Raw genomic sequence first — 144,179 nt, forward strand, 5'->3', positions numbered from 1 at the left:
TGTTGATGGTGGGGGATTCGGCGATGGTAATGCCGTTGAATGTCAAGGGGAGGTGGTTAGACTCTCTCTTGTTGGAGATGGTCATTGCCTGGCACTTATCTGGCGCGAATGTTACTTGCCGCTTATGAGCCCAAGCCTGGATGTTGTCCAGGTCTTGCTGCATGTGGGCTCGGACTGCTTCATTATTTGAGGGGTTGCGAATGGAACTGAACACTGTGCAGTCATCAGCGAACATCCCCATTTCTGACCTTATGATGGAGGGAAGGTCATTGATGAAGCAGCTGAAGATGGTTGGGCCTAGGACACTGCCCTGAGGAACTCCTGCAGCAATGTCCTGGGGCTGAGATGATTGGCCTCCAACAACCACTACCATCTTCCTTTGTTCTAGGTATGACTCCAGCCACTGGAGAGTTTTCCTCCTGATTCCCATTGACTTCAATTTTACTAGGGCTCCTTGGTGCCACACTCGGTCAAATGCTGCCTTGATGTCAAGGGCAGTCACTCTCACCTCACCTCTGGAATTCAGCTCTTTTGTCCATGTTTGGAGCCGAGTGGTCCTGGTGGAACCCAAACTGAGCATCGGTGAGCAGGTTATTGGTGAGTAAGTGCCGCTTGATAGCACTGTCGACGACACCTTCCATCACTTTGCTGATGATTGAGAGTAGACTGATGGGGCGGTAATTGGCCGGATTGGATTTGTCCTGCTTTTTGTGGACAGGACATACCTGAACAATTTTCCACATTGCCAGGTAGATGTCAGTGTTGTAGCTGTACTGGAATAGCTTGGCTAGAGGTGCAGCTAGTTCTGGAGCACAAGTCTTCAGCACTACAGCTGGGATGTTGTCGGGGCCCATAGCCTTTGCTGTATCCAGTGCACTCTGCCGTTTCTTGATATCACGTGGAGTGAATCGAATTGGCCGAAGACTGGCTTCCGTGATGGTGGGGATATCGGGAGGAGGCTGAGATGGATCATCCACTCAGCATTTCTGGCTGAAGATGGTTGCAAATGCTTCAGCCTTGTCTTTTGCTCTCACGCGCTGGACTCCGCCTTCATTGAGGATGGGGATGTTTGCAGAGCCTCCTCCTCCCGTTAGTTGTTTAATTGTCCACCACCATTCACGACTGGATGTGGCAGGACTGCAGAGCTTTGATCTGATCTGTTGGTTGTGGAATCGCTTAGCTCTGTCTATAGCATGTTGCTTCTGCTGTTTAGCATGCATGTAGTCCTGAGTTGTAGCTTCACCAGGTTGGCACCTCATTTTTAGGTACGCCTGGTGCTGTTCCTGGCATGCTCTTCTGCACTCCTCATTGAACCAGGGTTGATCCCCTGGCTTGTTGGTAATGGTAGAGTAAGGAATATGCCGGGCCATGAGGTTACAGATTGTGCTGGAATACAATTCTGCTGCTGCTGATGGCCCACAGCGCCTCATGGATGCCCAGTTTTGAGCTGCTAGATCTGTTCTGAATCTATCCCATTTAGCACGGTGGTAGTGCCACACAACACGTTGGATGGTGTCCTCAGTACGAAGACAGGACTTCATCTCCACGAGGACTGTGCGGTGGTCACTCCTACCAATACTGTCATGGACAGATGCATTTGCGACAGATAGATTGGTGAGGACGAGGTCAAGTAAGTTTTTCCCTCGTGTTGGTTCGCTCACCACCTGCCGCAGGCCCAGTCTCGCAGCTATGTCCTTCAGGACTCGGCCAGCGGTGGTGCTACCGAGCCACTCTTGGTGATGGAAGTTGAAGTCCCCCACCCAGAGTACATTTTGTGCCCTTGCTACCCTCAGTGCTTCTCAACATGGAGGAGGACTGATTCATCAGCTGAGGGAGGACAGTAATCAGCAGGAGGTTTCCTTGCCCATGTTTGACCTGATGCCATGAGATTTCATGGGGTCCAGAGTCAATGTTGAGGACTCCCAGGGCCAATCCCTCCTGACTGTATATCACTGTACCGCCACCTCTGGTGGGTCCGTCCTGCCGGTGGGACAGGACATACCCAGGGATGGTGATGGAAGAGTCTGGGACAGTTGGCTGAAAGATATGATTCTGTGAGAATGGCTATGTCAGGCTGTTGCTTGACTAGTCTGTGGGACAGCTCTCCCAATTTTGGCACAAGTCCCCAGATGTTAGTGAGGAGGACCTTGCAGGGTCGACCGGCCTTGGTGTTTTGCCGTTGTCGTGTCCGGTGCCTAGTGCTCCTTCCGGTTTTATTCTTATTATGACTTTTCGTAGCGAGATTTTACAACTGAGTGGCTTGCTAGGCCATTTCAGAGGGCAATTAAGAATCAACCACATTGCTGTGGGTCTGGAGTCACATGTAGGCCAGACCGGGTAAGGACGGCAGGTTTCCTTCCCTAAAGGACATTAGTGAACCAGATGGGTTTTTACGACAATCCGGTAGTTTCATAGCCATCATTACTGATACTAGTATTTTAATTCCAGATTTTATTTAATTAATTGAATTTAATTAATTAATTGAATTTAAATTCACCAGCTGCCTGTGGCAGGATTTGAACTCATGACTCTGGATTTTAGTCCAGGCCTCTGGATTACTAGTCCAGTAACATAACCACTATGCTACCGTACCCGTTATTGCAGGAGGCTCTTAATCAAAGGGCAAAATGATAGTGATGCAATGAATAGATATTGGTATCGTTCAGTGTATCCCTGGTCAGGTTATCTGAGCAGAAATAGTTCGGGGCAAGATCAACGATAACTACAGTTTGACATATGGAGTGACAACAACTTAGAACCCTTCACCTAGAAGAATGTCGAAATGACATGGTGCTGCTCCAACATGCCTGCCAACGGTTCAGGATACCCTTGTTGGCACACTTGCTCTATGTATGTAAATAACCCCAGCCCTGTAATTTGGGACAGGGTCTGGATCTCTCCGTTTGGGCAGTCTTAGGGTCCGTTCTGCCATTCTTCCACCAGAAAAGCGGCCCCACAGGAATTTTAGACCGTTTGTTTTTATTGTGCGTCTGAAACAATGGCTCGGAATTTCTGTGGCGTCCTCCCAATCTCCTGCCGTAACTTTGGCGGGAGATCAATGGAACCCCTGAAGAAACAGTGTAAATGGCCGTTTTTAGCCGGTTACACCATTTCTCTCGGGGGTCCATCGATCTCCCGCCATGAACACCCATGGAAATTTCAGCTGGATATGTTTGTGAACAGTAAAAACAATCTCCAGAGAGAGTGTTGATTAAATTAAGATTGCAGGGAGAGTATTAGAGTGCATTGATGCCATAGGATGATTGGAAGAGAGTTTGATCCCCACACACCACTCAGTTCCTGATCTCAGCGGCATTACTATGGGCAGGTCCTGAGCAGTGTCTTCCAATTGGGAGGGAGGGAGGGGGGGAAGATTGTTGAGTAAGGCAAATCAGGGTTACACTCTTGATCTCTTAGCATCCAAGTCAAAGTGGCGTTCACGGAGACCTAAAAGCAGGCTGTTCACTCGTTCTCTCAGTTGTACTCAGCGTGTTCCCTAGAGACAGAGACCCAGGAGCTAGGGAAAATTTGGAAAGGTTGCAAAGGGAAAAATGTCATAATGGTACAGTGGGGGTTGCTCTTCCAAGGAGCTGAAGCACAGTATTGGAGTAGAGCAGATGCAGATACACTGCATTTAAGCCATGCCATACTTGACCTGGGGGTGCTGGATGCTGACACTGGGTGCCGGAAATGGGAAAGTGTTCCATTTCACATCCCTCACCTTAAAATTCGCCAACGGGCAAGCAGGATGATGTGAACCTATGGAGGATTCAGAAGTTCCCATTTCAAACTGATCCACTATTATCAGGTTATTTTATGATATCACATTTTATTTATGATGTGGAGATGCCGGTGATGGACTGGAGTTGACAATTGTAAACAATTTTACAACACCAAGTTATAGTCCAGCAATTTTATTTTAAATTCACAAGCTTTCGGAGGCTTCCTCCTTCCTCAGGTGAACGATGTCGAAATGAAATCCTCGAAATGAAATCGCATTTATAATTCACAGAACAATGCTTGGTGATTACAGACAGTTTTTTCAACTGCCCGTTGCCAAGGCAATCAGTGTGCAGACAGACAGGTGTTACCTGCAAGGTCTCAGAATATACAAATGTTAGCGTGGATTTTGGACTGTTGAATTAAAGGCAACGATGAAGTGACTATTGGGTACATGACAGTGGTATTTACCCTAAAACCACACTGAAATGCGCTTTTGTGTAGATTAGACTAACCTTAATTAAAGGCTTAAATATAACGCTTGACGACTAATAAAATGGACACTTAATTAAACAAAATGGATTCTATTAAACAAAGGGACACTATTAAATAAAATGGATTCTGTGACTGTGGGAAAGACAGTTAAAAGTGTTGAGTTTGTACATTCCAGAACTGGCTTACAGTCTGGGAAGACAAAGGACATTTCATAACGAACTGATAAAAACTATAGCACCAGACTTCATAAAACAAAGGCATGCTGTCTTAAGGTGATAATAGTTGTTCGGACTTAATTGGTTAATGCGTAAGCAGTCTGTTGAATCTTTAAGTCTGACTCCGAGTGGTGATTTTTTCCCACAACACAAATCACCAAAAAAAACAACAAACAAAAAAAAAACAGAGATAGAGAGGTAGAAACATAGAAAAGACAGCAACTGACCCGTTATATTAAAAACAGATAACATTTGTTCGCTGGTGGGGTAACGTGTAGCGTGACATGAACCCAAGATCCCGGTTGAGGCCGTCCTCATGGGTGCGGAACTTGGCTATCAATTTCTGCTCGACGATTTTGCGTTGTCGTGTGTCTCGAAGGCCGCCTTGGAGTACGCTTACCCGAAGGTCGGTGGATGAATGTCCATGACTGCTGAAGTGTTCCCCGACTGGGAGGGAACCCTCCTGTTTGGCGATTGTTGCGCGGTGTCCGTTCATCCGTTGTCGCAGCGTCTGCATGGTCTCGCCAATGTACCATGCTCTGGGGCATCCTTTCCTGCAATGTATGAGGTAGACAACGTTGGCCGAGTCACAGGAGTATGAACCATGCACCTGGTGGGTGGTGTCCTCTCGTGTGATGGTGGTATCTGTGTCGATGATCTGGCATGTCTTGCAGAGGTTACCGTGGCAGGGTTGTGTGGTGTCGTGGACGCTGTTCTCTTGAAAGCTAGGTAATTTGCTGCGAACGATGGTCTGTTTGAGGTTGGGTGGCTGTTTAAAGGCGAGTAGTGGAGGTGTGGGGATGGCCATAGCGAGGTGTTTGTCCTCATTGATGACATGTTGAAGGCTGCGGAGAACATGGCGTAGTTTCTCCGCTCCGTGGAAGTACTGGACGACAAAGGGTACTCTGTTGGTTGCGTCCCGTGTTAGTCTCCTGAGGAGGTCCATGCGATTTTTTGCTGTGGCCCGTCGGAACTGTCGATCGATGAGTCGAGCGTCATATCCCGTTCTTACTAGGGCGTCTTTCAGTGTCTGTAGGTGTCCATCGCGTTCCTCCTCGTCTGAGCAGACCCTGTGTATTCGCAGGGCCTGTCCATAGGGGATGGCCTCTTTGACGTGGTTAGGGTGGAAGCTGGAAAAGTGGAGCATCGTGAGGTTGTCTGTGGGCTTGCGGTAGAGTGAGGTGCTGAGGTGCCCGTCTTTGATGGAGATTCGTGTGTCCAAGAAAGAAACTGATTCTGAGGAGTAGTCCATGGTGAGCTTGATGGTGGGATGGAACTTGTTGATGTTGTCGTGTAGTCTCTTTAGTGATTCCTTGCTGTGGGTCCATAGAAAGAAAATGTCGTCGATGTATCTGGTGTATAGTGTTGGTTGGAGGTCTTGTGCAGTGAAGAAGTCCTGCTCGAACTTGTGCATGAAAATGTTGGCGTATTGGGGTGCGAATTTGGTCCCCATGGCTGTTCCATGTGCTTGGGTAAAGAACTGGTTATCGAAGGTGAAGACATTGTGATCCAGGATGAAGCGGATGAGTTGTAGGATGGCGTCCGGAGATTGGCTGTTGTTGGTGTTGAGTATTGATGCTGTCGCAGCGATGCCGTCATCGTGGGGGATACTGGTGTAGAGTGCCGAGACGTCCATCGTGGTGAGAAGTGTTCCTGGTTCAACTGGTCCGTGGGTGCTGAGTTTTTGTAGGAAGTCTGTAGTGTCGCGACAGAAGCTGGGGGTTCCCTGTACGATGGGTTTCAGGATGCCCTCGATGTATCCAGAGAGGTTCTCACACAGGGTTCCGTTGCCTGATACGATAGGACGTCCGGGTGTGTTGGCTTTGTGTATCTTTGGGAGGCAGTAGAAGTCTCCCACGCGGGGAGTACGTGGGATGAGAGTGCGTAGAATGCTTTGAAGGTCTGGATCGAAGGTCTTGATCAGTTTGTTGAGCTGGTGGGTGTGTTCTTTGGTCGGATCTGCGGGTAACCGTCTGTAGTGTTCCTGGTTGTCCAGTTGTCGGTATGCTTCTTTGCAATAGTCCGTTCTGTTCTGTATGACTATGGCTCCTCCTTTGTCCGCTGGTTTGTTGACGATGTTGCGGTTGGTCTTGAGAGCATTGATGGCGTTGCGTTGTGCTCGGGTGACATTCTGGACTGTCTTCTGAGTGCGGCTGATGAATCTGGCATTGACGCATTTCCTGACAGCTTGAGCATACATGTCCAGCTGAGGGCAGCGACCCTCCGGAGGAGTCCAGTTTGACTCTTTCCTCTTCTGTCTGCTGTTCCGGATTGTCGATTGTCTCATTGGGTTCGCTGCTGAAATCTTGGGGTTTGTGGTAGAATTCCCGGAGCCTCATTCTCCTGATGAATTCCTCTGTGTCCGCCGCGAGACTAGTGGGGTCCATTTTGGTAGTGGGGCAGAAATTGAGCCCTCGGCTGAGAACTTCGATTTCGTCTGGTTGAAGGGTGTGGTCGGACAAATTGACGATAGACTTCCCTGTGGTTGCAACCGTGGTACCAGGGGAAGCTTGGTCGATGCTGGTGGTGATTCCGAGTTTCTCAAGCTTCCTGCTCTTGGTTTTCATGTAGGCAGCGTAGTTCCGTTGCCTCGTCTGTTTGGCGGTATATCGTAGCTGGTCTGCTGTGTCCTGAGTACAGGTTGAGAGTATGGACTCTATCTTGGTTTCGAGGTTGCGGCGTCTGCTGTAGAGTTGGTGTATGAGATGGTTGCGGAGTGTGCGAGAGGTACCGCGGCAGAGTCTCTCAGCGTAATCCGAGTTGTATGTGGACTTGAGTGGGTTCGTGATCTGGAGTCCTTTCGGGATTTTGTCTGCTTTCTTGCAGCTCTGTAAAAACGTGATGTCTGTGTCTAAATGCGCGATCTTCTTGGATATCCTTTCCACTGTGAGCCGGCAGTTTGACATTCATCCACCAACCTTCGGGTAAGCGTACTCCAAGGCGGCCTTCGAGACACACGACAACGCAAAATCGTCGAGCAGAAATTGATAGCCAAGTTCCGCACCCATGAGGACGGCCTCAACCGGGATCTTGGGTTCATGTCACGCTACACGTTACCCCACCAGCGAACAAATGTTATCTGTTTTTAATATAACGGGTCAGTTGCTGTCTTTTCTATGTTTCTACCTCTCTATCTCTGTTTTTTTTTGTTTGTTGTTTTTTTTGGTGATTTGTATATTCTGAGACCTTGCAGGTAACACCTGTCTGTCTGCACACTGATTGCCTTGGCAACGGGCAGTTGAAAAAACTGTCTGTAATCACCAAGCATTGTTCTGTGAATTATAAATGCGATTTCATTTCGAGGATTTCATTTCGACATCGTTCACCTGAGGAAGGAGGAAGCCTCCGAAAGCTTGTGAATTTAAAATAAAATTGCTGGACTATAACTTGGTGTTGTAAAATTGTTTACATTTTATTTAGACATGGGGGCTTTGCATTGTCAGACATTAATAATTCTGCCATTAATTCCTTTTTGAAGTAGCTGTGATGGATGCCACAGGTTTAGTAAATTAAATAATAATAATGGGACCGGCTGCTCGGCGTGGTCTGCTGTCATTTCATAAACATGTACACACAAGGGATATGATCCACTGGTTTGTTGCTGTCAGACATGATTTCCTAAAGGGGGCGTTGTTGTTAATTTCATTAATATGAAAGGATTGCTCAAGGATATAAGAACATAAGAACATAAGAACATAAGAAATTGGAGCAGGAGTAGGCCAATCGGCCCCTCGAGCCTGCTCCGCCATTCAATAAGATCATGGCTGATCTGATCCCAACCACAAATCTAAAGAACACAAGAAGTCGGAGCAGGACCCGGCCACATAGCCCCTGGGCCCTCTCCGCCACCCACAGGGCATTGACCGATCCGAACTCAGCTTCATGTCCAATTTCCTGCCCGCTCCCCATAACCCCTAATTCCCTTTACTTCTAGGAAACTGTCTATTTCTGTTTTAAATTTATCTAATGATGTAGCTTCCACAGCTTCCTGGGGCAGCAAATTCCACAGACCTACCACCCTCTGAGTGAAGAAGTTTCTCCTCATCTCAGTTTTGAAAGAGCAGCCCCTTATTCTAAGATTATGCCCCCTAGTTCTAGTTTCACCCATCTTTGGGAACATCCTTACTGCATCCACTCGATCAAGACCCTTCACAATCTTATATGTTTCAATAAGATCGCCTCTCATTCTTCTGAACTCCAATGAGTAGAGTCCCAATCTACTCAACCTCTCCTCATATGTCCGCCCCCTCATCCCCGGGATTAACCGAGTGAACCTTCTTTGTACTGCCTCGAGAGCAAGTATGTCTTTTCTTAAGTATGGAGACCAAAACTGTATGCAGTATTCCAGGTGCGGTCTCACCAATACCTTATATAACTGCAGCAATACCTCCTTGTTTTTATATTCTATCCCCCTAGCAATAAAAGCCAACATTCCGTTGGCTTTCTTGATCACCTGCTGCACCTGCATACCATCCCTTCGAATATTCATTTTAAAATACACCATGTAGGTATGGATTTATAAATATTGAGAAAAAACCAAATAATTATAAGGCTGATAAATGCCCAGCTTCAGCTCCCTGCTTTCACTGGAGTAGTGTGAGGTGCTGTGGAGAAATGCTTAAGTAAAATCTGGTCTAGTTTTTAGGCCTGACTTTGAAAATGCAATGAAAATGACAACAGGGTGCCAGCCATTGGTCAGTCTGCAAAGAGAATTTAACTTTTATCTAAATACTTTTCTGGAACGAGCTGCCAGAGGCAGTAGTAGAGGCGGGTACAATTTTGTCTTTTAAAAAGCATTTGGACAGTTACATGGGTAAGATGGGTATAGAGGGATATGGGCCAAGTGCAGGCAATTGGGACTAGCTCAGTGGTATAAATTGGGCGACATGGACATGTTGGGCCGAAGGGCCTGTTTCCATGTTGTAAACTTCTATGAAAAAGAAATACATCCATGAAGTGTATTTTTAATATGCGAACATAGCATTGCCAGGGTGTATTTTTAGGATGAGAAGTTTAGGATAGGCTTTGGGTGCAGAGCTTTGTCCTGATGCATTCCTTTTAAAAAGAGAATGTTACTGCAAATGTCAGGTTTCACTGGAATCACAGCAAAGTTTAAACATTGCTACATCAGCAAAACAACACTTTTATAGCACCTTTTACACGACAAAATGTCCCACGGCACTTTTTGGACAGATCAGGGAACTCAAGCAGGAAGGCAGGCCAGAGTTGGTGAGGTGACTGAAATCACGATCAAAGAGGTAGGTTTTTGAGGAGGGTTTTGAAGGTATCAAGGCGGAGCGGTTTAGGAAGAAAATCCCAAGGGCAAGATGGCTGAAAACTCTGCTTGGTATGGAAGGACAAAGTCATGTTTAGGAGGCCAGAATCAGAGAAACGTGGAGTGCAAGCTTGGACATGGGGTTGCAGAAGATTGCACAGGTGGGGAAAAACATGGACATTGAAGTGAAGGCAAGGATTTTAAAATGCAGTTGGAAGCCAATGGAGATTGGCAAGGACAGGGTGATAGGAGTGCGGCAGAGGGTACGTGTGGCAGAGATCTGTAAACAAACACTTGGCATAGATACCCCAAGCCAAAGAATGCCTTAAGAGGGCCAACATATGAATGCGCGCTTTAGGTTGGGGAGCCCTGCCCACTGGAAGCACAGATCATAAGTCGCAGGCACACTCCCTATGATTTTCGGTCCATTATCGATGCCAAGAGTTTGCACTCCTAAAATTGTCCAAATTGTACCAAGTATGAAGCAAGTTGCCAAACATGTAGATACATAATCTGAACATAAATAGTAGAGACATCAAAACAGAAAACATTGGAATAACCCACCAGGTCAGTCAGCATCTGTGCTGAGAACAGATGAGCTAACATTTTAGGTGTAGACCCTTCATCAGAACTGGAAGAAATTACAGATAAACAGGATTAAAAAACCATTTAAATGCTATTCATCTGTCATTTCTTCCAATCTTAACAAAGGGTCCACACCTGAATTGTTATCTCATCTGTTCTGTCAACAGATGTTGACTGACCTCAGTGTTTCCAGTATTTTATTTTTTTGTTTGACTTCCAGCAGCTGCAGTTTATTTGCTTTTTGTTTATAAATTAGAGAAACGTGAAATACGTCTAGCAGGGTCAGGTAAATGAGTTGGTTAACATATTGCATGTGCCCATACTTTTCTCTCTATGCGTTCCATTATATTTTTAAATATTGAAAAATGTTAGTTGGGTTGGTCATTTGTTTTTGTTGAGAAACCTTCGTGTTGGGTGAAGTCCTGTAATGGAGGACACGACCAAAGTTCAAAAGAGTAGGAGAGAAAACAAGATAAATAAAGGAATAGTGTTTAAGTGACACTAGACCTGGCTTTTAAAGCCTGTAGATTGTTAGATAATGAAGCAGTCCATGCCCGCATGCAGCAAGACCTGGACAATATCCAGGCTTGGGCTGATAAGTAGCAAGTAACATTCGTGCCAGACAAGTGCCAGGCAATGACCATCTCCAACAAGAGAGAGTCTAACCACCTTGACATTCAACGGCATTACCATCACCAAATCCCCCACCATCAACATCCTGGGGGTCACCATTGACCAGAAACTTAACTGGACTAGCCACATAAATGCTGTGGCTACAAGAGCAGGTCAGAGGCTGGGTATTCTGCGGCGAGTGACTCACCTCCTGACTCCCCAAAGCCTTTCCACCATCTACAAGGCACAAGTCAGGAGTGTGATGGAATACTATCCACTTGCCTGGATGAGTGCAGCTCCAACAACACTCAAGAAGCTCGACACCATCCAGGACAAAGCTTGACTGGCACCCCATCCACCACCCTAAACATTCATTCCCTCCACTACCGGCACACCGTGGCTGCAGTGTGTACCATCCACAGGATGCAGTGCAGCAACTCGCCAAGGCTTCTTCGACAGCACCTCCCAAACCCGCGACCTCTACCACCTAGAAGGACAAGGGCAGCAGGCACATGGGAACAACATCACCCGCACGAGCCCCTCCAAGTCACACACCATCCTGACATGGAAATATATCGCCGTTCCTTCATCGTCGCTGGGTCAAAATCCTGGAACTCCCTTCCTAACAGCACTGTGGGAGAACCTTCACCACACGGACTGCAGCGGTTCAAGAAGGCGGCTCACCACCACCTTCTCAAAGGCAATTAGGGATGGGCAATAAATGCTGGCCTTACCAGCGATGCCCACATCCCATGAACGAATAAAAAAAAAGACTGAGAGAGGTAAGGAATTTTTTCTGTTTTGAGATTCTGGTAAAGAATGAGTCAAAGTAGGAGATGGTGTATGGAATCTTGATTCCAGTGAGGATGTCAATAGACAGGGGAGTCTCAAATTGTAAAGTTTGCTCTGTAGATTGGATTTTTTTTACAGATTGTCTGTGCACAGTTCTGGTCCCCATATTATAAAAAGTATATAGAGGCATTGGGGAAGGTGCAAAAAAAGATTCACAAGGATGATACCAGAACTGAGAGGATATACTTATCAGGAAAGACTAAACAGGCTAGGGCTCTTTTCTCTAGAAAAAAGAAGGTTGAGGGGTGACCTGATAGAGGTCTTTAAGGTAATAAAAGAGTTTGATAGGGTAGACATAGAGAAAATGTTTCCACTTGAGGGGGAGACCAAAACTAGAGGTCATCAATATAAAATAATCATTAATAAATCCAATAGGGAATTCAAAAAAAACTTCTTTACCCAAAGAGTGGTAAGAATGTGGAACGTACTACTACAAGGTGTAGTTGAGGCAAATAGCAAGTGACAATTTTTATTTTTAAATGACCACTTTGTTTTCCACCCTATTTGAGCCTTAGGCTTCCCCTCCTGGAGTGGCCGCTCCAACATGTGCTGCCTCCATGGGACAGGTGCCTCTGTTGTGCCACTATAGGCACAGGTACCTATTCCCCATTTGTAAATGAGACGACTCCTGAAATTTGGGATTGGATTTGTGGCAGGTCAGAAGGTCAAAGAAAACCTCCGTCCCACCACATTTCCACCACTGCAATGGAATTTCTTGTGGTCGATGTGTTGATTGTGATAGCACTGTGAGGCGGTACCAAGCTTTACAGTAAATGGGAAAGACATATCAGAAATCAATTGGGTATTGACAGGGGTAAAGGACAATTGGATTTATTCCTTGTTCTTGAGCTGCTTTGCTATATCCTGTAAGCTGAACTAAAATATTTATATTATTTAAATGTTTATTAATCAAAGAATCATAGAATTTACCACACAGAAGGAGACCATACAGCCCATCAGACCTGTGCCAGTGCTAGCTCTTCAACTAAAACTATCTACACTAATCCCACTTCCCTGCCATTTCCCTATATCCCTTTTATATTCTTCCTTTTCAATCTTAGCCAATTCCCTTTTAAATGATGTTATAGTCTTTGCCTTAATAGCCACGTGTGGTGAAGCATTCTTTGTTCTAATAACCCTCTGCATGAAAAAATTCTTCGAACTGGCCAGTCTCACTCTACTAGTGCTAATGCTCAGTCTACGTCCCTTTGTTACCAAGTCATCAGCCAGTGGAAACAATCGTTCATATTTACCCTCTCAAAATCTTTCACAATTTTTCAAACCTCTATTAGATCTCCCCCTTAACCTTTCTTTGTTCAGTGATACATGTGCTAGCGACTGTACTAAATTTATGACTGAAAATTGTCGTGAAAATGCCCAAACTTTTGTGCCGTAACATACAAGAAGCTCAGTGTATGTTGTGTGGTTGGTGTGGGGGGAGGGACGCAGCTCACGGTGCCCATGACATGAGGCTGACTGAGCAGAAACAGGTACTGGATAGTAGTGGACCCATTAGACTGATGCTTCCTGTTCCTTGGCATTATTGGTTCATTGCTGCGTGCATTTTGGTTTATTTCTATGTCCCATTGTGTTCTTATCTCCACAGCAGGAGAATAAATGGTAGATTCTGAAAGTGAGTCAATTACAAGCGCTGGAGGCCGGGGAATGATTTTTGTGGACTCAATCACTTTTTCAATGTGTGAAAATGTAAAAAAAAAGATCATTTTACAGTGTATAGCAAGGATTTTTACGATACTTCTCAGTCAATCAGAAACCTCCTTTATCCTTGTCTAGAATCAAACTTGAGTTAATCTGTTTTGCAAATACAGCCCTGTGGAATCTATAGTATTACAATTTCTTCATCCTTCGCTCTGGTGGCCTTTGCGTTTGTTTAGGCTAATGGGACATCTGCTATCTGCACAAACTCAGCTGTGCCGTAGTGGAACACTGCAGTTGACTACCATCTTAATTTGTATTAATTGGAAAGGCCTCCTTCAATGTGCTGCATTGATTGCTCCTCATTTGTTTACATTTCTTGAACTTCTGCTTCCAATGTGCTCACATGTGGTTTGCGGTAAGCTTTGCCAGCGGTCCCAAAAGGCTTCTACTAGTCTCCACAAATTCCGAGCAGCCTGCAGCTGTGTCCTGTTAAAAACAAAATGACCAGGCAGTATGGATCTCACTGCTGGGATCTGTTTTTGGGCCAGAAAGGTTGGTGCAATAACCACTGCTCTTTCATCTCTCTGTGTTCCTTCCACCTCAGTCAGATTGAATGAAAATGTGTGCTTGAGCTCCCCTGAGGTTGCTGTCGCAGTTGATGAAGGAAAGGTAGTGTGTAAAGGTATTGACTGGTGTGGTACAGACCAGAAGGTGCCAGATTCAAGTCATTGGGTGCTAAATTGGACCGTGTAACGCCCGTTATTTTGGCGCTACATGGTCTCTCCGACATCCAAGATGGCGTTTCCAGCGTGACGTGCGCCAGACACCATCTTGGTATAGGAGTTAGCGCAGGTGCAGATAACGAACGCTGGAATCATTTAAAGTAGGGAGAAAATGGCTTCAATCAGTGTGCATCGCTGATTTAAAGTGATACACATGATTTTGGGACTTAACGCTCAACTCAACGCACAATCTTAACCCCGACCATCTGAACATGTCTTAGAGTGCCTGGGGGACCCCTCACCAGCGCTATTTAAAGGGACTACGCAGGATTTACAGGTTAGTGGCTGGATTATTACCTCTGGCCACCCACACATTTACAACTGTTTTTGGAGGTCTCCTACACTTGAATATGAGGACGCAGGGACATAGCCTAATATTTAGAGCCAGGACGTGCAGGAGTGAAGTTAGGAAATGTGTCTACATGAAAAGGTTGGGAGAAGTTTGGGAAGCTCTTCTGCAAACGGCAGTTGATGCTAGCTCAATTGTGAATTCTAAATCTGAGATTGATAGATTTCTGTGAACTAAGGGTATTAAGGGATATGGGGCTAATGTGGAAATATGGAATTAGGTCACAGTTCCACCATGATCTCATTGAATGGCGGAACATGCTCGAGGGGCTGAATGCCGCTGCCACTTGCTGCCTACTGATATGCGCTACCTTCTCCTGCAAAAAAGCGGGACGTGGGTCTGGGCAATGTGCCTGTCAGTTATGAATAGCTGCCGGTGTGTGTGGCCTGTGAGTTGTGGTTCAGCGACTTGCAACAGTAGCAATGTGTGAGGGTGAGAGGAAGCATCTGATTTGAAGAGTTGAGTTCTGATGGAAAGAGTTGGTTGGTAGGTGGATGTTGGGGGGTTTAGTGCGTGGAGGAGTGGATGCGGCTCGTGGTGCAGTTGGTAGGAGATGCCACTTGACAGTTGACCTCACTCACCTTGACCACTCATGTCAAAGCATTGAACTTCTTCCTGTACTATATTCATGTTCATGATGCTGTGCGCCTGGCATTGACTTCATCCCCTACTGCCTCCCACTGCCTTTTATGTGTATGTCTGGAGGGCCTCTTGCTCCCCCGCACACCACCGTGGATATAGGATGTCCCTCCTTCTGTCCACCTCTTGCACCAAGGCCTCTGGTGCATCAGCAGAGAACCTTGCTGTACGGACTCTTGGATCAACTGATTGGTGAGGTCTGGCATGCAGATTGGTGGATGTGGGATTTTGTGGTGCACAACCTTTATTCAACCTTTACTCATCAGTATGTAAACATAGGGATGGGACCTGCATCTGTGCTTTATGTGTGCAATGTCTGATCTCCGTTCAGACTCCGTGCAGGCAGCAGCTTGTTATATTCAGCAAGTAACAGGTGTCAGCTACCTTTAAGAGATTTCTAACAGACAGTCTGCCTTTAAGAGATTGGAGCTCCCCCTGCTGGTGGAAAGTGTGAATTGCATGGAATGCTCGTTCAACACTGATTTCCAATGCAGACTGCATGTGAGTCCTCAGGCCTGACGAAAATCTTGTTCTGCCTGCGCAGGGACCATTGGGCACAGGATAATACCGGATCGTGCTGCTCCTGCCCAAAAACAGGCCCTATCCAATTTCCCCCCCCCTCCCCCTAGTTTTTACTGCATTAATTAATATCAGCTGGGGCAGGAGTAGGAATGCTACAATATCATACAGGTGTCAGCCATGGCTCAGTTGGTAGCACTCTCACCTTGGAGTCAGACGGTTATGGGTTCAAGTCCCACTCCAGAGGATTGAGCCCATAATCTACACTGACACTCCAGTACAGTATGGAGGGAGTGCTGTGCTGTTGGAGGTGCTGTCTATGAGATGTTAAACAGAGATCCTGTCTGCCTTCTCAGGTGGTTGTAAAAGATCCTATGGAGCTATTTTGAAGAAGAACAGGGGAGTTCTCCCAGGTATCCTGAGCAATGTTTATCCCTCAACCAACATCACTAAAAGCAGATTATCTGGTCATTATCACATTGCTGTTTGTGGAAGCTTGCTGTGTGAAAATTGGCTGTCACGTCTCATATATGACAACAGTGACACTTCAAAATTACTTAATTGTCTGTAAAACATTTTGGGACATCCTGAGGTCATGAAAGGCGCTATATAAACATAAGTTCTTTCTATCTTACAGTGCACCTCAGTATCTCAGCAGTGGGGAAGGCAACGATCACTCTTGATCACGGTCCTGTGGCCCCTTGCTGGAAAATGTGGATGTTAGGTCAAAGCAGGATTTGACTGTAATGCCCTCCATAGTCAAATAGCCTCATGACACTGGGCTTTCTCATGAGAAATAATCACCGTGTAAAGTATCAGAGGGTTGCGGTGCTGTTGGAACTGCTTTGCAAGAGTCAGCAGCTTCAGGAGGGGAAGGCAGAAAATTAGGGGGGGAGAAACGGTTTCCTTTCTGGGCTGAATCTCACTTCGGCTCATTTGTCACTGCTGAAAACAAGTTTCTTCAGCTCTCAGCCAGGCCATTAGAGAGCAGATATTCCAAATTTTGGTTTGGGACACAGTCTGATAGAAATGGATGCACACAGTACTTAAAACACGGTCAATCTCCATATGGTAGTAGCCATTTGGTCTCAGACTGAACAGAAATGTATTTATTTGAAGCATTTCAGTGTCCACACTGATGAATTGTGCATTTCAATATGTTGAAGCACTGACAATTTGTTTATTTCATTTTCAAGAGCACAAAATACCGTTTAGTGCAGCTGAATAATATTAACATGGATATTGTAATCAGTTTCTTGAATTGTTTTGCGATGGTACATTGAAATAGCATTGGGTTGTTAGATAGAAATGGCTGCATACAGTCCATAAAAAACATGGAGGCCATTTCTATCCTGGGCAGAATGGCCACTGTTTGAGACACTAAGGCCACTTTGGATACTTACAGTTAAAAAATACCATGTGACATAGTAACAAATACACTAACAAAAACAATAACTTTTATTCACATAGTGCCTTTAACACTAGTGAAATGTCCTAAGGCGCTTCACAGGAGCATTTATCAGTCAAAAATTTGACACTGAGTCACATAAGGAGATATTAGGACAGATGACCAAAAGCTTGGTCAAAGAGATGGGTTTTAAGAAGCGTCTTACAGGAGGAGAGAGAGGTAGAGAGGTTTAGGGAAGGAATTCCAGAGCTTAGAGCCTAGGCAGTTGAAGGCTGGGCCTCTAATGGTGGAGCGATTAAAATCGGGGATGCGCAAGAGGCCAGAATTGGAGGAGCGCAGAGATCTCGGAGGGTTGTAGGGCTGGAGGAGGTTACAGAAATAGGGAGGGGCGAGGCCATCGGGATTTAAACACAAGGCTGAAAATTTTTAAATGGAGATGTTGCCGGACCGAATGCGTTAACACATTCCTCTGTGGGGGTGTTAATGTGAAATGGATAGACACCTTTATTAAAATAGGAGTAAATGTTTCCTCTTTAGCACTGCTGGTGCAGAGCTTTGAACGTTAGGCGGGGATGTCAGCAATCTGGGTGCGTGCCCTCACAATTTTCTATCCGATTCTCAAAGAAGTTTAATTCTACATGTGTATCCTCACATGACTTTTTCTGAGGCAGCCTTTTTGTTTTCCGGGTCACAGAGAGTGTAGTTACATAAATCAAGCCTTTGACAAGGTACAACATCATGGCCTCATTTGAGAAACTGGTCTCTTGTGTTATATCCATGAGCTATTGAACTGAATACCCATCCTCCTCAGAAGACACAAAGATTGGGCTGTGATATATAGGCATTCGGCTACTGGCTGTAATATCTATGCAACAGTCCCTCAGGTAAACATACTTGGCCCCACTCTGTTTCTTACTGTCATCAAAGATCTGCTGGATGCCATCAAAAGTGATTATCTTCCCTTCACTAATGACACCATCCTCTACACAATGTTAACTGTTATTCTGAAAGACAAACAGTAACTGAGTCACTACAGCAGATTTAGATGGACTTGGACACTGGGCAGATAAATGGTGTGTTACCTTCAGCACTGAAACCAAGTCAATAAATGAGAAAGATATAGTGTGGAGTTGCCCACCCATCTATACTCCGTAAGGAATACAAACTCTGGGATAAACAAGTGTGAAGGATAGCTGTAAAAACTGGTGGAAAGTGGGAATCGTCAAGAATGCTTGGCCCTACTTGTTAACATTAACACCTTCAGAGTTCTACAAAGCCCAATAATGGAATATTATGTGAGAGATAAAAAAACACCTCTCTTCTTGGACTTTGGACAGCCCAAAGCCATTGAAAGCAATAACTTGCAACAATCTTGCTGCTCTTCCTGTAAGTGGACTGCAAGTCCCCTAGGAACAAAAAGCTGCATCCCAATAGCTTTCTGCCTCTTGTACTCTTTAGGACTCAAGCAATCCTAAATTGCCCTTGACCACTGCATTTTATTTCTCTTCGAGACACTCGTGAAGATGGTATTATCAACACACCACACTCAAGCTGAGCTTAGATTGTAAATTACCGAACTAGATTTATTTTCAGAAATGAAACAAGTAGGACAGATACAGAAGAACACAAGCTTATGTACAATTATAGCAGTAAATTGCCTGATCTTTTAAAACTAGTCTGCTCTAGACAGTAGTGAATGTAGTCAGTGTCTCTTTACCAACAGTTTGTAACATGCCCCAGCATTTATTTTTGGTCCCATTTCACCCAGGACTACCTTGGTTCCCACATCATTCATGGTTCAGTCTCTCTCCCTCTTTAGTCTCTCAGGCTAAAGGTTCACATGGCCTATTAGTCTTCGAACTGCCTGGAATGCATGGTGGATTGCAAGTAGACATAAAATAAAGCATTTGGTATTACTAACTTGATACATAATAGTTCCTCTAATATTCCCATTTGTTGTTCACCACTCCCAAGCAAAGAGGTTCTGGTTTAATTAACAGATTAGAGCTACACAGAAAACAAAAGCCATCTCTTGAAACAAAAGCAAAATACTGCGGATGCTGGAAATCTGAAATAAAATCCCTTTGAAAGCTAGACACAGTGAAGTTGGATCTTAGATCTTCCCCAGCTTTAGCTTTACATTTATATAGAACACAATGTATTAATTTATATTTACACATAAAAATAGTTCTATATGTACCTCTATACAGTGACAATATTACAGAACCTATCACACATCGAAGATAATTACAGAGACACAGAAAAACATAGGCAGATACTGACAGGACGAATATGTAACAAAACAAAAATGTTGAATTAATCCACAAGTTTTTAGACATCTTCTTCACAACATACTTCTTACACAGTCTGATAATTAGCAAGAATTATGAAGAAATCAGATCTTTCTAGATTTCCCAATGTGATCTTTATACATGAGAGAGGTGTTCCTGCCAACTGCATGGTGTCCTAATATTAATTACAGAAACAAAATGGAGTTGAAAACTGAATTCTGAACTAAGAATGGTGGGGCTAGAAATTCGGTCATGTAGCGCCCGTTGTTTCGGCGTCCGGAATGCGTACGCAATATGCGTCGGACGCCATCTTGGTAAAGGGGTTTGCGCAGGCGTAGATAACGAATGCTGGCAGCATGTAAAGTAAGGAGAATATACGTTAGATCAGTGTGCAATGCTGATTTAAAGGCATAGACATAATTTTGGCACCAGCTAAACATGTCCTAGACAGCCTGGAGGACCCACCACCAGCACTATTTATAGGGACCATGAAGGATTTACAGGTTAGTTGCTGGATTATTGCTTCTGGCTGCTGATGCATGTGTATCTGTGTTTGGAGGTCTCCCATACTTGAATATTAGGACATGGGGACATAGCCTAACATTTAAAGCCAGGACTTGCAGGAGTGAAGTTAGGAAACGCTTCTATACGCAAAGGGTGGGAGAAGTTTGGAATGTTTTTCCGCAAACGGTAGGTGATGCTAGCTCAATTGTTAATTTTAAGTCTGAGATTGATAGATGTTTGTTAACCAAGGGTATTAAGGGATCTGGAGCTAAGGCGGATATAAGGAGTTAAGTCACAGATCATCCGTGATCTTATTGAATGGCAGAACAGGCTCGAGGGGCTAAATGCCACTGCCGCTCGCTGCCTCCTGTTTTGCGCCACTTTTTTCTGAAAGAAAGCGGGACGTGTGTCGGTGAATGTCCTGCAGGATGTTTGGGTGATGTGCCTGTCATGGTTGAATAGCTGCCAGTGTGTGTAACCTGTGAGTTGTGGGTGGGCAGCTTGCAACAGTGGAAATGTGTGAGGATGAAAGGAAGCATCTGATTGGAAGAATTGAGCAATGATTGAAAGAGTCTGTTGGTATGTGGATGATGGGGGGGTGTGGTGCGTGGAGCAGTGGATGAGACTAGTGGTGCACTGGACAGTTGACCTCATTCATCTTGACCACTCATGTCAAAGCATTGAACTTCTTCTTGCACTGCACCCATGTTCGTGGTGCTATGCTCCTGGCATTGACTTTGTCCCCTACTGCCTCGGGAGCATATGTCTGGAGGGTCTATTGCCCTCCTGCGGATATAGGATGCCACTCCTGCTGTCCACCTCTTGCACCAAGGCCGCTAGTGCATCATCAGAGAACCTTGGTGCACACTCTCTCCCAGGCCTGGTACAAACTCAAATCGGCAGATTGGTGAGGTCTGGCTTGCAGATTGGAGGATGCGGGTCTTACTAGCGTGCAGCCTTTATTCAATGTTTTAACATAACTCAACAGTTTGTAAACTTAGGAATGGGACCTGCATCTGTGTTTTACGTGTGCGATATCTGATCTCCGTTCAGACTCCATGCGGACCCGTATCTTATTTTTTGCAAATAAGAGGTGTTTGCTGCCTTTAAAAGGTGTGAGCAACTCACCGAGATTTGGGGCCCCCCTGATGGTGAGAAATGGAAAGAACGGAGAAAATAGAGAGACGAACGCAGTTATGGCTCCACACTGTGCATCTATCAGGTAAATGAAGTTGCAGCACCATCTAACGTGCTGGCTGAGTCGGTACCACCGGGCGCGGGCTAATCGCGCACTGCTTCGCCCGCGCCCGAATTTGGGGGTTCACCAATTTAACCCCCGTGGTGCCTTTATTCTAAAAGAAGCCTTTCATGTCATAGGTGTTAAACTAGATACATTAAAGGATTGAAATTCCACCCAAGGTAGGAATAATGTGCTGCAGAGCGTCAGATGTGCATGGTCATTCCTGGAAGGCAATGGGCTCATGGTCCAGGGGAGGTAGGAGGAGGTGTCAGAGAGTCAGCGTTCAGCCTCCGTATATATGCATGGGCATTCCTGTCAGAGCTTCTGAATTTGACCTTCATTAAGTATTCCATGTGAGTAAATTTGGCCCCAATAACTCTTTTAATGATACAGCTACCCAAGGTTATTTAGCTAGTCATGTAAAAAGATATAATACAGATATCTCTTCTACTGTTGCATGACAAAGTTCTGCTTTTGTGACTGTGTTCACACTCCTTTTGAGTGCTTTGCACATGCGCAGAAAAATCACTTCCAGACATTAATTAGTCATAGAAAGAACCTTATCTATTGATACAAACTTAATTATCAGAAAGATTTGTTTTCCTGCTTTTTATCCAAAATGTTTCTTCTGTGAAGTCAAATGCCTCTCAATTAAATATCTGTGCTTTTTATCCTTCCATTCTGCCTGGAGTTGTGAAAATGGATTTAAATCCATCTGTTGGTTGTAAGCAAACCAGCTGGCCACTGAAAAAAATCAATCCAATATTGGTTATCACAGACTTGTGCTGAGTAGCTTCAGTCATACAAGAAATCAGTTTCAGTGTGGATCAGTATACTTTGTTTCTTTTATCCCAGTACATCCTGTCATAAATTTTCAAAAGGTAATATGAAGTTTGTGCCATGTACAATGAACAATGAGGAAGAATGCCGCCTTTTTCCCTCGTAGTCAATGGCAGTGTCCATCATAGTCGGTCAGGTATGGCATGGGCAGATTTAATACAAAGCTTTTTTATTTGCTGGTCATGTACCTCAGTTCCATTCTCAACAGCACCATCACTACTTCACCACTGGAACATTCAATCATTCCTCTTCCCTCCCACTCACTCTCCCCATGAACTCCTTGAGAAATATTAGCAATTAGGACCGAATTCAGGGCTGCAGACTTTTGTCAATGAAAAATAAATGATGACTGCTTGACCATATTTCACTTAAGCCCTTTCACTTAGAACCTTTAGCAACTGTCAGAGAGAGAGGAAACCATTGTTTCCTGTGTCTGAGCTGTGTTCAAACCCAGGTCCCAGAGGCTATAAAGGGTACTATTTTATCACTCGACTATTTGGTCCTCCAGAATAAATGAACTGCCAATTATTGTTTTCCAGATTTACTTAAGTTCAACCACATTCCTTTTTTTAAAAAAAAACTGAGTCCAGGGGTAGCTGCCTAAAGTCTTTCAAACTCTCCTACCTGATAGAAGATATCTTTCTTTAAATCACTGCCTGAACCTGTGCTGAGATCTTTTTCAGGGGAGGAGGAGATCATAGTAGAACTCCATTGTCATTTCAGGGGAGGAGGAGACCATAGTAGAACTCCATTGTCATTTCAGGGGAGGAGGACACCATAGTAAAACTCCATTGACATTTCAGGGGAGGAGGAGACCATAGTAGAACTCCATTGACATTTCAGGGGAGGAGGAGACCATAGTAGAACTCCATTGTCATTTCAGGGGAGGAGGAGACCATAGTAAAACTCCATTGACATTTCAGGGGAGGAGGAGACCATAGTAGAACTCCATTGACATTTCAGGGGAGGAGGAGACCATAGTAGAACTCCATTGACATTTCAGGGGAGGAGGAGACCATAGTAGAACTCCATTGTCATTTCAGGGGAGGAGGAGACCATAGTAGAACTCCATTGACATTTCAGGGGAGGAGGAGACCATAGTAGAACTCCATTGACATTTCAGGGGAGGACGAGACCATAGTAGAACTCCATTGACATTTCAGGGGAGGACGAGACCATAGTAGAACTCCATTGACATTTCAGGGGAGGAGGACACCATAGTAGAACTCCGTTGACATCAGCCATGGAAGCAGCAGCAATTTTCATTCTTGAATAGCGATCCTTCAACTGCCAGTCATTTTCAGACTCAGCCCTGTTACAGATTCAGTTTGGGTTTCAGATGCTGTTGGATGTGAAGATGAAATGCGAGTGTCTCATGACTGTCAGAGAAAAGACGTACGGACTGCCCCCACCCTCTGACCTCCCCCCCCACCAACTCAACTACACGTGTAGAAGAAACAGACACAACCTAACCTTAACAACCCCAGGGAACAACCAAAGATACCTCCTCTGGCTGATCAGCTCACTAAAACCACCAGGCACAAGAATAATCAGGTATTGATAGATACTAGTAAGAAAAACAAACTCCTATTCATAGAATAGAATCATAGAAGTTTACAACATGGAAACAGGCCCTTCGGCCCAACATGTCCATGTCACCCAGTTTATACCACTAAGCTAGTCCCAGTTGCCTGCACTTGGCCCATATCCCTCTATACCCATCTTACCCATGTAACTGTCCAAATGCTTTTTAAAAGACAAAATTGTACCCGCCTCTACTACTGCCTCTGGCAGCTCGTTCCAGACACTCACCACCCTTTGAGTGAAAAAATTGCCCCTCTGGACCCTTTTGTATCTCTCCCCTCTCACCTTAAATCTATGCCCCCTCGTTATAGACTCCCCTACCTTTGGGAAAAGATTTTGACTATCTACCTTATCTATGCCCCTCATTATTTTTCAGACTTCTATAAGATCACCCCTTAACCTCCTACTCTCCAGGGAAAAAAGACTCAGTCTATCCCACCTCTCCCTATAAGTCAAACCATCAAGTCCCGGTAGCATCCTAGTAAATCTTTTTTGCACTCTTTCTAGTTTAATAATATCCTTTCTATAATAGGGTGACCAGAACTGTACACAGTATTCCAAGTGTGGTCTAACTAATGTCTTGTACAACTTCAACAAGACATCCCAACTCCTGTATTCAATGTTCTGACCAATGAAACCAAGCATGCTGAATGCCTTCTTCACCACCCTATCCACCTGTGACTCCACTTTCAAGGAGCTATGAACCTGTACTCCTAGATCTCTTTGTTCTAGAACTCTCCACAATGCCCTACCATTAACGGAGTAGGTCCTGGCCCGATTTGATCTACCAAAATGCATCACCTCACATTTATCTAAATTAAACTCCATCTGCCATTCATCGGCCCACTGGCCCAATTTATCAAGATCCCGTTGCAATCCTAGATAACCTTCTTCACTGTCCACAATGCCACCAATCTTGGTGTCATCTGCAAACTTACTAACCATGCCTCCTAAATTCTCATCCAAATCATTAATATAAATAACAAATAACAGCGGACCCAGCACCGATCCCTGAGGCACACCGCTGGTCACAGGCCTCCAGTTTGAAACACAACCCTCTACAACCACCCTCTGTCTTCTGCCGTCAATCCAATTTTGTATCCAATTGGCTACCTCACCTTGGATCCCGTGAGATCTAACCTTATGTAACAACCTACCATGCGGTACCTGGTCAAAGGCTTTGCTAAAGTCCATGTAGATCACATCTACTGCACAGCCCTCATCTATCTTCTTGGTTACCCCTTCAAAAAACTCAATCAAATTCGTGAGACATGATTTTCCATTCACAAAACCATGCAGACTGTTCCTAATCAGTCCCTGCCTCTCCAAATGCCCGTAGATCCTGTCTCTCAGAATACCCTCTAACAACTTACCCACTACAGATGTCGGGCTCACCGGTCTGTAGTTCCCAGGCTTTTCCCTGCCGCCCTTCTTAAACAAAGGCACAACATTTGCTACCCTCCAATCTTCAGGCACCTCACCTGTAGCTGTCGATGATTCAAATATCTCTGCTAGGGGACCCGCTATTTCCTCCCTAACCTCCCATAACGTCCTGGGATACATTTCATCAGGTCCCGGAGATTTATCTACCTTGATGCGCGTTAAGACTTCCAGCACCTCCCTCTCTGTAATATGTACACTCCTCAAGACATCAATATTTATTTCCCCAAGTTCCCTAACATCCATGCCTTCCTCAACCGTAAATACTGATGCGAAACATTCATTTAGGATCTCACCCATCTCTTGTGGTTCCGCACATAGATGACCTTGTTGATTCATCAACAAACTGCTGGATAATACCATCCTCCTCTCTCCCCATCCACACAGTCACTACACTGGCAGAAATTGGTTAACCCCGCATTAAACTGCAATGGTAATATAGATATATACTCGCCACTGGAGTGTCAAAGATTAGACACGTACCCCCTACCCCATCAGAGAGCTAAGAAAAATGGATGGTATTTCATTAATGATGAATATATAAAATAATCCACCTTTATTGCTGTGACTGATGGCAGCCAGGTTCCCACTGCTTCAGATCAACTTACTGCCACCCCTGAGATTACTCAAATCAGGACTCTCAGATAATTGATTAATTAGCGTTGTTGTATAAAAAAATTAAAATGATATTAATTTTTTTGAATGATTGGACTGATCAATATTAATTGTCTTATATTTTTAAAGCACTTGACTTTCAGAACTTATGGGAAATTTACCGACTTGTCGAACCTGCATCAATAATATCCTCAGTGCTACTTGATACCCCATTTGCACAGGAAAGAGGACCCTCAGTGCGTTCCTCGATGGTCTACAGGGTATCTGGTGTACGCACTTGAATAGCAGAGATAGCAAGTAAGTGTGCCATGGATCCAGCTCCTTTGTGATAATTTAGTTAAAAAGGCTTTTGTGTTGATTTTTGCTCCTGTCAGAGGAATACTTAATGATGAGTTTATTGAACTGATAACGTATCATATTGAACTGAATAAAGTGACTGAAAATAAATCATTTAGAGGCACTGTCCATCCAGACCATCAGAATCTCTTGAACTCTGGGACTTACCTTATTGTTACCTGTGATATCAATTTACAGGGGATGATGCAATAAGTAAAGCAAATTTCCAGATTATTCCAGAACTTTCCAGGTAGCCCATCATCCTCAAATTGCAACCACTAGCAAGAAATGCTTTGCAGATAATGGGGTACATTTTGATTGCCTTCAACTGGCATTAATGGGGTGGTAACAGCTTCAAAATAGGGTCAAAATAGCTTTACCGCTCTGTTAACATCGACGATGCGGCCAGCTCCATTTTGAAAGGGGCCTACTGTCAGATGTCTATAACCCCCCTCCTGTTTCAAGCCTTAGACCCCTTTTAATATGGAAATCAGGGTCCTATGGCATAAATCAGACCTTGATTGCCATTTTAGGTTGGAACTGATCAGAGCATGTGGTGTGCAGGTTCCAACCAGCTCCACAGACAATGGAACTGAAGCAGCCCGTTAAAGGCAAGTGTCAAATTATTTTTGTGGGCCCTGGAGGATCTCGTCTGTGATGCAAACCAGGTCGTGTCCTTACTCCCCACTGCAAGGGACATCAGAGGGTGGATTCTGCAGGACATCTCCCTCGACTGATTGATTGATTCTGGTGCCCCTTGCAGCGGGGATCGAGGACATTACCTGGTTTGCATCACAGATGAGCTGGATATCCTGAGAATGGAACCCCTTCCTGTCGACATACATGAATGGCCACTGGGGCAGGAAACCAGCAGAGCCGGACAAAGACACTTCTTCCAAAAAAAAACCTGTCCCTTTTCCAAAAAGGCCGGTATTGTACAACAGCTGACCGGCTGCCGTTAAGAAAACCATATTTTCAAAATGTAGTAGGCCCCACTTCCAGCAGTGTGTGGTCCTGACACATTCAGTATCCCTGCTTCATGCAGACGTACGTTATGTTGGGGGAACTGGAGTTGGTACCACCAGATGACAGCGTCCCACTAGTCCCAACTCTTTACCTGACGCCAAATGTAGGCCAAATGGGCAGAGCCCTGGTGTAACCAACTGAAAAACCCGTTCCTCCCCCACTCCAATAACACCAGGTTCTGCCAAAACGATTGCAGATTTTCAGGACTCCTATCTTTTCCCAGTGCTCACTGTAGAGGTAGTGGGAAAGTGATCAAGGAGTGGGAAACCTAGCAGATTTCCTCCTCCCAGCCTAGGGCTGCTGAGCCTAATTGAAGCATCCCAGCTGCCACCAGCTGAGATACATTACCACTGCATGGATGAAGGACTGAACCTGAGGCTCTTTGATGTGTATCGCTCAGCTACGTGTTGCATTTACCAAGTCTGCCCTACAAGAACGTTTAAAAAGTGACGATTTTGAATGCTTTCAGTGATGTGATTAATCATGCCTGTCTTGCCAGAATGCACGAGTGTTAACTTTACATCAGGTCTCCTGGATGAAGATGGTTGAACAGATAATCAAATGGATTATTCACATCATTAATCTGTCATTTCACCGAGATCAGGTGTACAATCATACGACTTTCCTGCAGCCAATGCTAGGATGATAAAACGATTCATTTCAGATCTCAAAGCCAGATATAAGGAAGACGCCAAAATAAAGCACTAGTGTTGACAGCCTCATTATTCATTCTTAAAGACCAAGCCATCTGCAAGTGGTGAATGGGTGTATCAGGGCCAACAACCTAAAAAAAACTACATTTAAATATCACACCACAGCTAAGCACTGCTGATGTCATGGAGGAGTAAAAATATCATTGGTGTGGTTTTGAATCCATGGTCTAAAAATCTTGAAAGCCATTTAATGTGAGAGGTGCAGTGGGTGAACTCACTACAGCCAGCTATGTAGTCTGATCACAGTGCTGGCAGGACCACAATGTACCACATGCATGGTGTGGAAGTAGACAAAGAGCTGACCTTATGTGAATTTATGAGGCGTGATCATTTTAATAAGTGTCATTCACTCCCTGTACAGATTGGCTGATGTGCAGGGAATGGGCTGGTTTCGTGGGTGGCATAGCCAGTGAGTCAGCAGCTCTTAAAGGACTGCTGCAGGCAGGTAACGTATAGCCGAAGAGAGAAAAAGTTAAAGGCTTGCTACCAGCAGTTGAAGATGGAAGCAAAACGCAGGACAGTTCCTTTTAAGAGGGTGCGGCAAAGGAGAGTTGCCCACTTTGGAGCTGAAGTGCACCCTCTGTACCGGAAGAGTGTTGAAAAAACCTGAGTGGAGGTGACTGAGTGAGTGAATAAGGTCTCCCATATCCATAGGTCGCACTCTCAGGAAGATTGCCAAGGTAAGAGTCCCCACGGTTTTTTTAACTTTTAGCATATGGTCTTAGGATCAGCGTCAGTTGGGATTCATTCTGAACTTGATGCTACTTCACTGAGGCAGCATGAAGAGTACTTAGGCAAAATATTTCAGCTCTTTGACAACATGTATATGCATGCCCATGTTGATGCAGGGCAGACTTTGATGGTGGCAGAGGAATATATTTCGAATGTCACGAATAAATCCTGGAAGCTAGGATCACCAAGTACATTGCCGACACAAGCTGCTTGGATGCATGAGGGCTGGGCACTTGGGTGACACATTCTGCTCTTTCAAATTCCAACAACTGTACATTTTGTATCTGTTTACAGGAAAAGGTGGGAAATACCAGGCAGGAATAATGTGAGACTGGAGGGAGCCTTTCCACCTATTGCACATTGGCTCATTATGAGGCTAGAGGTCAAAAGAAGAGTGGGAAAGGTGAAATTCAGGGATAGTGCCATTCTTTGCTTATTATTATTTCTCCTCTCCTCACTCACCCAATGCATCGCAGAGCATTATACTCAATGGGGTAAAAATTCGACCAAGTTGCATCCGTTTGCCTCTCAAGTTTTCTCAGGTTCCCCTCTTCCTCCTTGAAAACAAGCAAATAAAGAGACATATTCAGTAGCAGGCAACGTGTGACAGATGGAAAATAAATCTATAAAACTGGGCCACAATCCAAATCAGCAGTAAATGCATAAGTAAACATTGGGCTCCCCCCCCCGCCAAGATCGTGATCGCTTCCCGAATCTCCCTCCCCTGATGAGTTACCTCAATGCCGGGGACTGTTCCTTCGGGTCCCTGGAGGTGGCTACCTGCCACCCGAAAGCCCACTCCCACCCACTGGCCTCCTCGTTATTCCCGCTGGGTTCAGGCGAGAGTCTACCTTTGAATATGGTGATGAGGCCCGAGAGTTAAAATGAGCCAGGCCTCTCGCAGATGCAGATGTGCAAGTTCGTTGCTCGCATCGTGCCCCACGCCACACCCGTGCCCTGAGTTAAAATCGGGGCTTACGTTTTGTGGCATTAATTTTGCGACTGACATTTGATCTGCATCCTCTCCAGTTAAATATTCCAAATGGAAAAATGTCTGACGAAAAGTTAAAAATAAAATTACTTCACTTCGCATTAGATTTTGATTAGAGGAAAAATAATTGACCACGATTTTGTTTTGTGCGATCAAAACTAAGTTAAAGGATGGGATATATTGACAACGATTAATTTTCTTTACACTTTAATAAGTTGACTGGCAGCAGCAGTTATGCTATCTCCATGGGTCAATTAATGTTTATGGGCATAAGTAATAGACAAGTTCAAGAGGCTGAACCTCTCGTATTGATTGACCTTTCCAGCATTCTCATGGGGCTTAGCGTCTGCTCCGTAGCCGTCTTAGAGTCGCCTGGTGACACTGAGCTTTCCTCTGCAGTTTCCTGCTATTTAACTTCCCCATGTGCTTCCTGTTGGACTGATTAGAGGGGCTTCAGACTGCAAGGTGTATCTTTTTGGGAACAAGTTGAACTACTCTGTAAACAGATGGAATAAACTATATTTGGGGCATTTTTCATTGTTATAAATTTGCAGCTGGGGCAATGATTAAAGCTATTTTCAAATTACAATGTGAATAGGTGAAATTACAGAGAAGATAAATATCTCCATTACAGGCTGTGTAAAGGATATAACTAATCTTTTATTGCTCCCTTGAGTACTGTTGCTGAATCTGCCTGTGAAGGATATCCCATCAGACAAATATGGTACAGATGGAAATACTGTATCATGAAACAGACATTGCAACATTGTTTTACAGGATTTTATTATCAGAAATAGATCATTTAAATCTATTGGGGTAGATTTTGACTTTGTGCAATAGTGCATTCTTTTTTAATTCGTTCATGGGATGTGGGCGTCGCTGGCGAGGCCGGCATTTATTGCCCATCCCTAATTGCCCTTGAGAAGGTGGTGGTGAGCCGCCTTCTTGAACCGCTGCAGTGCGTGTGGTGACGGTTCTCCCACAGTGCTGTTAGGAAGGGAGTTCCAGGATTTTGACTCAGCGATGATGAAGGAACGGCGATATATTTCCAAGTCGGGATGGTGTGTGACTTGGAGGGGAACGTGCAGGTGGTGTTGTTCCCATGTGCCTGCTGCTCTTGTCCTTCCAGGATGCACATCAAATGTAGAGGTCGCGGGTTTGGGAGGTGCTGTCGAAGAAGCCTTGGCGAGTTGCTGCAGTGCATCCTGTGGATGGTACACACTGCAGCCACTGTGCAGCGGTGGTGAAGGGAGTGAATGTTTAGGATGGTGCCAATCAAGCGGGCTGCTTTGTCCTGGATGGTGTTGAGCTTCTTGAGTGTTGTTGGAGCTGCACTCATCCAGGCAAGTGGAGAGTATTCCATCACACTCCTGTCTTGTGCCTTGTAGATGGTGGAAAGGCTTTGGGGTGTCAGGAGGTGAGTCACTCGCCGCAGAGTACCCAGCCTCTGACCTGCTGTCATAGCCACAGTATTCATATGGCTGGTCCAGTTAACTTTCTGGTCAATGGTGTCCTCCAGGATGTTGATGGTGGGGGATTCGGCGATGGTAATGCTGTTGAATGTCAAGGGGAGGTGGTTAGACTCTCTCTTGTTGGAGATGATCATTGCCTGGCACTTGTCTGGCACGAATGTTACTTGCCACTTATGAGCCCAAGCCTGGATGTTGTCCAGGTCTTGCTGCATGCGGGCTCGGATTGCTTCATTATTTGAGAGGTTGCGAATGGAACTGAACACTGTGCAGTCATCAGTGAACATCCACATTTCTAACCTTATGATGGAGGGAAGGTCATTGATGGTTGGGCCTAGGACACTGCCCTGAGGAACTCCTGCAGCAATGCCCTGGGGCTGAGATGATTGGCCTCCAACAACCACTACCATCTTCCTTTGTGCTAGGTATGACTCCAGCCATTGGAGAGATTTCCCCCTGATTCCCATTGACTTCAATATTACTAGGGCTCCTTGGTGCCATACTCGGTCAAACGCTGCCTTGATGTCAAGGGCAATCACTCTCACCTCACCTCTGGAATTCAGCTCTTTTGTCCATGTTTGGACCAAGGCTGTAATGAGGTCTGGAGCCGAGTGGGCCTGGCGGAACCCAAACTGAGCATCGGTGAGCAGGTTATTGGTGAGTAAGTGCCGCTTGATAGCACTGTCGACGACACCTTCCATCACTTTGCTGATGATTGAGAGTAGACTGATGGGGCGGTAATTGGCCGGATTGGATTTGTCCTGCTTTGTGTGGACAGGACATACCTGGGCAATTTTCCACATTGTCGGGTAGATGCCAGTGTTGTAGCTGTACTGGATCAGCTTGGCTAGAGGCGCAGCTAGTTCCGGAGCACAATACTTCAGCACTACAGCTGGGATGTTGTCGGGGCCCAGAGCCTTTGCTGTATCCAGTGCACTCAGCCGTTTCTTGATATCACGTGGAGTGAATCGAATTGGCTGAAGACTGGCTTCTGTGATGGTGGGGATATCGGGAGGAGGCCGAGATGGATCGTCTACTTGGCACTTCTGGCTGAAGATGGTTGCAAACGCTTCAGCCTTGTCTTTTGCACTCACGTGCTGGACTCCGCCTTCATTGAGGATGGGGATGTTTGCAGAGCCTCCTCCTCCCGTTAGTTGTTTAATTGTCCACCACCATTCACGACTGGATGTGGCAGGACTGCAGAGCTTTGATCTGATCCGTTGGTTGTGGAATCGCTTAGCTCTGTCTATAGCATGTTGCTTCCGCTGTTTAGCATGCATGTAGTCCTGAGTTGTAGCTTCACCAGGTTGGCACCTCATTTTTAGGTACGCCTGGTGCTGTTCCTGGCATGCTCTTCTACACTCCTCATTGAACCAGCGTTGATCCCCTGGCTTGTTGGTAATGGTAGAGTGAGGAATATGCCGGGCCATGAGGTTACAGATTGTGCTGGAATACAATTCTGCTGCTGCTGATGGCCCACAGTGCCTCATGGATGCCCAGTTTTGAGCTGCCAGATCTGTTCTGAATCTATCCCATTTAGCACGGTGGTAGTGACACACAACACGTTGGATGGTGTCCTCAGTGCGAAGACGGGACTTCGTCTCCACGAGGACTGTGCGGTGGTCACTCCTACCAATACTGTCATGGACAGATGCATTTGCGACAGGTAGATTGGTGAGGACGAGGTCAAGTAAGTTTTTCCCCCGTATTGGTTTGTTCACCACCTGCTGCAGGCCCAGTATAGCAGCTATGTCCTTCAGGACTTGGTCAGCTTGGTTCGTAGTTGTGCTACCGAGCCAATCTTGGTGATGGACATTGAAGTCTCCCACCCAAGTACATTCTGTGCCCTTGCTACCCTCAGTGCTTCCTCCAAGTAGTGCTCAACATGGAGGAGGACTGATTCATCAGCTGAGGGAGGACGGTAGGTGGTAATCAGCAGGAGGTTTCCTTGCCCATGTTTGACCTGATGCCATGAGATTTCATGGGGTTCACAGTCAATGTTGAGGACTCCCAGGGCCACTCCCTCCTGACTGTATATCACTGTACCGCCACCTCTGGTGGGTCTGTCCTGCCGGTGGGACAGGATATACCCAGGGATGGTGATGGAAGAGTCTGGGACTTTGGCTGAAAGGTGTGATTCTGTGAGTATGGCTATGTCAGGCTGTTGCTTGACTAGTCTGTGGGACAGCTCTCCCAATTTTGGCACAAGTCCCCAGATGTTAGTGAGGAGGACTTTGCAGGGTCGACTGGGCTTGGTTTGCCGTTGTCGTGTCCGGTGCCTAGTGGTCCAGTGCTGGGAGGTGCATCCGGTGTTATTCTTATTAAGACTTTTTTTAGCGAGATTTTACAACTGACTGGCTTGCTCGGCCATTTCAGAGTGCAATTAAGAATCAACCACATTGCTGTGGGTCTGGAGTCACATATAGGCCAGACCGGTATAACGGGTGATAGCGAATCAGCAGCCTGGGTTACATCTCTCCCAATTTGTATTTACATTAAATTCAATGTTATACAGTTATATTCTGAAATTATAATAATAAATAATACAATACTTACCATTCTTTCCATCTTATCAAATCTTAAAGTGCTTCATATAAAAAAGAGAAGGTAAGACCACTAAGCGTTGAAGGAGGGAGTCTAATTGTGGAGGATGAAGATATGGCAGAGATATTAAATAAATATTTTCAATTTTTTTTACAAATGATGGTGGAAAAAAGAACGTAGATATAATACAGGAGGATATGAAATAGTTGTTAGGGGCACTTATGGAAAAGGAATTGGTTCTGAAAAAATTAGCAAAAGTCAAGGTGCATAAGTCACTGGGCTCTGGTTCCATGCACCCCAGACTGTTGAAAGGAGTCAGAAAAGAGATAGCAGAAGCTTTGGCCGCAATTTTTCAATCCTCCTTAAATATGCAAATTGTACCATGGGAGTAGAGAGTGGGCAATGTCACACCATTGTTCAAAAAGGGAGAGAAAGTTAAACTGGGTAACTGCAGAGCAGTTAGTTTAACGTCGGCTGCAGGCAAACATATATAGGATCCACAATTTGAGATCAAATTAGTAAGTCTTTAGAAATGCAAGGATTAATCAAGGACAGAAAGCATGGATTTGTTAAAAGCAAGTCATGTTTGGTAAATATAAGAATTTGTTGAAGAAGTGACCAATTGGATAGATAGAGGGGATGCAATAGATGTATATATATCAATTTTCAGAGGCTTGTTTGAACAATTCAAGTACATGGTGTAAAAGGAAGTGTAGCCTCATGGATAGAAAGTTGGTTGAAGGACAGGAAACAAAAAGTTAGGGTAAATGGGTATTGCCCAGACCGGAGAAGAGTTTGAAGGGATGTACCTCAGGGTCAGTGCTGGGTCCACTTTTGTTCTTGATATACGTATAGATCATTTGGACTTGGTTATAGGGAACACAGCCTCAAAATTCACCAATGACACAAAAGTACGATATTTGGCAAACAGTGAGGAAGACTGTAAAAGACTTCAAGAAGACATAGTGGTAAGGTAGACATGTGGCAGATGCAATTTAATGTGGATAAGTGCGAGGTAATACATTCTAGGAGAATATAAAGCAGGAAATGGGAATGAGCACTTAATGGAAGATGCAGTATGATGTCAGTGAACAGGTCAAGTACAGCATGGGTTAGATTCTGCAGGCATCAAACCTGCTGTTACATTATCCCTGTTGTTCTTAATTACAGTATTTGTGATAGAGAACATACAATACTGTTCTGTTTAAAGATCTAAAGTAGATTTGGTAAAATAATTTTTCAAAGTAATGGTTAAACAATGTGATAATTTTCTTTGTTGACAGTAAATATCAACCTGAGAGTATTGTGCGGTTGATTTTGAATTCATGAAATTGCCCTGAAACAGGTCATATAAAAAATGGATACACAGCAACATCCTTTTCAAAAGAAAACTTGCTTTCTTGTCAATTTCACCTTTTCAGTATCAGGAGGGGTTATTAGATGCCAGAGTATGTCCGTGTTAGTTTTCACAGACAGATGGGTTGAAGATCTCCACTCAGATAACTTAATCCAAATGTGCCCAGACAAACTCAATCTCAATCATGTGGGCATAAGTCTAGAGTACAACAATGGATTATATTTTGCACTGAACATATTCCCAATTTCACTCAGGGAGATCATTAAAAGAATGGAGGAAACATGAATTAGACACTGATGCTGGTGGGGAAAGGCGGAGAGGAAGGGGCTAAGATTTGGATTGCTGAATATTGAATAATTGCAACACACAGTACACACTGCGCACAAATTAACAATTCAACCTTGTCTAGTGCTGTGTTTGGTGTAGTTGACGTTTTCAGCTCCTGTACGTACAGCAGATTACATACTGTAAACTTTGGCCCATCACTGGTGGTAGAGCTTTGTTACCTCAACCCTACTCTCTGGAACTTGCTGCCTAAACCCCTCCACCTGTTCACTTCTCTCTCCACTTTTAAAAACCTTCTTAAAACGCATCTCTTTGACCAAACACTTCTTCACACAAAGGGTAGTAGAAATCTGGAATTCTCTCCCTCAAAAAGCTGTTGAGACTAGATCAATTGAAAATTTCAAAACTGAGATTGATAGATTTTTGTTAGGCAATGGTATTAAATGTTACATACGGTATCAAGCAGGTAGATGGAGTTAAGATGCAGATCAGCCATGATCTAATTGAATGGCCGAAAAGGCTCAAGGGGCTGAAAGGCCTACTTCTGTTCCTCTGTTCCTGTGTAAACTTTTTGTTACCATTTCTAATCTCCTCCCTCATGGCTCAGCATCAATTCTTTCTTTTATTTATTTCTATTTATCTTTTGTAAAGCTCCTTGGGATTTTTTTTATATTAAAAGTGCTATATCAATCCAAATTGTGGTTACTCTAACAGAACCACTAAAATCTCACAAAGCACTTCATCTCAATGAAAGGAGAAAATGGAGGAGGGGTGGAAAAGGGGATCACATGTCATGACCAATTGTATCCTTTAGAAATCCCCCTATCAGGGTGTTCATAGAATGACATTGACAACGGCCAATAAATCTGTAGCTCAGAATGTCCTACCCTATCAGCTGAAGATGATGTATTGCAGAGAGAGGCAGAGGCAAGAGGTGGTGGGATGGATGTATGTGGGGGGGAGGGGCATATAAATAATAAATTATACAGGAGAGGACAAAAGTAACACCATAAATATGTGAATGAGACTGAATTATAAACATAAAAGAGTGAGCAAATATTATCAGGCCAACCAGGTAACAGGTTATACTAGACTGGGGTATTGTGCAATGAGAAGGGGTTAATTAATAATCTTGTTGTGTGGGGTCCTTTAGGGAAGAGTGACCATAACATGATAGAATTCTTTATTAAGGTGGAAAGTGAAGTAGTCCAATCCGAAACTAGGGTCCTAAATTTAAACAAAGGAAACTACGAAGGTATGAGGAGTGAGTTGGCTATGATAGATTGGGAAGCTTCATTAAAAGGCATGATGGTGGATAGGCAATGGTTAACATTTAAGGAATGAATGCATGAATTGCAACAATTATACATTCCTTTTTGGCACAAAAACACAAAAGGAAAAGCGGCCCAACCATGGCCAACAAAAGAAATTAAGGATAGTATTAGATCCAAAGAGGAATCATATAAAGTTGCCAGAAAAAGTAGCAAGCCTGAGGATTGGGAGCAGTTTAGAATTCAGCAAATAAGGACCAAGAGATTGATTAAGAGGGGAAAAATAGAGTATGAGAGTAAACTTGCAAGGAACATAAAAGTGGACTGTAAAAGCTTCGACATGTATGTAAAAAGAAAAAGATTAGTGAAGACAAATATAGGTCCCTTACAGTCAGAAATGGGAGAATTTATAATGGGGAAAAGGAAATGGCAGAGCAATTAAACAAATACTTTGGTTCTGTCTTCACGGAAGAGGACACAAATAACCTCCCTGAAATGCTAGGGAACCAAGGGACTAGTGAGAAGGAGGAGTTAAAGGAAATTAGTATTAGTAAAAAAATAGTGCTGGAGAAATTAATGGGACTGAAAGCCAATAAGTCCCCAGGGCCTGATAATCCGCATCCCAGAGTACTAAAAGAGGTAGCCATGGAAATAGTGGATGCATTAGTTGTCATCTTCCAAAATTGTATAGATTATGGAACAGTTCCTGCAGATTGGAGGGTGGCAAATATAACCCCACTATTTAAAAAAGGAGGGAGAGAGAAAACAGGGAACTACAGACTGGTTAGCCTAACATCAGTAGTAGGGAAAATGCCATTATAGTTCATTATAAAGGATGTGATCATAGGACACTAAGAAAATATCAACGGGATTAGACAAAGTCAACATGGATTTATGAAAGGGAAACCATGATTGACAAACCTACTGGAGTTTTTTGAGGATGTAACTGGTAGAATAGATAAGGGAGAACCAGTGGTTGTGGTTTATTTGGATTTTCAGAAAGCCTTTGATAAAGTCCCACATAAGAGGTTAGTGTGCAAAATTAAAGCACATGGGATTGGGGATAATATGGATTGAAAATTAGTTAACAGACAGGAAACAGAGAGTAGGAATAAATGGGTCTTTTTCGGGGTGGCAGGCAGTGACTAGTGGAGTATTGCAGGGATCAGTGCTTGGGCCCCAGCTATTCACAATATATATCAATGATTTGGATGAGGGAACCAAATGTAATATTTCCAAGTTTGCTGACGACACGAAACTAGGTGGGATTGTGAATTGTGAGGAGGATGCAACGAGGCTTCAAGGCGATTTAGACAAGTTGAGTGAGTGGGCAAATACATGGCAGATGCAGTATAATGTGGATAAATGTGAAGTTATCCACTTTGGAAGGAAAAACAGAAAGGCAGAGTATTATTTAAATGATGATAGATTGGGAAATGTTGATGTACAAAGGGACCTGGGTGTCCTTGTACACTAGTCACTGAAAGCAAACATGCAGGTGCAGCAAGCAGTTAGGAAGGCAAATGGTATGTTGGCCTTCATTGCAAGAGGATTTGAGTACAGGAGCAAGGATGTCTTACTGCAGTCATAAAGGGCCTTGGTGAGACCACACCTGGAGTATTGTGTGCAGTTTTGGTCTCCTTACCTAAGAAAGGATATACTTACCATAGAGGGAGTGCAGCAAAGGTTCACCAGACTGATTCCTGGGATGGCAGGATTGTGGTATGAGGAGAGATTGGGTCGACACGGCCTGTATTCACTTGAGTTTATAAGAATGAGAGGGGATCTCATTGAAACATATAAAATTCTGACAGGGCTAGACAGACTGAATGCAAGGAGGATGTTTCCCCTGGCTGGGGGTCCAGAACGAGGGGTTACAGTCTCAGGATACGGGGTAGGACATTTAGGACTGAGATGAGGAGAAATTTCTTCACTCAGAGGGAGGTGAACCTGTGGAATTCTCTACCACAGAAGGCTGTGGAGGCCAAGTCACTGAATATATTTAAGAAGGAGCTAGATAGATTTCTAGACACAAAAGGCATCAAGGGATATGGGGAGAGAGCGGGTATATGGTATTGAGATAGAGGATCAGCCATGATCATATTGAATGGCGGAGCAGGCTCGAAGGGCCGAATGGCCTACTCCTGCTCTTACTTTCTATGTTTCTATGTTCAATCAAGCCATCATCAATCAGTCACTGGTGCAATTCACCTGGCAAAAAAAAAGACTAAAGAACCTGTGGCCAATTGAGGTAAAACTCTGGGAAATTCCTCTCCAGCTTACTAAAGTAATCAAAGGGTTAGAAATTCGGGCCCAAAATTGGCTCTGCGCAAGCAGCCCCCACCTCCCCACTAACCGGGAGGCCCGAGGCTATCCCAAAATTGGACCTCGGGCCTCCACAGAGCGCAGGACATTGGTCCCTGAAATTGGGCCTCGTTGCACCTGTTTTGCCCGTACAATGGATGCAACGGAGTCCAATTTCTACTCCAAGTAATCTCTAGAAGACTGCAGTTGCCTATGACTCATCTGCAACTAACTGGCAATTATAACTGGAAATGTCCCTTTCTCTCAGGAACTTGTCAAGTTTCCTTTTAAAGGACTGTAGTGACTGCCCACACGCCATGTATCTCAGCGTGAAGATTCTCTGTGAAAGAAATATTTCCTGGCATCTATTCTAACTTGTTCCCTATGGATTTGCAGGTAAGACATCAAGTCTTGTTATCCCTATACATTTCAAATAACCTGAACTGTATCCAATCCCTTCATCATCATTTTAAAATCCTCAATCATATTCCCTCAAAGACTGTGTTTCTCTGAAGTAAATGGAACCGATTTTCCTCTTATTCTGTTTGGGGCAAAGGATCACTTGGGAGCAGTGCATAGGGGAAAGTTGGGTAGGGAGGATTGCACACTTTTAAGAGAGCCTGACTGATTTTCGGATCATTAGTTTAAATGGGAAGAAAATTAAATGCGCGTGCTATCCCCTCTGCTCAACTTTCTTTCATGTTTTATATCCAGGTTCTCCTTTATGCCTCGTGCAATTAGACAAAAATCTGCCCCAATAACTTTAAATCTTGGAGTCTATCCTCATCACTCCAAGTTTGTATAGTTCTTGTTGCTCCTGCACCCTCTCCAGAGCTTCAATAATGTTCACTATGTGTAGGGACCAAAACTGGGCAAAATACTTACAGTGCCGACAAAACAGAGCATAATATAGCCTAAGTGTAGTCCTCATCTTTTGTGCTCGATGGTTCTAGAAATACAATGTAAAACCCTATTTACTTTCCCTATAGCCAGCTCATATTTTTCGTGCACCTTTAATGAGTGATCAACTATAATTCCTAGATCTCTGTCTTATAGATATGCCTGGAGTTTTCTAATCACAGATATATGACATTTCACTTTCTTTATAACATCTGTCACATGGACACATTCACCTAACTTACCTAAACTGGCCTGAAACCTACTGATTGGGCCTGAATTATTATTTCCATTCACCATTCTGGTCACATCCTCAAAGAACTTGAGGAATGGAGATAGTCCGATAGGTGAATGTGAATGATGCAAACAAAGCTGAAAAATGCAAGAGAAAAGCCAAAGTAAATCAAGAAAAATGATTCGGTTTTGGGTTTAAAAGCCTGCAGATGCAAGAGGTAGTGAAAAGTCAGTGTTTTAAGGTTCTGGGAAAGATTTGTCATGATGGAACATTGCTATACTAATAAGGAGTGCCACAAAATAGTAGGGCATAGATTTACAAGGAAGTTTTCCCATCTTCAACAGGGAATGTTGAAGGGTGAGTTATCTTGGACCACTCTCACTTATCTATCAATGGGCGGTTTTGCAGAGTGCCATTGGAGCAAAATCTCTGTCCTTCCTCTCAACAGGGAGCGGTACATTGTATGGGGGAGAAGGTTTAATAAGGGGAGGGGAAACAATCAAAAACTGACAGGGTGGGAATTGTATTTACATAAACCATTAAAATGTCTGGCTCAAATTATAGTTCAGTAATGTCCATTAGAGTAATATGGGATAAATAATCTAATATTCTTTCTGAAATATTATTCAAACTGATAGTTTTCTCTTTTCATAAAACCTCTTTATATGTTTTGCTTTACTGTGACAAAAACTGATAAATATCTGGGTGGGAAGTAATAGAACTCCAATATCCTTAAGTGGGATTTAAAACTTCCACCACATTAACAAACAATGTTACCATAGGCACCACAACAATAACGTATGTATCTGTTTATGATAGTCAAAAGACATTTATTCAGTTTCATTTTACATCATTTGGCATATTTGCTTTATTGAAGATGTATTTACTTTCCTGAGACTGAGACCCACTCTATGCTTTTTAGCAACTGCTGGTAATCCTTGTGTGATTAAAGTCACATAAACACTGTATCATGTTGCAGTATGAAATGAATATGCCTGGGAAAAAAACTTTCATACAAACGAGGACAAACTCATCAATAGCAGTATGCACATACCAAAGAAGTTTTTTCAGTATTAATTAACGTAGGTTAAATACATGGCAAGTGGCTATCTGGCCCCAAAAAGGAAAACTCTCTTGATACCAACCTAATCCCTTCTGGACATATATCAGTTGTCAGTGGTTTACATGTGTCTGGACATTAGAATGAAGTACAAGTCTTTGTATTTATTGTGCTAAATTAAAATGTAGCACAACTGAAAATCAAGCAAAAGTGTTCTTATTTATTGATCCCAGCCTTACATTTTTTAAAGCATTTTCAATATCCAGATAAATGAATACTTAATCCAACCATAGAATTCCAATGTACCAAATGACATTAACATTCACTTCTATTGTACAAAATTCCTGATCCATGCGTAACACTTTAATACAAAATTCTGATCCCAACTTAAAATGCCCCCTAATTATCCAGGATTGAATGGCGTGCACATTACATACAGTCAGCCCACTGCCAACTTTCACTCAAAAACAGCAGCACGTTAGCAATCTAATCACTTCTGTCAAAGATTATGTTTTTGTCAAGTGTTTTCTGTTAGTTTTGTTTCGACTGAATTACTGAGTGATTGATTAAATGGCCTGTACTCCAAATGTTTCCTAATTAGCTCTTAATATTTGCATTTTATAGAAATCCTCCAAGCATAATCCTGATTGAAGCCCATTTTGGTAAGCTATTTATCAGCATTCAACTGTGCCAAAGATGCCAATTCTTTGAAAGACTCTAATTGATCTTTGTCCTATCCTTTATACTGCACAATGGATGGAAGCAGACTCTATAAAGTGCCCTAGCTGGTCTGAGTGGTATGCTGGATCTCTGTTCCCCTTCCAAGAATGGTACTGCCACAATAAGAGAAGCACAGAGGCCATCACCACAGCATATACTCAGAGGGTGGATAGTGCATGGTTTGCATGGGAGATGAACAGGGAACACATATATTAGGGACTTATCTCACTCATGCAAAAAAAACAGTAAATTTGTTTATATTATCTTCTTTGATTGGGTCCCCTCCAGAACATGTATTTCTGGCCAAGAATGGGACAACAATAAGCTTACATAATGGCAACGATTGCTGGTGTGACAAAAGGGGATGACAACTTGACGGTTTACTGTATCTGTAATTGTAATGTATAAGTCAGTTAAATGTTTCTTATGAGTGCTAAATTGTTTTGGTGGCTACGCATGGGGTGACCTGGTATCAGCTAGACCACTGTTATCTTGACATAGGAGATTGCACCAAATCAAAAGGGCAGCGAACAGAATTTCTCAATTCTTCTGTTAGCCCCACTTCTCAGCTAAAGAAATATTGGCAGCTGCCATAGGACAAACTTCAGTGTTGTGTCATCACTGGGTTTGGCAAAGACTTAATCCCTTTAGCTGGACTTAAAAGTGACAGGTCTGCAGTTCCTTCAAGTATGCTGAAGTTGCAAGGTAACTAGCTTAATTCAATCAATTACTTCCTTCCCCCTGGTTGATAAGCTTCATTGGTGTCTTTCCAACATCTCTGGTAACCCATGATTTCAGAAACTTATGATCTCTGTCAGCAATGGATGAAGAAATGCTACTGGCAGAGAAATTTCTGACATGTAGAGTTTTACCCCATTGTTTCCTAACCTAGACCTTTGAAATTGGGCTGCCTCTTTTTCATAATTTTATCACTTTTACTTGTGATTCTAGAAAATATAGACTTTACAGTGAACTGACAGGAAAATGTATTTAACTATTTTGGAATCTAGAGCAGTTTGAAAACTTATCAGGGCCTGTGCTACCCAAACATTGACTGAAACTGAAGGCTGCAGTGACAAACTATATTCCCTGAGGGTTGTAGAAGGGATAAAGAGTATTTTATTGCTGAAACCAGAGTGTGGTTACTGTTTCCTAAAGACATAAGTGGTATTCATTACAACAAGTGCCTCTTATGGTGTGACTCTCTGGGTTGTCTACAGGTCTTAGTTTCCACCTGTTGCTTTCAGTAATATTAAGTTTCTTTGCAAGCAAGGAAAATAATGGTCATAAATTTATCCAAATAGTTCATCATTTTTCTCAGGATGTTCTTTATTGAGTGTAACTTAGTTTAAATAACTAAAAACCAAGAAGTCCCAGGTAAAATTTATAATCTTTAGGGAACTCTAGTTGACCTTCCCGAAGAGTCAGTCATTTGGTAAGGAGTGGGATGTAAAAGGAAACTTTAATAGCGACTGAAGAAATACAGAAATTATAGTAATAACAGAATCCATGACACAGAAAGGAAATGAGCTGCATTTCTAATCAAAGGCATAAACATACCATTGTAATATTTAAATTAATATTCATTTCAAATCATTTGGATCATAGTGCGTTTGATGTTGTCTACATGGATTTTAGCAAGGCTTTTGACAAGGTCCCACATGGCAGACTGGTCAAAAAAGTAAAAGCCCATGGGATCCAAGGGAAAGTGGCAAATTGGATCCAAAATTGGCTCAGTGGCAGGAAGCAAAGGGTAGTGGTTGATGGGTGTTTTTGTGACTGGAAGGCTGTTTTCAGTGGGGTTCTGCAGGGCTCAGTACAAGGTCCCTTGCTTTTTGTGATATATATTAATGATTTAGACTTAAATGTAGGGGGCATGATTAAGAAGTTTGCAGATGAGACAAAAATTGGCCGTGTGGTTGATAGTGAGGAGGAAAGCTGTAGACTGCAGGAAGATATCAATGGATTGGTCAGGTGGGCAGAAAAGTAGCAAATGGAATTCAATCCGGAGAAGTATGAGGTAATGCATTTGGGGAGATCAAACAAGGCAAGGGAATACACAATAAATGGGAGGATACTGAGAGGTGTAGAGGAACAGAGGGACCTTGGAGTGCATGTTCACAGACCCCTGAAGGTAGCAGGACAGGTAGATAAGGTGGTTAAGAAGGTATACGGGATACTTTCCTTTATTAGCCGAGGCATAGAATATAAGAGCAGGGAGGTTACGCTCGAACTGTATACGACACTGGTTAGGCCACAGCTTGAGTACTGCATACAGTTCTGGTCACCACATTACAGGAAAGATGTGATTGCACTAGAGAGGGTACAGAGGAGATTTGTGAGGATATTGCCAGGACTGGAGAATTTTAGCTATGATGAAAGATTGGATAGGCTGGGATTCTTTTCTTTGGAACAGAGGAGACTGAGGGGTGATTTAATTGAGGTGTAATAAAATTATGAGGGGCCTAGATAGAGTGGACAGGAAGGACCTATTTCCCTTAGCAGAGAAGTCAATAACCAGGGGCATAGATTTAAAGTAATTGGTAGAAGGATTAGAGTGGAGCTGAGGAAAAATGTTTTCACCCAGAGGGTGGTGGGGGTTTGGAACTCATTACCTGAAAGGGTGGTAAAGGCAGAAACCTTCATCACATTTAAAAAGTACTTGGATATGCACTTGAAGTGCCATAACCTACAAGGCTATGGACCAAGTGCTGGAAAGTGGGATTAGGCTGGGTAGCTATGTTTCGACCAGCACAGACACGATGGGCTGAATGGCCTCCTTCTGTGCCGTAAATTTTTCTATGTTTCTATTTCCCTGCATTTCATATATTAGCAATAGAGACAAAGATGGACCATGATAGGGATTTGTAAAAGGAATTCACAAAGTCGCTTCTGATATTCAATCTGAATGGATTTGCAACTCAGATGATTTAATGTCGAAGATTTAACTGTGTTATTTTGGAGCTTTTACATCACATATGTGGAAAATAGAGAGTTGTCAAAATAACAACTTTGAGCAAATCATTACTATAGAATGAGCAGGAATCCTACCAACCTGTATCAGCAAGAGATGGACAGCCAATTTGTTTTCCAATCCAAAAAACTTAAAATAACTACCTTAGTAAAATCCTTTGAATTCCTTCAGTCCTGGGAGCAAACACAGGCAGAAGTTAATGTATTTGGATATGTGTAAAACCACCTCCGTTTATCTGCATGCTTGAATTAAACATTTTGTCTTACTCTGCGACATATTGTAAAATTTGTTTGGGCTAAATAAACTAGATTGTTTGATCAGAAAGCAATTTTACAAGTTAATAGATCAGGAGAACAAAAGCTATTTACATTTGAATGCAACCAGAAACGGCATCCACTGATAAATGTGTAACTTTCTGCTGTGAAATGGACTAAAGCCAAACCAAATCAGGGACGAAATGCAATCTCAGGAACAAATTACAATCTCCTCACATGAATACTATAATAAAGTGTCTCCATCGTTTGGATGTCATGTGTTTGTGACCATTTTTTTGGGCCTCTTTACTGGTTGTGGAGATTATATTGAGATGTAAATGACTTCTGATTTCCTGATTTATCAGAATATAGAATTATTTTCCTATCAAATGACTTATTGTATTTTGCCTCATAGTTCATTCATATCAAAACATAGCAATTCTGCTATTTATTCCAGCGTTCAAGGAATTACTGATGGTTTCGAATTTCTGATTGGCAGAAGCATTCCTGCTGGCATGAATCAGGTATGCAGGGATTGGGAAATATTGAGGCAGGAATTGCTCGGAGAGGCGAGTAACGGTTACCGGTCTTTACTTCGGGCACTTCCTCGAATAGGAAGCTGGGAAGAGCCCAGCATCAGTTCAAGCGAAGCTAGGGCCCATGGGAGAATGGAGAGGATCACACTCTCCCCATGACCAATCAGACTGCAGCATTTTTGACATGCTGTGAAACTGTTTATGCAGGCTTCCAATGTGAGAACCAGGAAGTGAGAGGTACAACATTAAAATCATTGTAAAAACAGTTATAGGCAGCGAAAAAAAGAGAAGGTAAGAAATAATTGACTTAAATAAAAGACAGAAGGGAAAAGTTAAAAAAAATTAAAATTTTTTAATTTAAATTTTTTTTTTTAATGACCATAAACTATTAAAATAAGGAGTAATGAAACTCTAATTTTTAAAAGTTGATTTTTAGTTGTTTGGCAGTCATTAAGACTTAGTTTCGACCTGGTATTTTTAAGCGTACCTGTTTAGTGGCGATATTACTTACTTTCCACCTGGGCAGGTGAGCAAGTTGACGCTTTTTCAATGATTTCTCAAATTCCAGCTGGCGATATCCCTTTAATTCGAAGATGTCATATCACCGGCGAACCAGTAGGAGCAAGTTGCGGATTTCCTCATTTCACTGAGCATGTGCGAACACCGGAACTTGCTCCTCCATTTCGCCACTAACAAGCCACTAGCTGTTGAACTCATCGTTCTTTTCCAAGCAATTTCTGCCCTCTTGTCTTTGTCTTTCATCCAGTCCCCATTTTGAACCCCATCCTACTTGTGTGTATATCTGTTGACCTTCAACAATCACGTACAGTGCCTCACAAGGAATATGTACGAGCTTCATTAAGCATATATCTTGCATAGAAATAAGATACTTTATCTTAGTCTTGATCTTAGGGAGGAAGTCTTGCCCAATGTTAATTCTGCCCTTTCACAATGGACATTAAAGGTAAGTTGTATATGCAAGAGAGCCCTTAAAGGGATAGAGCCAATCTTAGGCACGTCAATTTTTCATTAATGATTGATTTGCCTTTGAAGTGCCCCAATTACACTATTTAATGGTTGAAGGTGTAAAGGTTAAGGAAGGCATGCAGGGCGCTGAGTTGGAGTCACAGCTAGACCTCCTGGCCCTGCTATCATGATGTTGACCAATGTACTTAATTGGCTAGAAAGCGCTTTGGGACATCCTGAGGTCGTAAAAGGTGCTATAGAAATAAGTCTTTCTTTCTCTTCAGGGTATCTACTTGGCAATGACCAAGGGGCAACTGCTTCCACAGCCCATCGCACCCATGGCTGTTGCGCCCACCTCTTTGGATTTACCTTAGAGCTGCTGTCGGTGAGGCAAGCGGCCCGAAATTCACCTAGTTAAAGTGTATGAGTTGCTTGTGGAGACGCGACAGGCATCGGAAGCTCGCCCAGATTATTTAGACGAGGCCCATGACCTCCTGGTTTGGGCACATGCTGTGGCAGAATCGCCACTTTTATGCCTGAAATCGGGTGCCGATGAATATCTATCCCTCCATGTCAGGCGTTCAAACTGAATAAGGAGTTAAGCAGACCCAACATTTTGACGAGAACAGCCCTGCAGAGAGTGAGTGGGCACATAGCCTTCTATGCACTGTTTCCACCACTGGAATCACTAACACAGAAAACCCACCATAAAGTGATCTATTGATCTCGGTTTTATAAATAGAAGTATGGAGTACAAGAGCAAAGAGGATATGCTAAACTTAGACAAATCATTGGTTAGGGTGTAGTTAGAACTTTCTGTCCTGTTTTGGCACCTTATTTTAGGAAGGATGTCAAGGCCGTGGAGAGAGTGCAGAAGTGATTCACTAAATTGATACCAGGGATGAGAGACTTTAGTTATGAGGAAAAGATGGGAACAAATGGGTTTTTTTTTCATTCAAACAAAGAAGGTTCTGCGGGGATCTGATAGAGTTCAAAATTATGAAGAGTTTTGATAAGATAAATTAGGAAAAACTATTGCCACTCGTAGGTGAATTGGTAACTAGATGGCATAAATTTAAGATCATCACTAAAAGATTGAAATGTTTTTATGTAGAAAGTTGTTAGAACATGGAATGCCCTACTAGAAACAGTGGTGCAAGCAGAATCTTTTTCTTTATTCGTTCATGGGATGTGGGCGTCGCTGACGAGGCCAGCATCTATTGCCCATCCCTAATTGCCCTTGAGAAGGTGGTGGTGAGCCGCCTTCTTGAACCGCTGCAGTCCGTGTGATGAAGGTTATCCCACAGTGCTGTTAGGTAGGGAGTTCTAGGATTTTGACCTAGTGACAATGAAAGAACGGCGATATATTTCCAAGTCGGGTTGGTGTGTGACTTGGAGGGGAACGTGCAGGTGATGTTGTTCCCATGCGCCTGCTGCCCTTGTCCTTCTAGGTGGTAGAGGTTGCGGGCTTGGGAGGTGCTGTCAAAGAAGCCTTGGCGAGTTGCTGCAGGACATCCTGTAGATGGTACACACTGCAGCCACGGTGCGCCAGTGGTGAAGGGAGTGAATATTTAGGGTGGGCCAATCAAGCGGGCTGCTTTGTCCTTGATGGTGTCAAGCTTCTTGAGTTGTTGGAGCTGTACTCATCCAGACAAGTAGAGAGTATTCCATCACACTCCTGACTTGTGCCTTGTAGATGGTGGAAAGGCTTTGGGGTGTCAGGAGGTGAGTCACTTGCTGTAGAATACCCAGCCTCTGACCTGCTGTTGTAACCACAGTATTTATGTGGCTGGTTCAGTTAAGTTTTTGGTCAATGGTGACCCCCAGAATGTTGATTGTGGGGGATTCTGTGATGGTAATGCTGTTGAATGTCAAGGGGAGATGGTTAAACTCTCTCTTGTTGGATATGATCACTGCCTGGCACATGTGGTGCAAATGTTACTTGTCACTTAGCAGCCCAAGCCTGGACGTTGTTCAGGTCTTGCTGCATGCGGGCACGGACTGCTTCATTATCTGAGGGGAATGAAACGGAACACTGTGCAATCATCAGTGAACACTTCCATTTCTGACCTTATGATGGAGGGAAGGTCATTGATGAAGCAGCTGAAGATGGTTGGGGCTAGGACACTGCCCTGAGGAGCTCCTGCAGCAATGTTCTGGGGCTGAGATGATTGGCCTCTAACAACCACTACCACCTTCCTTTGTGCTAGATATGATTCCAGCCACTGGAGAGTTTTCACCCTGATTCCCATTCACTTCAATTTTACTAGGACTCCTTGATGCCACACTCGGTCAAATACTGCCTTGATGTCAAGGGCAGTCACTCTCACCTCACCTCTGGAATTCAACTCTATAATATCTATAATAACTTTTAAAAGGAAAAGTGGAGAAATATATGAAAAAGCAAAATGTTAAAGGGTATAAGGAAAGGTCAGTGGAATGAGATGAAGTGGACAGCTCTTTCGGAGAGATGGCACAGGCCCAATGGGCCCAATGGCCTTCTGCGGTGCTGTAAAGTTCTATGATTCCATGATAGTTGGAATCTATTTAAACTTTTTTCAACCATGCCTATTTAAAGTGCCACTTCAAGGAAAACAGCTTGGCCACAAACAGACTCCCATAGAAATAGTTATCTTGGACAGGTAACTATAAAACTGGTAAGGAGTCAAGGTCCTTTTAGACCTTGCAGAAATTGATACATTCAACAAAGAGTCCCACTGGACCAATACCAAGCTAAATGCCTTGGGCAGATGATACATATATGGCTAAGATGACAGCTTTATGGAGGTGCCAGGTCAACACTGAAGTGGGTATGTTGTACAGATAGCTCTCAAAACTAGAGAATCATCGGCCGGGAATTTCCTCAGAGGTGCTCCCACTCCGCAAACCATAAATCTTCCAGAAGTGCAGCGGAAACCCTGTTTACATGCATAAATGCATCCAGCATAGTTATGGTGGTGGAGCAGGAGCAGTTTCAAGGAAGTTCCCAGCCATAGACTTATTAACCTGCCATAGAAAGAGAGCATTTGCATTTAGTATTGTGGCAGAGGGTTTAAACTAATTTGGCAGGAGGGTGGGCACCAGGATAAAACATTAGAGAGAAGAAACAATGTGCACAAAGGACTGGAAGGGAAAATTGCACTAGAGTAAAGAATAGTTGAGAAATAGGAGGCATCAGAGACATCTCTGTGAATAAAGTCTTGGAAGCAACTAAAGATAGGCTCTAGTATTCCATTCTTCACAACATGGCTATCCAATTTTAACATATAGTATACACCCAGTAGCATAATACCTCCTCTTCTGCTCCTTAATTCTAACCAAGTAGATTCTGTCTCTAACCAAATGCGAGGCAGTCTAAGATGAGTTTGGAGTGCATGTGCATAAATGCATATAATGTGGTAAATAAGGTTGGTGAGCTGCAGGCTCAAGTCACCACATGGGACAATGATATAGTGGTAATAACAGAGACCTGGCTCAAAGAAGGGGAGGATTGGGTACTTAATATTCCTGGCTACAAGGTATTCAGGAAAGATAGGGAAGGAAAAAAAAGGGGGGGGGATCGTTGTGGCAGTATTGATCAAAGAAACTATTATAGCACCAGATAGGGATGATGTAGTTGAGGGGTTAGAGACAGAATCTATTTGGTTAGAATTAAGGAGCAGTAGAGGAAGTATTATGCTACTAGCTGTATACTATATGATAAAATTGGATAGCCATGTTGTGAAAGATGGAATACTAGAGCCTATCTTTAGTTGCTTCCAAGACTTTATTCACAGAGATTCCTCTTACACACACCCCACACCCTAGATAAGCTCTCCTATAAAAAGGATACAAGAGAATCCCCAATTGATACCAACCATCTGAATACAATTAACACTAATTGATATAAATCATACAATTAACACTATAGGCCACCAAATAATGGGAATGAGATAGAAGAGCAAATTTGCAGGCAAATTGCAGAAAGATGCAAGAACTATCGAATAGTGATAATGGGGGACTTTAATAATCCCAATATAGACTGGGATAGTAACGGTGTAAAGGGCAAGAAGGGGGAGGAATTCCTGAAATGTGTACAAGAGAACTTTCTTGAATAGTGTGTTTCCAGCCCAACAAGGAAGGAAACAATGCCGGATCTAGTTCTGGGGAATGAAGTGGGGCAGGTGGAACATGTTTCAATGGGGTTGGTGGAGCATGTTTCAGTGAGGGAGCATTTGGGGAACAGTGATCATAATATTATGAGGTTTAGAATAGTTATAGAAAAGGAAAAGGAAAAATCAAATGTGAAAATACTTAACTAGAGGAGGGCTAATTTCAATGAGTTAAAAAGGGATCTTGCCTTGGTGGTTTGGAATCAAAAATTGATAGGCAAAACAGTAATTGAACAATGGGAGGTTTCCAAGGAGGAGTTGGTTCAGGTACAGAGTAGACACATTCCCACAAGCTCTCTGGATGACTAAAGGTATAGACATTAAACTGAAACAGAGAAAGGAAGCTTATGACAATTGTACCGTTCTTAATACAGTAGAGAACCAGGCAGAAAAAGTTGAGAAGGCTGTTAAAAACGCATATGGGACCCTGGGCTAGAGGCATAGAGTACAAAAGCAAGGAAGTTATGCTAAACCTTTAGAAAACACTGGTTCAGCTACAGCTGGAGTATTGTGTTCAATTCTGGGCACCACACTTTAGGAAGGATGTGAAGGCTTTAGAGAGGGTGCAGAAGAGATTTACTAGAATGGTACCAGGGACAAGGGACTTCAGTTATGCGGAGAGACTGGAGAAGCTGGGATTGTTCTCCTTAGAACAGAGAAAGTTAAGAGTAGATTTGATAGAGGTGTTCAAAATCATGAACGGTTTTGATAGAGTAGGTAAGGAGAAACTGTTTCCAGTGGCAGAAGGGCTGGACATATGCCTGGAGGGTCTCCTGCCCCCCTACGATACAAGATGCCCCTCCTTCTCTCCACCTCTTGCACCAAGGCCTCCAATGCATCATCAGAGAACCTGGTGCACACTCTCTCCAAGGCGCAGTCATGCTTCAAAGTATCACAACACAGATTCAGTTTTGAAATGACTCCCACCACTTCTTGCAGCCACAATGCACCACCCTTTTAAGAGGGCCCCCTGCTGATGCATGCAGCCAATCAACGGCGCAAGTAGCACTGGCTGCACGCAGCAATCATTTAAAACAGCAGGCAGCGTGTATCATACTGCCTGTATCGCTATGAATGGACACGGGTTAATCGTGTACCGTACTCCCTGCACCTGTTTTCAGGGGTTATTCAATTTAACCCCCGGTGTCTCCCAGATGATTTTACACATAGTCATGCCAATTTGAGAAAAATGGAGGAAGATATACTCCATAGTGTGTTCCAGGCAATCAGGCAGGTGAGGTAAACAAGAATGAGATACTTCCCAAGAGGGAGAGAGGAAAAACTGGGAGACAATCATATACCTCCTTGCAGACAGCAGCATTGGCAGAGACCTCAATGCAAGATGCATGTTTCAGCCTCTCAGTCATGGTGCATGTTGGAGTAAGAATACTTAATAAGGGGGAAGATGAAAACATAAAAAATGGGCAAACGAATTTAAAATAGAATAACATTGCAGCTAAAATGACGGCTGTTAGTAACTTTAATGATGATAAAATAATTGCAGGTGCATTTCAACACCCCCTGGATAAGGGGATTTCTGGGGAAATAAGATGCTGGAAGTTGTCCCATGCAGTTACATTCTAGGTGCTCTTTATTATTGATGTGGAGATGCCGGTGATGGACTGGAGTTGACAATTGTAAACAATTTTACAACACCAAGTTATAGTCCAGCAATTTTATTTTAAATTCACAAGCTTTCGGAGGCTTCCTCCTTCCTCAGGTGTCCACATCGTTCACCTGAGGAAGGAGGAAGCCTCCGAAAGCTTGTGAATTTAAAATAAAATTGCTGGACTATAACTTGGTGTTGTAAAATTGTTTACAACTCTTTATTATTCACCAGTATTGGCAGACAGGACTGGGCTCTAACATCTCATCCAAAGGATATTACCTTGAATCGCTCACTGCTCCTGCTCACTGCCTGTAGTGTCAAAACTAGGCATTTGGAGTGGAAAGTTAATAGCACTACCAGCTGAGCCTTCAGACACCTGAACAAGCCTGGGGTCAATGATGGAAAGAGGCCAAAGCTGGCTGCTGTGGAAGTAATGGTGACGTATTAAGTGTCTGAAAAATGAAACAGACCAGAAAAGGTGGAAGGAAGATGCAGGCAAGCACTAAAGTATCACCATATACATAGAACACCTTGTTGGCAGTGTGATTCATCATTCATTTCACAAGCAAGTAAGCCACAATAACTCAGGAGCACGACAATTTTCATTCTGAATTATTTATTTATTAAAGAATATTCAAACAGGGTGAAATTAAACACAATGGGGGTAAATTTTAACCCCACAAATGGGTGGGTTGGGGACAGGTGGGAAGGTAAAAATTGTAAAAATCTAAAACCTAGCTCCAACCCGGTTTTAATGGAGGTGGGTCAAGGGGTGGGCGACCAACCCACTCTCAGGAGTTGGGTCGGCCAGTAAAATCTCTTAAGGAGGTTGCAGGCCTCCATTTTGACAGGTTATTTTATTTTTAACTCCAGAACTCCAGGAGCCCGGGATTCCCGGGTCTTCTGCTTCACGTCACATAAAAGGAGGCGAGAAGGCCCGGATTAACAGGTAAGTGCCTTTATTGCATGCTTGTGGGCCCAAAGGAGTAGGCGTGTTTCCTCCAGGCCCAACAAGTTCACCTGCCGCGATCCCATACACACAATCGGCTGACCCCTTCCCCATGTCCGACCCCCCTCATGATCTCCAAACCCCCCTCCCCACGATCTCCGCCCCCCCCATGATCTCTGACCCCCCCTCACAACGTCCGACCCCCCCCCAATGATCTCTGACCCCCCCCTCACGATGTCTAACCCCCCATGACTGAGCTCATGACCCCCCCAATGACCGCCAACCCCTGGACTCCCCCCGATGACTGACCCCCGACAACCCCGACCCCCCAATGATCTCTGACCCCCCAATGACCCTGACCTCTCCCAATGACCTCTGACCCGATCTCGATGACCCCCGACCCCTGATGACCCAAACCCTGATGACCCCCAGCTCCTCCCGATGAACTCCGATCCCCCGATGACCAACCCCTCCCGAGGACCTCCGATCTCCTGATGACTGCCCCCCCCCCGATGACTGATCCCCCCTGATGATCCCGACCTCCCCTATGACTGACCTCCCCGATGACCGAGCCCCCCATAATGACCTCCGATCCCGACCCCCCCCCAATCTAAGACTGCTGGCATCCGCTCCTTAGCTGCTCTCCCGTCCGAATGACAGCCAGCCTGTCAATCTGGCTGGCCTGTTGGGTGGGAAACTTAGAGAAAAAAAATGTAAGACATCTTTATGTCAAAATTGTAAGGACATCCGGGAAATCTACCCCCCACCCCGGCCCTCTTCCCGTTCCCCGTTAAAATTTACCCCAATAAAGTGTTGAAAGTAAAGGGGTTATTTTAACCCTGCCTGCCCAGTGGAAACCAGGCGGGAGGGCAGTGGAAAAACGCCCGGGGGATTTACCCGCCAACGTCCCACTCTCTACCCACAGGCTTGGGTTTTAACCTGGTCTTCTGATCAGGCGAGAAAGACACCCGCCAGAAACCAACAGTTCCTTCTTTAATATGCAGATCGGGCTCCGATAACAACCTAGTGGGGAGAGGAGTCGGCGCCGGAAGAGGTCCAAAGATTTTTAAAGCTTCTGCCCCTCCCGATCATAGGCCTCTCTCCCTCCCGATCGCGGGCCTCTCTCCCTCCCGATCGCGGGCCTCTCCCCCTCCCGATCGCGGGCCTCTCCCCCTCCCGATCGCGGGCCTCTCCCCCTCCCGATCGCAGGCCTCTCTCCCTCCCGATCGCGGGCCTCTCCCCCTCCCGATCGCGGGCCTCTCCCCCTCCCGATCATAGGCCTCTCTCCCTCCCGATCGCGGGCCTCTCCCCCTCCCGATCGCGGGCCTCTCCCCCTCCCGATCGCAGGCCTCTCCCCCTCCCGATCGCAGGCCTCTCCCCCTCCCGATCGCAGGCCTCTCCCCCTCCCGATCCCAGGCCTCTCCCCCTCCCGATCATAGGCCTCTCCCCCTCCCGATCATAGGCCTATCCCCCTCCTGATCGCAGGCCTCTCCCCCTCCCGATCGTAGGCCTCTCCCCCTCCTGATCGCAGGCCTCTCCCCCTCCCGATCGCAGGCCTCTCTCCCTCCTGATCATAGGCCTCTCTCCCTCCTGATCGCAGGCCTCTCCCCCTCCCGATCGTAGGCCTCTCCCCCTCCTGATCGCAGGCCTCTCCCCCTCCCGATCGCAGGCCTCTCTCCCTCCTGATCGCAGGCCTCTCTCCCTCCTGATCGCAGGCCTCTCCCCCTCCCGATCGCAGGCCTCTCTCCCTCCTGATCGCAGGCCTCTCCCGCTCCTGATCGCAGGCCTCTCCCGCTCCTGATCGCAGGCCTCTCCCACTCCCAATCATGAGCCTCTCCCCTCTCCCAATTGCCGGGGTCCGTCTCCAAGGGTCTCTGGCTGCGGCCTCCTGCCACTGGTGTTTTCTCTCGCCCGCTGGCCAGGCTGTCCATTTGGCCAGCTGCTGGGCGGGAAACGGAGCTAAAAAATGTAAATGAGCTCCTGCTGTTAAGTTTGACAGGACCTCCACATCCCCGGCCTTGCCGGGTTCGGTGGCCGTTTTCGGCCTCACCCGCACCCTTCCCACCTTCCCGTAAATACCAGGGGCCCATATCTCTTTCGCATGACACCATTGTGATGAAAATGTGAAGCGCCTCTAGCTCATCTCTTACAAAAATATATATTTTTTTCCATATAGACAAAGCCCCTTTAAGTTAGCAAACCATAATTATCCCCAGGGAGCAGTGGGCTGACAGAAACTCTTTCAAGGTCAATAGAGTTCCTTTATCGGTTGGATCAGGATAAATGCTATCCCCCACCCACACCTCCTTCCCCCCCCCCCCCCCTCCAAGGCTCATGCTCTGCTCTAGGTCAGTTCATATGTCCAAAGTTATTAAATGACCTGCATTGGGTTTTGATTTCCAGCTGAAATCGGCAAGAGATTCAAAGCAGGTTTGCCTGCTACAAATGACCTGTTGCACAGTCCTGGACAGCTTCAAGGTCAGTGAATGGTGAGCTGAATAAAGGCTATTGTTCATACTTCAGTTGCTAAATCCTGCTACAAAGTATGAGCAGGGTAACGAATGTCTTATTTCCCCAACCAAACGTGCCTTCTCCAGCACACAGTAGCCTTGCTGCAAAAATTCAATCCAGACTCTGTGGCTGAGAGAACTAAATGTCAACCAGTGCTGAGACTTGAATCTGTGCCCACAGGTTAGCATATTCGTATCCTGAGCATTCTCAAGCATTAAACATTGAAGCATTATATTACTTCGGAGGTGAAATTCATCCTGTCGATAAACTTACTGGACAAAGTAAGCTGTTCATAAAAAAGGGTGGAACTGGGAGACAGAGAACTACAGACTGTTCATCTTTGTTTAGCACGTCTCTGATGATTCCATTCTTTCCAAAAGAAAAGGAATAACAAACTTTAGCAAATAGTTATGAAAAAAAAACCTTTTAGTGCCTGTTAAGGGCCAATCATGAGAACCATATGCAAAATTATGCAGCTGAGGTGGCTTTTCAAAACGCTGGTAGTCATCACTAGGATAGACTCTGTGTTAGATTAAAAAATGTGACGATTTGGAAGTATCAACACAGTAGTCACGGAAGTGTACAGTGCAGGGGCGTTTTCTGCCCCACAGCGTAGATGCAGCAGTCATTGCTGGGTTTCTGTTAGTGGTGCGGGAGGAGGAATAGGAAAGTCAGTCGCAAAGCCTACAGGCCATGGGAAATGCATTACATGCACCAGGATCCATTTCAGTCAGCAGAAACAAAAACCTGGGCATGACAAAGGAGCAGTGTCTGAAGGGAGTCAGACTCAGCAGGGAGCTTGTGATTTGGGTAAATTTACCTAATCTATACTGCATTATATGAGTGGCAGTGAATGTCGCCACTGCCCTCTACATTTATGTCACAGGGATCTTCCAGTCACCCAGAGGGGGCATCACAAGAGCCAGCCACTTTGCTTCATTAAACAGGTTACTGAAGCATGTTTTACCACATATACTTTAGTAATAACTTGCAGTTGCAGCTTAAGTGGCGGAAAAAGGTTTTTTTAAAATCCAGATACAAGTCAACATTGACTTCAAGTCATTTATGTGTCCACTGACAACCCTCTGACATACTTTAACAAGTTCTATTATTCACACAAAACCTAAATGGTATGAAAACTTCCTAATGGGTGAGTGTGCTGCTTTCGTTATAAGATAGTCAAATTGCTCTATGAAAGAGAAGGATGGATAAAGAGTTGGCTCCTTGAAGAAATCAGAAATTGTGGCTGATGAACATTTGAATAATAAGTTACACAACATCAGTCTGTGCTCTCCTCCAACCTCCCCCATGACTTCTAATCTCTCTGCTAAACAGATGGGCCCAGAATTTGCTCCAAAAATAACAGAGAGCTGAACAGTGCTCAGCATTGCTTAAGGGCAAATGGAAGTCCGGTGAGCACACATGCGCAGTCAAACATGGAAATCCCGAAGTTGTTCTACGAGATTAACCGCTCGTTTGAAAGCTGCGCGGGAGCGAGATCTTGCCAGTGAAATGAATGGACCAGTGCAAAGTGCTCTCCCGCTCAATTGTAAGCGAACTAATCTACGCAGAAAAAGGTACGCTGGGTTTTTTAGGTTTAAACTAACTTTTAATGTGGTAAGTCTTAATGACTGCCAAACAACCTGAAAATTAACTTTTAGAAATGTGGAGTCTCATTCCTTCCGATTTTAATTGTTGTTGGATATTTAAATAAACAATGTGTTTAATTTTTATTTCTTTACTTTTTATTTCTGTCTCTTTTAATTTAATATTTCTTACCCTCTCTTTATTTTGCTTTTTCTAACTGATTTTACCAGAATTTACTGTTGTACCTTGCACTTCCGGACTCTGTGAGGCTTGTTAAGGATGCTTCAATCTGATCGATTGAGGGGACAGAGAGATCCTTTTCCTGTTCACACAGCTTGCAGATGCCTGGGAGAGGAGGCTGCACTTTTTGCAGCTCACCATTAGAGGAAGATCCCGCACTAAAGCCCGTGCAATGTTTGTGGGCAAGTTTAAATCTAATGAGCAGTGGGTGGCATTCATTTGCCGCTCAGAGCAAATTCCGAGCCAGTGAATCATACGCCTGTAGGGTTTCACCACCAGTTACACTTTGCCTTCTCCAGTTGTATGCCAACATAAACATAAAAGCAATGGGGATTGAGACAGGAAAGTGATTTTGCCCATGGAAATTCAATCCCGAAGTACATTTCCCTATCATGTCTATCTATTTTATCATGCAATACCTCATTTGCTACATGCTTGTTCACATTTCTCTGTGTCAGTACAGCTTTTTGGATATATGCATCTTTTTAGGTTTTCAGTGAGGTGCATATTTTCCTGTGCTGCTAATTTACAGTATTATTCTCACCTTGCTGCTCTTTCTTGAGTCATGTAATTCTTTTCTTCACTGTCTCCCAAGTGCTTTGCGTGTCGGAGAGTACATTCACCAGCTCGGTGACATCCTCTTACATCTGGCTCAATCTCTTGCTTATTTGTACTCTTCCTTCCCCATCAAATATGTCATTACAATGTTCCATTACAGCATCCATTTTGTCACTGAAACGAGTTTTCTTCTCTGCCAATGTTTCACCATTTTCACCAGCAATTGTGCACTAAACTTGGGATTTATAAGAGATAAGTGGTTTGTTAGCTGCTTGTTAAGTGTCAAAGGATCAGGAAACAGGAAATGGAAATTGGTAGTATTTCTGGAGTATGCAAATCCTTGTAGTTTTTAGTTTCACATAATTAATTTTTCAGTGATATTATTGATGGGTTTTCCAAAATTAAAAATAAAATGCTCCAGGAAATATTGTACAATGTTTGTGGTGAAGGAGCAGACAGAAGATCATGGGCTCTGTGTCCGTGGTTTTCTGAGGAGCATTTGCTTTAAGAGCTGCTCCCCACTGGCACTGCTGGTTTGTGGAATCACTCCTTATAGGTAGTAATTGGTTTTGCTATGAACTAATGTCAAATGCACTCATAGGGTAAGTAATTTGTTATTGCTCAAATCCACTCACTATCTGGGATTTTTTATGCCAAATTGCTCCACTCAACAAACTGTGCTATATGCAGTAAGAATATAAATTCATGGGATCTGTCTTGGAATAATATGCATGTTTCATTTTACAAACATGCACATTATTACAAGACAGATCCCATGAATTGATTTGATTTTACAAATCAATTGCCTTATAAATAGTTAATTTAAAAAGAGAAGTCTCTGCTCTTAAGGAGAGTGGACTCATATACCAAAAGACCTATTAAATAAATAAAATAAAAACAAAATATTATTTGGGGTGGAAGAGGAAGGAACTAATCCCTTTACATCAGACTTTCTCTTCCTTCAGCACCATGAACAAAATGGTGGCTCTGATGGTGTTCAGTATTGCAAGTCAGATGAACACCAGGTTTGCTTGTATGTGCTGTGCAAAAAGGCAAAGGTAGTAAAAGATGAGTTTCGTATCTTTGCATGGTTGAGTGCCTTTACACCAGATATAGCGATGCTAGCACTCAAAAATCAACTGGAGTTCACAGATGGTGAGACAGAATCCAGTGCATGCCAGGTTACAATGGAAGATGGTGCTATCATTTGCTGATTTTTTTTTTTGTAATAATTATTTTTGCTGTTTAAAAGAAAAGCACAAATGTTTCTGAGCACTATTTGTACCTGCTACACACAAAGCAGTCAATGGCCTGAGTTATCTACGCAACACTCGATTCTTAATCCTGATTTTGCATTTTGTATGCAACCAGTCAACATTTGGGAAGCATTCGCTGAGAAAGCAAACACTGCAATCAATAGATATCTCTATGGTGTTGGATAACATCTATCAGCTAACGCAAGACAGCTATGCTTGCAGAAAGAAAATGGAAATAATTTTGACTATAATTCAGACGGTTTAGAGATTATTTTTCAATTTGTGAATGTAATTTGAATACTGGTTTATGTAGCCAATGCTTGAATACGTATATATATTTATTAAACTGCAACAAAGCATTGAATGACTGTTACAATCCTTCCTTTTTAATCCTATTTCTGTAGTTTTCCCCCTTTATTTTCTTCAGTTTTATATTTATGTATAAATGTGACATAATTTGCACGTGTCTTTCTTGGGTTGGAGGTGGGAATGGGTGGGAATGGGTGGCACAATGTAAGTTCATGGGGATACAGGGATCCTGTTTTTGATAATTTGAAGTACGATGTGTCTGGGTAGTTTCAGTCCAGCCCGCAGAGCATTCCGTCTGGTATTCATTTGGCTGTCTTTTCCAGCCACACTCATAGTGACTTTGCAATGATAGTGAGTGAAAAATTGGAAATGCCACAATGGCGCAGTAGAAGGGATTCATTTGAGGTTGGTGCGGGAGGGCATTTAGTTTAGAGGATTGCCTCAGACTGAAGATTGAAGCACAATCAAAATAAATCTTCCTTTGAAAGTATTCCTTTATATATTTGATTTCAGTGTGTTTTCTTTTGTTATTTTTGTATCCCCCTCATCCCCACACACACAATTTACTGCTTCTGAGTAGGATCAGAGGCCTTACCTTTAGAATGCTGTCAAAGTTGCTCTCAACAGACATCTTGGAAATGTGTGAGATTGGGGCACGATGACTTACTCATCCTCTAATTTCCTTTTTCTTTTTCTCTCTCTCTCGAAAGGCCTCTGCTGGATTGTACATCAGCTGGCCTAAGATTGAGAACTCTGTGCAGTGTCACTGGGATGACCCTTCAATATTGCAGAAGAATGGCACCACAGAAAATCAGCAAGGCACCTGATTGAATACCTCTGACCGGTTTCAAACAACCAGCAGACAAGTCCTTGAGAAAAGGAATAAAAAAGATAAATGTGCTGAAAAGGGAGATTTTTTTTCTCTTCTCCCCTTTGCTGAAGGCATTGACTCCCAGACTGAACTATAATTCTATGGATATCCATTGCCCCAAAGGTACTTCATATGTAATCACTGACAATGAGTGTCAATATGCTATCTGACTATGGAGGACATCAACGCCCAGGCCCAGGCCCAGCTCTGCCCTCACGTGGCATCTATGCACCTCCATCAGAGGTCACTGGATATTTCTCAGGAATAAGAATCCCGATTTTCCCTTCTCTAACCCGTCAGAAGTGTTCAGTCAGGTGCAGCTTGCTGATTTTGGCGCTGGGTCCCAATTTTAGCACTTATATTGTTGCCCCAGCTGAATTAATGAACTTGGCATAGAGCAAGGATCTAACCTGGGACCTTTCTGGTCCGAATGGCTCAGAGAGGGCAGGGTTGATTTTCTGAGTGTGTGCTGCTGGTGGGCAAGGCTCCATGTGGCAGGGGAAACTTGGAAAATTGCCCCCAATGAGTTTACCACTGAGCCATTTTGAACAAGCTTTTGGTGTGAGCAGGATACAAGTTACAGAAGGATGAGGGACTTCAGTTCTGTGGAGAGACTAGAGAAGCTGCGATTGATCTCCTTAGAGCAGAGAAAGTTAAGGAGATTTTATAGAGGTGTTCAAAATCATGAACGGCTTGATAGAGCAAATAAAGAGAAATTGTTTCCACTGGCAGGAGGATCCGTAACCAGAGGACACAGATTTAAGGTAATTGGCAAAAGAATCAGGGAGAAGCTGAGGAGAATATTTTTTACGCAGTAAGTTGTAATGATCTGGAAAGCACCGCCTGAAAGGGTGGTGGAAGCAGATTCTATAGTAACTTTCAAAAGGGAATTGGATGTATAATTGAAAAGGAAAAATTTGCAGGGCTATGGGGAAAGAGCAGGGAAGTGGGACTAATTGGATAACTCTTTCAAAGAGCTGGCACAGGCATGAAAGGCCGAATGGCCTCCTTCTGCACTGTATGATTCTATAAGTCCATTCAATCTTGGTTGGTTTGATCAGGTTGATTGATGTTTGCACTTTTTGTAAAATGGATGGTTTTTAAGTTTTGCGATACTACAGTTATACTGCACATGAGGTATCAGTGTTGCATTAACATTTCTGATATGCTGATTGCTCAATTTTTTCAATGTAATTTTTAAAAGCTTGATAAAATGCCAGCCTGCTGTATCACCATTCAATGCTGAAAGGTCAAAAGGAGCAGACTGGTCCATCAGATCTCCTCAATCTCACCACAGCTAGGGGCTAATACACAGCATGTGTGCATGTGTTTAAACTTTGAGTGTGTGGAGCTCTGCTTTTCCTCATTTGACATGTGATTTAAGTATGTCTGTGTCTCCTTGTTCACTTTGCTGTTAAAGTACTGCCACAAGATCCCCCTGCTGCATTGTGAGTGAATGCACCACACGCTGCGGTACTGAGCCACATAGATCAGGAAGGCCTGTGCTGAGTTAGCTGGTTTCATCTGGGGCAGCAGTAAGGAGGAGGCAACATTTGGCCTCAGCAACACATGGATTGAGGAAGGGAAAACAAAACAAGCCAGTGTTTTTGCTTTCAATTGCTATGCGGTGATTCCCTACTATATATGTTTGTATCTCAGTTGGGGACAGGATTAGGCTTGGTTGTGATGCCCCCACAGTTGAATAGTCTGCTGCCACTCTAGCCCAGAATTTTTGACCAGCATTACGTTAACACTGGTGGTAACCCATTTAACTGTCCAAGCTCACATATAAAAAGCGACTAATTGGGGTAGGTGAGGGCTGCAGGCAGCTATGCTGTATAAATGCAATGTAGACAGAAAAACAAGTGTCAAAAAATAACAAGACATTAGGATCAGCCAAGCTTTCCCTTCTACTAATGATTAGGACAGCATTTCAGTGGGAGTGATGTGAGTTCACTGAGTAGGGGGCCAATTTGGTTCAGGCTAAGCTTGATCCATGGGCAGCTCATTTATCCCTGATAGGTTTGCAATATTGTTTCCCTTCCATTCTAAATTCACCATTATAGTGTGTTTCAGTTTTTTTTCTGAATTCAATTGAATTAATTCCTTACTAAACTGAGCCCCACTCCAAGTGAACAGGGACTAATTTCATGCAGAAATGACATCTCTGAAACTTGCTCCTCAGTTTGTTCCTCCGTTGCTGTGCCCTGTGCATCCCCCAGATAAACCCTCATTTGTAAAAAGCTCTATTTGACACAATTGAAATCAGGAGGAGAGCCTATTTACTTAGGCAGCAATCCCACAATGCATGAGCTCCGATTGACTGCAGCTCCTAATCAGCAGCTTGCACGTGGAAGAGACACCAATGTGTGTGGGAACCCTTGACACTCGTCTATTCCTAAGCATCTGCCTGTTTTTCCCAGTGCCAGTTTATGCATAAACGCCCTGTCAAGAAAAGAATTAAATTCTGACAGCTTTTTATCTATGGTTAATTGGGGTGATGGATGCTCTTGACATTAATATAACTACCATGACGAAGATTAAGACATCTTTTTTCGTCAGCATTTACTTTATTAGAAGGGGTCACTTTCTCGGGTCCTTTTAATATGCCTGTGCAATTAATAATACGATAATTCTGCTTCATATCTTAATTCCTTTTAAAGTTCTCTATTATACGACAGTCTGAAGATGCTAAAGCTCTGTCTTTCTTGTTAGTGAGATACAATTACACCAGCCTTTTCATGTTGACCCTCTAGAACCTACTGTATCACTCCCTTGAAATGTTTGACAACACTACTCGTCTCTTTTCAGCTTACTCACTAATACTATAGATTCCTTCAAATAGTTCAAAAGTTAATAGCTCTTGAAAATTAATATTTTTTTTTCTTATTTAACCCTTTGAGAACTGTAGCGACGTTTCTCAATGCACAAATAAACCTTAAAATAAGGTTTAAGATTTCACACCTATTGACTGCAATCGAGGGCTGCAGAGGTACAGTGTTGACCCTGAGAGTTTCAGGGCTGAGCCAGAGTGAGTCATAATGACTAAGCCAAAGACTCAGGTATTATCATCCCCTTGAGGTAACTTTCATAATCTAAGAGACAATAGTTTGCTCTCCAGCTTCAAAACCGTAGTTCGTAATAAAAACAGAAAAGCCTGAAATGTATACAGCAAGCCAATTAGATCTGAAAGAGAAAGCTTGGTTAATGTCCTGGGTAGGTTAAAATTGAAGACTGCTGGAAGGGAATGGGATGTCCACAATGACAAGTTGTGAAATTGAATTCAATATATTTGGTGATTTGTGAGCTAGCAGCTGAAAAATAACCACAAAAGCTCTAGGATTGTCATAAGAACCCGGCTGATTCACTAACGTTCTTCAGGGAAGAGCGCCTACTAACCCAACTGGTCTAGCCTACCAGTGAATTCAGTCCCACACTACGTGATTTACACTGAATACCCTCTGAAGTAGCCTAGCAAGCCATCCAGTTGTAAACAATCGCTACATAGTTCAATAATATAAAGAAAATCGATGTGCATCAGTGTATAACTTGGTGGTTAGGTCATCAATCTATGTCCTGAGTGCACTGAAGTGAGAGATGTGAATCTAGTTTTAGTAATTGTAAACAATTTTACAACACCAAGTTATAGTCCAGCAATTTTATTTTAAATTCACAAGCTTTCGGAGGCTTCCTCCTTCACCTGACGAAGGAGGTAGCCTCCGAAAGCTTGTGAATTTAAAATAAAATTGCTGGACTATAACTTGGTGTTGTAAAATTGTTTACAATTGTCAACCCCAGTCCATCACCGGCATCTCCACATCATGACTAGTTTTAGTAGGCAATCTCACAGTACTTGGAGTTTGCATCAGATGCCGTAGAGCTCCAGCAGATGCAAAACTACATTTTGAAAGTGCTGTTTGTGGGGATCTTATAAGCAATCTTTTGTATGTTTTCAGAAAGCAGATTGTCTTGCCCCTGCTTCCATTACATTCCGAATGAATCCCCTGAGCAGTGGAGCTCTGCACAGGCATCCAAGCATCTGTGTTCAGAGCTCATTTGTCGCTAAGTGTGAGGTGTAGCTGACAGTATAACTCAGGTTTGCTGACTGAACAGTGTACTCTACGGATACTAGTCTCAGATTGGTATCCATGTTACAACTGCACCCTAAATGTTCATGTTCAAATATACCACCACACAGTTAATAAGAAACCATTTTAAATAAAACAACATGCCTCTAAATGAAATTGCGAAGGGAGCTAATAAGCACAGGGTTAACAGCTCAGTCTGGGACAGCTACCAATTGGAAAAGATTAAGTGCGGCTCAAAAGCACATTGTTTCAATTTTCTGTGTATCAAGTTATTACCAAGAACATGTATATATTTCTCTAAAATTACTAAACCTCTGAATGCTGACAACAATAGTGACAGGAATTCAAAGGGAGTGAATGTTAACAAATGTCAAATGCTATTATTTTGAGCTACTTTCAGTGCCAGCTTTGGGAAAGAGATGTAACTCTATCAGCCAGAGCCGTGAATGGCTCTCATTTTTCAACTAGGTGTGGTAGTTTTAGTTTAAATACCTATTAACCTCTGCACCTTTTCTGCTTAAATTCACTATGACATGAAGCAGAATGATTTGCGATAACATGTAATTTCAAGGATTGGGCCATCAGATCAATTTACTTGATTTATTTTATATTGTCCACACTTCTTTAGATTTTCCTGGCCCACACATTGATTGAGAGAGTGAGGAAATGCCCTACACAGTTCATCGGGCAGATTTCTAGGGACCAGGGACCTTCCAATTACTTGACATGTCATTATACCCAAGAAATTGTCATTCTAAATGTCCTTACACCCCTTATCCTAGTATGCATTTCCAACCATCCGCAACAGTGGGCTTGATAGCCACAGTGGTCCTCACAACACTGTAACCATCTGTAGCAAACAAACAAAGGAATCATATTTAATATCCCAGTTTCAGGCATCATAACAATCTTGGAAATGTGGATGACTTAAACTGAGCTTCACTCTCAATGTTCTGGGCTTCATCAACATGCCTCAGTCATGTTACTGTTTGGTAGCACACTCCAGATCAACTGCTGTTTAAACATGTTGATCTGGTTAGGTTTCCTTGTTGACTGTAAAAGAGAATGAGGTTTAACTGAGGTCTCAAGCAATCTACTCAGCAGGGTTGGGGGTGGGGGTACTGAGAAACAGTCATTTCACTTCTGTTGGAAAAGCTGCTGTTTTTTTTAAGGTTTTTGAGTGTTGAATTGTCATCTGGACTTGAATCAATCCAAATAGGGGCCATATGGGGAACCCTTCAAGATATTTTAATTCACCTTAATGGTACATGTTCTGATTCCAGTGACGTGATCACTTAAGACATTTGGGCCTTTCGATTTCTTAAACGTAGATGTTGTGCATCAAAAAAGGGACTCTGCACTAATGCAGAGTTCAACTTTGTTGGAGGAGTAAAAGGATTAATTGTGTACTCCTGCACACCTCGAGGGAAAGTTGTGCTTGAAGAGAGTGCAGGTGGGAGATAGAACATTGGAATGCCCATTCTCCAATCTGCACACCCTGCAACCATGGCTCTCCGCTGGGAGCGCGGGATGGCAGAATGAAACCTTAAACTGTTAACTAAATCCATCCCCTTCTAAAAGTCATATATATGTATATACACTCAACTTCTCCTTGTTAAAAATCTTTTTACAAATCTTTGACACATACACTAAAACAGAACTCACGAGCATGTTCAAAACTATTGATTGTTACTATAACAAAAATTTGATTTAAATATTTTTGTTTGTTTAAATATTTGTAATGAGTAAACATTTTATATAGTACCGTTGGAGGCAATAAGGACTTTGGTGGTATGGAACTGAGCTCATTCCCCAGTCTGTGATGGATTAGCTGATCTTAGACAGGCCAGTACCAGGGATGCATCGGTTGAGCTCATTGTCCTCAGACTCGGGATGGGGAGAAACAGTCAAAGACCCTGCTCCTGATTGCTATCCATTGACCCCTTCTGGAACACTGAAAGAGGACAGGTCAAGGCTCGGTTATGATCATTTAATCCCTGGTTAATGTAAAATGAAATAAAATGTAAAATAAGAAAATTTGCTGGTCACAGCATACACAGGAATAAAATTAGTTAGTGCTAACTGTTTTTGCACGCTGTAGAGAATATAATTTACAGTCTGACATGCCAAACATCAGTATGTTTCCAGTCCAACAAGGTAAGAAGCAATGCTTGATTTCATTCTGGGAAGTGAAAGGAGACAAATAACTGATATGAAAGGAGAACAATTAGGAAATAGCAACTACAGTATAACGAGGTACAGTGTAAAAGCAGAAAAGGATAATGCAAAGTCAAAGATAAGGGTGCTGGGCTGCAAAAAGTACAAAATTAAATGAGATAAGAAATGGTCTGGCTAAAATTAACTGGGCAGAAATGTTTGCAAATAGGATGACACATCAACTTGAGAATCTTCAAATATGAGATAGAAAGAGTACAAAATAGATATATTCCTATGAAACAAAAAGAATGTGCATCAAAGGATAGAATTCTGTGGCTAAATAAAGATATAAAACTAAATTGAAACTTAAAAAGGAGGAAGATGCGAAAATTAAGGCCAACAATCCAAAAGAAATTCATGAGGAAAGTGTAGCCCTTCTATGTCATGTTTGACCTGAAGTCGTAACTGTATATCACTGTGCCCCTACCTCTGGTGGATGCATCCTGCTGGTGAGACAGGACATGCCCAGGGATTGTGACAAGGGAGTCTGGGATGTTGGCTGATGCATATGATTCTTTGAGTATGACTATGTTGGGCTGTTGCTTGATTAGTCTGTGGGACAGTTCTCCCAATCTGAGCACCAGCTCCAAATATTCATGAGGAGGATTTTGCAGAGTTGAATGGGCTGAGATTGCTTTAGTCCATCCTAGTACAATGCCTGAGTCCTTCTGATTTTCTTCTTATTAATTTTGATTGAGGAGCTCAAAGTGGGGTATCAATAAGGTGCCGTGAGCCATCAGCAGAATTGTATACCACCACAATATGCAACCTCATGGCTCAACATATCCCTCATTCCTTAAGTATCATTAAGCCAGGATCCCAGCCATGGTTCAGTGTGGAGTGTAGAAGGACATGCCAGGAGCAGCAGCAGGCACACCTTACAATGAAGTATTAACCTAGTGAAGCTACTACACAGAGCTACAGTATGCTAAACATTAAAAGCAGCAGGTTATAGACAGACCTAAATAATCCAACAACCAATGAATCAGAGAAAAGCTCTGTAGCCCTACCACATCCAAATGAGAATAGTGGTTTCTAACAGGCAAAGGAGGAAGCATCAGAGTCCAGGCAAATCGATTCATTCACTGTGAATTAAGATGCAACTGAGTGTATTGGACACAGCAAAGGCTGTTGGCCCTGACAATAGTCCTGAAGACCTGAGCACCAGAGATAGCTGCTCCCCTAGCCAAACTGTCCCACTACTGCTAAGACACTGGCATCAATCTGACAATGTGGTAGATTGCCCAGGAGTATTCTATCCACAAAAAAATGAATAAATCTAACCTGGGCAATTAACGGCCCATCTGTCTCGTCCCAGTCATCAGTGAAGTAAGAATCATTGCCCTTGATAACAAGGCAGTTTTAGACCGTGTATGACACCATGAAGCTTTAGAAAAATTGAGGTCAATGGGGGTCAAAGAGAAAACAGTCCAGTGGCTGGAGTCATACCTGACACAAAGGAAGATGGTTGTGGTTGTTGGAGGCCTGTCATTGCAGCCCCAGAATATCTCTGCTAGAGTTCCTCAGGAAGCGTCCTCTGCAGAACCATCTTCTGTGATTCTATGTACATTGTTCCTGTGGAACTAAGAGTAGTTTAATATGCTAATACATTTTAAGTGTAGGATTTAGCCTCATTCTCTCTGGAGCAGCATCTCTGATAATGGTCTGAACAACTGTTAATTTCCTGTAATCATAGGATGATCAAAGTAGTTGGAACAGATCAATAGGTTCCTGAGGAAGGAGTCAAGTCACTCCATTCAATTATAAGCATCCTGTGGGGCTGTTCTCAGTACATGTTTTGTTTGGCAGATGTAATTGTTTGGGCAAATGCTTCCTTGAAACCTGTGAATGTCTGACCACCTAAATATAGGTTATGAGAAATATCTATTTTTAATTCCCTTTGTTCTGGGATATTTTCAAGTTGCTTGGATCTATATTTTGGCTGTAATACAACAAGAAATTAATCAGTCTGAGGCGGTGAGGGGTACAAAGATAATCAAAGTTTTCTGTGGTCGCATTATATCCCCATAAGAAGTGAGTGACCATGTTTCAAAAGCTAATTTTATATTGAGGGTTATTTTTTATATTGCTTTGACATTTCGAGGAGACAAATAAAGTTTGTCATTAATGCAAATGAATCATTTGTACAAAGTAATGTTTATCTACTTTGTTTAAACGCTTGTAATCGCTCTTTCCTTCGCTTGGCATCTGTTTTCCTTACGTATTAGTGAAGTGCCTTGGGATGTTTCCATACGTTCAAGCACTATTTAAATGCAAGTTCTTGCTGGTGCTATGTACACGTGCCTGTTTTTTTATAGGCTGAACCGCATTCTGATAGAGTGTATATTGTTCCACCTTCCAATGTTGAAGAGATTAGGTGGGACTCAGAGTATAAGAACATAAGAAATAGGAGCAGTAGCAGGCCATACGGCCCCTCGAGCCTGCTTCGCCATTCAATAAGATCATGGCTGATCTTCTACCTCAACTCCACTTTCCCGTACTATCCCTATATCCCTTGATTTCCTTATTGTCCAAAAATCTATCGATCTCAGTCTTGAATATACTCAATGACTGAGCATCCACAGCCCTATGGGGTAGAGAATTCCAAAGATTCACAACTATCTGAGTGAAGAAATTTTTCCTCATCTTGGTCCTAAATGGCTGACTCCTTATCTTGAGTCTATAACCCCTGGTTCTAGACTATCCAGTCAGGAGAAACAACCTCTCAGCATTTACCCTGTCAAGCCCTGTAAGAATTTTATACATTTTAATGAGATCACCTCTCATTCTTCTAAACTCCAGGCCCATTCTACTCAATCTCTCCTCATAGGACAACCCTCTCATCCCAGGGAATCAATCTAGTGAACCTTCATTGCACCCCTTCGAAGGCAAGTATATCCTTCCTTAGGTAAGGAGACCAAAACTGTACACAATAGTCCAGGTGTGGTCTCACCAGAGCCCTATATAATTGTAGCAAGACCTCCTTACTCTTATATCCAACCCCCTTACAATAAAGGCTAACATACCATTCGCCTTCCTAATTGCTTGCTGTCCCTGCATGTTAACTTTCTGTGATTCGTGTACTAGGACACCCAAATCCCTCTGAACACCAACATTTCTTAGTCTCTCACCTTTTAAAAAATATTCTGCTTTTCTATTCTTCCCTTCCAAAGTGGATAATTTCAAATTTCCCCACATTATACTCCATCTGCCACCTTCTTGCCCACTCACTTAACCTGTCTATATCCCTCTGCAGCCTCTTTGCGTCCTCGTCACAGCTCACTTTCCCACCTAGCTTTGTACCATCAGCAAACTTGGATACATTACACTCGGTCCCCTCATCTAAGTCATTGATACAAATTGTAAACAGCTGAGTCCCAAGAACTGATCCTTGCGGCATCTCACTAGTTACAACCTGCCTACATGAAAATAACCCGTTTATTCCTACTGTCTGTTTTTGGTCCAATCCTCAATTCATGCTAATATATTACCCCCAATCCCATGAGCCCTAATCTTGTGCAACAACCTCTTGTGTGACACCTTATTGAATGCCTTTTGAGAATCCAAATATATTACATCCACTGGTTCCCCCTTATCTACCCTGCTAGTTACACCTTCAAAAAACTCTCAATAGATTTGTCAAATATGATTTCCCTGTCATAAAACCATGTTGACTCTGTCTAATCATATTATGATTTTCCAAATGCCCTGTTACTATGTCCTTAATAATAGATTCTAGCATTTTCCCTACTATTGATCAGGCTAACTGGCCTATATTTCCCTGTTTTCTCTCCCCCTCCTTTCTTGACTAGCAGGGTTACATTTGCTACCTTCCAATCCACAGGGACCATTCTAGAATCAAGGCAATTCTGGAAGATCAAAACCAATGCATCCATTATCTCTGCAGCCACTCTTTTTGGCAACATTGTAAGCCTCTCCTTTTAATCTAATACTTCTCTAATCTTAACTTCTCTAGTTAGCCATGGTTGGATCACTTTTCCCGTGGAGTTTTTATTCCTCAAGGGAATGTATATTTTGGAGATTTATGAATTATTTCTTTAAATGTTTACCATTGCTTATCTACTGTCACATCTTTTAATCTAATTTCCCAATCTACTTTAGCCAACTCACCCCTCATACCTATGTAATTGGCTTTGTTTAAATTTAAGACCCTAGTTTCGGACGTAAATATATCACTTTCAAACTCTCTATGAAATTCTACCATATTATTATCACTATCCCAGAGGATCCTTAACTATAAAATTACTAATTAACCCTGTCTCATTACACAGTACTAGATCTAAAATAACCTGTTCCCTAGTTGGTCCCTCGACATATTGTTCTAGAAAACTGTCTCGAATGCATTCCATGAACTCGTCCTCCAAACTACTTTTGCCAATTTGGTTTGCCCAGTCAAATGACGATTAAAGTCCCCCACGATTATTGCATCACCCTTGTTACATGCACCTCTAATTTCCTGATTTATACTCTGTCCAACACTATAACTACTGTTAGGGGGCCTATAAACTACTCCCACCAGTGTTTTCTGCCCCTTGTTATTTCTTAGCTCCATCCATACTGATTCTACCTCCTGATTTTCTGAGCTAAGATCCTTTCTCACTACTGCCTTTATCTCATCCTTTATTATCAGGGCTATCCCCAACGTACCCTCTCCTTTTCCATTTTGCCTATCTTTTCTAAAAGTCAAGTACCCCGGAATATTTAGTTCCCAACCTTGGTCACCCTGTAACCATGGGCCTGATTTTAGCAGGCCTGCGGGTTTCCGGCGGGTTGGGTTTCGGGTGCGTGGCCTCCGCGCCCGGTGAAATTAGTGGGTTGCCCGCGCGATCGTAGCAGGCAATTCACTAATTGGAGCCACTTATCTGCTCCTCCGGGCTCCGCGCTGCTGGTCTGCGCATAGGGCGGGCAGCGCATGCGCAGTACGATCTGTCAGCTGGAGGCTCTCTAGTTAAAGGGGCAGTCCTCCACTGACAGATGCTGCAACCAATAGAACAAATTACAGCATGGAGCAGCCCAGGGGGAAGGCTGCTCCCAGTTTAATGATGCCTCACCCCAGGTATCATCAGATGGGGTGAGGAGGAGGGGGAGGACAGAGCTCTTCCACCCGGCGGGCGGGAGGAAGCGGCCTGCCTCTGCCACCAAGAAGGCCTGGCTCAAGGTGGCAGAGGGGGTCACCTGCGCCACCAACATATCGCCCACCTGCATACAGTGCAGGAGGCGCTCCAATGACCGCAGTAGGTCAGCCACAGTGAGAACACATAGTCTTTCCCCTACACTCCGTCTGCCACAACACTGCCCCCACCCCACATCTCCTTCGGCACCGCCAACACTACTCTGTCACATCACCCCTCATACCCACTCAAACCCCATCCTCATCTTACCTGCACCTACTCACCTCGCCAGTACTCACCCCGCCACTAACACACCACCCAATCCTCATACAATCTCATGGCTCTATCCCATACTCACCCTCTCGTGCATCTCCCTCACGGCCAGCCTCACTCAACCTGCCACCACCTGTGATGCAGCCACAGGGCATGCATTACATATGTGCAGTAGGCAGCGTAAGGCAAACGTGTCGTGAGCATGAAGGGGATGCACAAGGGTGTCTGAGGGTTTGCCATGGGTGTTACCTACATTGAATTTCAGAGCAACAAACATCACACATTATATTGGCACCACCACTGCCATGTCTCCGCGAATCCTGTCTGTTGTGTCCAATAATGCCCGCTCCTGGGTATCACTATGAGGACCCACCACTGATGCCACCCATTGTGTTACTGCAGAGTAGGTGCAGGTGTATTTGCAGGGCTCTTCCACGCAGACGACAGAGAGACATCGGCGGTGTACCCGGCTGCACCCTGGAAGGATGCGGAGGAGAAGTTGTGGAGGGCAGTGGTGACTTTGGCAGCGACAGGTAAGCAGATGGTGCTGGGGCCAGCCAGGAGCAGCTCGGCATGAAAGAGCCTGCAGATCTCCACGACTACATGTCGAGTGAATCTGCGCCTCCGTGTGCACTGCTGCTCGGAGAGGTCCAGGGAGCTGCGCCTCGGTCTGTGGACCCTGTGGCGAGGGTAGTGCCCTCTGCGACGCATCTCTCTCTGCGGTTGCCCTCCCTCCTGCTGTGCAGGTGGGCGTGCAACAGCATCGTGTTGGGGGGCTCCACGTCTCTGCGGCGGACAGCGTGGACTGCGAGGCTGCTGTGGCTGGTCATGCTGTTCATCCTTCGAGGGTGTCCACGCACCACCCATCTGGCAGGTGTTGGTCTGAGGGGTTGTGCAGGGTAGGTGGGTGGTTCCTCGGACTGGGGCTGCGGTTTCGCGTCGGTCTGTCCTCTGGCTTGGCGGGGGGTGGTGGAGAGCAGGGGTTGCCCTATGTGACGCAGTGGCCTCCAGCGTGGGTGAGGGCTCTCCCCCCCCCACCCCCGTGGAGTGCACCTTGGCAGCTGCCACAGGCTGCTGGCTGCAACACGCCTGGTTGGAGGGAGACTGTTTCCCCCAGTGTGTGAAACACTCTGCCTTGAAGGTAAAATCCCACACTTCCTGTTTTGACAGCTGATTCAGCTCATTTAATGACCTCAACAAGCAAGGTAAGTACTCTCAAGTGGAACCCCGCTGGCTTTAATTGCCTGCGGGATTCCCACCAGCGGGGGCCGCGCACGCAGCCCCGCACGTCATTGGGGTACCCGGAAGTGGTTGGGATCGTGGCGGGATCCGGTCACGTGACTGGATATCGGGATTTTCGGGGCCCCCCTGCTGGAAACCCACAGGAAACCCGACGGTAAAATCGAGCCCCATGTCTCAGTAATGGCTACTAGATCAAACCCATTTAGCTGTATTTGTGCCATTAATTCATTCTATCTTGTTACGAATGCTTCATGCATTCAGATAGAGCGCCTTTAATTTTAACTTTTTACTATTTTTCCCTGATGTGACCTTAGTCACTAATGGCCTATTATCTTTGTTAAACTCTCTGTCCCTTTCTGAAACACTCTACTTGTTTTTACCCAAATTGCTACTCTGTTCCACAGCCTTGAATTTTCTCTTTAGACTTATAAATTTACCCTTACCTGAACCGCCACCCCCCCCCCCCCCACCCTTATTAGTTTAAAACCCTATCCAGTGCCCCAGTTATTTGATCCACTCGGACGCTGGTCCCAGCCCGGCTTAAGTGGAGCCCATTCCAACGGAACAGCTCCCTCTTTCCCCAGTATTGGTGCCAGTGCCCCATGAATTAAAACCTCTGCTTCCCACACCACTCTTTCAGCCGCGCATTTAACCATCTAATCTGTTTGTCCCTATGCCAATTTGCATGTGGCTGAGGTAGTAATCCAGAGATTATTACCTTTGAGGTTCTACTTTTTAATTTGGACCCTAGCTCCTCAAACTCCATCAGCAGAACCTCATTCCTAGTTCTACCTATGTTGTTGGTTCCTATGTGGACCACGACAATTGGATCCTCCCCCTCCTGCCTCAAGTTCTTCTCCAGCCGCGAGGAGATGTCCTCAACCTGGGGGCACGGGGCAGGCAGTACAGCCTTCGGGACTCCCAGTTGGGGCTGCAGAGAATAGTATCTATCCCCCTGATTATTCTATCCCTTAACACTATCATATTCCTTTTCGCTCCCTCCACTTGAATGGCCTCCTGTACCACGGTGCCTTGGTCAATTTGCCCATCTTCCCTGCAGTCTTTGTTCTCATACACACAGGTAGCAAATACCTCGTACCTGATGGACAAGGGCAAAGGCTCCTCCACCAGTGCATCTGGGGTCCCCTTATCTGCCTGACTCACAGTCACATCCTCCTGTCTCTGACCACTAACCAAATCTAAACCACTACTCCCTACCTAAGGGATGTGACTGCCTCCTAGGCCTCCTTGATGCATCACAATGTCTGCAACTTGGACACCAGCTCAACAACTCTGAGCCAAAGTTCCTCGAGTTGCAGACACTTACTGCAGATGTGGCTGCTTGGGATCACACTGCTCTCCACAAACGCCAACATACTGTGGTCACAGCACACCACCTGCACTGCCATCTGTATCTAACCTTGTTTTATTAATTTACTTAATTAAAGTTTTTAGGTAATTAGTTCACTTGGTTTATTTTTAGTTATTTTTTAAACTAATTAATTTATCTAGTTTAAGTTATTAATTTAATAAAGTATTAGTAAGTTATAGGTTTCTAGTTCCTAGTTTAAACCACTTCCCTAGCTTAGAGTAAAAAAATGTATTACTCACCAATCAGTCACCAACCTGCTGTCCTCTGATATCACTCTTTCAAATTTCTGCCTGTGTTTGAGTTGGTCTCAGCTTCATAAACTCTGCCCTCGGTCACTGTTCCCGCTCCTTCTGCTGTATAGTAACAGGGGTTATCTGTTCGATCCCTGGGTCTTACTACATTTACCCCTAGCTAATGGTAAAGACATAAATTGATATGTAGGGCACACGAGGTAGTCTTCTGGGTGTGGTCAGTGATGCCAAACCTAAGGAAATATCTAGCGTAAAAGCCTAACTAACACCAATTAAAAGCTGCACAAAATACAATCTATTTTATATTGTTATCTTAAATTAAAGTGCTAAATTTTGATGAAAAACCAGAGCAGCAGCAAAATGGGCATGATGCAGGAGGTGACTGATAACGCTCCTGTGAAGCGCCTTGGGACGTTTCACTAGGTAAAAGGCACTATATAAATGCAAGTTGTTGTTGTGCATAACCAGGCTGTAAAGAGAGTTGGTTCTCAGTTTGTGCTGGTGCTGCAGTGACAATAAACATATTTTTCCCGTGTGATATTTTCCCCTCCTCTTCTGACGGTGATGACTTATATGGGGCATTAAAATTTGGGGTTTTTATAGAATCCCAGTGGTTCCCATGGGCAGGCTTTTCCCCTATGGTTCATAGTCTGTACCTTTACTATTATCTGTCCTTCGAGGGGTTAATCAAAGGGTAATTTGCTTACATGATTTAACAAGTTGCATGTTACGTAACCAAATTTTCTTTCAATTGGTGGACATTATCACCGCTTTTACAGGCTGAAGTAGCTAATATTTTTATTTAGAATTAACTAGTAATATGAAGGACAAAAATCTCCCATAACTAAATTGACAATACAAAATCTGTAATCGGTCATTTACACCCTATAAGAAAGTCTCACGATTGAAAAAAAAGATTTTCTGTAGATCCGCTAAATAAAATTTGGGTTTCTAACATTTCAAATTCAGTCAATTTCATCTTCAAATAAAGTTATTTTTAAGCAGATTATATTCCTCAAGCAAAATACAAACTTTTGTCTGAGCAAGCCTCAGATTTCAGAAGAACTCATTGTACTGTTTCAAATGTCTGCTTTTAACCCTATAGGTGTCAAAATCAATACTTCTGCTGACTCCTTTGATGTAAAGTTTCTTCAAGATGCATTGATACTTCAGACAGAAGAATTCACAGAAGAATATTGCATTTCCCTTAAGAAACAAACACTTTGCAAACATAAAAATCTATATAATAGAATAACTTAATTCTTTCATGTCAAAGTTAATTAATCAAGAAATCATGCAGATTAGAATATTGCCTTTCCCAATAACTCTGCACTATAAATGGCTGGTACACAGCCAAACTACCAGGCAATCACAAAATCCACGTTCCTGTTTCCATTATGCGATTTGGATTCAAATTTTCTTTCCTCAAGTTCTACCAACTAAACTGTAAGTGTAATTTAAATCAAATCCAAATGCTGATCTTCACCTCTTGAGTCAATCAACGATACATAAATCTAGTACTGTGTTAGTCTTAAACTGGTGGCAATGAGAAAGAGACCATCACATGAGCCAGCAGGTTTATCTTTCAAATAAATTAAATGAATAATTCTAACCTGGCTACATAAGGTTTGATTTCATGGATACTCAACCCTCTGGTAACTGCCCAAGTGGCCAGTCTTCCTGTATTAGCCCAGATATGGGGGGACAATTTTAACCTAACTCACTGGGTGGGAAACCCATGGGATCGGGTGCAATGCTAGTTTTAAATCCCGTCCGATTTTAGTCTCCACTGAAGTCAGTGGAAAATAATATCGGGCAGGGGATAAAACCGAAGTTCTACACGACTATTTTACCATAATCAGCATGACAGCTGAGCTCAGCCAGTCTTCATTGAGAGCCAATCCAACTGGGATCATGAACTAAGATCAGGAATGAGAACCCTTGCTGATATTTCAGTTGTAGTGTCTGATTGTAACTACCTAACTCAGCACAGGCCAGGACTTATATTTGGGGACTCCCTCCCCACAGGTTTCTAAGGCTCAGTACCATATTAGGTAGCACTTTTACCCATTGAGTCTTGAAAGGAGCTCCAATCAAGATGTATTTTAGGAATGTAGCATGCAACTTATTGTTCCCAAAAGCTGCTGGCTCATGTGAATACAGTGTGAACGGAGAGTTTTGTAAGTGTGGGAGTTCGGTGAAGTGGGGGAAGGAGGTGCTGCTTTGCCTTGCTTTTCCTAACTTTTTCCCCAGAGCGGTATTGGACCTGAGAGTAGAAGACTGAGATTGGGGAATAAAAGCAGCAGCAGACCTGCAACAAGAGACAACTACTGTGCGACGTCACAGGTGAGGCAGGAGAGTCTGAGAGGTGAGCACAGCATAAAAGGAGAGACCTAGAGCAGGAGGAGAGTCTGAGAGTCTAAGGCAAGTCATGGCAGCACAGCTCGCACCCGTGATATGCTCCTCCTGCACTATGTGGGAAGTCATGGACACTACCAGTGTCCCTGGCGACCATGTGTGCAGGAAGTGTGTCCAGCTGCAGCTACTGGCTAACCGTCTTTCGGAGCTGGAGCTGCGGGTGGATTCACTGTGGAGCATCCGCGATGCTGAGACTATCGTGGATAGCACGTTCAGTGAGGTGGTCACACCGCAGGTAAAGGTTACGCAGGCAGAAAGGAAATGGGTGACAGCCAGGCAGAGTAAAAGGACTAGGCAGGTAGAGCAGGAGTCCCCTGGGGCCATCTCCCTTTCAAACAGATATTCTGCTTTAGATACTGTTGGGGGAGATGGCTTATCAGGGGAAAGCAGCAAGAGCCAGGATCGGGGCACCAAGGGTGGTTCTGCTGCACTGGAGGGGAAGAAGAGGGGCAGGGCTATAGTGATAGGGGATTCAATTGTAAGGGGAACAGATAGGTGTTTCTGCGGCCGCAAACGTGACTCCAGGATGGTATGTTGCCTCCCTGGTGCTAGGGTCAAGGATGTCACGGAACGGCTGCAGGGCATTTTGGAGGGGGAGGGTGAACAGCCAGTAGTCGTGGTCCATATTGGTACCAACGACATAGGTAAAAAAAGGGATGAGATCCTGCAAGGTGAATTTCAGGAGTTAGGAGATAAATTAAAAAGCAGGACTTCAAAGGTAGTGATCTCAGGATTACTACCGGTGCCACGTGCTAGTGAGTATAGGAACAGGAGAATAGACAAGATGAATGCGTGGCTGCAGGGATGGTGTAGGAGGGAGGGATTTAGATTCCTGGGACATTGGGACCGGTTCTGGGGAAGGTGGGACCTGTACAAGCGTGACGGGTTACACCCGAGCAGGACCGGGACCAATGTCCTCGCGGGGTGTTTGCTGGTGCTGTTGGGGAAGGTTTAAACTAGAGTGGCAGGGGGATGGGAACCTGAGCGGGGAGTCAGAAGGGAATAAAGTTGAGAGCAGCAAGAGAGGGGAAGACCCAGGGGAAATCTACAATACAAATAGTACAAACAGTTGTTCAAGAACAAGTGAAAGGGAAAAGCGTAGAGCAGCGGAAAGAAAGTGTACTTTAGGCACGACAGATAAAATAAAAACTAGAAGGCGTAAGCCGATTAACCCAGCATCAAAGCTGTGGCAGGGGGTTGGGAACCTGAGCAGGGAGACAGAGGAAAGCGTGTCAGGAAGGGACAGAAGGTATGGAGTAAAAGGTAAAGTGTTAAAAAAGGAAAAAGCAGGAACGAAGTGTCACAAAACATATTTGAAAGTTCTTTATCTGAATGCACGTAGCATTCGTAACAAAATGGACGAGTTAATGGCACAAATAACTACGTATGGGTATGATCTTGTGGCCATTACAGAAACATGGCTGCAGGGTGACAACGACTGGGAATTAAATATGCCAGGGTATTCAACAATCAGGAAGGACGGGCAGGAAGGAAGGGGAGGTGGGGTGGCTATGTTAATAAAGGAAGGAATCACTGTAATACAGAGAAATGATATTGGGACAAAGGATCAGGATAATGAAACAGTTTGGGTAGAGATAAGGAATAATAAGGGGGAAAAAACACGAGTGGGCGTAGTATATAGGCCTCCGAATAGTTGCAACTCTGCTGGAAGAAGTATTAATCAGGAAATAGTCGGGGCATGTAATAAGGGAACAGCTATAATTATGGGGGATTTTAACTATCATATTAACTGGACAAATCAAATTGGGCAGGGCAGCCTTGAGGAAGAGTTTTATTGAGTGTATTAGGGATGGATTTCTTGAGCTGATGTAACTGATCCTACAAGGGGGCAAGCAACCTTGGACCTGGTCCTGTGTAATGAGCCAGGATTAATTAATAATGTCCTAGTTAAGGATCCCCTTGGAATGAGTGACCATAACATGGTTACATTCCATATCCAATTAGAGGGTGAGAAGGTTGGTTCTCAAACAAGCGTAATGAGCTTGAATAAAGCAGACAATGATGGTATGAGAGTGGAATTGATTAAAGTGGACTGGGAAAATAGATTAAAGGGTAAGACGGTACATGAGCAGTGGTGTTCATTTAAGGAGTTATTTTACAACTATCAAAAAAAAAAAATTCCACTGAGGAAAAAAGGGTGTAAAAGAAATGACAGCCATCCGTGGCTAAGTAAAGAAATTAAGGATAGTATCGGACTAAAAACAAGGACATATAAGGTAGCCAAACTTAGTGGGAGGATAGAAGATTGGGAAGTCTTCAAAAGACAGCAAAAAGTAACGAAATGATTGATTAAGAAAGGGAAGATAGATTATGAAAATAAATTAGCAAAAAATATAAAAACAGATAGCAAGAGTTTCTACAGTTATATAAAAAGAAAAAGGGTGGCTAAGGCAAACGTAGGTCCCTTAGAGGATGAGACCGGGAAATTAATGGTGGGAAACATGGAGATGGCAAAAATGCTGAACAAATATTTTGTTTCAGTCTTTACAGTAGAGGACACTAAGAATATCCCAACACTGGACAAACAGGGGGCTCTAGGGGGGGGGAGGAGCTAAATACGATTAAAATCACTAAGGAATTGGTACTCAGTAAATTAATGGGACTCAAGGCGGATAAATCCCCTGGACCTGATGGCTTACATCCTAGGGTCTTGAGGGAAGTGGCAGTAGGGATTGTGGATGCTTTGGTAATAATTTTCCAAAATTCTCTGGACTCGGCAAAGGTCCCGGCAGATTGGAAAACTGCTAATGTAACACCCTTATTTAAAAAGGGTAGTAGGCAGAAGGCTGGAAATTATAGACCAGTTAGCCTAACATCTGTGGTGGGTAAAATTTTGGAGTTTATTATTAAGGAGACAGTAGCGGAACATTTGGATAAACATAATTTAATAGGACAAAGTCAGCATGGCTTTATGAAGGGGAAGTCATGTCTGACAAATTTGCTTGAGTTCTTTGAGGACATAACGTACAGGGTGGATAAAGGGGAACCAGTGGACGTAGTGTATTTAGACTTCCAGAAGGCATTCGACAAGGTGCCACATAAAAGATTATTGCTCAAGATAAAGAATCACTGGATTGGGGGTAATATTCTGGCATGGGTGGAGGATTGGTTATTTAACAGGAAGCAGAGAGTTGGGATAAATGGTTCATTCTCGGATTGGCAACCAGTAGCCAGTGGTGTTCCGCAGGGGTCGGTGCTGGGTCCCCAACTCTTTACAATCTATATTAACAATTTGGAGGAGGGGACCGAGTGTAACATATCAAAGTTTGCAGATGATACAAAGATGGGAGGGAAAGTGGAGAGTGAGGAGGACATAAAAAACCTACAAGGGGATATAGACAGGCTGGGTGAGTGGGCGGAGATTTGGCAGATGCAATACAATATTGGAAAATGTGAGGTTATGTACTTTGGCAGGAAAAATCAGAGAGCAAGTTATTATCTTAATGGCAAGAAACTGGAAAGTACTGCAGTACAAAGGGATCTGGGGGTCCTAGTGCAAGAAAATCAAAAAGTTAGTATGCAGGTGCAGCAGGTGATCAAGAAGGCCAACGGAATGTTGGCTTTTATTGCTAGGGGGATAGAATATAAAAACAGGGAGGTATTGCTGCAGTTATATAAGGTATTGGTGAGACCGCACCTGGAATACTGCATACAGTTTTGGTCTCCATACTTAAGAAAATACATACTTGCTCTCGAGGCAGTACAAAAAAGGTTCACTCGGTTAATCCCGGGGATGAGGGGGCGGACATATGAGGAGAGGTTGAGTAGATTGGGACTCTACTCATTGGAGTTCAGAAGAATGAGAGGTGATCTTATTGAAACATATAAGATTGTGAAGGGGCTTGATCGGGTGGATGCGGTAAGGATGTTCCCAAGGATGGGTGAAACTAGAACGAGGGGGCATAATCTTAGAATAAGGGGCTGCTCTTTCGAAACTGAGATGAGGGGAAACTTCTTCACTCAGAGGGTGGTAGGTCTGTGGAATTTGCTGCCCCAGGAAGCTGTGGAAGCTACATCATTAAATAAATTTAAAACAGAAATAGACAGTTTCCTAGAAGTAAAGGGAATTAGGGGTTATGGGGAGCGGGCAGGAAATTGGACATGAATTTAGATTTGAGGTTAGGATCAGATCAGCCATGATCTTATTGAATGGCGGAGCAGGCTCGAGGGGCCGATTGGCCTACTCCTGCTCCTATTTCTTATGTTCTTATGTCTCTTGCTCATTGCCACCAGTTTAAAACTAAGCAAAGTTCTTACCACAGTACTAGATTGATGTATCGTTGATTGACTCATGAGGTGGAGATCAGAATTTGGATTTGATTTAAATTACACTTGCAGTTTAGTTGGTAGAACTTGAGGAAAGAAAATTTGAATCCAAATCGCATAATGGAAACAGAAATGTGGATTGTGTGATTGCCTGGTAGTTTGGCTGTGTACCAGCCATTTATAGTGCAGAGCTATTGGGAAAGGCAATATTCTAATCAAATTAATCTGCATGTTTAATTAGGAATGGCCAATTGATGGATTATTCTAGTTATCATAATAATCATACCGTTTACGTTTCATGAAGATAAGAGACATAGGTTTTGTGTTAACAATGAGTATTCAGAAACTCATAACCATTGTTGCCCTTTCCTATTTCATTATTATTTTACAATTTGGCTGGTTACATCACAAAGCTAAAAAAGAAACATGTTAAAATAGACCTTATCAGCCTTTGAACTCCCAACATAGGAAACCCTAGGTAAAATATTAAAGTATACTGCCTGTTTCTATCTGTTTGCTCTCAATAAAATGACTTTCTTGACAAACACCCGTAGTGGGCATAAATTTGATGTGAAAATCATAACATGATGCAGACGAATCTTATTCCAGTTCTGCTGCACTGCCTCCACCAACCCAGTGGATTAGCACTGTACTAAATGGAGTAGCCACAATGCCCCAGAATGTAACGGCTGTCAAGCCTCACTACATTATGTCGCTTCTATCGAAATTGCCCTCTAATTACTTCAACGGTCTATTCCCTCAAAGTAGTAGGAAACTGGACTTCCCAGTGAGGTCACCAAGGGCAACCTGACTAGAGTGAGTGAAGTGGCATTACTTAATCAATCTCACTTACACCCATCTAGATAACAATTCCAGTTGGAAGCGACTTAAGTGAAAATCTATTTAATGTAGATTAAGTTTACAGGTGAAATTATCCATTTGAGGGAATGGATGGTGCAATGGGGTAAATGCTGATCTTTCAACTCTGGCATCTGGCTTCAAAGTCAGTAGTTGATGGATGAAAATTTCCTTCCTGTAAAGGTTCAACCTGAAATGAGTTTGTGCAGACTCAGTTTCCATTGCGCACCGGCCCACAGCAAACTGTCACCAATTTGCAACAAATTTTGGTATTAAATTCACAATCTGATTTAGATAGGCAACAGGATGGCTGGTGTGGGAAAAGGAAAAATGTAATACTGTTGCAGTAGGGGGTGCTCGTCCAAGATTGGGCTGAGATACTTTCTTGGGGCAGAGTTGAGGGCTTTCCTTTACATTTAGCCATGCTAAACCTGACCTGGGAGTGTTTGATGCTGACAATGGGTGCCTGAAATGGAAAGTGTTCCATTCCCCAGCACTAACATCCCTCACCTTGACAAACGCAAAAATAAATGATCCAGTCAACAACAACATGAGCAGAGTAACAATATTTAATTCACCAGTTCCTGACCAACCACTATTTTAGATGATTGCATATCTACTTTTGCTAGTTTGTTACTAAAAATAATTGACAGACACCATATATTACAATGCTATTGCTTGAAAATAGTTCTGTTTTTTTCAGCTAAAGTGGAGTAGACATCATCAAATAAATCCTATTGTCACATTGTACAAACTGTTCTAATGCACCATTTACACTTGTGCACAGAGCGATTCGACATGCAATGGCTGCAGGCAGTATTCGTTATTATCACAGAGAGCTGCTCCAATTACACTGTTCTTACAGCAAGGCACCAAATTTAATTTCAGGTAATGGACTGCATGGGCCTTTACAGCTCTAACAGGCTTTAACAGGTGATGTCAGAAGCCACTTGTACTATCCTGTTAGAGCATCTGCAAGTTTTGGAACGACTCCAAACAGCTGTTTACTGTGGATTTTACCATCTGTCATTGACGATAAAAATTTGGAGTGGGATCAATGCAGAATTAATTTCTCCAAAAAAAAAGCAGTTGTGTAAGCAATGTACAAGATGCATTTCAAGTCCGGGATTGATCACTGGTCGGTGCTGAGTTAGCTGATCCGGTGGGTGTTATAGTTTGCTTCAGTGTCCCAGGCTAGGGAGGGGAATATCCTACTACTGATCGCCATCACAAGGAACGATTTCCTCTGGTTGTTATGTGTTAGCGTCATTTTAAACATAATTGGAAGATTTCCTAGGCAGGAAGTTCACAGACCCTTTTGAGGGGGGTGGAAGTGCAGTTTGTTAGGACTTCCCTTTAGTCAACTGATGATCCCCATTCCAAACTCTCAGGAAGGAGCCATTTAAATATCCTGGGCAGGTGCTCTGCATCTGTAGTGGCACAACAGACTGTCTCAGTGACAGCCGAAAATTAAAGGCCACAAAAAAACTTAATTCCCCGAAGAAATAATAAATGCATTTCTTCCTTAACCCCACACAACCACCCACTATACTATTAGGGAAAACAGATAAATAGATTAAAACTGACACAAGAGAAAAATACTGTGGATGTTGGAAACACTCAGCAGGTCAGGCAGCATCTGTAGAGAGAGAAACTGAGTTAATGTTGCAGGTCGATGACCTTTCATCTGCAGCTGTTGCAGACGCTCCTTTCAGGCTGATCAATCTGCAGCACCGACATGGAAAATTGGACTATACCTTGCCACTAAACTACAAAGGACCAGTAGGCTATAAGGGAAAGTGTGCCCATATTACCTGTTGCACCAATAGGCAATACTCCCTCCCAAATTCTGTTAAGTAATGTTGCTTTTCTGTTACAATATTTATATATAGCACTGGATAAGACTTCATCTATAAATTAGTTCAGCGTACTAAAGCCATGGGAAAAACAATTCCATCGCGTTACAATGCAATTGCTTTTCAAAATATTACAATCTGCTATTATTACTACAGATAAAATGGAAACATATTAATCCAAGAAGTTTAGTGTATGGAGAGTTGGGCATTAGAGAAAGGCACTAAGTGGGCCTGGATAGAAGCTGACCAAATTCCATTATATTTTCAAGCGTCAACTTTCAGAATCTTCATTAACCTTGACCAGGCTGGATTTAAACCAGATTCCAGGGGTGGAAGGACAGGGCTGTATGCTATTTTGCCACCTTATCTTTGTGACAATTGAATTTTTTCAGCACCTTCTTAATATAAAAATATCATGAAACATTGGACTCTATCCCAATAAAAACAAATGATAAACATGTCAAACTGTCTATTAATCCTTGAAGAAAGACATAACCTGTAAATTGGTAGATAAAGGAAAAGGCGCCTCTCCACTGGAAAGGAGTGGAAAGTAAAGCCCCGATTTTGCGAGGATGGTATAAATGGTCTTGAGATGGCCCTTGGTGCTGACATATCTGTGCCAGTAGCTTGGGATGCAGACAGCACCAAATTTTCTGATGGCACAGAAAAAGTTTGCCAGAGAGATTGGCCTGTAGCACACTTAGCTGGGGAGCACAAAATACATCAAAGCAGCAGCCTTTAAAGGGCTGCAGCTCAGTATTAAAGGAGAGGTTGTGGTGGTGACAGGAAAATTGACTAATTATTCATTATTGTACATTAGAGACGAATGGGCAACATTGCTACTTTTAATGCTATAGAGTTGGAGGTACTGCTGCAGGAGGTTCACTAAAGTAGGGGGTCTTTATTTGGGGCTGAAAGCCACTCTTCAGTAAAAGCACAGACACCAGTTACATGAAGGGAGGTTGCTATCTGAATCAATGCAGTCACCCAGGTCCCTTCTACCTGGTTACAAATGAGTTAGCAATTTGTTGGTATTAGAAGAAAGGCAAAGGTAAGAGTGTGCCTCACTTTTGCACACATATCTTGTGTGGCCCATCAGCCATGGTACAAATCTAAGTTTAGAACTCGTGCTCTGTGCTCAACCATTGCACTTTTGCGCACACTTTTTCATTGTGACTAAGCTGCATGGCACACTTTTTTTGATGGTGGAGGTGGCAGCAGAGGAACAACAAATAGATACTCAGACATCCAGACTGAAGCATCTTCTGCTGTCAGGAGCTTCTGGGTGGGATCAACAGCTATGGATCAGGATAACTCTCTTCTCTTAAGAGCCATTCAGTGTTTCTTCCCTTTCAAATAATGCAGAATACCACACAATGAAGCCATCATTACTGCTTCCTAGAGTTGAACAATGATGTTTTTGTGGTCAGATAATATCTGAACAATAACTGAATGCAAATCCTTTCTGTTTATGAAGGCCATGGGTTGATACAAAGAGCCCTGATGCTCACATGGGAACCATGTGTGAGGCTTTACACTCATGGGAACCCTGTTACCCAATGAAAACTTTCTCCTCAGTCCAGCTGTCACCTCCTTTTCAGAGGAGAAGTCATGAAGACGTTGGCCCTTGATTCATTCACATGCCCGATGTGGCAGAGGTCTCCTGCACTGGCCTGGCTGCATCCAGTAGCATGAAAGCTTCAAACTGTAGTAACCTTCACTTGTATAGAAGTTGTTGTTCCTGATCCAGATGTTGTTGGCAGGTCATTGCTCAGCAGATGGCCCAACTCTGTGGTAGCCTAACTTGGGAATTAGAACCAGTGATAACAGGTCTCCTCTGCCATGTCCCCTCCAAGTCTTTGGGATGAGATGTTAAACCAAGGTCCTTTCTGCTCTCTCAAGTGGAGGTAAAAGTTCCCATGACATTATTTTGAAGAAGAGCGGGGAATTCACCTTGGTGTCCTGGCCAATACTTATCCCTCAACCAAGACCTAGATCTCCTCTTCCTCACCTCAATTTTACAATGCTCTTGGAACCCTTAAAGGAATAACCTTAGCCCTGTAGATGGTAAAATTTGATTGCCAGCAGCAAACAAGAATAATGAAGAAAAGTGTTGAGGGAGAAAAAAAGCTAAAAAATTTAAAACTAAGTAATGCATGGAGCAAAATGCAGCAAGATGGAAACAAAATGACCCCCCCAAAAAAAAATCCTTTCAACAGAAGCCTCCATTTGGTTTTAAGAGATCAACATGTGCAGGCCTGGTCCTGGGACTCCCTGTCACCTAATTTTTATGGATGGGGCTTGTGGTGTGGGCAGAGCCTCACTTGAAGACTTGTAATTCAGCATGGGGCCATTACAGAAGTGATCTCAACGTTATATTGAGATTGTACATGCCCATAGCATGGCATCAGGCGCTGTCCAGAAATTGTTGGTCGGAATATCAGGCATCCCACGAATCAGTTGTGCGAGGTCAGGTGCCTGATTTTACACCTCGAGCTTGCACCATGTGAAACCCCGAGCACCATCAGCAGGGTCTTGCAAAATGGGGGCTCAGAGGTAGAATCCGCATGCTTCCTAGTGCTCCACAATGATGTTTCTGTGGCCATATAATACCCAAACAATAATACTCCACCCAATAGCTGCCCACAAAGCAGCATTGGCAGAGTGCTGGAAGCAGGGCACTTCTCATCCTCTTGACTCCCGAATAAGTTGGGGACTTAAAAGGGAGGGGGAAGAAAATTAGTCATGAAACAAGGAACAAAAATAAATTTATGCAAATAAAGGCCAATGTGAAAATATTGTGGAAATTCCAGGCTTAAGGGGTATTACACTGAACTTGGATATGTTTTGTACATTCCTAGTTTTGACATAAGCTTCGGGATTGTCTCTTAATGTAATGTTGGTGTCATTGAACCTCGTGTTATTGAAGATTAGAGTGCAACCATATTGGCTACTTTTTAGGAAGGGGATGAGGAAACTTGAGAGAATTTCTCTACTGCCACCAATTGAAATGTTTGTACTTGGGCATACTCAATGAAAACAATATTGCTGCGCAAAACACAACATATCTGAGAATAAAAATAAGCTAAATAAATATCGCAAAAGTCTTGCGGTGAAACCGCGAGCCTGACGTGGCTATACATTGCAGTCCTCCCTCTTTATACTGGGACCTCTTGCATTAAAAGCTTTGCGGAAAAAGGAATAAAAAAAGTGAAGACGGCCTTATTAAATTCTGTGCATTAAAAGAAACAAACTGCTAGAATGAAGAGTAGTAAAAGGGGACTGAACATAGCGGCGACACTGGCTTAGAGCAAGTCCCCACCAAGTATAAAAGCCGAACATGCCGCTGCAGAGTTTCTGGTGGCCTGCAGGCAACGCTCTGCCTAGGCTCAGCCATCGAGTTCAGCCGCTGTGCGTTCCTGAGACCTACTATTCTCAGTGCTGGGATTTCAGCTGACTGCATGTTAACAGGAGCACTCCCTTCTGTTTTGATGTTTTGGTGGTTTCGTGATTGGTACCAGTTTCCTGCAGCCAAAACATAAATTTGTCATAACTTAGTCTTGTGAAAACTAATTGAATAAATCACTCATGGCCACTTAGGAGCAATTGTGACAGTTAGAGGAGAGTAATGGAACATCATAATTAGTTGCCTTTACACGGGTGCTCACCTGAAATGTCTGCACACAGCACAGTGCAGATTCGGGTGCACTGTATGGCTTAAGTAAGTACTTGCACGCAAACTGGTGATATAGGATCCACCTTCGTGTCAAGTGCTTCTATAACTTTAAAAATTAAAGAGGGAAAGATCTCAAGTGGCTTTCAGTCCACGGTTTGATTCAGATTTTATTATCAGCGATGGTTCTATAATAAGCAGAAGCTGTCCTGTCAGATTAGTTACACTTGAAAAGCTTTGCTCCCACCCCCCTTTCCCTTGAACGAGAGTGGAAGTGGCTGCAGCCAGACTCTTAAGCAGCTTTCAGCCCAGCTAGCATGAGACTGAGGGAATATTGATGTCATGCCACACAAGCCAGGGAAAAAAAAAGATGTAGATCACAGACGGAAAATCGCATCTGCTCACAACTCCATAAATATTTGAATGCTGACCTGTCAAAAAAAAGAACTGTCTCTATCAAGCTTTTGTCTTCACTATATATCCAGCTTGACGACCTCCATCACAACAGTTAATCCTTTTCAATAAAAGGCAGGAAGAATTTAATTCCTGGAACTCTTTAGCCGGAAAGCATTTTTTTCTTTCCTATTCAAATGCCATTAAATATCGTGTTTATTTGGAAACATGAACTAAATTAGAGTGTAGTGTGCCTGTCTTACTGGACTCTCCCTGGTTTACTGCATTATTAAATAATGCATAAATTATTCAATGACCTTCATATCAAACAAATATTTTGCAACCTTTACCAGACAACAACTTAATTTATGGGTGTCTATAGGCAGAAAACAAATTAGCTTTTTTCCCTCTCTTTTGCGAGCCATTGAAAGATATCTTGATACATTCAATCTCTCCTTTTCAAATTCAGTTAATATTCAAGGCGGTTCTTTTTACTTGTTTCTAGCGTCCTTCACCCACCCCTTCTCCTGCGGCACACTGCAGAATTGAAGACATGTAAAAGTCAGGCTGTTACTTAAAAAAAATGCTTTATTTAAAAAAAAAGAAGAAAAGAATACTAAGGCTGATGTGGAATTTTCAAGATTTTCTTTGAACCAATATATTCAATTGTCAAACAGGCCTAGACTGCTACCATAGGCAATGGACATAAGGTAAGATGGTCTGCAATATTTCCTGAGTTATACAGGCCTGAGTTATACAGACCTCCCCCCCGTTTCGTACTTCTGATTGTGCTACTGTTCACATGGGCAAATTAGTCATGCTACTCTGAACAGTTTAAGGAGGTCTGGGCCATGATTACTAAGTGCTCTCCAATCTAAGCTTGTTTCAGGGGCTTCCAGTCTATTGCACATAGTTCATGTAACAGACTGAAAAAAAATAATCAAACATATAAAACCCGATTCCTCCTCCGTCTCTCCTCCTAGATGATTTCTGTAAGAACGTTTGCTGTTGAAACTTTTTCTTTCTTTTACCTCTTATAATATAGATGGTTAATAGAGACTGAAACTTCCAACTGTTTCCACTTTCCATTGTGAGCAATGCAGTGCAGCCTCCAGACACCAGTTTCAATTTGTCAGCAACAGAGATCACTCAGCTTGAACAGCAGGTGATACAACCCCCCTGGATCTTATAACTTAATGATTAGAATTTGCTTTTGCATCTTCTTCTGGAATACTGCTAAGTATTATCAAATGTGTGATTACCTCCTTGAGGCTCATGGTATTTTATGTAATTTTTGACCATCAATAGACGGGCAGAGATTAGAAACGTACTGTTCACTAGACTGGCAGAGATGGGGTGGGTAGCCTTTCCCCACTATTCTGACACTGTCACACAAATAGAGGATGGATGCCCCACTAACGTGACCCTACCTCTATGCTACATCGGTAGGGACAGTCAAAAACAAATCCGTAGGCAAGAAAGTTGTTTCAGTCGCAAGCACTAGTCTTCAGGGCGGTGGGTAAATAATACCAGGTTACTAGAATAGTGAGGCACCAAATATGGCATTGTAGAGCTCAGTCACTATGCGACACATGCTACTATTTTATTAAAGACATGGGCATTGCTGAAGCTAACATTGGTTCTTAAGAAAATACTGGAAATGGCCTAATCAGACTACTATGGGATCATCATTCTAAACTAACACTTATCTCTATCTGATGTGGGTTAAATAGTAAACTTCCGTGCTATTAATGACAGTAATCCACCACACCCTAAAACAGTACCAGATTCCCCTTTCTTCACGTGGTATTATACAGACAGCTTGATGTTTTCTGCAATTTACTGTGGCTCTGAAACAGTCAGATTTATTCTTGTTTTTACACAGTATCTTTACTTAAAAAAATACAGCAGAAAACGTTTGCTTCATCCAGAGCTTGGGTAACGCAATAGATTAAGAGAGTTTCCTTTCATCTCTGGAATCCTTCATACTGTTGCAGCTCACAAGCAGAATATAACACTTGCTGTTCCAGAACTAGAACGATGCCTTTCAGCACCGGTAGGGTTAAAATACAAAGTCAATGATAACATTTTCGTTGTGAGAAAAATCGTTTGTTCAAATACCATTTGAGCTCTGATCCAAAACTATCATTAAAATGAATAATTTGACAACTGAAATGAAAAAAAAATCTAAATGCTTACTAAGCAGTAAAATGTCTTTCAGTGCTCCATGAGTTAAAATGGGTAGTCAATTATAATATAATTTTGTACAAAATTATTTGAAACAAATATTACCAAACATTATGGGATTTAAAAAAACAAACATAGTTAAAGTGGGATCTTTCCAGCTAGATAATGTAGAACAATAGGTGGCTGGGCTTACAACACAGAGGATTATAAATGAGAGGTGATATATTGATTTTTTTTCTCCCTTAACTTTGCAAGACAGCTGTTAGCGAATCCATTATTCTGTTTACTTAATATGCGTGAATACCGAGAAAATGCAGAGGCTTAAAAAACAAGCTGCAGTTGCTGGGAATCTGACACGAAAACAGAAATGCTAGAAACACACAACAGGTCTGTCGATATCTGTAAAGAGAAAAGATGGGTTAATGTTTCGTGTGTCGATCTTTCGTCACAACTGATTAAAGATCCATCCTCCGCAACATTAACCTGTCTTTTCTCAGATGCTGACAGACTTGCTGTGTATTTCCAACATTTTCTCTCTGTGTTGCTGAGAAATTATAAATGTTTTCCTCTGCTTGAGATTATACCATTCATCAAGGAACAAACGTGGAGGCTGCTCCCTTACACTGTAATATCATACTGATTATTTACCAACTCTTTTATCCATAAAAACAATTTTATTTGACTAGGAAAATTAAATGCTATAAATGATGTGGCCTAATGTAAGAGAGGCTCAAGTCATTTTTTTCATCAGAACAATGTGATAATAAAAAGATAAAATGGGGAATTAAAATGCCACCAAGCTTCTATTTTTCCTGCTCTGCTGTTGCATCACATTTGGTTTGTGCCACAAAGTGGTAAACTACCTAGAAACAGTGGGTGGCTCGGTGGCGTGGTGCCACCGTGCTGTGCTATGGGCTGTCAGGACGTTGTTTATTTTTTCCCCCTACAAGGGTGAGTTACCATTTTGATTTGGAACCAGTAGCAGGTGTTTCCCCATGACCAGAGCGCGCTAATCCACTCAGCTCATCATCACCTCCTCATGGCCTGTGCAAAATCAGCACCAGCGCAGGCCTGGGGTCTTGCTCGCTCTGAGCAGAGATAAGAATGATTTACAAAAAAAGGGAAGAAATACAAAATAAAAACATTTTAAGCTCAGGTGAATTTATGAACTAATTATTCAATAGTGTGTTATATCCCTAAATATCTTAAAAATATACCACATATATTTTTTATAATTACAATGTTTTAATTATGGATTACTGGTAAGTATTGATTATTGTACTATATTTAAAAACTAATTCTTGGTTGAGTCTGAAGGAAATTCTCCTTTACATATATAATTTTGCAGTCCATGCTTTATGCTCACTTACAAACTCTAACCTAACCATTTTGTTTTACCAATCTAGGTATTTGACTTAAATCTTATACAGTCTTAAACTGTCATTTTAAAAATAAATAATTTGAAGGATTTTGTGCTGGTCAAGATGAGGGATCTTGGTGCTGGGAATTGGAAAGCTTTCCATTTCAGGCAGTTAGTCTCAGCATCAAACACTCCCAAGTCAGGTATGGCATGGTTATGTGCTGGACAATTCATTTTATTTTAAATACATACTATTAAATAAATTACTTTTATGTTATAGTGATTTTAAATCTACTCCTTTACTGTGAGCACATTCATGATAATAAATGCATTTAAAATGATTGAAAATCTGTTATACACTTAACATTAATATTAGCTTGGGAATTACTGAGTAACGTTATAGTACGAATGCTTGATGTATTTGTATCGAATTCATCTCTTAATTATTTTAATGGAGACTTTAACTCAGTTATAATAATATAAACGTGTTGGTGCCTCTGTTGAAACAATGGAGAGAGGAACTTGATATGACTGTGTTAAGCTTTTATCTGTTAACATTACTCACAGTAATTTCCAGGCTATTGTGGGGGAAGATTTTCTCTGTGTTCTAGATGTAGTGAAATCATAAATCAATTTATAATGAATACATTTATGATTTTGCTACATTTAGCACACAGAGGAAATCTTGCCCCATACAGGATTAAACAAAACATCTGGGAGGTAATAGCTTGAGTTGAGATGTGCAGTGTTTCGATTTAATTTCTGATGCAGGCAATTTAATATCATATCTGTGTGATATTCTATTGAAGGGATGGGACAGAGTTCGAAGCTGTCAGTAAATAATGTTATGGGTAAAGAAGAAATAAAAGTAATGTCTGAGAGGTAATCTCGTCCCAGCCTGAACCATGGAGAGGGATGAACCAGTGAAAGGGTTAAAGTTTGCTTCTTCTGGAAGAGTATGTCACGTTGCAGTGCGTGACAGACGACATATTTGATGCACGCAAGTGTGGACTCTGCCAATAAAAAAGACTTTAAAAAGAAATTTATGAAAATAATGAAAATTTCATGATGGCAGCATCAGCAGCCAAGTGGTTCCTGGCCAGCACAAGCACGTTAAGCTGTGAAATGCAAACATGAACAGCCAGAAATCGAAAAGTGCAGAAAATATTTACTTAAGTCATAAACGAAGGCAAATAACTTAGAGACATAATTAAGAGAAACATGGTGCACATTAGTCAGCTCCTCAGTCATGGTTAAAAACACAATTAAATATTGTTTTTATTGAAATTTAAAATAATACAACTGGGTCTTACCCAATTAGATTGTAATCTTCCTGCCACTGTGACTATGAGTGTCTTCAATTTCCTTTATCCTTTGCAAAGCATCTCAGCCATTTCTTTGAAGAATTGCCTCCCTTCCCCCATCCTACCCTCCACATAGAGCACAGAATCATCCAGCTTGCCATTTCCTTTTCGCTGTAAGCCTTGCTGCCTGATTTTATGTATTTTTCTCCAACTCACTGGGAACCACAAGATTTACCGTCACAATATGATATTTGTACAATGAATTAATTTGACTGAATAATACTCATAAAGTCATGAGTATATTATCGAGTCAGGATCCAGGAGTTATATATTATACGAGGAAGGTACCCAGGGTTGTATTATTTATGGAATGAACAATCTGAGGAGTGCCAGTATATTTGTTGTATTTAAGAGCTTTTTTCTTAAAGAACAATTTTATTGTGAGTGCTCATTTATACAGTCTTAGGCAGACTGATACCCGGTGGTGTGGGCAGATATATGGGGTTATCTTGGATTATTAATCCATAGGGTGGCAGGGACAGACTCCTGAAAGATCAGGGCAGCTGTCCACTTGTAAGAATAGGAGAAACAAGACCTCAGCATCCTCTGCATGATTCCTTACCATATTACCTTGAAAGAAGGGATAAGTTCCACAGAGATTTCCCTTTCTTTGCAGTTTAACCTGTGGCTATTTACTTCCCACATGAGATTAAATACATGCGGAATTGTTTGTTAAGGTGAAAACTATAGTCCATGCTCCATTGGGGTGCTCACCAGGAGTATATTTTGGAAAATTGTGGGTGTCTGCCTTGTGATTTTGCATCCACTAACAATAATGGCTAGAAAATCATGGGCTGCATACCTGCGATTTCCCTTGATGTGCTCCCCATCAGCACCACTCCCCATTAGGAATGCCTGTTTGCAGAATCACCCATAAATGTGAAGGCAGCAAGCTTAAAGAGCTGAATGGCTTTTTCTCATCCCATAATATTTAATATTTTCATGCACGTTTTTAGTTATTTTAATAACTACTTACATTTGTTGAAGTACATAGATATGCGAAAGGTAACCCCAGAAGTCAGCCCAGAACACTGAGTGCTTTGTTTCATCTTACATTACAAAAATGTTCAAATAATTTCCTGCATTAGACTGTTTCTTTTTGATAGTTTCAATTTTTTTTCTTGCTTATTTTCTGTCCTTTCCTTGAAGACATTGACTGGTTGCTGGTTTGTAGTTCCATGGGAACCACCCACCCTCCAGTACCCCACCCAAGAGGTCATTATTTACATATGAACTTTGACAGGGAGTATTTGTAGACTATCATGTCGCAGGGAGCAATACAGGTGAGCCCCATCCTGTCCTTGCTGGACACTCACGCACGTGCACTACCAGCAGGATTTTTTTGGATGGTGATTAGGGCCAGGAACCCAGGCCAATTTTCCCCTGCCTTACCCAAGGGCATTGAGGCCAAATGTAGCCCTGTTACCATTGCTCCGGCTGAGATTGCTAACTCAGCACAAAGCAGGTATTCAATTGTGGACCTTCCTGGTCTGTGTGGCTCAGCTGCTCGCAGTGCAAACTTGCTGAGCCTTTAAGAGAACCATGCAGTCATCTTTTAAAGAAAATCAAAATCAAATTGTTTCATTTCAGTTTTTCAAGGTGGCCTGTGCTGTAGGTAGCATCTATATTTATGCCTTCAGGAGCAAAGTCAAAATGGAACCATCCATTGCCATCATCCTTGCTGATGGGTGCAAGCATGAACAATGAACTACCACCGATCTCTTAGGTTTTTATGGGGGAAAAAAGCAGGACTCTGTTGATTTATGTTAACGTGTACTTTATCCAAGGACTGAGATGCCCTAGGCTGGGAACTAAACTAGTGCTACTTTTTGCAAGCAGTGACAACATCAAACACTTCAAGGTCAGGTATTGAATGAATCAGAGTACAATAAAGCTCTCTCCGCTTGTTCCCAACAATGTATCTTAACCCCCAACCACAGAAAAGTGCCCTTAATACACCAGTGTGTTTTTTTCCATTTCCCATACAAACTATCCCTGTGGCCCATTCTGAGTGAGATTGCCAATTCAATTAATGCCAAACAATGGCCAGTTTTGTGTTGTGGATTTGTGTCCCTTAGGAACCAGCTTGAGACTCTGCCAAACTCATTTCACTTATGACCCTGACATCCATCAGGGAGAGGAGACTTACATCCCATCAGTCTGAGCTGGTTTCAAACCTCCCAGAGGTGAAAGCCCAGTTTGCTAACCCATTGCACTACCTCCTCCATCTCAGTTGACTTTATACATGGCACTTCAAAGGACTGGCAGATTCAGTTTGAGAAACTGATACTTATGTTAAACCCCTGCAGGGATACTTAACTGAATTAAAATGACATAAGAATAAAAAATGTTCTGATTAAAATAATGAATAAGGGAAAGAATATAAAACATTAAAGTGATGGATAAACAATAATTCCACTGATTATTTTAGAATAGTTATTATAGATAAACTATCAAAAGTATTTGAATGAAATTAAATCTTAAACTGCGGCACAGCACACATCAGAAAAGTTATGATTTAATTTTTTTTCTTATTCGGAGGCAGAAATTATTGTTGCTCATGTTGTTGCTTGAACCTTAACAAATGTGTATCACATTCCTCCCTGCTATTGTAACAGGCGTGTTAACCCATTTGGGGCAAATGCCTCTGCTAAATATAGCAGAGTGAGGAAGTTGATGTCAGCACATGAAGCATTTGTTTAGTAACATCATAAACAGTCTTTCTATTTCTCAACTCCTTGTACCGTTTCTCACCCATTGCAGTTTTCTTAGCCATTTCACTATTTTTCAGATGTCACTAATTCTCACTCATGCCAACCATCACACTTCACTATTCCTCAGCCTTCTATTTCTTATCTAACACATTGGGACTGACTTTAGTGTCAATTGTGCCTCGTGTGCACCAATTTACGGAGCATGACATGATGGAACAAGGGGACAGACAAATGACTCCACCCTTTTTGCATATCATGCACACTTCAGGTGAGGTTGAGGGAAGATGCAGGATTCTCTGATCTGAAAAAGGCAGAGCTTCATATTAATATAATGATGTGGAAATTACATAATTACATCTTCTGCATCTTTTTTCTGCCATTACACCATAGCAACATCACGTCCTAATCTTCCCCATATATAATGGATAACCAAGTTAGAGGTGGAAGAGCAATGTAAGAAACTTAAAAGAACAGTTTTAAGGATATGTCGGCACTAATTTTCATATCTTTTCTTCCCATTTCCACACAGGCTATCAGGATTCTCTGTGGCAATTTTTCTGCTGCTTCTTTTTTCACCAGACACCTCTAATTTCCACATCATTATATTATTATGAAGCTTTGCCACCAATAAGAATGCCCACATCTGTGAGCTTTTTAGAGGGAGACCAGAGGAAGGATGCCAGGCAGGTCAGGGTGCACTACAGGTGTTCTGTGCTGCCCACTGATACCCTCACACATGCACTTACAGACAGATTCACATACTTTACTTTGGCAAAGGGTTCATTTCTAGAGGGATATAATTGAAAAGCAGAGAAGTTATGTTAAACTTGTATCGAAGCTTGGTTAGACCACACGGAGTACTGTGCATAGTTCTGGACTTCATATTATAAAATGGATATAGAGCCACTGGAGAAGGTGCAAAAAAGATACACAAGGATGATACCAGAACTGAAAGGATGTACTTATCAGGAAAGGCTGAACAGGCTAGGACTCTTTTCTCTTGAAAAGAGAAGGCTGAGGGGTGACCTGATAGAGGTCTTTAAAGTTATGAAGTGGTTTGATTGGTTAGACATAGAGAAAATGTTTCCACTTGTGGGGGAATCCAAAACTAGAGGTCATAAATATAAAATAGTCACTAATAAATCCAATAGGGAATTCAGGAGAAACCTCCTTACCCAAAGTGTGGTAAGAATGTGGAACGTGCTACCACAAGGAGTAGTTGAGATGAATAACTTTGATGCATTTAAGCAAAAACTCGATAAGCACATGAGGGAGAAAGTAACAGAAGGATACGTTGATAGGGTTAGACAAAAAGAGGTAGAAAGAGGCTCGTGTGGAGCATAAACGGCGGCATAGACCAGTTGGGTCGAATGGCCTCCTTCTGTGCTGTAGACTCTATGTAATTCTGTGAATGGTGGATGCGAGGCTCTCAAGATAGATTGTGACAGCAGGCTTGATGTCACAGATGCAATATGCGAAGATCTGCCTAACTGTCATACTGTTAGTTTGTAGGATGCACCCCAATCACATTATGTCATGCTTTCAGTGGGATTGCATGAAAGAAGGCATGCCAGGGTGATTGGCCACACCTGCAAAGGCACCACCAACCAATTCTGCAAACCCCAACATAACGATGTGATAATGACCATGAGGAACTATCTTCACAAGCTCCGGATTAGCAGAATAGCAGATACTAATCCGATGCTTTCTACTGCAAGGACTCCTCCGACTAATAGGGAGCTGGCACATGCAATGACAGTCACAGTCAGCTGCAGCCTCCAATCTGCCTCCTGCTCTTTCCAGGCATACTTCATTACTGAACTATGGGGATCATAGGATCAGAGAATGATAGAGCACAGAAGGAGGCCATTCAACCCATCGTGCCGTGCCTATTTTTTGGTAGAGCTCCGCTGCTCTTTCCTCATAGCCCTGTAAATGTTTTCCCTTCAAATATTTATCCAATTCCCCTTTGAAAGTTACCAGTGAATCTGCTTCCACCACCCTTTCAGGCAGTGCATTCCAGATCATAACAACTCGCTGCGTAAATTTTTCTTTCCTCATGCTGCCTCTGGTTCTTTTGCCAATCACCACAAATCTGTGTCCTCTGATTACTGATACTTCCCCCACTGGAAACAGTTTCTCCTTATTTACCCTGTCAAAACTGTTCATGATTTTGAACAACTCCATCAAATCTCCTCTTAACCTTCTCTGCTCTAAAGAGAACAACCCCAGCTTCTCCAGTCTCTCCACATAACTGAAGTCCCTCATCCCTGGCACCATTCTAGTAAATCTCTCCTGCACCCTTTCTAAGGCCTTGACATCCTTCCTAAATAGTCCCATGAAGTTTTTTTTAATTCGTTCATGGGATGTGGGCATCGCTGGTGAGGCCAGCATTTATTGCCCATCCCTAATTGCTATTGAGAAGGTGGTGGTGAGCCGCCTTCTTGAACTGCTGCAGTCCGTGTTGTGAAGAATCTCCCACAGTGCTGTTTGGAAGGGAGTTCCAGGATTTTGACCCAGCAACGATGAAGGAACGGCGATATATTTCCAAGTCGGGATGGTGTGTGACTTGGAGGGGAACGTGCAGTTGTTCCCATGTGCCTACTGACCTTGTCCTTCTAGGTGGTAGAGGTCGCAGGTTTGGGAGGTGCTGTCGAAGAAGCCTTGGCGAGTTGCTGCAGTGCAACCTGTGGATGGTGCACACTGCAGCCACAGTGCGCCGGTGGTGAAGGGACTGAATGTTTAGGATCGTGGATGGGGTGCCAATCAAGCGGGCTGCTTTGTCCTGGATGGTGTCGAGCCTCTTGAGTGTTGTTGGAGCTGCACTCATTCAGGCAAGTGGCGAGTATTCCATCACACTCCTGACTTGTGCCTTTGAGATGGTGGAAAGGCTTTGGGGAGTCAGGAGGTGAGTCACTCGCCACAGAATATCCAGTCTCTGACCTGCACTTGTAGCCACAGTATTTATGTGGCTGGTCCAGTTAAGTTTCTGGTCAATGGTAACCCCCATGGTGTTGATTGTGGGGGATTCGGCAATGGTAATGCCGTTGAATGTCAAGGGGAGTTGGTTAGACTCTCTGTTGTTGGAGATGGTCATTGCCTGGTACTTGTCTGGCACGAATGTTACTTGCCACTTATCAGCCCAAGCCTGGATGTTGTCCAGGTCTTGCTGCATGCGGGTATGGACTGCTTCATTATCTGAGGCGTTGTGAATGCAACTGAATACTGTGCAATCATCAGCGAACATCCCCATTTCTGATGTTATGATGGAGGGAAGGTCATTGATGAAGCAGCTGAAGATGGTTGGGCCTAAGACACTGCCCTGAGGAACTCCTGCAGCAATGTCCTGAAAAGCAAGGCCACCCTCCACACAACCATCACTGCAGCACTGTCTCCATTTCAACAGCAATCAAACAGGCTGGGCTGTTGCTTCATTTATCTGCAAACTCATGTCTGCACACTTTGTTTCCCTTTGCTTCATTTTGCCTGTCACTTTTTAACTCTGTCCCCCTACAAACTTGGCAAAAGCAGCCAATAGGTTGAGATGCCGTTTGAGCCTTTCAAAGGCTATAAAAATGTTTGTCTCCAATTCTGCAACTTGAATTCTCTTTAATTGTCTGCATCTCTTTAAATTTCACCTACATGCAATTTGCCACTCCCACTATTAGTGAGCTCCCTGCACGGGTCCAAATCGGATATTGAGCGGTGAATAATTATGCAAATATCCTAATTCAAGAAACTATTAATATAATACCATTCTGGCCAGTTCTTAACCATTTGGAGCGAACAGAAATACATGAAAATTGGGCCTCATTATCTCTTACATTATCTCTATCCATTGCACTGACACACTTAACTAGCTGGTTTTGATATTTTTTAATGTATGAGTCCAATTATGTGATAATTTTAATGATTTTTCCTTACTTTAGTTGTTATTCCTTTGACAACTCAAAAATTTGAGGTTATTTCAAATTCTGCATAAATTTCATGCATAACAGCTAAGATTCTGTCCGGCACTTAATAACATTAATGCCATTAATAGGTGCAATGCTAATGCTATTCAATGACACAAAATCACAACATTGAATTGTGACCCTCTCTCTTAGTGTTGGGATAGGATTTCAATGTTATTATGGAAGAGGCCAGTGGCAGGCAAATTACCTTAAATATGTCACATAAAGTGCTACTAATACTTGTTTTTATTTCAGATTTCCAGCATCCACAGTATTTTCCTTTTGTTTTAACATAACGTTGATGTTTGTTATTGTATAGATTTACATTTATCAGGTGGTAGCAGTGAATTCTACCACAAGCTCCAGAGATTTCTTGGGCGCTGTTTTAAAGTTTCTAATGCCATCTTATTTTGCTGCTCCTTGTATGAACAGCTCACCTCGCAAAATTTGTAGACAATCCAAAAATGTTGGCATCCTTCAATGAAAGCCTTGACTTAACTAAAGGGGAGAAGACAGATGATCCTGAACGATCTAATTTTCCAGAAGTGTTGACGTTTGCACCAGCATTTAGCAAGGTCACATAAATAGGCTAAATGCATCAGCAAAGGATTAATAAAAGGTACTCTCAAAGTCAGCAGCTAACTGCTGATGAGGAGCAGGCACCATTTCATCTTGCTGCACTGTTAAAAATAGTGGTAGAGACAATGCATGTCTTGGGAATGTTATTTTAAATTTAATTTCTCAATCACTAGGGTTATTCCAGTATTCAAATCATGTGAGACTGTATGTTTGGTGGCTATGAAGACCTGAATAATAAGAACAGATTTGTTCCTGATGTGTGTTTAGAACAAAATTCTATGCAATATATGTGCAATAAAATCATCGACTTTGTGCGACAATGTAAAAGGGGTGATAGTGAGTTGGCAGCCCATTTTACATCTCTCCCGTTTGACTTCAATGAAAATAAATATCGGGAGAGATGTAAAACGGGCTGCTGACTCGCTATCACCTGAAATACACTATCGCACAAAGTCAGGATCTACCCCATCTTATTAAAAAACTAAAGATACATTGACGCCATAATAATGAGGCTTCTTAGACAAATATCGATTTAAAATAGTCTTGTTTTGTTGGAAGTTCCACCTGCAGCTACCCCAATGGTTCAATGGGTGAGCGGCACATACGAAGGCCTCTGTTTCAATTGCTGGTTTGTGCTCCATTAATTAATCTTGGTTGAGGAGGTTGGTGCTGACTGTGCCTCAGCATCCTGGGCTAGGAGGGAAAAGGTTCCACTTCTGATTGCTATCCAACGAACTACATAGAATTACATAGAACGTACAGCACAGAAACAGGCCATTCGGTCCAACAGGTCCAAGCTGGTGTTTGTGCTCCACATGAACCTCCTCCCTCCCTACTTAATCTAACCCTAACAGCATATCCTTCCTCCCTCATGTGTTTATCTAGCTTCCCCTTAAATGCATCTATGCGAATCGCCTCAACTACTCCTTGTGGTAGCGAGTTGCGCATTCTAACCACTCTCTGGGTAAAGAAGTTCCTCCTGAATTCCCTATTGGATTTATTAGTGACTATCTTATATTTATGGTCCCTAGTTTGGTCTTCTCTGCAAATGGAAACATCTCTACATCTACCCTATCAAACTCTTTCTTAATCTTAAAGACCTCTATTAGCTCACTCCTCAGTATTCTCTTTTTTAGAGAAAAGAACCTCAGCCTGCTCAATCTTTCCTGATAGGTATAACCTCTTAGTTCTGGTATCATCCTAGTAAATCTTTTTTGCACCTTCTCCAATGCCTCTATATCCTTTTCATAATATGGAGACCATAACTGTTCACAGTACTCCAAGTGTGGTCTAATCAAGGTTTTGTACACGTTTGACATAACTTCTCTGCTTTTCAATTCTCTCCTTCTAGAATTGAACCCCAGTGCTTGGTTTGCTTTTTTAATGACCTTATTAACCTGTGTCGCTACTTTTAGTGATTTGTGCATCTGTACCCTCAGATCCTCCTGATCCTCTACCCCATTTAGACTCTAATTATCCAAGCAGCATGTGGTCCCTTTATTCTTCCTACCAAAATGTAATACCTCATACCTATCTATATTGAAATTCATTTGCCAATTACACATTGCAAGTTTATTAATGTCTTCCTGTATTTTGTCACAGTACTCCCTAGTATTAACTATACCCCCCAATTTGGGGTGTGATTCGCAAATTTTGAAATTGTACTTCTAATTCCCAAGTCCAAATCTTTTATGTAAATAGTGAACAGCAGTGATCCCAGCACCGATCCTTGTGGAACATCACTTCTCACCTTTTGCCAGTCTGAGTAACTACCTTTAACTCTTTGTTTTCTGTTTTGTAGCCAGTTTACTCTCCATTGTGCTACTTGTCCACTGACTCCATATGCTCTGACCTTAATCATGAGTCTACTATGCAGTACCTTATTGAAGGCCATTTGAAAATCCAAATATATTACATCTACTATATTACCCTTGCCTACCCTTCTGTTACTTCTTCAAAGAATTCAATAAGGTTGGTCAAGAATGACTTTCCCTTTTGTAATCCATGCTGACTATTCTTTATTATATTTTTGGTTTCTAGATGTTTTTCTATTACATCTTTGAGTAAGGATTCCATTATCTTTCCTACTGACATTAAGCTAATTGATCTATGGATCTATCTCCCTTTTTAAATGCAGGAATCACATTAGCTGTCTGCCAGTCCTCTGGCACTATTCCCTTTTCCAATGAATTTTTATATATATGTAGTAGTGCCACTGTTATCTCTTCCCTACCTTCTCTTAATATGCGCGGATGCACTCCATCTGAACCAGGGGTTTTATCCTCTCTAAGTTTGTTTGGTTTATCAATTATCTCCCCACTTTCTATTTTAAATGACTTTATATCTTTTTTGATCTCTTCTTCTAATGCTATGCACACCATGTTAATCTCCCTGGTAAATACTAAGGCAAAGTAATTATTTAATATTTCTGCCATTTTGCTGTCATTTCCTGTGAGTTTATCCTGTGTATCCCTTAATGGCTCTATCTCTATCCTGATTTTTCTTTTGTTATTTATGTGTCTGTAGAATACTTTATTTCTTTTTATATTCCTTGATAATTTAATTTTGTAGTTTCTGTTTGCCTTCCTAATTGTTTGTTTTACCTTCTTTCCTAACCTTTTCATATTCCCTTTTGTCATCCTCTCCTTTGTTGTCTATGTACTTAGAGTATACCTTTTTCTTTAGTTTCAATTTTGCCCTTATTTCTTTATTCATCCATGGTGTATCATTACTGGCTAGTTTTTTCTTGCTTTTTAGTAGGATATCCTTCTCCTGGACTCTCTTGATCACCATTTTAAATGTTTTCCACTGCTGTTCTATTTCTTTGTTTGTCAGTAAATTTTTCCAGTTTATTTTCCCTAGTTCCATTCTCATCCCCTTAAAAATAGCTTTTTTCCAATTTATTACTTTTGTCTTTGTCTTACTTATGTCTTTCTCAATTTTTATCTTAAACCTTATTATGTTGTGATCGCTATTGCCTAGATGTTCCCCTAAGCTTACTTCTCTTATCTGTTCTGGTTCATTTCCCATTACTAGATCCAGCAGTGCTTCCTCTCTTATTGGGCTTTTTACATACTGGTTAAGAAAGGAGTCCTGCACACATTGTAAAAACTCCATTCCCTGTATCCCTTTACGTACCTCTTCTTGCCAGTTTATTTGGGGACAGCTAAAATCTCCCATGATTATTATCCTATGTCCTTTACTCATTTCACATATTTGCGTTCATATTTCTTCTCCACCTCCTTCCAACTCTGCTGGAAATTGCATGTGTTGGTGTCAGGGAAGGATAGCATCAGCCTCAGCTGTAACAACCCATCCCCCACCTTTGCTAACACTTAGCAGTAGAATTTCCATGGGAGTTCTCCTGATCATCTGCTGTATCTTTGGCAGAAACCCTGGAGAAATGGTATAATGGGCTCTTGACAACAGCAAAACCAAACCCAAATATGAGTCAATGCCTTCCAAAGAGACAACAGCAAAACCAAACCCAAATATGAGTCAATGCCTTCCAAAGAGGAAAGAAGAAAGGGGAGAAAACTGTAAAATGTTCCAATGACAACAAAGAGCACATCTAGCAGAGCGAAATTAATCACTTTCCAGAAATTAAATCTGGCCACATAGTAAGGTTCATTCAGCTAGCCATCTCAGCAAAAGGTTTGAGATACAGGCAATTGCATATCACATGGGTAAACAAAGGATGACTCTAGAATGCCTACAACTATAGACCTGCTTTAACAATCATTTACAGGCTCTCCCTGCTTGGAGTTTGATTCACAACCAATAGCATAGTCTGAAGGGACAAACCTTAGTATAATTGCAAATGCATTGTCAAACTTTACCTCTTCGAATTCTGGCTCTCTGGATTTTGCAACAGAGCCACCAATGACAGTGAATCTCGGCAGCCTAAAGAAAGAAACAGACACATGACAGCAGAAAGCCAAGCAGGACTACTTCCCTCTTATGTTATCAATAAACAGGACTACCAGGATTTGGCTTCAACCAGATGGTTTATGTTCTTTAGTGCAATAGCATGTTTAGATTGTATAAATAGTTTCGCAGACTAGACTACTTTCGATTATGTAGATACTTAACTTGTTTAAATTGCCCTGGAAATTATGATCTCTGTGTCTGTGTTATAGTTATTTGGAACATGATGCCTACCATTTTGTGCAATCTTCTGCTTGGAGGAACCCGTATGGCTCACAAGTCTCTCTAAATCTGGTGACAACAGCCCTTTCACCCTTTCATGAAATGTATGAAGGAAATTAATACTTAGTAATTGGTAGTGCTCTATGAATAAGATGAAAATGGAAATCTTGCTACATTTATTATTTTAATTAGTAGATAGTTTTGTATAACAATGCGATCCCTTTGGGTGTTAGTCAGGCACTGATCTAGCTTCAATAGAATCCCACATTCTAAGAATTTAAATTTCTAAAACATTCTCCCCAAAGGGACCACAGCAGGATGAACTATAGCTACATGTGGAAATTGTCCCAATGTAGCAACATTCAGACAGCTTTATTTCTGGAATAGGGGACATGAAGTTAATTAAAACAGTTAAAGCTACCATCTGGTGTTTTAATTCTTATGCAATCCTTTATTCCATCATGGAACCTTTAGTGCTCAGAGTGCAAGTTTGTACTTGCATGTTGTTGACAGGGATATGAGGCCACACTGACTCTCTGTGTACTCTAGCAACCAAAGGAGTTGTCTTGATGGGACAGAATAAATTCAATTTACACACAAGGAGAAGCTCATGCTGACTGTGTGTGTGGCAGGGAAGCTGCTGATTTGTTACTGTAATAAAAGTTGCTTTTACCCCATCTATATTTCATAGCAGCAGAAGTGAGTGAGTCAGAGAACAGCTGATAGTTGCTTCACAATGACATGTTTCTTGTTGATTGTTAGTCAGCAGGTTTGACTTCTAGTTAAGTGTGGCTTAATTCCCATCAGGTAATCTATTCAAATATTTATCAGAGGCATTACTCATTTTTCTGCATACGTCGTTAGAGTCCAGATGTGGATTTTGTTTTTTCAAAGCTTTTTGTTCATGTAGTTCCAATCTATTTTGGGTGTATTGAGTTTGTGCTGGGCAGCAACAATGCTATTTTTTCCCCATCCATAACCAGCATTATGACTACATATCACATATTAGAGTGTGATAACAGCCATTGGAGTTGCACAGGTGAAAAAAATGGACTTCAGGCAGGCCAAGGGGCCTAGGATTTGTGCTTTCTTTAGAGAACAAAATGGGGGGAGGGGAGCAAGAGTCTGCGCATTAAAAAATTGCATTACATTGTGCAGTCTTCTACTATTGTGGTAATTTGTGCATCAGGCTTTCCCCACCACTGTGTTTGAGGAGATTGTAGAGCCCATCATTAAGTTGGCCACATTCCTCTTTTTATTTTGCCTGTGTTTATTTGCACGACAAACATTAGCTCCTTCAATTCTCTTTGTTTGGAAAAGGATTGAAAGTTACAAAGATAAGGATTGGCATAGAATGAGCAGGCATTCGATGAAACATGATGGTCCCTGTGCGGCTGGAATCATGAATTCCATTTGTGGAATGCAACTGGTGAGAATTACAAGGGTGGATTAAGATCCTGGAGTTTTGCACGATTACTTTTAAAGGTCGAGGCCAAATTTCCTGGAGTTCTCTTTTCTTGTAAATTTACCTATAATTTGTCACCTGCCTCAGCAGACTTCATGGATTGGGTAGAGCAGAATCCATAATGAGGCAAATTGTACATAGAAACTGAAATTTTAGCACAGGAGGAAACCATTTGGCCTTTATTACTTATTTAATCCCCTCTCGGGTGCTGATTTCACAAAGTCCCATTTCTGTGCTTTCTCCCTAAACTAATCCCATTTCCCTGCTTTCTGCTCTTACCTTTTATATTCCTCCAGTACCTTTTTAAATATTGTATTTTGTTAAGCATCAATCATCATTTGTGACAAAACATTCCACATTCTAACAGCTGTGTGAAAAAGTTTCTTCTAATCTCCCCCTTTATGTATCTCATGATTATCTTGAAATCACGGTTTAAGACTTTGAATATCTACCAATTGAGTTAACGTACATTTACCTTGTCCAATTGCTTTCATCATTTTGTATACCTCTATTAAACACCCCCTCAATTTTCTCAGTTCTGAACAACACCCGCTAACTGCTTTAGCCTTTCCTCTTAACTCAAACCAGTTCTGATGAAGGGTTATGCCTGAAATGTTAAGATTTTTCCATTTCTTTATAGACGCTGTCTGAATTGCTGAGTATTTCCAGCATTTTCTGTTTTTGTTCCACTCATCCTTGGTACCATTCTGGTGAACCTTGCATGCACTTTCTCTGGCACTGTTATATCCCTCCTGTAGTGAGGAACCCAAAACTGCACTCCAAATTCCAGATGTGGCCTAATCATCATTTCTTACACAGGTATCAAGAAATGCTGTTTGTATGGTCAACAGACCTGATGGGCCTAATGGCCTTTTATTGTTTCATACTTTCTTATATTCTTCAGTATCTCAATTTTTATAAAGCATTTTAAAATTAGATCTCAAATTCATTTAAATAGTTATAAATGTAAATAGTTATAAAACTTGATGTATGCCTTTTTAAAGCTCTTTCCCTTGAATGGATCCTTCCAGCATACAGCTATTGATTACTGCTGCCAGGTAACAGAATGAGCTGTCACTTTCGCAGAAAGCTGGACTCTGTTGGTTGAATGTATATGATCAATGAGTCTCTAAATAACTTGAAGCCTGTCAGTTACACTTCTGTTATTTCTGTTTGGTCAGGAATAGTGGCGTAATGTAAATATATAGATATGTAGAGATTTATATATATATATTCCACATTCATGGAAATATACTACACTTTGATATTTTGAGAAGCCATTTAATCCAGCCTTTGATGTGCCAATTCCCATCCATTCTGTGCAGTTTGCAGAATTGTGATTATTCTGTGTGGAATCCTTTCGCAGTCTCGCTCAAATCAATGCATGTCTCCAGTATGATAATATATGATATAATCAATGTGCTCCAGAACGGTGCAGTTCAATCTGCTGCATGAGGTGCTTCATTCTCAACTCAGCTGACTCAGTTGTAAGATTGTGAAGTAATTTATTTATCTGAAAGAAGAAAGTTTCTTGTGTGGTTATTCGGTTTACTATTTGGATTGTTTTAAATAAACCAATAAAAAGTAACAATGAACAGAAGGGAAATCCAGCAAAGCATAGAAAGAAATCAAGAAAGAAAGACTTGTATTTATATAGGGCGCCTTCCATAGTCTCAGGATGTCCCAAAGCGCATTACAACCAATGAAAGGGGCATGCAGCACAAACAAAAGGTAACAGAAAGAAAGGCAGAAATAATAAAGCAAGCCCTTTGAGAAAAATGAAAAGTTAAATGAAAGCAGGGGAGTAAACACTTTCAGAAAATCAAAACATTTGTCAGAATCATAACTGTCCTGTACAAAATCTAAATAAAAAGGCAACAAAATAAAAATTAAAACTGATATGAAAAACATTGAATGATCCTAATTTTTTATTTGTTTTGCGTCTGACAGAAGTAAGAAGGAGAAATGGGCTTGGAAATAAAATACTTTTCAACAGAGATCGGATCCCATTTCTGAGCTACCGAAATGACCAGGAATCATTTAGGTCACCACATCTTAAAAATTCCACCCTAATCACTGGCTAACAACTGATATTTTTCACTCTCTTCCCTGCTTTTTTTCATCATTTCACTATTGACAGAGTTTGCTCAGGCCACCATAATTGCATTATCTTTGCACTTTGACCTTGGGGAACATTAAGCAAAGTAATAAATAGTAGAATTGGCCTTGCTACTGTGTATTTAAAACAACTGCACTAATAGTCCCTCACGGTCAAAGATCAATCCTGTACTCACCAGTGCTGCAGTTTGGGGCAGGAAAACAGTGAGATGGCCAGGAAAAGGGTTGGAGTATTGGCTAATAGGTTTCTTGTGTGAAATTAGGCCAGGGCACAGAAATCTATCCTTTATGATTTGTATCATTCATGGCTTCTGACACGGTTATGATTCTATTTTTGTATAAATCCTATTGTTTTGATAGGCCTTGACCCTAGGAGGATTGGTGTCTGATCTGACAGATAGGACACTGTCAGAATTGGGTCTGAGCCTTCAATCTGTGGATCTTGAATCCATAACCCTTGAGTTCAGAGATAAAAATGCAGAGCTACTGTGAGTAACTATGGGCCGGATTTTGCTGTGAAAGTAATGGTGAGGCTAACAGCGTTACCATTATTTCTGTGCAAATTGGACATGCGCAGTCAATCACGGAAATCCGGAAGTTGCCGTACCAGATGCGACCCTCCTCCGTAAGCTCTGCGAAAACGACATCTCACCGGCTGGCTCCCCATTCAAATGACTGGAACAGCGTGAAGTTCCTGCACTGACCTGATGGATATGAACTAATCTCGCCAAAAAAAAGGTACGTCAAGTCACTTCAAGTCTAAGCAGCCTTTCAACGGTGTGGTACTTCTTAATTACTGCCAAACAGCCCCTCTGGCACTGAAAATTAATTTTTACAAGCGTGGAGTCTCATTCCTTCAGATTTTAATTGTTGTTGGACATTTTAATTTTTTTTAATTTTTAAAATTTTAAAAACTTTTTCTTTCTGTCTCTTTTATCTCTGTCTCTTAATTCAATATTTCTTTCCCTCCCTCTATTTCACTTTCTGTACCTGATCTGACATTGAATTCACTATTCTAACTTACACTTCCTGGTTCTGTCTCTGTGCTGCTCATTAACGATACTTGAAGGGATTGGTTAAGGAGATACAGAGTTGTTTGCCCCATTCACCCATTCCCGGATGCCCAGGAGAGGGTGCAGTTTTGGATTGAGCACCCTATGATAGGAACTTGCCATGCAAAAGCCCATGAAAAACCTATGGGCAAGTACAAGTCTAACAAATGCCGAGTGCCATTCGTTCACCACTCACAGCAAAATCCGGCCTGCTATTTTGTTCGAAATTACAGCAAATGTAAGGGTCGAGTCTCCGCAGCAGTGTAGCCGATGCAGTCTGTAATTGTAAACACTGCGAAGCTTCCTGAGTGTTTTTGTTTTCAATTTTGCGTGATAGAAGCTGTTTTTATTCAGCGGCTTCTATAGATTGCTTTTTTCAATCAAAACTCTTTATTAACAGTGGCAGCTTTCAACAAAGCTGACTCCTGCACGTCAGGTGAATGAGAAGCATTAGCATCAAGCCATTCTCACAACAAAAGTACCAAATTGGCCAGAACTCTTGTCACCAGCTAGTCAATCATTGTCAAATCCTGAGAAAGAGCAAGGGGAATTGCTACATTCAATAGCGTGCACTGCCCTCGCAATCCACAGCGAAGGCTGTAGCTTTAATGCTTAAATTTTACTTTACATAAATTATTCAGAAGCATTTTTTTCTTTTCAATTGAATGCTTTTCAAATTTTTCCTTTTCCAGTAAAAACAAAAGTTTGAGCACTGCATTTGTTTTAAGAGTAAAAGCAGAACAGTTTATGGTCACTCAAAATAAAGAACCTTTTTATTTTTCTGTTTCCTTTCCTTGCTTCCATCTTTCTCCACACCCTCGAGTCATTTTCAGCTGTTAACTCTTGAACTTCAGCTGTATCTTTGCACCATTTCTTTCTCCATTTCTACACTGAATGTTGGGTTTGGGACCATGTTCTTTATGTGCTTAAAATCAATCTAATTCTCCCCTATAACACTCAGGACTGCAAAATGTACCAACATTTTTGATAATATAATCAAATCAGAAAATCAAATCAGTTAAAAGATGATGTACTCAGTGATTAAAAATGAAGATTGAACATCATGACATTAAGGCCTTTATTTTTCAAAGGACAATAAGATAAGATTATTGATAATGTTGCTCTGGAACAAATTAAAAGAAAAACAAATTTGCAAATGATAGAGATCTGCCTTAAAAACAGAAAATGCTAGAAATACATAGAGGCCAATCAATACATTTTCTGCTTTTATTTCAGATTTACAGCATTTGTATTTTTATTTTGTACTGTTTGATTCATTTCTAGTTCTCTTCTAGGAAGGCTAGCCTTGGAAAAAGTCCTATTCCTCTCTCTGCTGTGATTTTAATTTATATCTTTTACCCTGTTCACCATTATAGTTCTCCCTTTCCCTTTTTTGTGATGTTTACCTGTTGTTCTCTCTTCCTTTGCTTTGTTCAGTCCTATTAATCTTATCTTTCAGTTCTAACAAAGAGTCTATACCCAAAATATTAACTTATCTTTTCCCTTTTAGGATAATGTATTTCTTGCATTTTCTGTTTTGATTGTCACTTTAGAACTGTCGATTAGGAGCTGTACAAATTGCTCTGGTGTAATCCATCCTCTGATTTTGCCTTTCCTTTCCACAGGGAAGTAAGTACCTGACTTTCATTTGGGTGTCTTCTTGCAATAGCACGATCAGGACCCAAGCACTCACCATGTGGGGGAACCCTCATATCCTACAGTTCTGTAGTCACATTGCTGATTTACTTACAGTTAAAACCAAACTGACAAACAGTCCTATTGCCCTGCCAAGGTAGCCATAAGAAAATGCTGCCTGGCTGAGTAAGCTTCAGCTCCATCTTTCTTCCTGCCTGAAGCCCAGCCCCATTCACTTTCCAATACAAGTATAAGAGACAGACCTGCAACTAATTTGTCTGGTCGCTCTAGCCAAACCAGAGATAGGGTGAAGGCACTGCAACCAAGTGGATGAAGAATTAATTCAAAATAAAATGTAACATACTTTAAAAATGATTTTTAAAGTATGGTCATGATGAATGATATATTAAATGAATATTTGACTTTTTTCTTTAAAAAGCTTATAGTTCCTCTAAGAGTAACTTTTTTCCCGAGTAAAAGCCAGTTTATGTCATGAACACTTTGTTGCATTAAATTCATTACAAAATGTATCACCTAATCCACACCTGTTATACTATTTTTGAGCAGTCACAAGTTCTCCATTACAGTTTGTATATCATTTTCTAAGGTTTTTGTCATAATATGGGTATCGGTTTCAGATCCACACCTGCTGAGAGTGATGTGGTTCTAAGGTACTGATGTGCTCTCTGGCCAGGGAAAAGAGAGCTTTGTTGCATGCATGCTCCTCACTGGCACCCAAATGCCAGCTAAATTTTGATGTTATAAAGAGTTGACCAGACTGTCAGCTCCCTGCTAACATTGAAAAGATTAAAAATGAAGTTCGGTTCAAATCTAAAGTGGTGTAGGACTATCTCCTCGAGGTGATCTCACATCACTTGCCTAAATTTGATTTGAGTACCTCTGCACCTGAATTACAGGTTGTATTGACGCAAGGCTAAAACTGCTATTGACACAAACTGCATCGTATCGCTGGCACCTCTGAGCACTTGCTTCACTTAAAGTTAACTATTTGATAAATTACATGTATTTTTTTTAAACAATAGCTTCTGTCATTGGTTGTTTAAATATAATTTATCCTGTTACCTTACATGCTACTGCATACATATGGCTACTGCATTTTTAAAGCTTGGGTACTCAGGGATTAAGAGTTCTTGCATATTCTGTTCTCCTCACGCAAGGAGATGTTGTTATTCCATTCACAAGGAGCTGATACAGCATTGCATGACTGTGCCTTCACATCCTGACTAAATCTTTCCAGAATCATCTGCAAACTGTGTTTGTTTAGTGAATGTCATTTTACAGAGCATTATGTGAAACAGCTTGAATTTAAGTTAAATCGGGGCGGAAGGGTCGGGCAGAAACTTGAGTATTAATAGTGTGGCTGTAGTAAAAAAAAACTTTTTAAGTTATTGTAAAATTACAATCATCTTCTGTCTTTTGGCTGTAAGAGATCTATATGAAATGAGTTTGGGTAGTCTCAGTTTCAGCATGCATGAGTTTACAGCATACAACTGTACCTCATTCAGCACTAATTGAGAGTTTTACTCAAGGAAACTGTAGGTCTGTACTGTCGGTGCTGTAGGTACAATTCAGTTAGTTTTAGCATTATTATGGAAAAGGACAGAGTTAAATCAGGAGTAAACGTTTTAAATTGGGGGAAGGCAAATTTTACAGAACTAAGAGGTGATTTGGCAGAAGTGGACTGGACACAACTACTTGAGGAGAAATCAGTGGCAAGCCAGTGGGAGGCACTAAAAAGTGAAATTCTACGTGTACAATGCAGACACATCCCCTCAAAGAAAAAGGGTGGCACTGGAAAATTTAGAGCCCCCTGGTTGTCTAGAAGTATACGGGGCAAGATAAAGCAGAAAAAGAAAGCTTATGACTGTCACAGAAAACTAAATACTGCAGAAAGCCTAGAGGAGTATAGAAAGTACAAGGATGACGTAAAAAAGGAAATAAGGAAAGCAAAGAGAGGGCATGAAAAAATATTAGCTAGTAAGATTAAAGAAAACCCAAAGATATTTTATCAGTACACTAAGAACAAGAGGATAGCTAAGGAAAAGGTGGGACCTATCAGGGATGATAAGGGTAACTTGCGTGTAGAAGCAGAGGATGTGGGTAGGGTTTTAAATTAATATTTTGTCTCCGAATTCACAAAGGAAAGCGATGAGCCAGACGTAGTAGTTAAAGAGGAGAGGTGTGAAATATTGGATAAGGTAAACATAACGAGAGAGGAAGTACGAGAGGGACTGGAATCCTTGAAAGTTGATAAGTCACCAGGGCCGGATGGATTGTTTCCTAGGCTATTGAAGGAAGCCAGGGAGGAAATAGTGGATGCTTTGAGGATCATTTTCCAATCCTTACTTGATACAGGGGAGGTATCGGGGGATTGGAAGACTGCAAATGTAGTATCATTGTTTAAAAAGGATATGAGGGAAAGGCCGAACAATTATAGGTCGGTCAGTCTTACCTCGGTGGTGGGCAAACTATTAGAATCGATACTGAGAGATAGGATAAACTGTCACTTGGAAAGGCATGGTTTAATCAGGGATAGTCAGCATGGATTTGTTCAGGGAAGGTCATGCCTTACATATCTGATTGAATTCTTTGAGGAAGTGACAAGGAGGATTGATGAGGGTAGTGCATTGGATGTGTCTACATGGATTTTAGTAAGGCATTTGACAAGGTCCCACATGGCAGACTGGTCAGAAAGGTAAAAGCCCATGGGATACAGGGAAATGTGATGAATTGGATCCAAAATTGGCTCGGTAACAGGAAACAAAGGGTGAAAGTTGATGGAAGACTTTGCGAATGGAAATCCGTTTCCAGTGGTGTGCCACAGGGCTCAGTGTTGGGTCCCTTGCTGTTTATGGTATATATTAATGATTTGGACTTGAATGTAGGGGCATGATTGGCAAATTTGCAAATGTCACAAAAATTGGCCATGTGGTTGATAGTGAAGAGGATAGCTGTAGACTCCAAATAGATATCAATGGGTTGGTGGAGTGGGCAGAGAAGTGGCAAATGGAGTTCAACCGGAGAAGTGTGAGGTAATGCACTTAGGGAGGGCAAACAGTAAAAGGGAATACGCAGTAAACGGGAATATATTGAGAGGGGTAGAGGAAGTGAGAGACCTTGGAGTGCATGTGCACAGGTCCCTGAAGGTGGCAGTACAGGTAGATAAGGTTGTGAAGAAGGCATACGGAATGCTCCCCGTTATTAGCCAAGGTATAGATGACAAAAGCAGGGATGTAATGATGGAACTGTATAAAATGCTGGTCTGGTCACCACATTACAGGAAGGACGTAATTCTGGTCACCACATTACAGGAAGGACGTAATTGTTCTGGAGAGAGTGCAGAGAAGATTTACAAGAATGTTGCCAGGGCTTGAAATTGCAGCTTCGAGGAGAGATTGGATAGACTGGGGTTGTTTTCCTTGGAGCAGAGGAGGCTGTGGGGAGACTTGTTTGAGGTGTACAAAATTATGAGGGGCCCAGATAGAGTCGACAGGAAGTGCCTGTTTCCCCTAGCGGAGAGTTCAAGAACTAGGGGACATAGATTTAAGCTGATTGGCGGAAGGATTAGAGGGGACATGAGGAAAAACTTTTTTACCCAGAGGGTGGTGGGTGTATGGAATTCGCTGCCCGAATTGATGGCAGAGGCAGGGACCCTCAACTCTTTTAAAAAGTACCTGGACCTGCACCTAAAATGCTGTAAGCTGCAGGGCTATGGACCGGGTGCTGGAAGGTGGGATTAGAATGGGCACCTGGTTGTTCTTCGAGCCGGCGTGGACGTGATGGGCCGAATGGCCCCCTTCTGTGTTGTATCTTTTCTATGATTCTATGGTTCAGTTGGTGGGAAATAAAAAGATGCAACAGGCAAGTGGCCTGGACCCCCAATATTGTATTTTAACAGATTGACCCCGTTGCCATGATTAACTGGAGGCTGAAGTACCTGGGTACATGGGGGCAGGCAGGTCCCAGAGATGCACTCAAAATGGCACTTGTGTCTCCTGCCCCTTGATAATAAGGTGCCATCCCACTGATCCAGCAAACTCCAACAGACTCAACACTGGAGGGCACCAGCAGCTGTGATTGGATCTGGAGGAATTTCTGACCCAGTTTGTTTTCAAATTTGGATTATCTTACTCAGCATTTTAGGATTAAGTAAAATAAAGAGGGAGTAAAAGAAGATTAAGCGGCTTCAACTTGCATTTTGTTGACTAATGATTCTATGCACTGTCACACTATGGACACGCTGTAATTTGGCCAGGGTGCAACCAGCATCCACTCACTCAGCATGCTGGTAATTTTTACTCAGTGGTTTACACAGCAGGCCCTAGGAGTAATTACTCAGGGGTGAGATTCCCTCGCTATCACTACATTGCAGGAATTTACTTACTGGCAGATCCCATTTGGATTGGAATGTGATGGAGGCTTTTCTCAAGGAAAAACATGCCAGCACTTCCATAACATGCTACATCCCAGCAGTGTGGAGATTATTGTAATTGACACAGACTAGAGGAAGGTAGATATAGAATAGATGGGCTATGTATGATCGGAGAGATTTACTGCAGGCAATAGTCTGTCTTTTCCATGTCTATCTTTCTCTAGTCTGTGTAATGTAATTATCGTCCATCTGAACATAAAAGTACGTTTAAACTTATTTTTAGGAGCTTGTTTATTCTGTGCTGGAATGTTCTTATTTTGAATATATAGTTGTGGTCAATCAGATTATATTATTTTACAAATCATGAAGCAGGGCACTGAATACATCTGTTATTCAACGATCACTGATCTTTAATCCATGGGCTGACTTGATCTCAAAAATGCATTATATTCCAATTCTACAGATGCCAGTTCTTCAAAGATGTATGTTGCCCCACAGATATTAAACTGGTAACTACCATATACAGTTATCCAGTTAAGCTGCTCAGTATTCAATGAATATTAGACAGGGATTTTAAGGATTCCTTAGTAGCACACACAGTAAGATTTACAAATAAATAAGTAAACAAATCATCAATATAGCAAATTCAGCCAAAGCCGGTAATGGTGCAATGGCTACAAGGCCTGGACTATTCTTGGGCAGTTTAGATCATACCCCTGAGTATTAACAATTATAGAGCCTACAGTTTATCTATATAACTTTTACAGTGGGAAAACTGAAAGCATTGTCTTTAGTCCTACCAACAACTTTACTCTCCTGCCAATGACTCATCCCCCTGCCCAGACATTCTCTCAGGCTGAACCAGACCAGTTGCAGTCTTGGCATCCTGTTTAACCCTGAAATGAACTTTAAACCTCGTGTCCTATTCATCACCAAGACAGCTTGTTTCCACCTCAACAATATTGCCTGCCTCTGTCCTATCAGACTTGACTGCTCTATCACTCTCTGTGCTGGTTTCCCATCCTCCTTCAGAATTCTGCTATGTGTATTCTGTCCTGCGTTAAGTTCCACTCACCCATCGCCCCATCTTTGCTGATCTACATTGGCTACCTGTCTCTCGATGCATTAAGTTCAAAATCTGTGGATGAGTAAAAATTGTACAGAAAGTTATCAATTGTGAAAAAGCTCCTGGACTGCCATACTCAATGTTAAGGACATACCAGAAGGGCAAGCTTCCACAAAATGTTAGCATTGCAGTTTAGATAAAGCATAGAAATTGCACTCCTACTACTACAAGTATTTATATAGTCCTTTTCATGTAAAGAACATCCCAAGGTGCTTCACAAATAGACATTGGGTAAACCAATACCTTATCGGGTGGATGCGGTAAGGATGTTCCCAAGGATGGGTGAAACTAGAACTAGGGGGCATAATCTTAGAATAAGGGGCTGCGCTTTCAAAACTGAGATGCGGAGAAACTTCTTCACTCAGAGGGTAGTAGGTCTGTGGAATTTGCTGCCCCAGGAAGCTATGGAAGCTACATCATTAAATAAATTTAAAACAGAAATAGACAGTTTCCTAGAAGTAAAGGGAATTAGGGGTTACGGGGAGCGGGCAGGAAATTGGACATGAATTTAGATTTGAGGTTAGGATCAGATCATCCATGATCTTATTAAATGGCGGAGCAGGCTCGAGGGGCCGATTGGCCTACTCCTGCTCCTATTTCTTATGTTCTTATGTTCAATACTGAGCTAGGAAGGGAGCGATGACTGAGAGCTTGGTCGGGAAGGAAAGAAAGAAAGAAAGGAGGTTTTTAAAGGTGGAAAGTGAGGTCCAGAGGTAGAGAGGTTTAGGTAGGGAGTTCCAGAGAGTGTATAGGGCTGATTTTAACACCTGGTGGAGAACGGACAGTGCGCGCCCACTGCCTACCCATTCAGGAGACCTGAGCCACCTAGAGGCCTGGGCCTCATTTCCATTCTGCTGGCAAGCTGTGGGTGCCAAATGGGCACCGAGCTGCAGCTCGCAGGTTCTGGGGGGGCTGGGGTGGGGGGGGGAGGGCGGGTGCTGGGGGGTGCTTGAAATTAGCTGGATTCTAAGCTAAGCCGGCCGACAATCGAAGCCAAGGGGGAGGTGATCCCAAAGGGCGGGCGGAGAGCGGCCTGGATTGTTTCTGTGGGCCCAGGAGTAGCATGAGGGAGCCTCCTGGCCCCACCAAAAAGAAAATGCGATTATTTCCTGTGCTGTTTTGTGAACGGCCTCCAGTGATCTCTTTAAAGACTGCTGGTTAGGCCGCTCACTGTCCAGTTCAAATGGGCAGAGTGTTTGTGGTGCACACTCTGCCCATTTGTACCTTGAAATTGCAATCGGGGACCAATGTTATAGTTACAAATGCCAGCCTTTGTGATTGCGACCTTGGTGTATTATCCCTTCTCATTCTGCTTGACCTTCCATGACATTTGCCGTGATTGACTATGTCATCTTTACCGACACAGGCTTGATGGGCCGAATGGCCTCCTTCTAAGCTGTATCATTCCATGTTTTTTTGATTCTCTACTGCCACTCCTCTGTTGGCCAGCTGTGGGATGGCCCTTGCGTGGTTCCACTCCTCCTTCTCCCAATGCAGTCAACACATTTCTCGTCCCACCCATGTACAGTCAACCCTAGAGTTCCCCAAGGTTTTTCTCTTGGCCACCTCCTCTTCCTCAGTGTCATCATCTATAGGCACGAGGCCAGCTTCCATCTGTATCTTGATGACATCTAGATCTGCCTCTTCATCACTTCCCTCAACCCCACTATCACCTCTGTACTGTCACTGCCTATCTGATATTAAGTTGTGAATGAACTAAAACTTTGTCCAAAAGAGCATCGAGAAGACTGAGGGCATCCTTTTCAGCCCCACCATAAATTCTGCTTCTTTATTGCTGACTCCACCTATTTCCTGGCTGCTCAATCAGGCTGAACTGGATCATGCAAATCACCAGCATCATATCTGACCCAGAATTAAACTTCAAACATTGTATCCTATCCATCACCAAGACTGCTTGCTTCCACTTCTGCAACATCGCCCCACCTTATTCCCACTGCTGCTGAAACCCTAATCCGTACTTTTTCCACTTCCAGACTTGCGCCTGAAATTCCAAGATTTTTTCTGGTGCAAAAGTGGGGTGGTCCTGAAGAGCAGATGTGCCCACCCCTTAAGTAGTACTTGTCGGCAAATAACAGAATAACGAGGGGGGAAAAACTGCTCTCCCACAAAATTCAGTCATTTATGCCACATTTTGCACCTGATTAAAGTTAAGCCTATAGAAAAGAGGAGTAAGTTATCGGCATGACTTAAACCAGGAAATGATTGAGTTCATTGTCTAGGGATGACCACAATCTTGGTCTGAAATATCAGCTTTGACTTTGCTGCATTTCTGGTGAAGTAATGCCAGCGGAGCGGGCAAGTTTTGAGGAATTTCCCAGCAATTTTGATGGTGAGAATGGGATCATGAATCCCTCGCTTGCTATGGATTGCAAATATGCTTCAGTGTGGTAGTTTTAACAAATCAATAGACATGCTGTTTGTAATCATGTTTATGGATTTGTTAAAACTAATTAACAGAGGAATATATCAGAGGATGGTCTATTAAATTAAACACACACCAGAAAGTTACCCTAATTGTTCTAGACTTTGTGGAGAATGCTTGCAAAAGAATTACGAAGGGAGAAATATTAAATTTGAACTTGAGATTGTGTTTTCTTAATAGAAAGGCAATGAAGTGATCTATCGAGCTACATATATAAATTATAGGGCCAGAAATTGCGCAGAACGGCGAGGCAACGCTCACCACAGCTCCTGTGAAGAATTAAATTAACAAAAATATTTACTGCGGGCTCCGTGGCGTCGAATTGCTTGAATTTGTACTTTAAACAAAATGAGCGTTATCAACCCAGCCTCTGAGCAGCGTGAGTTGCCGCTCGGCTGGAAAAGTCCATGAGGAGAAGACACGCCTACAAAATCTGTCTGAAAGAGAAGCCACGCCCACTGACTCAGCCTGCATTACTCAAGCAGGCAAGCAGACTTCATTCATTTAAAGTTAGTATTCTGTATTTCAGTGTAAATAAAAACTTTAATTTTTTTAAATAAAAAGCCAAAGAAATAATTGAATTAAATTAAAGAGATAGAACTTTTTTTTTAATTTTTAAATTTTTAAATTTTTTTTAATGACCAAAACTATTAAAATTAGGTGTAATATGAAACTCCACATTTTTAAAAGTTAATTTTTAGTTGTTTGGCAGTCATCAAGACTAACCGGGCTGTAACAACTTAGTTTTGACCTGGTATTTTTAAGCGTACCTGTTTGGTGGTGTAATGAGTTACTTTCCAGGTGGCCAGATAAGCAGTTAACGCTTTTTCAATGCTTTCTCTGATTGCAGCGTGCGATGGCCCTTTAATTCAAAGCTGTCATATCGCTGGCGAACCATTGGGAGCAAGTTCCGGATTTTCGCGTTTCACTGCACTTTCTTAACCACTACGTTTCCGGCCAAACAAGGAAGGAGACATTGCTGGACTTGGTTCTAGGGAATGAGGCGGGCCAAGTGGAGCAAGTGTCAGTGAGAGAGCATTTAGGGAGCAGCGATCATGGTATCATAAGGTTTAGAATAGCTATGGAAAAGGACACGGACCACTCTAAAGTAAAAATGCTCAATTGGAGGAGGGCCAATTTCAGTGGGATGAGAACAGATCTGGCCCGAGTAAATTGGAATCAAAGATTGGCAGACAAAAATGTAATTGAACAGTGGGCGGCCTTTAAAGAGGAGATGATTCAGGTTCAGTCTAGGCACATTCCCATGAGGCAAAAAGATAGGGCAACTAAAGCCAGAGCTCCCTGGATGACAAAAGAGATAGTGAGTAAGATGAAATGGAAAAAAGGTGCGTATGACAGATGTCAGGTTGATAACGCAAGTGAGAACCAGGCAGAATATAGGAAGTTCAGAGGGGAAGTGAAAAAGGAGGTAAGAGGGGCAAAGAGAGAGTATGAGAATAGACTGGCGGCCAACATAAAAGGGAATCCAAAAGTCTTCTACAGTCTGCCTACATGCATGTAAACAGTAAACGGGTAGTAAGAAGAGAGGTGGGCCGACTAGGGACCATAAAGGAGATTTACTCATGGAGGCAGAGGGGATGGCTGAAGTACTAAATGAATATTTTGCATCTGTCTTTACCAAGGAAGAAGATGCTGCCACAGTCTCAGTAAAGGAAGATATAGTTGAGATACTGGATGGGCTAAACATTGGTAAAGAGGAGGTACTAGAAAGTAGATAAGTCACCTGGTCTGGATGAGATGCATCCTAGGTTGCTGAGGGAAGTAAGGGTGGAAATTGCAGAGGTACTGGCCATAATCTTCCAAACATCTGTAGATACAGGGGTTGGGGGGGGGGGGTGGGTGGTGCCAAAGAATTGGAGAATTGCAAATGTTACACCCTTGATCAAAAAGGGTGTAAGGATAAACCCTGCAACTATAGGCCAGTCAGTTTAACCTCAGTGGTGGGGAAACTTTTAGAAATGATAATCCGGGACAGAATTAACAGTCACTTGGATGAGTGTGGATTGATTAGGGAAAGCCTTGTTAAAGGCAAATTGTGTTTAACTAACCTGATAGAGTTTTTTGACGAGATAACAGAGAGGGTAGATGAGGGCAATGCAATTGGTGCGGTGTATATGGACTTTCAAAAGGCATTTGATAAAGTGTTGCATGGTAGGCTTATCATCAAGATTGTGGCCCATGGAATAAAGGGGACTGTAGCAACATGGAGACAGAATTGGCTAAGGGACAGGAAACAGAGAGTAGTGGTGAACGGTTGTTTTTCGGACTGGAGGGAGGTGTACAGTGGTGTTCCACAGGGGTCAGTGCTGGGACCACTGCTTTTCTTGATATATATTAATGACTTGGACTTGGGTGTACAAGGCACAATTTCAAAATTTGCAGATGACACAAAACTTGGAAGTATAATAAACAGTGAGGAGGATAGTGATAGACTTCAAGAGGATATAGACAGGAAGGTGGCATGGGCGGACACGTGGCAGATGAAATTTAACGCAGAAAAATGGGATGTGATACATTTCGGCAGGAAGAACGAGGAGAGGCAATATAAACTAGAGGGCACAACTCTAAAAGTGGTACAGGAACAGAGAGATCTGTGGGTATATGTGCACAAATTGTTGAAGGTGGCAGGGCAGGTTGAGAAAGCAGTTAAAAAAGCATACGGAATCCTGGGCTTTATAAATAGAGGCATAGAGTACAAAAATATGGAAGCCATGATGAGCCTTAATAAAACACTGGTTCGGCCACAACTGGAGTATCGTGTCCAGTTATGGGCATCGCACTTTAGGAAAGATGTGAAGGCCTTAGAGACGGTGCGGAAGAGATTTAGTAGAATGATTCCAGGGATGAGGGACTTTAGTTGCGTGGATAGACTGGAGAAGCTGGGGTTGTTCTCCTTGGAACAGAGACGGTTGCGAGATTTGACAGAGGTATTCAAAATCATGAAGGGTCTAAACAGAGTAGATAGAGAGAAACTGTTCCCATTGGTGGAAGGGTCAAGAACCAGAGGCCATAGGTTCAAGGTGATTGGCAAAAGAACCAAAGGTGACATGAGGAAAAACTTTTTTACACAGCGAGTGATAAGGATCTGGAATGCACTGCCCGAGGGGGTGGTGGAGGCAGATTCAAGCATGGCCTTCAAAAGAGAACTGGATAAGTATTTGAAAGGAAAAAATTTGCAGGGCTACGGGGATAGGACAGGGGTGTGCGACTAGCTGGATTGCTCTTGCAAAGAGCCGACATGGACTCGACGCGCCGAATGGCCTCTTTCCATGCTGCAACCTTTCTATGATTCTATGTGCAAACGCAGGAACTTGCTTCTTCAATTCACCACTAAAAAGTGAGAGTGTTGTTGAGCTCCTCCATTACTTTGGGAGCAATTTCTGGCCCACTGACTTGGGGCAAAGTTCTCCTAATTTCCCACCCTGATTTCGAAGGAAACCCTTGAGAAACAATGTAAGCAGCTGTTTATATCTGTTTCCTACCAAATTCTAGACACTTGTATCTACTGTGTATCCACCACGCTCCAAACATTACTTCAGATATGAATAATTTCCTGAGGTGAACTTGATCAGCTGGCCTCTACCAAGTCTCAGATTTACAAGCAACTGACAATCTACTGAAACTTTGCTCAAGAATTAGCCTCTAATTGACCTCAGAAGTACCTATTTAAACTGCTTTCCCACAGAATACTCAGAAGTGGTATTAAAGGGACAGGCCCGATTAAACATGGGTCCATCTTGGCATTTTAACATCTCAACCTGCTCCAGCCCATAGACTACCTGTGAGCAATGCCACAATAGATCATTTGGTACCATATATTAATTCTTGTGCTATTAGATTATTTTAAGCCACAATCCTAATGAAGTTTCTACGTTTTAAGATGCAGTTCAAATAAAACATGGAAGAAGGGTGTGTCTGCTCAACAAACCTTGCATCTAACTCTCAGATGAAAGTGAAAGTCAGCTTAATGTTGCATTGCTTTTAAAGTGTCTGTAAAGGAACCAGAATACTCTTAGAGATATTTACCACAATCATTTATGTAAAGTGCAATAAATTAAAATAATGTGAAGGTATCAGTGACTTGCCAAGTTTTCACTCTTAATGCTCTGATGAATGTCTTTTGACATGCAATTGAACTTGAAAGCAAGTACTTACTTCTACAGAAAGGAAGTCTTTAATGGTTCTGAATCCACTTTCCTGAAATAACTTAGCATTATTGCCACCATGCTCGTAAAACTGTAGTAAATATTATTGTTAAGAAAATCATTATGTTTTTAGGAAGGTTTTATAGGATTGCCAAAGTTCACATCACTGGTTCAGTTCAGCCTAAAAGTGGGATCTAGAAGCCAGGACAGAATTGACAACATACACAGCATACAGCATCAATGCAGTTGGTCTACTTTTTACATAGAGGCGCAAAGGCCAACACTAGCAGTCTGGTCCTCCCTTCTTGGTACTCCAGCAGGAGATCCACATAGAGGCCTGGGGCTCTCACAGAACTAATTGGTAACAGCAAGGTAACTAGTGCTGGAATACGCTGTGCCACTATTAGAATACAGGTTAGTATTCCACAATGAGTTCTCAATCTCGACTGAGCCATTAGAAACAGAGAGGGAAAAAACTAAAGAACAAGCCATACATGGGTGGTTCTGTACACCTCTTAGATCTGCATTAGCAGGAGCCAATGCAAAATCATTACTTTGCACCTTACATCAAGGTGTTTTTGGTGGGACATGCTAGGGTCAAATTAGGTGGGGGATACTGCACTGTACTAAACAATTCACAGCCTGAAAAACATTTAAGTTGTTCATCAGTGGTCACTTACTGTTAAAGGATGCCTTTATCACAAGTAATTTTCATGTTTTTATTCTCTGCTGCTTTTTCCATTTGTACCTTTGTAATATTTAATTGCAACTGCTATAATTAGTTTCCACTATTGTAATCATAATCATGGGGGATTAGATCTTATTGTAAACTAGAAACTTTGAGCTAAATTTAGTAAATCTTTAAAAATGCAAATAAATAACCATGTCAAACATCTCTATGTCTCTATCTTTTGAATCAGTCTGGTTTAGAATATACGTATACGAAGCATGTTAGAGGTTCAAACAGACTCTTTCCTCATGGAGAGGAGAAGTAAGTATTTACATTTCAGGGTGTTCCCTGTTCTCATTACTCTATTGTAAACAATTTTACAACACCAAGTTATAGTCCAGCAATTTTATTTTAAATTCACAAGCTTTCGGAGGCTACCTCCTTCCTCAGGTGAACGATGCGGAAACGCATCGTTCACCTGAGGAAGGAGGTAGCCTCCGAAAGCTTGTGAATTTAAAATAAAATTGCTGGACTATAACTTGGTGTTGTAAAATTGTTTACAATTGTCAACCCCAGTCCATCACCGGCATCTCCACATCCTCATTACTCTATGGCAGAATAACAAACATGACAAATTAAGGCACTTGTCCTGTTTTTAATGATGCATGCCTCTCTAAATATTATTTGCACCTGGCCAAGATGAAGAAAAAAGTAAGGTACCAGTGAACCCACAGCTGGTAAGTTTGTATTTGCCTTAGAAAGAGGAAAATGGTATCTGATTCCTTTTAGTAATCTGATTTTCATAAATGAAATTATAATGACAAAATAGACCCAAAATTCCACAGGGGCCGCTCCATCAATGGAATAACAGTGGAGCAGAACCCCCTTCCCACCCTAGGCCGGAGATCCTGCCACAAATCCCATGGGTGGGGTAATTTGTATGGTTGGGTCGAGCTGCGCCAGTCCCGATCCAGCCTTGTAAGATGGAGCAGCCCACAACCACACCACCTGAAATGTCCCTAGGCTCTTCTGGGCAAAGATAACATTCAACATGTTAGAATCATAGAATGGTTACAGCATGGAGGGAGGCCATTTGGTCCATCGAGCCCATGCAGGCTCTTTGTAAGAGCAATCCAGTTAGTCCCATTCCCCCGCTTTTTCCCTGTAGCCCTTCATATTTTTTCCCTTCAGGTATTTATCCAATTCCTTTTTGAAAGTCGCGCTTGAATCTGCCTACACTACCCTTTTAGGCAGCGCATTCCAGATCATAACTACTCGCTGTGTAATAAAGTTTTTCCTCATGTTGCCTTTGGTTCTTTTGCCAATCACCTTAAATCTGTGTCCTCAGGTTATCAACCCTTCCGTCACTTTATCTAAACCCTTCATGATTTTGTACGCTTCTATCAAATCTCCTCTTAAACTTTTCTGCTCTAAGGAGAACAATCCCAGCTTCTCCAGTCTATCCACGTAACTGAAGTTTCTCAACCCTGAAACCATTCTAGTAAATCTTCTCTGCATCCTCTCTTAGGCCTTCACATCCTTCTTAAGGTGGTGCTCAGAACTGGACACAATACTCCAGTTGTGACCAAACCAGTGTTTTATAAAAGTTCAACATAACTTCCTTGATTTTGTACTCTATGCCTTTATTTATAAAGCCCAGGATCCTGAATGCTTTTTAAACTGCTTTCTCAACCTGTCCTGCCACCTTCAAAGATTTGTGCACATATACCTCCAGGTCTCTCTGTTCCTGCACCCCCTTTACAATTGTACTATTTAGTTTATATTGCCTCTCCTCATTCTTCCTGCCAAAATGTATCACTTTGCACTTCTCTGCGTTAAATTTCATCTGCCATGTGTCCGCCCATTCCACCAGTCTGTCTATATCCTCTTGAAGTCTATTACTATCCTCCTCACAGTTTACTACACTTCCAAGTTTTGTGCCATTTGCAAATTTTGAAATTGTGCCCTGTACACCCAAGTCCAAGTCATTAATACATATCAAAAACAGCAGTGGTCCTAGTACCGACCCTTGGGGAACACCACTATATACCTTCCTCCAGTCCGAAAAACAATCGTTCTCCACTATTCTCTGTTTCGTGTCACTTAGCCAATTTCGTATCCATGTTGCCACTCCCCCTTTTATTCCATGGGCTTCAATTTTGCTGATAAGCCTATTATATGGCACTTTATCAAACGCCTTTTGAAAGTCCATGTATGCAACATCAACCGCGTTGCCCTCATCAACTCTCTCTGTTACCATTGGTGCACTTTCTGTGCACACTTCCAGTCTACAAAACCTTTACTTCCTGTTGTCACATCTTTGTGACACTTTTATGTTAACTTTTTCTGCAATATAAATTCCTGTGTCCACAGTTATAAACTGCCTATATAAACTTGTTGCACTGTAATTACACCCTCCCACCAGTGGTGACACTATAGCATCTAAGTTTTGCGTCTTCCAACCCCTCAGCTTGTACTGCAGAGAAACTTTAATGCTCCAACTGATTCTCCTTCTTTGCATCCCAAATTGCTGTAGGCGTTACTATTTAAGTATAAACAATAATAGAAAACCAAAATATTATCTGAACTAAGGATAGAATGTATAACTTTAAAATGGGGGCTGAATTATTTCTGCGTGCCTTAGTTTAATATTCCCTCACCCTCTAACCTCACATCACCTGAAGCAATGCCATGGAAGGTCAACTAGAAAGTTATAGAAAATAAAGGTATTGAACATTTTTCCTTACTGTTCTGTTAATTGTAATTTCTATTATTTTATCATAATTAAATACTAAGATAAAAATGAATCTAGGTGCACTGAATGTTCAAAACCACTGATTGATATGATCAGTTCTTCTTCATAATCCTTTAAGGAATATAAATTGTTGTCTGTACATGTCAGATAATCAGGTTAGCAGTTAATGAAATGAGACTGTAAAAAGCTTCCTGAGAGGAATATACGCAGATATAATAAAAATCTTAAATATAAATAGCTTATCGACCCATACCATTTTAATTGAAAATGCACCAAAATTGTCTTTCTATGTGCTTTCTTGCATTCAGAAATTAATGGAACTTTATCTTACTCGACAAAAGATTTAGGGATCCTCCCAAGTTTTATATTTTGCATGTTTTATTAATTAAAGTTCTTGAAAAGGTCATACTCTCAGGTTCCTTTATATCCTTGTGTTAGGAGGAGGTCTTTTTACACCACAACAATCCAATAACCTTAGTTACAGAAAACAAGCAGAGAAGGATTGAGTTGCAAAAGGCAAAACAATGTTTAGTAGCAATTCAGGGTGATAAAGTTTTCAGCAGTCTTTAGAACAATAATCACCTGTAGTAATTGTACACCAATCTCTCCAGCCTACACATTCACCACTCTATTTTGCTCCACCTCATGTCCTGTCATCAATGCTCTTTCTAATAAGCTCAATGACATCCAGGCAATTCTTCCTGCTACTTCACTTTCTCAGCTGTCTGACATAATTCTGTTGACCTCTTTTCCTCAGACTCTCCTGGATTCCCCTTACGGAGTCCCCCTCAGACCAGTCTAGTTTAATTCACTTTGAGAAACACAATAGCTGAGGCAGCTGCAGTATTTTCTCACTCCCAAATGCTTGGATTCTCCACTGGAATCATTCCTGCTCACGGTTAGGTTACTGCTCAGATGGTTAATACTGTTCAGAGCTGTCTCTGTTCTGCCTGTTCTGACATTCTCAGAGCTGTTTTATTAGCCCAGATACTTCTCCAGATGCCACTAATATATTTTATGGACAAAAAAGGCTTGTTCACATGCAAGGACCTTTAAAATTTCACATTTGTGACTCCACAATGTTTCCAGATATTCTCACCACTGCCTTGTCATGCACTTGCTTTGACTTACTGCAGGCTCAGGAGTCTTGTTTACTGCTCTAGTTTCCTTATCCAATGTGCAGGGGTGGGACTGGCTGAATCCCGGAGGTCTCACTAGATGCCTTCCATAGTCACAGTCCTGATTTATGGTTATATGGCACAATCCAAGCTGTAGTCTCCTGAATATTAAGTGATATGGGGAGTGAGTAGGAGATGGGATTAGACTAGGTGGCTCATTTGGAGAAAAACACTGCCGCAGACTTGATGGGCTGAATGGCTTGTTTCTGTGCTATAAGATTCAGTGATTCTATGGAGCATTATATATATATAAATATATAAGGACCAACATTTTTTTTACATTCATATAGAAATAGTTCCTACAAAGCCAAGACTGCAGAAAAGAAAAGTAATAGCGATTTTTCTTTAACAAAATATTTTGTAGATGTGATTGACGATCTTCTTATTTACATACAGGCCACCATTGTCATCTGGTTTTAGCCAGTAGCTTTTATAGGCAGCAGATAGAGAACAAAATAGGAAAAATTGCATAAATTGTAATATTCCAAAAGTAATAATTTCTTCCTGTGGAAAATGAGATTGTTTGTCATTAAATAGTTTGGGGATTTCTTGGCTACATGGTTCATTGAGGTCATTGTGGAGAATATGAACATAGAAGAACAGCTGGTAAAACAGTCACAACCTTAACACTGAAAAAGCTGTAAACACATAGCAGGTCAGTCACCATCAGTAGAGAGAACAGATTTGTTAATGTTTTGGATTACTTGTAGTGCTCCATTCTCTTAGGTCTAATCCTGACATCATCTTCACTAAATCCTCTGACAAAGGGGCCGCTGTTGTTGTATGGTGGAAGAAACTCCAGCTGGCTAAGGCCAAACTCTCTGATGACTTCTCCTATCTCCCTTTGGAACACTGTCCCACTACTGAACTCCAAGATATTATTTCTCAGACTGCTACTAACCTTATTTCCTCTTCAAAATTCCACTGACTCTCACAGCTACCTGGATAAGGACTTTATTCATTTCTCTCAGTTGCTCTGCCTCCATCGCATCAGTTCTGATGAATAAAGCTACCACACCACAGCTTTTAAAATGACGTCCGTTTTCTTCAGCCAAGATTTCCCCCCTACTGTGGTAGACAGGATCTTTGATTGGGTCCATCTCATTTGCCATGCTTATCCTCATACTCCCTCCTTCTCCTCACACACTGTGGTCGGGTCCCCCTTGTCCTCACCTTCCACTCCAGTAGCTTCTGCATTTGCCAATCACCTTCTGCCATATGCACTGCCTACAACTTGATCTCACCACCAAACACAACTTCTCCTCTTCTTTCCTCTCTGCTTTTCAAAGGACTGTTCCTTCTGTGACAACCTGGTTCACTCTTCCAACTGCCCCACATCCAACTGCCCTTCCCCTGCTACCTTCCTGTGCAAGCACAGGAGAGACAACACTGTCCATTCATCTCCTCCCACACCACTATCCAGGACCCCAACCACTCCTTCCATGTGAGACAGTATTTTACATTTACTTCCTCTATTGCAGTGTACTGTATTCGCTGCTCACCGTGCAGTCTCTTCTACATTGGAGAGGCCAAATGCAGATTGGTCTTTCCAATTGCTCCAGTCTGTCTGTATATGTGAGAAAAGAACAATAATCATTTCAACCTCTGCTATAGCAATCTGAAACAAATAGCTTGTGCCAGCACAATAAAATTAAAAACAATTTTACAACACCAAGTTATAGTCCAGCAATTTTATTTTAAATTCACAAGCTTTCGGAGGCTTCCTCCTTCCTCAGGTAAATGTTCATTTACCAAGGAACATTTACCTGAGGAAGGAGGAAGCCTCCGAAAGCTTGTGAATTTAAAATAAAATTGCTGGACTATAACTTGGTGTTGTAAAATTGTTTACAATTGTCAACCCCAGTCCATCACCGGCATCTCCACATCAATAAAATTAAACACAGAGTATAAGACTTTTTAAAAAAAAAGTTTCAAGCACTTGATTGTTTAGCTGCTTTCACATGCTCGAATGAGAGTGAAGCATCATATAAATCCTCAGATTACACTGTAGATGGCAATTGATTTAAGATACAGAAGCAGGATGTTCAATCACAAATGGCTTGTCATGAAAGGAAGGAAGGAAGGAACAAATAAACACACAAGTATTTTTGTTCCTACTGGTTTTAAAAAACACATCTAGCAAAATGAGAAACAGACGTTGTGAGGAGTTCCAGATGGAGAATTAGGTAATTTTCCAATTTTTCTGATTGACTCTTTTTCCCCCTAATTTCTTCCCTTTTCTCATCTCTCCTGATGATGGGCTACAGTTTCACAGGTCCCAGCAGTGTTTTGGTATCTCACTCAAATGACCAGTCTTCATATGTGAATCTAGAAAATGAGAGTCACTGGTAATGGACGTGAGTTGGAACCATGGTTTACTTTCCTTGAACCTTGCCAGAGACACTGAGACCAATTATAGCTTCACCTCTCATTGTAGTGCTCTCAGAATATTAAGTGATATGGTGTGTATATAATTAAAATTAAATGGGAAACTGCTTTGCTTTTTTGAATGTGGCTGTAATATTCTCTAAATTCTATTTTATTAACTTGTATTCTGATATTTCTTCATTTAAAGTACTGTAACATCCATAGAAAATTGTAAAGAAAGAAAGAACTTACATGGAATTTACAGCATAGAAACAGGACATTCTGCTCAATTGGTCTATGCTGGTGTTTATGCTCCACATGAGCCTCCTCCCTCCCTACTTCATCTAACCCTATCAGCATATTCTGCTATTCCTTTCTCCCCTGTGTGCTTATCTCGCTTCCTCTTAAAGGCATCTATGCTATTTGCCTCAACTACTCAATGTGGCAGCGAGTTCCACATTCTAACCATTCTCTGGGTAAAGAATTTTCTCCTGAATTCTTTATTGGACATATTAGTGATATCTTATATTTATGACCCCTAGTTTTGGACTTGCATTTAAATAGCACCTTTCATGACCTCAGGACATGGCGCTTGTCAGCCAATGAAGTACTTTCGAAGCATAGTCACTGTTGTAAGGTAGGAAATGCAGCAGCCAATTTGCGCACAGCAAGGTCCCACAAACAGCAATGAGATAATGACCAGATAATCTGTATTGGTGATGTTGGCTGAGGGATAAATAGAGGTGGGGAGGATCATGTGATTCGTACTTGCAATATTTTTCTGTTCAGATGCACTCTTAATAACACCTGTCAGCTAGATTTGAAAAACAAATTGACAATCGATGGCCTGGGGATGAGGGTGGCGGTGGGGGCGGGTGGTGGTGCGGGGGAAGGTGGGATCAACTCCCAACACATTGGTGTAAATAGATCTCCTAATAATTCATTTTATTTTGTGCAGGAGAAATATTTTTGATCCTAAGCGAGATTTTATCTAATTGAGGTTCATCTTTACATAACAACATAAGCACTGTCCATACGTCCCCTCTTGCCTGCTCCATCATTTAATATGATCATGGCTGATCTTCGACCTCAACTCCACTTTTCCGCCTGATCCCCATATCCCAGGAGTCCCTTAGAGTCCAAAAATTTATCGATCTCAGTCTTGAATATAATCAATGACTGAGCATCCACAGCCCTCTGGGGTAGAGAATTCCAAAGATTCATAACCCTCTGAGTGAAGAAATTCCTCCTCATCTCAATCCTAAATGTCTGACCCCTTATCCTGAGACTATGTCCCCTAGTTCTAGATTCTTCAGCCAGGGGAAACATCCCATCTTAGAATCTTACATGTTTCAATGAGATCATCTCTCATTCTTCTAAGCTCCAGAGAGTATAGGCCCGTTCCACTCAATCTTTCCTCTTAGGACAACTCTCTCTTCCCAGGAATCAATCTAGTGATCATTCATTGCATTGCCTCTAAGGTAAGTATAACCTTTCTTAGGTAAGGAGAACAAAACTGCATATAATACGCCAGGTGTGGACTCACCAAAGCCCTGTGCAATTGCAGCAAGACTTCCTTACTCTTGTACTCCAACTCCCTTGCAATAAAGGCCAACATACCATTTGCCTTCCTAATTTCTTGCTGTACCTGTATGTTAACTTTCTGTGTTTCATGTACATGGACACCCAAATCTCCCGTCACCAACATTTAATAGTTTCTCACCATTTAAAAAATATTCTGTTTCTTTATTTTTCCTACCAAAGTGAATAACCTCATATTTCCCCACATTATACTTCATCTGCCAGCTGCTTGCCCACTCACTTAACCTGTCTATATCCCTTTGCAGACTCTTTGCATCCTCCTCAAAGCTTACTTTCCCACCTAGCTTTGTATCATCAGCAAACTTGGATACATTACACTCGGTCCCTTCATCTAAGTCATTAATATAGATTGTAAACAGCTGAGGCCCAAGCACCGATCCTTGCGGCACCCCACTAGTTACAGCCTGCCAACCTGAAAATGACCCATTTATTCTTACTCTCTGTTTTCTGTCCGTTAACCAATCCTCAATCCATGCTAATATATTGCCCCAATCCCATGAGCCCTTAACTTGTGTAGAAACCTCTTGTGTGGCACCTTATCGAATGTCTTTTGAAAATCCAAATATACTACATCCACTGGTTCCCCTTTATCCACCCTGCTAGTTACACCCTCAAAAAACTGTAATAGATTTTTCAAACACGATATCCCTTTCATAAAACCGTGTTGACTCTATCTAATCATATTATGATTTTCTAAGTGCCCTGTTACTACATCCTTAATAATAAAATCTAGCATTTTCCCTACTACTGATGTCAGGCTAACTGGCCTATAGTTCCCTGTTTTCTCTCTCCCTCTCTTGAATTGTAAACAATTTTACAACACCAAGTTATAGTCCAACAAATTTATTTTAAATTCCACAAGCTTTCGGAGGCTTCCTCCTTCGTCAGGTGAACGGTGTGGAAATGAAATTTTTGAATCCTTCGCATTTGAAAATCACAGAACAATGCCTGGTGATTACTGCCCGTTGCCAAGGCAATCACAGTGAGCAGACAGAAAGGTGTCACCTAAAAGGCCACCGAATATACAAACACCCAAAAAAAAAGAGAGAGAGAGAGAAGGAAGACAGTCAATGACCCGTTATATTAAAAACAGATAACATTTGTTCGCTGGTGGGGTTACGTGTAGTGTGACATGAACCCAAGATCCCGGTTGAGGCCGTCCTCATGGGTGCGGAACTTGGCTATCAATTTCTGCTCGACGATTTTGCGTTGTCGTGTGTCTCGAAGGCCGCCTTGGAGTATGCTTACCCGAAGTTCAGTGGCTGAATGTCCATGACTGCTGAAGTGTTCCCCGACAGGGAGAGAACCCTCCTGTTTGGCGATTGTTGCGCGGTGTCCGTTCATCCGTTGTCGCAGCGTCTGCATGGTCTTGCCAATGTACCATGCTCTGGGGCATCCTTTCCTGCAACGTATGAGGTAGACAACGTTGGCCGAGTCACAGGAGTATGAACCGTGCACCTGGTGGGTAGTGTCCTCTCGCGTGATGGTGGTATCTGTGTCGATGATCTGGCATGTCTTGCAGAGGTTACCGTGGCAGGGTTGTGTGGTGTCGTGGACGCTGTTCTCCTGAAAGCTGGGTAATTTGCTGCGAACGATGGTTTGTTTGAGGTTGGGTGGCTGTTTAAAGGCAAGTAGTGGAGGTGTGGGGATGGCCATAGCGAGGTGTTCGTCATCATTGATGACATGTTGAAGGCTGCGGAGAACATGGCGTGGTTTCTCCGCTCCGGGGAAGTACTGGACGACGAAGGGTACTCTGTTGGTTGCGTCCTGTGTTCGTCTTCTGAGGAGGTCTACGCGATTTTTCGCTGTGGCCCGTCGGAACTGTCGATCGATGAGTCGAGCATCATATCCCGTTCTTACTAGGGCGTCTTTCAGCGTCTGTAGGTGCCCATCGCGTTCCTCCTCGTCTGAGCAGACCCTGTGTATTCGCAGGGCCTGTCCATAGGGGATGGCCTCTTTGACGTGATTAGGGCGGAAGCTGGAAAAGTGGAGCATCGTGAGGTTGTCCGTGGGCTTGCGGTAGAGTGAGGTGCTGAGGTGCCCGTCTTTGATGGAGATTCGTGTGTCCAAGAAAGAAACTGATTCTGAGGAGTAGTCCATGGTGAGCTTGATGGTGGGATGGAACTTGTTGATGTTATCGGCCTCTCTTGAATAGTGGTGCTACATTTGCTACCTTCCAATCCACTGGGACCATTTTAGAATCTAGGGAATTCTGGAAGATCAAAACTAATGCATCCACTATCTCTGCAGCCACCACTTTTAAAACCTTAGGATGTAGGCCATCAGGTCGAGGGGATTTGTTGGCTTTTAGTCCCATTAATTTTTCTAAAACTTTTTTTTTACTAATCTTAATTACTTTAAGTTTCTCCCTCTCATTAGACCCTTGGTTCCGCACTATTTCTGATTTTATTTTTGTGTTTTCTACTGTGAACACAAATATAAAGGGCCCTATATTACCAGGGCGGCGGGTTCGTGGCGGGGGGGTCTATTGGGCACGTGGGTACCGCGCCCGGTGAAATCAGTCTGCCCCACGCGCGAGCGCGGGCTAATAGAATCCACTTACCTGGTCTTCCGGGTTCCCCGCTGCTGAGCTGCGCATCGGGCGGACTGCTCATGCGCAGTAAGGTCTGTCAGCTGGAGGCACCCTATTTAAAGGGGCAGTACTCCATTGACCGATGCTGCAAGAAATAGGAAAAATTACAGCATGGAGCAGCCCAGGGGGAAGGCTGCTCCCAGGTTTAATGATGCCTCACTTCAGGTATCATTGGATGGGGTGAGGAGGAGGGGGAGGACAGAGATCTTCCCCCCGGCGGGCAGGAGGAAGCGGCCTGTCTCTGCCACCAAGAAGGCCTGGCTCGAGGTGGCAGAGGAGGTCACCTGCACCACAAACATATCGCGCACCTGCATACAGTGCAGGAGGCGCTGCAATGACCCAAGTAGGTCAGCCAAAGTGAGTACACTTACTCATTCCCCTACACTCCATCTGCCACATCACCGCCCCCACCCCATACCTCCTTCTGCACTGCCAACACTACTCTGTCACATCACCCCTCACACACACTCAAAGCTCATCCTCATCTTACCTGCACTTACTCACCTCGCCAGTACTCATCCCGCCACTACCACTCAACCCAATCCTCATACAATCTCATGGCTCTATCTCATACTCACCCTCTCATGCATCTCTTTCACGGTCAGCCTCACTCAACCTGCCACTACCTGTGCTGCAGCCACAGGGCATGCATCACATATGTATAGTAGGAAGCGTAAGGCAAACGTGTCGTGAGCATGAAGGGGATGCACAAGGGTGTTTGAGGGTTTGTCATGGTTTTTACTTATATTGAATTTCTGACCAACTCACATCACATATTATATTGGCACCACTACTGCCATGTCTTTGCGAATCCTGTCTGGTTTGTGCAATAATGCCCTTTCCTGAGGATCACTATGAAGACCCACACCTGACGCCACCCTTTGTGTCACCGCAGAGTGGGTGTAGGTGTATTTGCAGGGCTCTTTTGTGCAGACGACTGAGAGACGTCAGCGATGTCCCCGGTGGCACCCTGGAAGGATGCGGAGGAGAAGTTGTTGAGGGCAGTGGTGACTTTGAGAGCGACAGATAAGAAGATGGTGCTCGGGCCAGCCGGGAGCAGCTCGGCATGAAGGAGGCTGCAGATGTCCACGACTACATGTCGAGTGAATCTGAGCCTCCGTGTGCACTGCTGCTCAGAGAGGTCCAGGAAGCTGAGCCTCAGTCTGTGGACCCTGTGGCGAGGGTAGTGCCCTCTGCGACGCATCTCTCTCTGCGGTTGCCCTCCCTCCTGCTGTGCAGGTGGATGTGTCACAGCACTGTGTTGTGGAGTCCCACGTGTCAGAGGTGGCCGGCGAGGCTGGCGAGGCTGGTGATGCTGTTCGCCCTCCGAGGAGGTCATGACTGCAGCTACGGCGGCCCCCATCCGGAAAATGTACATCTGAGGGGGTCCGCAAGGTAGGTACATGTCTCTGGACCCTGGGGTAAGTGTGCAAGTTGGTGAATTTTATTGTTAGGAGGAGGGTGGTGGAGGCCAAACTTTGTCCAAAGTGACAGAGTGGCCTCCTGCAATGAGTGAGGGTCTCCCCCCCCCCCAACCTGTCAAATGGACCTTTGCAGCTGCCACAGGCTGATGGCTGCAACACGTCCATTTCAACTGGGAGTGTTTCCCCCAGTACGGGAAACAGTCCCAGTTGTTTGTAAAATCCCACCCCTCCTGAAATATTCCCTTAATCAGGTCTGTTAACGACCTGAAATACCAGAATAAATACTGTTAAGTGGCACCCCGCTGGCTTTAATTGCCTGCGGGAGTCCCACATGCAGGAGCTGCCCGCGCACGTCAGCGCGTCTTTGGGGAACCCGGAAGTGGGCGGGTTGGAGCCGGGCTCCATACCCGCTCCGGGATTCTCCGATTTTCGGAGCCCCCCCGCCAGGAATGCACCCGATAGCGGGTGCTAATATCGAGCCCAAAATATTTGTTTAACGTCTCTGCTGTTTCCTTATTCCTCATTATAATTTCTCCTGTCTCTGCCTCTACGGGACCCATGCTTACTTTTGCTAATCTCTTCCTTTTTATGTACTTGTAGAAGCTCTTACAATCTGTTTTTATATTTCTTGCTATTTTACTCTCATTCAATTTTCTCCATCTTTATCAATTTCTTGGTTATACTTTGCTGATTTCTAAAAACCTCCCAATCCTCAGGCTTACTATTCTTTTTGGCAACATTGTAAGCCTCTTTTTTTTATCTAATACTATCCTTAACTTCTCTAGTTAGCCACGGTTGGATCACTTTTCCTATGGAGTTTTTATTCCTCAAGGGTATGTAGATTAATTGGGAATTATGAATTATTTCTTTAAATGTTCACCATTGTTTATCTACCATCATTGCTTTTAATCTAACTTCCCAATTTACCTTAGCCAACTCGTCCCACAAACCTACATAATTGGCTTTGTTTAAATTTAAGACCCTAGTTTCGGACTTACCTACATCACTCTCAAACTCAATATGAAATTCTATCGTATTATGATCGCTCTTTCCCAGTGGATCCTTTATTATAAGATCAATAATTAATCCTGTCTCATTACACAATACTAGATCTAAAATAGCCTGTTCCCTAATTGGTTCCTTGACATACTGTTCTAGAAAACTGTCTCGGATGCATTCCATGAACTCGACTTCTAAATTACTTTTGCCAATTTGATTTGCCCAGTCTATATGAAGATTAAAGTCCCCCATGAGTATTGCATTACGCTTGTTACATGCTCCTCTAATTTCCTGATTTATACTCTGCCCAACACTATAACTACTGTTAGGGGGCCTATAAACTCCCACCAGTGTTTTATGCCCCTTGTTATTTCTTAGCTCTACCCATACTGTTTCTACATCCTGATTTTCTGAGCTAAGATCCTTTTTCACTACTGTCTTTATCTCATCCTTTATTATTATTAGGGCTTCTCCCCCTAGCCCCCTTCTCCATTTTCCCTATCTTTTCTATAGGTCAAGTACCCTGGAATATTTAGTTCCCAATCTTGGTCACCCTGTCACTGTAATGGCTACTAGATCAAACCCATTTATCTCTATTTGTGCCATTAATTCATCTATCTTGTTACAAATGCTACGTGCATTCAGATAGAGTGCCTTTAATTTTAACTTTTTACTTTTTTTCCCCTGATTTGACCTTAGTCACTAATGCCCTGCTACCTTTGTTAAACTCTCTGTCCCTTCCTGACACACTCTACCTGTTCTTACCCAAATCGCTACTCTGGTCCACAGCCTTGACTTTCCTTTTTAGACTGATAAAATTACTCTTACCTGAACCCTCCCCCCCTTTTATTAGTTTAAAGCCCTATCTCCCACCCTAGTTATTCGATTCGCCAGGACACTGGTCCCAGCCTGGTTTAAGTGCAGCCCCATGGAACAGCTCCCTCTTTCCCCAGTATTGGTGCCAGTGCCCCATGAATTAAAACCTCTGCTTCCCACACCACTCTTTCAGCCACACATTTAACCATCTAATCTGTTTGTCCCTATGCCAATTTGTGCGTGGCTCAGATAGTAATCCAGAGATTATTACCTTTGAGATTCTGCTTTTTAATTTGGTCCCTCGCTCCTCAAACTCCCTCAGCAGAACCTCATTCCTAGTTCTACCTATGTTGTTGGTTCCTACATGGACCACGACAATTGGATCCTCCCCCTCCTGCTTTAAGTTCTTTTCCAGCCGCGAGGAGATGCCCTTTATCCTGGTACCAGGGGCAGGCAGCACAGCCTTCGGGAATCCTGATCGCGACAGCGGAGAACTGTATCTATCCCCCTGACCTTACTATCCCCTACCAATACCACATTCCTTTTCACTCCCACCACTTGAATGGCCTCCTGTACCACGGTGTCATGGTCAGTTTGCCCATCCTCCCTGCAGTCTTTGATCTCATCCATACAGGTAGCAGGTACCTCGTACCTGTTGGACAAGGTCAAAGGCTGAGGCTCCTCCATCACTGCAACCTGGGTCCCCTTATCTGCCTGACTCGCAGTCATATCCTCCTGTCCCTGATCACTGACCAAATATAAACCACTATCTAACCCAAGGGGTGTGACTGCCTCCTGGATCAAAGTGTCCAGCGAAGTCTCCCCCTCCCTGATGCATGACAATGTCAGCAGCTCGGACTCCAGCTCAACAACTCTGAGTCGAAGTTCCTCGAGTTGCAGACACTTACTGCAGATGTGATTGCTTGGGATCTCGCTGCTCTTCACAAACTCCCACATGCTGCAATTTTTAAACAGCTACTCGGTGTCTAGTGATTTAAGTGTCTTGTTACGATCTTGAAGGAGAATTGAACCTGGGACCTTCCTGTTCTGTAGGGTTCAGTAGTGCACATAGTGCATTTACTCACTGAGTGACTGGTGAATCCAACTTACAATTTTCCATGAAAATCACAGTAATTTCAACAAAAAAAAATCAGAACATGAAGATAATCATAATTTTAGTTTTACAGACTATCAAAGCAATCAGGAGACCCTTTAACAATCAATCAGTTAAGACAATTGAGATAGCTTTTGACATCTGTTTGATTGTTTCCTGGCTTTTGCTTGAAGAGTGGCAACATAATTGGAGGCGTACCTGAGCTCTGTGATATGACAGAACTGAAGTAACATACACTCAGCTGCAGACGAAGCATCCTGGGTTTGTATTCTTTTGATGTTAATTGAGCTCCATTTACAGTGTTGGGCAGTAAATCATCCAAACTATTGTGTATGATGACATAATTTATACAACTGTTAAAAAAAAAAGAAAATGGGAAATAAAGTCTGAGTCAGTGAGAAATCTTTGTGCCCATTTGATTGTTCGAAGGGAACCGTGAAACTCTTGTTTAAGTGAGCTCCATGATATTGACATTTACTTCTTTATTGAGATCAACAGGATTGCACTCTTGTGTATTTTCCTTCTCACTACATGAATCAGTGGTTCCAGCAGAGATTTATGACTTGTACATGTCACAGCGGGAACCACTCTACAGTGATCACATCACACGGTGCCAGCTGCTAAGGATTGCATCTGACCACGTTATCTGGTCTAACACCCCTTATCACTCCACATCTCATCCAGACTGAGGACTCCAGGAATGAATAACGCTTTGTAATTTTACAACGCACTTTCAAATCGGCCATAAATACTGTACTGTACTGGAAGAAGAAAACACACACAATCGGAAAACAATGCCTTACAAAAAAACAATTACCACTCACACCACTGGATGACATAACTCATTCATGCCTGTGCTATCAGTGAGCTATGTGATCTGAGGGATTGCCGGATCCCTGCCATCCTCCATTTATGGTTTATGAAAGCCTCTCTGTTCATGGAATAGAAGAATAATGGGGAGCAATGAAATATTGAATTAATCATCACTGGGGCATTCTAAAGATCTTCTACATGAATAAACTTCTATTGTTTATCTTTATAATAATAATTTCTTGTATCTTTTGTGACCCATAGTCTACACCAGGCCAACACTTACATTGAGACAGTCAAGCTTGGTAAGCAGCCTGGACCGTTTATTTCTTGATAAGCCCTCTTACACATTGGGGACTTGACAGTGCACCAGGTGGTTGCCCAGGTTCACCCCCCAACCCCCCACCTCCGCTCCCTCCCCCAGTGCCAGGCAGGTGCCAGATTTTCTAGCTGCATGGGGTAGGTGGGTGCCAGAAATGTGGCAGTAGTGGCTGCCTGCCTGATGCAAATTATCGACCCTCCTCATTGACCTCACAAACTCCGGCAGGGTCAGCGATGGAAGTCAATGGCAGGTGAAAACCTAGTCCAAACATTGGGGTCGTGGCCTGTGGATTTTTGAGGCCAGCTGCTATTGTTTTTGTCGAAAAGTTATTTCAGAACAAATTAATGAGTTGATGCTTTACATTGTTTTGATGTTTTATACAACCCCTCCCCCTCCCACAACATTTCAGTTACTAGCACATCTTCCATAAATGGTTTCACTGGGGTTATTCACCCATTAATGGAAAAAAGGGGTGGGCCTTGCAAACAGCAAGTTCTGGCAAGGTCTGTGAATGGCTCGTTTTGCAATCAATCATAAAATAAATCTGCGAATTGTAAGCACAAATGCTTATTGGGAGGTGTGGCTTTTTCGGTTTCCAACCAACAACGATGGCTCTGGGAAGCCCCATGAATTCAAACCATAGAGTTCTCAGAGAGCCAGAGGCCTTCAATGGAAAGTGTTGTTTAGACACATTTTAAACACACAAAATGATACTGCATTAATAAATGTAATAATTTTGTGGTAAATATTGCAACCTTTTACATCTTTAAGTTACTAGAAAGAAAGATTGTCAAAAAATATTTTGACTGAATCTATCGGTTTCCCAGTTTTCTTGGTAGATGTTTGCTGACTGCTCATTTTTTATTCTTTGTCACTGGTGGTTTTCGTTCCCACTTGCTATTTTAGCAATCAGATGCATGTGTGACACAAAAATTTGCAAGTGTGATCTCAAAGTTTGATGGACAAAACTATAGAACTATGGAATCATAATGTGGAGATGCCGGTGATGGACTGGGGTTGACAATTGTAAACAATTTTACAACACCAAGTTATAGTCCAGCAATTTTATTTTAAATTCACAAGCTTTCGGAGGCTTCCTCCTTCCTCAGGTGAACGATGTGGAAATGAAATCCTCGAAATGAAATCGCATTTATAATTCACAGAACAATGCTTGGTGATAACAGACAGTTTTTTCAACTGCCCGTTGCCAAGGCAATCAGTGTGCAGACAGACAGGTGTTACCTGCAAGGTCTCAGAATATACAAATCACCAAAAAAAAACAACAAACAAAAAAAAAACAGAGATAGAGATGTAGAAACATAGAAAAGACAGCAACTGACCCGTTATATTAAAAACAGATAACATTTGTTCGCTGGTGGGGTAACGTGTAGCGTGACATGAACCCAAGATCCCGGTTGAGGCCGTCCTCATGGGTGCGGAACTTGGCTATCAATTTCTGCTCGACGATTTTGCGTTGTCGTGTGTCTCGAAGGCCGCCTTGGAGTACGCTTACCCGAAGGTCGGTGGATGAATGTCCATGACTGCTGAAGTGTTCCCCGACTGGGAGGGAACCCTCCTGTCTGGCGATTGTTGCACGGTGTCCGTTCATCCGTTGTCGCAGCGTCTGCATGGTCTCGCCAATGTACCATGCTCTGGGGCATCCTTTCCTGCAACGTATGAGGTAGACAACGTTGGCCGAGTCACAGGAGTATGAACCATGCACCTGGTGGGTGGTGTCCTCTCGTGTGATGGTGGTATCTGTGTCGATGATCTGGCATGTCTTGCAGAGGTTAACGTGGCAGGGTTGTGTGGTGTCGTGGACTCTGCTCTCTTGAAAGCTAGGTAATTTGCTGCGAACGATGGTCTGTTTGAGGTTGGGTGGCTGTTTAAAGGCGAGTAGTGGAGGTGTGGGGATGGCCATAGCGAGGTGTTCGTCGTCATTGACGGAGAACATGGAGTAGTTTCTCCGCTCCGTGGAAGTACTGGACGACAAAGGGTACTCTGTTGGTTGCGTCCCGTGTTAGTCTCCTGAGGATGTCTATGCGATTTTTTGCATGTGGCCCGTCGGAACTGTCGATCGATGAGTCGAGCGTCATATCCCGTTCTTACTAGGGCGTCTTTCAGCGTCTGTAGGTGTCCATCGCGTTCCTCCTCGTCTGAGCAGACCCTGTGTATTCGCAGGGCCTGTCCATAGGGGATGGCCTCTTTGACGTGGTTAGGGTGGAAGCTGGAAAAGTGGAGCATCGTGAGGTTGTCTGTGGGCTTGCGGTAGAGTGAGGTGCTGAGGTGCCCGTCTTTGATGGAGATTCGTGTGTCCAAGAAAGAAACTGATTCTGAGGAGTAGTCCATGGTGAGCTTGATGGTGGGATGGAACTTGTTGATGTTATCGTGTAGTCTCTTTAGTGATTCCTTGCCGTGGGTCCACAGAAAGAAAATGTCGTCGATGTATCTGGTGTATAGTGTTGGTTGGAGGTCTTGTGCAGTGAAGAAGTCCTGCTCGAACTTGTGCATGAAAATGTTGGCGTATTGGGGTGCGAATTTGGTCCCCATGGCTGTTCCGTGTGTTTGGCTAAAGAACTGGTTATCGAAGGTGAAGACATTGTGATCCAGGATGAAGCGGATGAGTTGTAGGATGGCGTCCGGAGATTGGCTGTTGTTGGTGTTGAGTATTGATGCTGTCGCAGCGATGCCGTCATCGTGGGGGATACTGGTGTATAGTGCCGAGACGTCCATCGTGGTGAGAAGTGTTCCTGGTTCAACTGGTCCGTGGGTACTGAGTTTTTGTAGGAAGTCTGTAGTGTCGCGACAGAAGCTGGGGGTTCCCTGTACGATGGGTTTCAGGATGCCCTCGATGTATCCAGAGAGGTTCTCACACAGGGTTCCGTTGCCTGATACGATAGGACGTCCGGGTGTGTTGGCTTTGTGTATCTTTGGGAGGCAGTAGAAGTCTCCCACGCGGGGAGTACGTGGGATGAGAGCACGTAGGATGCTTTGAAGGTCTGGATCGAAGGTCTTGATCAGTTTGTTGAGCTGGTGGGTGTGTTCTTTGGTCGGATCTGCGGGTAACCGTCTGTAGTGTTCCTGGTTGTCCAGTTGTCGGTCTGCTTCTTTGCAATAGTCCGTTCTGTTCTGTATGACGATGGCTCCTCCTTTGTCCGCTGGTTTGATGACGATGTTGCGGTTGGTCTTGAGAGCGTTGATGGCGTTGCGTTGAGCTCGGGTGACATTCTGGACTGTCTTCTGAGTGCGGCTGATGAATCTGGCATTGACGCATTTCCTGACAGCTTGAGCATACATGTCCAGCTGAGGGCAGCGACCCTCCGGAGGAGTCCAGTTTGACTCTTTCCTCTTCGGTTGCTGTACTGCGGATCCCTCTGTCTGCTGTTCCGGATCGTCGATTGTCTCATTGGGTTCGCTGCTGAAATCTTGGGGTTTGTGGTAGAATTCCCGGAGCCTCATTCTCCTGATGAATTCCTCTGTGTCCGCCGCGAGACTAGTGGGGTCCATTTTGGTAGTGGGGCAGAAATTGAGCCCTCGGCTGAGAACTTCGATTTCGTCTGGTTGAAGGGTGTGGTCGGACAAATTGACGATAGACTTCCCTGTGGTTGCAACCGTGGTACCAGGGGAAGCTTGGTCGATGCTGGTGGTGATTCCGAGTTTCTCAAGCTTCCTGCTCTTGGTTTTCATTTAGGCAGCGTAGTTCCGTTGCCTCGTCTGCTTGGCGGTATATCGTAGCTGGTCTGCTGTGTCCTGAGTACAGGTTGAGAGTATGGACTCTATCTTGGTTTCGAGGTTGCGGCGTCTGCTGTAGAGTTGGTGTACGAGATGGTTGCGGAGTGTGCGAGAGGTACGGTGGCAGAGTCTCTCAGCGTAATCTGAGTTGTATGTGGACTTGAGTGGGTTCATGATCTGTAGTCCTTTCGGGATCTTGTCTGCTTTCTTGCAGCTCTGTAAAAACTTGATGTCTGTGTCTAAATGCGCGAAATATGGAATCATAGACATTTACAGCACAAAAGGAGCATTTGGCACTTTGTGTCTATGCTAGCTCTTTGCTGGAGCAATCCAAAACTAATTCCATTGCTCTGCTTTCTCCCCATATCCCAGTTTCCTCCTCTGCTTTAAATATTTATCCATTTTTCTAATAATAAATGTAATAGTCTCTGGCTGAACTATTCCATGGTCCAACAACCACCTGTGTAAGCAAATTTCTCATAATCCTCACTATCTTAGTGACAATTTTAAATAAATGACCTCTGGCCACTGACTCCCCTACCGGAGGAAGTAGCCTTTCCCTATTTGCTCTATTTAAATCCGTCATAATTTTAAAAACCTCTACTAAATCTCCTCCTAGCCTTCTCTGGAAATAGCTCCAGCACCTCGATGTTCTCATAACTATAGTTTCTCAGATCTAGAATCATCTTGGTGAATCC

Source organism: Heptranchias perlo, chromosome 11 (genome assembly GCF_035084215.1).
Source record: "Heptranchias perlo isolate sHepPer1 chromosome 11, sHepPer1.hap1, whole genome shotgun sequence".
NCBI lineage: Eukaryota > Metazoa > Chordata > Chondrichthyes > Hexanchiformes > Hexanchidae > Heptranchias > Heptranchias perlo.